This window comes from Squalius cephalus, assembly GCF_949319135.1.
Source record: "Squalius cephalus genome assembly, chromosome: 19".
Taxonomy (NCBI): domain Eukaryota; kingdom Metazoa; phylum Chordata; class Actinopteri; order Cypriniformes; family Leuciscidae; genus Squalius; species Squalius cephalus.
This window is the reverse complement of record NC_137140.1, coordinates 28,355,904-28,486,479: the sequence shown is the minus strand read 5'-3', so window position 1 is coordinate 28,486,479 and position 130,576 is coordinate 28,355,904. Positions and strand designations below refer to the sequence as shown.

General features: G+C 37.5%; 4 protein-coding genes across 28 annotated transcripts in view; 2 read left to right on the top strand and 2 right to left on the bottom strand.

Moving 5' to 3' along the window:
* The first annotated feature begins 16,668 nt into the window (after positions 1-16,668).
* Positions 16,669-64,868, top strand: aatkb (apoptosis-associated tyrosine kinase b). Of its 2 annotated transcripts, XM_079852323.1 has the most exons (14): positions 16,669-17,200; positions 42,666-42,799; positions 48,142-48,283; positions 52,588-52,667; positions 53,412-53,530; positions 53,868-53,955; positions 54,769-54,902; positions 55,510-55,594; positions 55,696-55,817; positions 56,083-56,232; positions 57,102-60,609; positions 60,713-60,857; positions 60,945-61,151; positions 62,608-64,868. In XM_079852323.1, the coding sequence occupies exons 1-13, from the start codon at positions 17,119-17,121 to the stop codon at positions 61,148-61,150; spliced, it is 4,995 nt and encodes a 1,664-aa protein (XP_079708449.1). In that variant the 5' UTR covers positions 16,669-17,118; the 3' UTR covers position 61,151; positions 62,608-64,868. The 2 variants fall into 2 exon arrangements, with proteins under 2 accessions (XP_079708449.1, XP_079708450.1); XM_079852324.1 differs by lacking the exons at positions 16,669-17,200; positions 42,666-42,799 and adding an exon at positions 45,794-45,906.
* Positions 64,869-66,448: 1,580 nt separating this feature from the next.
* Positions 66,449-118,527, bottom strand: baiap2b (BAR/IMD domain containing adaptor protein 2b; the record flags this gene model as incomplete). Of its 19 annotated transcripts, XR_013819324.1 has the most annotated exons (17): positions 117,995-118,184; positions 106,037-106,112; positions 101,735-101,821; positions 91,422-91,433; positions 90,478-90,539; positions 89,875-89,946; positions 88,532-88,669; positions 82,268-82,420; positions 77,494-77,724; positions 76,912-77,107; positions 75,805-76,006; positions 75,597-75,665; positions 74,862-75,024; positions 73,933-73,970; positions 73,672-73,723; positions 68,660-68,693; positions 67,541-68,066 (listed from the first exon to the last, which is right to left on the bottom strand). XR_013819324.1 is itself a non-coding variant. In XM_079852368.1 (16 exons), the coding sequence occupies exons 1-15, from the start codon at positions 118,064-118,066 to the stop codon at positions 68,666-68,668; spliced, it is 1,599 nt and encodes a 532-aa protein (XP_079708494.1). In that variant the 5' UTR covers positions 118,067-118,184. The 19 variants fall into 19 exon arrangements, 16 of the variants coding, with proteins under 16 accessions (XP_079708491.1, XP_079708494.1, XP_079708484.1 ...); XR_013819323.1 differs by lacking the exon at positions 91,422-91,433 and having other exon boundaries at positions 117,995-118,527; XM_079852368.1 differs by lacking the exon at positions 73,672-73,723.
* Positions 118,528-125,714: 7,187 nt separating this feature from the next.
* On the bottom strand, positions 125,715-129,243 carry chmp6b (charged multivesicular body protein 6b). 3 transcript variants are annotated; one of them, XM_079850616.1, is made up of 9 exons: positions 129,054-129,243; positions 128,615-128,725; positions 128,264-128,373; positions 128,071-128,158; positions 127,842-127,928; positions 127,667-127,732; positions 126,816-126,896; positions 126,651-126,720; positions 125,715-126,559 (listed from the first exon to the last, which is right to left on the bottom strand). In XM_079850616.1, the coding sequence occupies exons 2-9, from the start codon at positions 128,675-128,677 to the stop codon at positions 126,504-126,506; spliced, it is 621 nt and encodes a 206-aa protein (XP_079706742.1). In that variant the 5' UTR covers positions 128,678-128,725; positions 129,054-129,243; the 3' UTR covers positions 125,715-126,503. The 3 variants fall into 3 exon arrangements, with proteins under 3 accessions (XP_079706742.1, XP_079706740.1, XP_079706741.1); XM_079850614.1 differs by having other exon boundaries at positions 129,085-129,221; XM_079850615.1 differs by lacking the exon at positions 129,054-129,243 and adding an exon at positions 128,828-128,849.
* The window catches only part of sec24c (SEC24 homolog C, COPII coat complex component), a 21,831-nt gene continuing 20,485 nt past the window's right edge, over positions 129,231-130,576 (top strand). For 3 of the 4 annotated variants that reach the window (XM_079850612.1, XM_079850611.1, XM_079850610.1), the window contains exon 1: positions 129,232-129,385. In XM_079850612.1, coding sequence (XP_079706738.1) covers positions 129,381-129,385 — 5 coding nt within the window. In that variant the 5' untranslated portion in view covers positions 129,232-129,380. Of the gene's footprint in view, positions 129,386-130,576 lie in introns of all 4 variants that reach the window. The other variant, XM_079850613.1, reaches the window with a different exon arrangement.

Genomic DNA, 130,576 nt, shown 5'->3' with positions numbered 1-130,576 from the left:
AAATGCAGAGAGGAAACAGGCACTGCTTGATGTCTTAGGTGTGATGTCAGTTAATTGGGAAAAAATATCTGAGATGCAAATGAGAAAAGGGGAGCACCCAGCAGCATTCTCAGAACGATTATTGGAGACATTTAAGACTTTCAGTGGCAATCCTGATATTACTCAGAATGATATCAGTTTCAAGACTACTTTGATTAGCAAATGTGACCCATTCACCCGTTCTGCTGTGACAATGTTTGTGACACCTGTCTGCATATAATGACATAATTGCAAAAATGACACAGTTTTACAACAATACTGCTAATCCAAATAGTCAAATGAAAGCTGCCAAATCTAGACATCCAGTTGCTGCCTTTGGCGGGAGAGAATGTTCTACTACATTGTCTAATGGTTTCCATAGACCAAGGAGATTTGCAAGAATAAACTCAGAAGGTGTTATTCTTTGCTATGCATGTGGAAAAGCTGGTCACACTGTTCGACATTGTCAAGACAATGAGAGACCTCTTCAAAACTTTGTCTGTCATGCTTGTGGAAAGGATGGTCACATTGCAAGGCACTGTTTGGAGCAAAGAAAGGAAGATCAGGAAGTTGTTTGTTTTGCTTGTGGAATGATGAGGCACAAGGCAAGACAGTGTCACTTTTCACACGATAGATAGATAGATTAATAGATAAGATAGATAAGATAAACCCAGTTGGCATTGTTGAAAGGAAATAAAGAATTCGTCATTCACACCTTGTCAAACATGTCACTACATGAGCAACATGAATGTAGCTCAGTCACAAGCAAATGCTGATGCAAATTAGAATTAGTTTTTTGATAGTAACACATTTTCGGAAAAAGGTTTACTATCAAAAGGGGGGTGATTCTTTATGAAAAATGTTTTATTAACATTGATATGTAGTTGTTATTTATAATAAATGTTTTAATGGCATTAATTTTAAAATGATTTTTTAAGACATTTTATTCATTTTATTAAACCTGACTTTAATGTTTTGAATGTGAAAAGATTCTTGTGGGGAAAAGGGGGGCAACCTCTTCTTTTTGATTACTGTTTCAGATATAAGCATCAAGCCCAGATAGCATGTAACCATTGAAACAATGTTGAGTCAGTGTTGATGCGTCAACGCTGATTACATTGAAATGACGTTAGAAAGTGATGTTGCTTTAGCATCACTCTTGCACCCTCAGTTAATATTGAAATAATGTTGAGATTACAACCAAAAATCAACGGTAATAGTATTGATTCAACATTACAAAGTGATATTTTATCAACATCACTTTTGCACCCTCAGTTAATGTTGAAACTGTTGAACAAAAAATCAATAGTAATGCTACTGAATCAACATTACACTATGATTGATTCTACATTACTGCTGTTGAATCAACTCTGAAATTAACAAAAATAATCAATGGTAATATTGTTGAATCAATATTACACTATGATGTTGAATCTACATCACTGCTATTAAATCAACACTGAAATTAACTAAATAAATCAATGGTAATATTGTTGAATCAACGTTACACTATGATGTTGAATCTACATCACTGCTGTTGAATTAACACTGAAATTAACAGAAATAATCTTTGGTAATATGGTTTGATCAATGTTACAATGTGATATTGATTCTAAATACATTTGGTTGAAACACTGAAAATACAACTGAAAAGGAATGTCAACCAATGTCATCTGATGTACTAAGTTAATGTTGAAACAACATTAATATTTCAACTACACTTCAATGATGCGTCAACAAATTCCTGACCATTTAAAAATTTGGCAAAAACCTTTTAAAATATAAATGACACCTTTCCAGCAGTTGAGTCAATTTATTTTATTCAATCAATCAATGACAAAAATATATTAAAAGATCATTCTTTAAAAAAGAAAGGGGGAGAAATAGGACAAAAGCATTTCAATCTTTAAAAATAAAATTGGCTTCAGAAGTCTGATGGCATAACTACAGGTGGTCCAACGGTTCAGGTTTTTAAAAATCTGTCTTACATCAGACTACTGCCTCTTTTCCTTTGGGTTCTCTGAAATCTGAAAAAGAAAGCATGATGTTACTCGAGAACAAGTCAATTCAGTTGCCACATTCAAGAATATTAATATACTAAACACAATATGATTCACTTTTAAAAAAAAGTTGCTGAACACAAAATATTCTAACTACGATTAAAATATCATTAAATTCTGTTTATTTAATTTATTTTTCTAAAATCTATTAATGCTTAAATATCAAAAGAAATCACTATGGCAGGGGTGTCCGATTTAATCTCCAGCCATAATTAAACACACCTGAAGCAGCTAATCAAGCTAATCAAGGTCATTAGGATCAATGAAAACTTCCAGGCAGGTGTGTTGGAGCTAAACTCTTCATAAAGAGGAACAAACACCTATGAGCTATAGCCATTAACTATATCTCAGTTCATTTTCTGTGAAACTACATAGCATTCAAGTAACAAGTTTATCTTGTAGAATAAAAGAGCTTAGGTTTTTTTCAATGAAAATTTCTTTAAAGGGATGGTTCAGCCCGAAATGAAAATTCTTTCATCATTTACTCACCCTCAAGTTGTTCCAAACCTGTATGAGTTTCTTTGCAATGCAATGCAAAACCAAAATGGGCGTTTACCAATCAGTGGCCAATTTCAAACTACAATAAATGTTTTTCAACCATTTTTCAACAGACTTGCTAAACCACCCCACCCCTAAACCAAGCCCCCAGAGGATTAGAGCAAATCAGGTAAAGCGGTTGAAAATGGCCATTGTGGTTTGAAAACGCCCCACTGATAGAGAAACACCCACTAATGTTCTGCAGAGATACATGCCTGAATGATCTTGTGCTCATCAACTACAAATCACTGTTAGTTCAATGTCACTGTCTCCACCCATGTGTGCTGTTGGCTTTCATCAAAATTTCAATGCTGATCCAACACACTTTAAACACTGAAATGTCGATCTCAACCAAAATTATGGTTTGGATCAAAACGCAACATTGTATCAATGTTCCCATGCTATCTGTGCGATTTATTTCAACACTTTTACTTACTTTGAAAATTAATGTATGTTAGTAGGTTTAGTAACAATAAATAAAATGCAAGTAAAAAGCATGCTAAAAACAGAAATACATTATATGCACCATTGTTTGAAACTCAGAGAGTTCATGCATGTCAAACACACAAGACTTCCGTATAGGACACACCTTGTGTTTTCTCTCTAATAAGGAAGCATCAATTAACTACTGAAAAGCCCACATGCAAAACCAAAATGGGTGTATACCAATTAGTGCCAATTTTCAAACTACAATTGGTGTTTTTTCAACCATTTTTCAAAAGACTTGCTAAAATCATGAGGGCCCACCCCTAAACCAAACCCCCAGTGTATTAGAGCAAATGAGGTAACCCATCATGAACTGAAACGCCCCACTGATTGGGAAACACCCAGTAGTGTTTTGCACAGATACATGCCTGCAAGATCTTGTGCTCATAAACTAAGACTCACTGTTAGTTCAATGTCACTGTCTTCACCCATGTGTGCTGTTCCCTTTCATCAAAATTTCAATGCTGATCCAACACACTTTAAACATTGAAATTTTGATGTCAACCAAAATGATGGTTTGGATCAAAACTCAACATTGAATCAATGTTACCATGCTGTCTGGGAGATGTTTGTCTGAAATGTGTAACCTCCTGGAGAAAGATGATCTGGTCGTTTGAAGGACGAGAAGGAAGTAGAACCAGTGGAGCCAGGGAGAAAAAGAACAGAATACAGAGATTTCCAGACCTGCAAGATCCAGAACTCCAGGCCTAAAAGACCTAGAGACCCACCATGGGATGGATGGAACTGATGAAGAGGCACAGACTCGAACAACACCAGTGACTTTATTCTAGAAGGACTTACGGTCCAAGTGGAAAAGAATGGACAATGAGAAGAGAAACAAGAGGAGATTTCAGAAACAATCCATTTCAGAGACTACGGACAGCAGTCTTTTCACATAGAGGGAAAACAAGTGGATAAAGGATGTCCACACTGAGAAAATGGACACAAAACACATGAAAAAATGAAAAACACACACACACACACACACACACATTATATTGTCTATTGATTGTTGATGGTTTGAGTTATCAAAACCAAACAATATGCTAACATCACTGATACACATTGTGAGAGCCCAACAAGGCCTTGAAGACATATTTTTGCAAAGATTTTTGCAAAACAAATGCATGATGGAGACTTCGATATGGCCTATTCTGGTTTAATTTGGAATGTGACCTTTAAAACGGCTTTATGTGTACTGTATGTATCTTTCTTATTATTTGCCAATAAATTATGTTATGTGTTCTATGTTTAAACGTCGCATTGCAGATAACTTAAGGATCGCTTTAGGACGCTCCTACTGGCTGTGATGGTTCTTGAATGTCTTCTCACCCACACCCTTGAAAATGTTTGTATATCATATTGCCAAATTTTAGAAGAGTCTCTTTGATAATGCTGCCCAATTGGATGGGTGCTGTAACCAGTGTGCATGAGGTGTCGACCCAAAAACGGGTAAGATTCTCCGGTGGCCAGAGGGGGACAACCTAAGGCAGGGCTTCACCACCACTGGGCACCTGCCCAATAGAGAAGGGAGGTGTAATCTGTGAGAAGGGAGTGGATGTGATGCTTCTTTTGGGCCAAGAGAATCAGAGAGGGGACTGTAAGAAATTGTAAGAAAATAGTCTGCCTCGACCCAGATTCTACTCCAAGAGATGTTTTAGAATGAGCTCATCCCCAAAATGGCTTAATTATCATAGAGATGAAAGAAAGTCAAGTTATATTGTTTCTTCACCATTTGGGTTGATCACATCCTGAACAAATGGTAGTCAACTGTAGAATGGGACTGGGTGTTGGACACAGAGAACCTTCTCAGACAATGGGGTGTCACAACTTCATTAACATTCGGACCACAGTTGTTGCAACAAGAGCAACTTAATTTACATTAAGAACAGGATAAAAAGTTTAAGATTTGGATGTTCTGGGTTAATTCTAACGCCGGTAAACCCAAGTTGCTTCGTGTACCTTGCCACTGCTATGCTGTAATAAACTTAATTTTTGAGATCTTCGACGTCCACAACATTTTTTCTTACACAGGCCGCTGCACAGTGGCACAGTATAATCCAAGGATTATAGGCTCATTGCCCTCACCTCTCTTTTAGTTAAATCACTTGAGCGGATCATTAAAACACACATCATGTATTCTTGTAGACATGCCCTTGATCCTCTACAGTTTGCCGACAGATTTTGGGAGGGGGACGGATGATGCCATAGTGCTTTTAAATTATCTGTATACACACCTGGAGGGGTGTAAAACACATGCTCGCGTTTATTTGCAGACTTTTCATCAGCCTTTAATACAATCCACCCACAAATTTTAGCAAACAGACTTAGAGATAACTTCCAGCTAAACTCATCACTAATTAAATGGATCTTGGACTTCCTGAGTGGGCGGCCACAAAGAGTAAGGGTGGGGAACACATTATCTGGGGTCCGCTTTACTTCAATTGGGACACCACAAGGTAGCGTCTTGTCACCACTACTGTATATATTGTACACTGACTGTTGTCGCAGTAGTTACCCTGGACGTTATATAATTAAATTTGCAGATGATACTGCTGTAATTAGTTTATTGGAGCGAGATGAAACTGAACACTATCCAGTGTTGCATGAATTTGCTGACTGGTGTGAAGCCTCCCAGTTGCATTTGAATGCGTCCAAGACCAAAGAGTTGGTCCTTGATTTTAGTCATGGGGCTCCCTCACCTACTCCGACTCTGATAAAAGGAGAGGAGATAGAGATGGTGACGGAGTACAAATATCTCGGTCTTATCACTGACCATAAATTATCCTGGGATCAGTGTGCTGATGCCGTTTTTAAAAAGGGCCAACAACGTTTGTATTTTCTTAGAAAACTTAATTATTTTAATATTGACAACAAAATTTTGACAAAAGTTTTGTCAAAGTCTTTTATTGAGTTTATTCTCTCCTACCGTATTGTATTTTTACCGTATATATATTGTATGGACATTCAAAAATCACCCATAGGAATAAATTGGGGAAGATTGTGAAAACCTGTGGAAAAATCATTGGTAAACAACAGGTAGACCTGTACCAACTATATATGACCAGATTTCTAAAACTAATTTTGTAGTGTCTATTTGATGCTTTCTGGATTTTTTTCCCCCATTGTATATTGTTTACAATAAGACAATACTAACCCTTTACAATAAGGTTTTATTTGTCAACATTAGTTCACCACATTTTTTAACATAAACTAACAATGAAAAATACTTATGAAACATTTCTTAATCTAAGTTAATGTTCATTTAAAAGTCTACTTATTAAAATAAAAAGTTGTATCTGTTATATTTTAATGGGCCTGAGATATACATGAAGTAACAATGAACAGTTGAATAATGTTAACAATGAGTAATAAATACTGTAATGTATTGCTCACAGTTAATTTTAGTTAATGGATTTACTAATGTTAACTAAATGGGACCTTATTGTAAAGTGTTTTCAATCCTATTAGTAACTAGAAACAAAACGATCCCTGCATGTTATGTGTGATGGTGAGTTAAAATATATGACGTTAAAACAAACCATCCTATTGTAATGATACTAGAGAGGAGATTAGGTATGAACCATAGACTGTAAAAAAATGATATGAACATGATATGAAATGGTATGAACACAGGTGTGGGAGTTTTATTCAAAGTGTGCAGGAACTCTGGGCAAACAGGATACAGTCTTTAGAATAGTTCATAACTTCATACGTTTAACATAGGCCTATATCCACAGGAGATTCACAAGGAGGGAGACTAAGTAGAAGCAGAAAACTGAAAGAGACATCTTAAGTCTGCTTTGCCCCAGTGTTCAAGAACTGGTGTGTTGTGTGCTTTTGATACCAATAAAAGAGAAATAATTTTAACGATGAACAAATCTTATGCTAAAGTCTAGCCTATTGCAAGTTTTGCTAACAAACGTTGCAATTTGTGCATTTGCATACACTATTCTGCCATCTAGTGTTGATTGTTTTCAATTGCAGCCATATTGAATAATGTGTTCAGATCTCAGTTTAGTGTGCTGTCTGTGTAATTATTGATCGAGGTCAAATACTTTTTTACGTTTGTTTACCTCTTATTTTTAGACGTCGATCTCTATCCCACTGTTTGCTGTCTCCAAAATGGCCTGTGTCTTCACCTGACAGGGGCGCCTGTGGGGCTGAGAGCATGGACAATAAATACCTGAGAAAGTTGTTATTCAGCCAGAGATGAGGACTTGATGCTACAGTGCTACAAGTAGACTGACGATGTAAAGGTGGGATGTGAATGCAGTTATGAAATTACAGTTATGTGATGAATGTCAAAATAGTATCGTGTGGGTGAAGTGTTTATCTGCTTTCTTTACACTCACTGTTCACTGTTGTCTTTGAGCATCTTAAAGTCGGCATGAAACGGAAAGTGAGAAAGTCTTTTCTTCCTTATTGTGGCGGTGAATCATCTTTCTTTTCGAACAGGAAAAAGGGCGGGAGTGGGACTTGATTTTGTTGTCCCGCCCACGCGCCAATAAACACGTCATCAGAGAAGAGAAGATGCCCTTACAGTTGGGAGGGGAAGTTATTTTATTTAAATATTACGAGGGTATTTTATTATTAAAATCTTTGTACTTATTTTTTGGGGGGGGGGGGGGGGGGGGGGGTTGTTGTCGTATCGACTTGTTTTGTTTCTCTTACCAGACATCTTGTCTCATTTTGTAATTGATGTAATACCTTGTATATGTCTGCAAATTTTTATTTAAAAAAAATAGGGAATAAATATTACGAGGGAACATGATAATAATAATAAAAAGAAATAAAAAAAAGAAACAAATATTGCAATATTCCATAAAAAAAGAATGGTCCATTTTGATGCATGGTGACTTTAAACTCTGTCATGAACTCCAGAAGCCTACTGTAATATTCTGATGAAGGAGGAAAAGTCTCCATTTCATAACTTACAAAAAAAAAACTTTTCAAGATTTTTTGGGATTGTTATTTTTTAATATGATGCACCAATATTCCTGAGCATGCAAGGAGTCAACTAAAAATAGAGAGTGTCGTCTAAAATGTTGGAAAAAATTTGTAGTAACCTCTTAAAAGCAACTAAATATATTTTACTAATAATATTTTAAAACAAAATGTAGTACTGATTATTTTTAAGTGGTAACTCGCAGATCTGCCCACAAGACTATATTGGGTCCAAAATAAACTGAATTTTAACTTAATTTATGTAGATACAAAAAATTTCCACAGCATTTTATCAGTTACATTAGAAAGCATTTTATGTAGCACAACCGTATACATACTTATAATGCAGTGAATTATCACCCTTGTTGCCTCAGCATGGGGAATTTGATCAATGTCTTTTTCACTCAGCTAGATTCACCATCACACCCAGAGCAACTTCATCTGCAGTCCAAAGTAATCTGCTGTAGTGTCAGCTGGAAATCATTTGGAAGTGTCTGTAGAACAACATTTTAGCTCCAGTAACCCTCTCTACATGCTTTGTGTAAGCATAAAACCCTCAGTAATAAAGACTGAGGTCGAAGATGTTATCATGTATAAATGAGTGCTGGCAGGACCGGTGCAGGATATTTTAATACTTGTGATGACCATTAGCTCTCACCATTTGACTAATGAGGGGAATGAATTCTTGTGTCTATGGCCCTCCAGAGAGGGACCATCACTTCCCTAAAGCCATGAACTGGCAATGAAACTTATGCGAATGAAGCAAAAGTGTGACCTTAAAAAACCTGGTTGGAAACATGATATATAGAAACAGCATTATTGTTCTTGTTTCACCACCAACAACCTACAATTACAGACTGTATTTTGATCATCTGTCATCATTTATCTCCTTTCTGTATCTTAATTGTACATCACCAGCATTTCTCTATTTTTGGCCTGAGGTTAATATGATGGCAGCTGTTATTTGTAAAGGAAATAGGCCTAAAATAAGCAGTAAATTATTTCACCAGCTATTTATAGCCTGTTATGAAGAATGAAGAACCTTATTCTTTGTCATATTCGTGGTGTTGTGCAATGTGAATTACATAATAGAACCATAAGCTGTAACATGCATATATTAGCCTTCAGATGATTCCTATTGTTTCCCCCTCACATTCAGAAGTTGAATTATCTCAGTCTCTTAATAGAATTGACATGACAGAGCACAAGAACTGGCTGTGCAAACACAAATCGAGCTGATTTTGTGGATGTGTTTTGCTCTCTCACGTTTCGCCTACGGCTCTAGACTTCAGAAATGACAACTATGATAGCTGTTCACACACACACACACACACACACACACACACAAACCTGTGTATAATCGCTTTACTGTGTGTCCAGCTTTTGGTTGGCTGTTGCAGTCGGTTAAGGAAGAAGCATATAATTGAGTTAGATGGCTGTTTGCCACACAGCCAAGTGGATCAGAGCAGAAGAGGGAAGATGACAAATGGGGGAAAAGGCTAAAGAAGACTCGGGGGGAGGGGGGGAGCTTTCTGGTTTAAATTAAGCATCCTAAGACATGGCAATTTATTATGTAAGCTGTTATGATTCACAACACGAAGATGCATCCTGAAAGAAATTAAATATCTCCTTTTAGAAATGTATTTATGCCTCATAATGAAAAAAACAGTTTTGTCATAAATGTCATAAACTGTCATAATATGCAGTTTAATCACACATCATGTGGTACCATCAAAACTGATTTTAAAGAGGCCATATTATGCACTTTTACAAAGTCTTTATTTTGTTTTTGGGGTCTACTAGAACAGGTTTTCATTCTTGAATGTTTAAAAAGCAGATAATTTTTCATATATTTTACATTATTGCTGCACCTCCCTTCCCAGTCTGTAAGAATCGCTCTGTTTAGTTTCGGGCTAGAGTGCAACAGTGCCCACCCACTTTTTCTGCGGTGTTGGTTCTGGAAGTATTTTTTCCATTAATTTCTCCCATAGGGATTTAAAAAAAAATAGTACTTGTTAAAGGTACAATGTGTAGGAATTTCTCCAATCTAGCGGTGAAATTGTATTTTGCATTCAAACGAATTGTGCTCTCTAGCGCCTTGCTTTTTCAAATGCGTGTTGCAACTACAGTAGCCGTTAGGCTATGTACCAAGAAGCTATGAAAACATGTCTTCCAATAGCACTTTGAGTTTAACGATACATGTTCTACTGTTATGCTGCCTATATAATGAATTACACAACCAAGGAATGAAAAAAAGCTTGTAATTTAGACCGTAACATTGACTTACCTGTCGAGAAGAAAGCAGGCAACTTCAGCGTCCCTTTCAAAGTCTTCTTCATTTGCTCTTTCCACCTGGGAGAAGCTGTCCCGATTTTTAACCTCATTTTTTGAATTCGACGAGGCGACGAGGATTCCTTCTCCTGTGGACTTCCTTCTCTAGTGCTTTTTGTCCCTCTCTGCTATTATAGTTTTTCAAGATGGTGGAACGACGTGGAAGCTTTGCGATATATACAGTAAATATAGTTAAATTTATTGCAAAATATGCATATATATATGCAAATATGTAAGTATTTTGAGAGCGTATGGAGACCGTCTCGATTACGTCATTTGCGTTGCTTCGTGGGAGCTAAAGAGCTTGTATGATGCTTTTTGCTGGTTTCGACTCTCTGATTGGTAGAATTTACCGAATTTTATACTTATAAAATTCTTATAATAATAATAAATAAATAAAACTTTGTACTTTTTAACCACAAAAACTACTGTGAAGCCACTCCTTCTGAAAAGGACAATATGTTCTGATTGGTCGGCTGAACTAATAGTGTGTTGTGATTGGTCAGCCACTTCGAACGTGTTTCGAAAATGTCACGCCCCTTACCATAAAGTTTCAAGACACTAACCAGACCTCGTCCCTTTCTTTTGAGTATGCCTTCGGCAGGAATTATTTATATGATGAATATTGTGATGTGTATGTTCCCAAAAAAAAACAAAAACAAAAACAACTCAATCTACAAACTACATTTGAGTTGTTTCAGGGAGTTTAGAAACAGTGCTTAGTGATTTAGAGAATAACTTCCTTTGGATTGGACTTTGTGCTTTGCAAATTTGCAGACCTTTTTCATGCTCAAACAGCAACATTACACACTAAAGAAAGTTGAAAAGCATAATAGGTCCTCTTTTTATTGCATGTGTGTGTTCATTGAAGCTCATGTAATGATTTTCCTCCTGCTGATATTCTCTTTGAGAGGGAAGAAGCTTTAATCTGCTGAAGATCACAGATCAAGTTCAGCTTTGCTCAGATGGTCTTGAGCACACCAGAGATTCTCAGAGATGCTTTCAAACCTCATGAGCAACTCATAATTTATATCTGAGAACTCCAGCAGTACAGAATTTCAAATGCCTTGTATGATATACATCTTGAGAGCTCTTTTGATAGAAAATATCACCACATATTGGCTTCTGTATAGAAAGTATTGCATGCGCTCTTGCAATTTTGCAATAATGGTGTCTTTAAGTACCAATTCGTGTCCTTCTTTCCTTTCAAATGACAGATAATGCACTAGTCACACATAATGGACAGATGTTTGTGAGAGTCAATTATTACAAGTTTGGCAGTACTCAAGGCAAATCAGTCCTTCCCTTTCAGACTTTCTTCTACAGTAATAACAGCACTAAATATATAAATAAATAAAATCACTTTTTCTTAATGGTGAACTAAGTAACTTTTTTACCGAATAGCTTCGGAGTCATTGGAATAGTTATATGACTTTTTTCGGGTTGAATGGTGGTTGTCTCGCACCCCCCAAGCGCCTGTGAGCCGAAAAACCACCCTTGCAACTTCGGGCCGGCGGGCCCAAATTCTGTCATTATTGCGCTTCCTCACGCTGTTCGAACCCGAATGAAGAAGACGTTTTAAAGAATGTCCCATCTGCTTTGATGTCGTTGATCTATAGCAGGGGTGCCCAATCCTGCTCCTGCCGATCGACTGTCCTGCACATTTATGCTGCGTTCCAGTCCAAAATTGTCATGCCCTTCACTCGCTAACTTCCCTTCGTCTCGTTCACTCGGATGTACGTCATTGCGAGTGCCCACTACTGGCGGAAACTGCAATGGTCTGAACTGGAACATCCTAAGCCCTTGATCACTTGGAATCAGCTGTGGAGTTGATTTATTATTTACATTTTGTTCCCTTTAAGAATTTGTTTAATGCAGCATCCAAATGTTTATAGGTGTGTTTGGGTTGTTTTAAATTTAAAAAATATATAATTAATATATCATAGAGTTGTCTGTTGTGGTGGTGATTAGACGAGATCTGTGTTGACGTCACAATCGTACTGCATTGTGGGACATATAGGTGCCTGAAGTGTACATTTGAAGTAGACTCGCTCCCTCGGTCAAAATCGAGGGAACGAGGGTCTGTCCATATAAACTTCCCTCGTCCACTTCACGAAGTGGAACACACTTCAAAATGGCGGCAGGGATTCCCCCGAGGGGAAGTGCTTAGGGAAGTTCGCAAGTGCGTGTCTAAAAGTGGACTGGAACGCAGCACAAATCTCCAACCCTCATCAAACACACCTGCCTTTCATTTTCAAGTGATCCTAAAGACCTTAATTGGTTGCTTCAGGTGTGTTTGATTAGGGTTGGAGATGAACTGTGCAGGACAGTCGATCGGCAGGAGCAGGATTGGGCACCCCTGATCTATAGCCTCTGGTATCTGAGAGTCGCCAACGAGTTTTTCGACAGTGTTGTCAAATATCTATTCCGAAGCTGTAGGGGGAGCTCTATAGAGAAACCTGCGAGCAAAAAGCGAGAATACAGCGAAGAAATTCTCGAAACTGCATAGCCCTGCTTTAATAATATTCTAATCACCACAAGCCCCTAAAATCGAGTCCTATTTTCTAGGAATCTCGGTCTGTTTAGGATTATGAATGTTGAATCTTTATCATTTTCTGTAAATATATTTTAGTATATGTCATGTAGTTAGTATTCTAAACCACTACTTTTATACTAACTAGAAAATAGAAAAAGAAGGGGGACAGTGGAAATGCCCTTGTTTTCCTAGGTATGAACCATGTCATGCTTTTTGGAAATTATAATTTGTTGGTACTTCTTTAAAGTATCTTAGAGTACTGTGGAAATCCCATGATATTATACAGCATATGTTATATCAAAGTACCATTAAATAAAACACCAAGGTGATAGAGATTTTTTTCCGCAGCTTGTTTTGCTAATATTTACCAAGCCTGCCAGTGTTAGTGAAGGACACTATTCGCTCAAGTTGGTGTGCAAATGTATTTGACTGTTGTGTTAATATAATACCCATTGACTTTCATAGTATTTGTTTTTCTTATGGAAATCAATGGGTGTCTGGTTACCAACATTCTTTAAAATATCTTATTTTGTGTTCAACCGAAGAAATAAACTCATACAGGTTTGGAACAACTTGAGGATGAGTAAGAAATTACAAAATTTTCATTTTGGGTGAACTATCCCTTTAAGGTCCAGCCCTTCCATTTGTGTGGATGGTTCAGAGGAGGGTAATTTTGTGTTTAATTATTTGAGCTCAAGTCTAATTATTTGATATTAACGTTATTCTGGGATTATGGCTCCCTGGTGGAGGCTTAACTTCTGAGGGCATTTGTTGTTGGTTGAGGCTATTTAGTCTACTCTGGATATTTAAGACCATGCTGGACTCTCAGATCAATTAAGAAACATCTGTTCTATTCCCCCTGTTTGACATTATTTACATGTAATTCTGAACCAAGACCCAGGGGTCATGTAAGTAGAGCTAAAATGTTCATGATTCAATAGTCTAATGCTTTATGTTTTATACCTGATAAATCTGTTGTGGATGAACTACATCCTCTTGCCTTCAGTCCCTGTCCCACTTACACACTCCCAAATTTCTCACTCAATGTGTCTAGCCAGTAACTAATCTAATTTTGGAGCTAAAGTCTCCTGTCTGAGCAGCCTTTAAGAGGTTGTGTTTCAGATCCAATGCACTCTTAGCCAGAATGATTATTTTTATAACTACTAAATGTGTGTACTATGCATTTGTACATCATCAGCTTGATGATCTTAAAACTTTTTGATCTAAATGCCCAGATGCTTGAAATTAATTTTTTTAAATGTGTTTGTACACTATTGTTTAAAAGTTTGGGGTCAGCAAGATTTTTTCTTTTTAGTAAAGAAGTATCTTATGCTCACCAAGGCTGCATTTATTTGATCACAAATACAGTAAAAACAGTAATATCTTGAAATAATATTACAATTTGATATATCTGGTTCCTATTTTAATATATTTTTAAAATGTATTGGCAAAGCTACATTTTCAGCACCACATCATATCCAGTCTTTACTGTCACATGATTCTTCGGAAATCATTCTAATATGATGATTTGCTCCTCAAGAAACATTTTTACTATTATCAATGTTAAAAATTGTTATGCTGCACAATATTTTTGTGTAAAACGGTGATACATTATTTTTTTCAGGATTTTTTATTAAGTTTAAAAGAACAGTATTTATTTTAAATGGAAATCTGTCTTAACAATTTAATGCATCCTTACTGAATAAAACTATAATTCATCTTACTAACTCCAAACTTTGAATGGACTTACACTCACCTAAATGATTATTAGGAACACCATACTAATACTGTGTTTGACCCCCTTTCGCCTTCAGAACTGCCTTAATTCTACGTGGCATTGATTCAACAAGGTGCTGAAAGCATTCTTTAGAAATGTTGGCCCATATTGATAGGATAGCATCTTGCAGTTGATGGAGATTTGTGGGATGCACATCCAGGGCACGAAGTTCCCGTTCCACCACATCCCAAAGATGCTCTATTGGGTTGAGATCTGGTGACTGTGGGGGCCATTTTAGAACAGTGAACTCATTGTCATGTTCAAGAAACCAATTTGAAATGATTCGAGCTTTGTGACATGGTGCATTATCCTGCTGGAAGTAGCCATCAGAGGATGGGTACATGGTGGTCATAAAGGGATGGACATGGTCAGAAACAATGCTCAGGTAGGCCGTGGCATTTAAACGATGCCCAATTGGCACTAAGGGGCCTAAAGTGTGCCAAGAAAACATCCCCCACACCATTACACCACCACCACCAGCCTGCACAGTGGTAACAAGGCATGATGGATCCATGTTCTCATTCTGTTCACGCCAAATTCTGACTCTACCATCTGAATGTCTCAACAGAAATCGAGACTCATCAGACCAGGCAACATTTTTCCAGTCTTCAACTGTCCAATTTTGGTGAGCTCGTGCAAATTGTAGCCTCTTTTTCCTATTTGTAGTGGAGATGAGTGGTACCCGGTGGGGTCTTCTGCTGTTGTAGCCCATCCGCCTCAAGGTTGTGCGTGTTGTGGCTTCACAAATGCTTTGCTGCATACCTCGGTTGTAATGAGTGGTTATTTCAGTCAAAGTTGCTCTTCTATCAGCTTGAATCAGTCGGCCCATTCTCCTCTGACCTCTAGCATCAACAAGGCATTTTCGCCCACAGGACTGCCGCATACTGGATGTTTTTCCCTTTTCACACCATTCTTTGTAAACCCTAGAAATGGTTGTGCGTGAAAATCCCAGTAACTGAGCAGATTGTGAAATACTCAGACCGGCCCGTCTGGCACCAACAACCATGCCACGCTCAAAATTGCTTAAATCACCTTTCTTTCCCATTCTGACATTCAGTTTGGAGTTCAGGAGATTGTCTTGACCAGGACCACACCCCTAAATGCATTGAAGCAACTGCCATGTGATTGGTTGATTAGATAATTGCATTAATGAGAAATTGAACAGGTGTTCCTAATAATCCTTTAGGTGAGTGTATATATGTATTTAGTATTAATTGAAAACCCCCTTTTTTCCCCTTCTTTCTGTTTTCAGTGGAATTTGCTGGTGAAGGAAAAGCAACCAACAAATATAAAAGTTTCTGTTTTTCACCTGCAGGCAGAGGCATATTTCAGCAGGGCGTCTGAGTTAGAGAAACGTGTGAGAGAGAAGAGAAAAAGGTGCTTTTAACATTCATCTCAGCGCTATATGAACACGCTCGCTATTCACAGTGTTTCCATGGCAACCCTGACAGTGACTCAGACAAACAGAATGCTTGACATTATGACTCTGGCCTCTGAACCAGCTTCCATTTCGGACAACGAAACAAAGTGTAAGGGCATATGTGTTCATTAGTCTTTATATTTGGGAACTGTTTTTTGAAGGCAAATCCTACTGGACTGCTGAAGTATATGTACTTTGATGAGAAAGTATTTTATCTTGTGCTATACTTAGTGTAAGACCCTGTGCCTTTGCTCTTTCATAGATCTCTGTTGTGCTTTTCAAGGGCACATTTCTATTCATCTTTTAAAGTAGTTCATCCAATCAGTCGAATATATAGCCTACGTTTTATAATAAGCAATTATGCAAGAATCCAGCTGTTTCCACTTATCAACATAAAAGTTGTGAACCATAAACAGTTCCGCGAATTGTAATATACCAAAAAAATAACAATTTCGACACTCTAGTCTAGCCAATTTTGATCGTGTATGTTAAATATTAGCGTCAGTCACAGCTGTGCGCTTGTGGCGCAATCTCCTCCCCTCCACGGATTCCCGCAGAATCAGTCAGGAATCGCTATTAGCAAGATGGCGCTGTGTCTTTCAGCACTGAACAGCTCCCATCAGGCTTATTAACAAACAGCTCAATTGGGCTCAAAACATTCGAAGGCAACGAATGCCAGAATTGGTCTCGGGTTTTCTTCTCCAGTCGGACACATAAAGGAATGCTCCACAGGGCGCGCGCGCGCGTTGTTTGGTGCAGAGAAGCAGAAGAAGCAACCGCAGAGACCCTCTCCTTGAAAATGACCAGAGAAGATTCAAATGAACACGGCAATGGCTTGCGGTGAAACACATCCATAATGGACTGCATAACTAGTGGATTTGTCCGGCTATTCCCCTATTCTAGCTCTATAACATGGAGGAGCGAGGGAATGACCTGTTTGACCAGAAAATAAACTCTTTATTTTAACATCAGAGACATCGTTGCTGGACTTCACGTTATCTTCAGCATGTTAGGCACTGTAACACTGCTGATCATGTCTGCGTCGTTTTTCAACCCTAGTTTTGCGCTGAGCTCTCATTTTGACTCAGGTAGGCTTTTTTAATGTTTGTTGTATTAATGTAACTACGTTTTGTACTTGCATTCTGTAAAAACCGTTTCTGTGGAGATGCGCAAAATGCTCGTCTCAGCAGCATATGAAGGGCTGCTAGAATGAGATCTTCTAAAAGAAGCGTTTTGAATGAATGTTTATTGCAGTTGTACACGGAAAACTCGTAATCTGAGAATGTCATTGATTTTTATTGATCGTATTGTATACTTATATTGTATACTTATTTCAGAGCATAAGCCATATAGGCAAAGGCAAACAAAATTACTCAATTTGTCTCCCAGCACGTCCACTGATTCACATGCCAGAGGTGGAGGTGTAAGACTGGGAGATTTATGCACAGGTAGCCAATTCTGATTGAGCAAACAGGACACTATCAACCTCAAGGAAGGCGTGTGTGTGTGTGTGTGTGTGTGTTTGTGTCTGTGTGTAGTGAGTGAAATTAAGAATATGATGACTGATAATGGGGAAGAGTAATCTTTGTGTCATGACAAGATCAGATAATGGAATTAATGAGTTGTTTTAGACAAGTAGCCTACACACTGATATAGAATCATATTTAAAATTACACTTACATACAATTAAAAATGTGCATCTCTGCAGGGCACAGGTCAGCTTTTTCTGTAGCAGTTGCAGCACACTTTCAGAAACCCTCCCCCTTCCCCATGCAGCTCCACATGTATATATATCTGCTATGGGTTATTCATAATATATATTACAGCAGCATGTCTTACTTGCTTACAGCAGCTGTCATTTATACTGTATATTGGCAGTAGCAAGTACTAGCTCTGCAGCAGCAGCAATTATCAACAGCAGCAGCAGATCTATTACACCAAGACCAAACATATTAACATTGTCGAATTTCCATTACCATGCCAAGCACTGTTATTTTTTTATTTACACACTTTGGTTGCTTCAGATGAGAAAGTTAATATTAAGTTATTGCTTAATTGTAATGGAAAAATATACAGTGCATATATACAGAGCAGATGATGGTAAATGCTAATCATTAAGTGTCCTACTTTAACAATTACGCACTTTACTTGTTTTCACACTGCTTTTTTAATTGAAATAAAATACATAATAATAATATCTGTAAATAAATTCTTAGCTTGCACTCATTGAAGCTCCTCTACAAACCCTGATGTTGTCCCAAACCTTTATTTATTTTATTTATTTATGAAGAATCTTTGGAAAAAGATGTTGTCCATGAAACAAAAAAAGCATCATAGGAGAGGTGCATTATAATCCAAGTCTTCTGAAACCATTCAATAGTTTTGTGAGATTTTTTTTTTGCTGAAAATCTTGCCCTCCATTTGCTGTCAAATCAATTACTGTCTGTAGAGGCGTAGGATAAGGTTGGACATCAATGTTGTTCGGTCCCGAGACATTTCATGTCATTGACGTCCAATCTGACGCGTCTAAAGGCACCATATTTGTTCTCCACACAAAGCTATTTCTTTGCATTTCACTGGATTAAAAAACAACAGCATATGGGTTTGGAACAACATGAGGTCGTGTAAATGATGCAATTTTGGGGTGAGCTACCTCTTTAAAGCCTCCCTATTGTGTGAAAATGAGCCATCATGTGGGTTGTTGCCAATGGTGAATGGTATTCCCTCCCTTCTATATTAGGACTAGGCTTGTTGCCTCCTCACATGGTTCCTATGGTTACCAAAATGGTCTGCAGATCCGGAGTGATTCCATTTCTCTTTTTTTTTATTTTTACAGTACCTTTTATGAGATGTGCTATTCTTAACTCTATCAAACCCCTTTTCCAGTATTCTTATTAACTTTCACAGATTGGAATTTCCATGTTTTACAATTTTACATTTTCAATTTGGAGTCGCAGACCTCTTCCCCTCCTCCGCATTTAATTATGTCCGTCAATGGTGATGAAGAGGGGAACAGGCTCTATCTGTCAAAGTGATAAATGGAAGCAGGACTCATTCTGGAGAGGCTAGGAATGATTAGAGGTAGATAAAGGGAAAAAATCTGCTCTCATAGTCCTGCTGGGCTTGTTTTAGACCAGGGTACTGAAGCCTGATTCAAATTGATTCATTCGTATTGAATCTTTGCGACATACTTGTAGACTATCTGTCTTTACAATAAATGTAATGCTTTTTTGTGTTAAGCCTCTGGTGCTCCTCGTGTGGCGGTCAAAAAATGACCAAATGTTTTTTTTATTTCAATTAAATGAATGTAGGCTACTATATTTTAGTCCGATAATGTTTTTTATTTAATATTTTGTATTTTTAGGGTATTTTATGGTAGTAAATTATATTTATGGAATCGTTGTGATCCATTTATTACCTGTTAATCATTTTTTGAATATAGACTTGAAAATTTAATTTCCATAACTTAAACATTGTAAATCTTGAATGATTTGGATCACAGACTAAAGTTTTTTAAAGAAGAAACTTGGCAGATTATTACTGAATTGAAAGTTTAAAAAGTGAATTAAGTTTATTAGTATGAAAATTTCATAAAAATGTATATTTTCCAAAAGAAGTCTTACTCTAAAACTGTTGGAAAATCAAAGCCACAATTTTTAAAAAGTGAACTTTCGGTAAGATTTAGTTTGGGTGCAGTACCAAACATGTCCACTAGAAATTAGCTTCCTATTCGTTTCCAATGTGAACAGTACAAATGTGACTTTTTTTCAGGACCACTTAACCTTTTTGAATCATGTATACAGGATTTTTTTTGTGTGTGTTCACATAGCAAGTGCCAAAACCTTTACCAGGTTTTGTACCATTACGATGAAGTAATTTTTTTTTTTTTTTAAATGACCGAAAAAGGAGTTAAAATGTATTTTAACACCAGAGGGTTAAAAATGTATATGCTGTCACACTGCAGTCTGAAATTTAAGGACAAAATCTGGGAAGAAGTCTGGGACTTTCACCCCATCATTGGCATTTTAAGTGTTTTACTAGAAGGTGAATGACTCACAATGACTAAGTAAGTCAACAGTTTTGACCATGAATCATGATGATGCAGCACCGAGCATCATTACTGCTAGATCTTCTTAATGGATTCTAAAATAAGTGGCTGTTAAGAATGCTACCATGATTTAAAAAATACAAACAGCATGGCTCTAGTTGGACAGTTGATCCTGAGAGTATGTTGAGATTTACTACGACTTATCAGTAATAGAAAAATTGAAACGATAGAGAGGCTTGGCTATTGTAATGATGACATCATCTTTCTGGAAGCAGTGTTTGTTGGGTAATTGCTGGTGGTGTTGGCGGCCATCCCATGCCAGCCTCCAGAGCTCATGTTTCCTGACCGCCAGACAATCAGACTGTCCTGTAGCACTGGGCTCTTCCTGAAAGACCAATTGCTGTTTATTCCCTGCCTGTGTTTATTACCCTGACCAGAGACAGAAGGATCGGTAAGAAAACGTTACAATGGATTATAGTAGATTATATGCAAGTTGATATATGCTAGTGGAGAAAAGGTGAAATTTGACATTGACCATAATGAGATTTTGTGAACATCGACAAATTCCTCAAACCGTCCGAAAGAGTGTTTAGATTGCGGCTGAGATTGAGAAGAGAGGCTTATTTGTGCTCAGTTGTGTTTATGAAAGACGTAGCTGTTACATGATGCTCAAGTGATGGTGAAATGGCTTCGGGTGTAATGTAAACAAGTTGGGATAGGTCAGTGGGTGGTGCGTGGCGCTTTGCTTTACTGTAAATGCAGTTTTGATTTATTTCAGGTTGACTTAATTATTTGGTACAGAAGGTTCTTGAAAGAAGTCTCTTATGCCGTTCAAGGCTGCATTTATTTGATCAAGAATACGTTAAAAATGGTAATATTATTACAATTAAAAATAATTTTTGTCTTATTTAATATGTTTTAACATGTAATTTATTCTTGTGATGGCAAAGCTGAAGTTTCAGCAACATTACTCCAGTCTTCAGTGTCACATGATTTTAATATGCTGATTTGCTGCTCAAGAAACATTTCTTATTATTATCAGTGTTGAAAACAGTTCTGCTGCTTACTATTTTTGTGGAAACCGTAAGGATTCTTTGACTAAAAAGTTCAAAAGAACAGCATTTATTTGAAAATGTATTTAAAATCAATTTAATGCATTCTTGCTGAATAAAATTCAGCAAATTCCCCTCGGCTGTTCAGAATTCGGGTCTGGGCTTTGTGCAGAAGTGCGTTGTGTTGCTGAAACGCAAGATGTATGCCTCATTTTTCTCAAAATGCTGGTTTAAGGATATTGCATGGCTGTTTGCTTGATTTTATGTACCTGTTAGTTATGCATGTAGCTGAAAAAGCCAAAGCTGTTAATTATAAGGGGGTGTCCACATGCTTTACCAAGCTTTCATTTGCTCTCATCAGTTCTATTTTAAATACAGCTCTCCACACCTACTCGTTGGCTCCAAGCTCAGTCATTTGTTCCTTCAGGTTCAGTTACAAACAAGCTCTCATGATTGTTGCTAATGGCCTGTGGCAATGCTGCAGAACTACTTTGAGCATGTGTGTCTGCGTGTGTTTTTGGAGCGAGGAAATAGGAGTATTTTGGAGTGTAGGAGATGGAGGAAGATAATCGATCCTGATTGAAAGCAAGAGACTAGAGCAGTTAGAAAAGGGCTGCCCCCCTCCCTCCCCCCCAAAAAAATGGCATCCATTAATAGATGCCACTCCTGTATGATGGAGTCTGAATGATACTATTTTCTTGCTCTTTATATTGAACTCCTTATTGATTAAGAATCATCATAATTGATATGATTGCACCCAACAGTTGACAGTCTATGCCAGTCCAGTGCAACATTTTCAAATGGTAATTAAAAATAAGAGGTATATGTTTGCTTTGACTCAGACTCAATGAAGAGTTGTCTAATCTTTGTGTGTGTGTGTGTGTTGCCTTTAAATGTGAATGCTTTTCTTGCACTATCAAACTATATTATCAAATCTTTGAGAAAACAAGGCCAAGTGTAAGACAGCAAGACTATTTCAGGGACCTGCAATAATGCCGTGAGTGGAGCTATTCAGTGTAAGAGAAAAGGAAGATGGTGACCTAGAACAGCACTGAAGTACCCAAGGTTTTTCTTTTCCTTGATGAGATGCAGTATAATCATAGCAGGAAAAAAATATTATAATTAATATATACACAAATAAATAAATAACTATGTATGTGCAGGCGGCATCCCACTAAACAATTTTGAATGCCATTTTATGCCCAGAACATTAAGAGGGCTTTGCAAATCCCTTATGTATTTAAGGGATTATTTCTGTTATCTATGTTTAAGGCAGATGTTGCTACAACTTATATACTTCAGTGATGAAACTGGCAGCTGTTTTGCAAACATATTAAAGGAATCCCTCTAGATGGGTCATGACCCCCTGTAACCACCTCCTGACATCACAGCAGTAAAGGGCTGATGGCCCTCAGTGTCTGGTGGAGAGAAGTTGCTCGCCGTCACACTCACTGCAGGCTGCAGTGACCCAGAAAATACAGATGGATTGCACAGCAAAATCACCCACTCAATAGAACAAAATGCTGAAAGGGCATACTGTTGAGATGAGGCATTTGACTGTAGGAGTAGCATGTAAAAAATGACAAATTGGCTGCATTTGTACACAAAGAAAGGCCTTGTTTTAAATCTTGGTACCGTGGTGCTCTGTATGTAGCAGACTTTTAATGCCCTTTACTTCTGTATCAGCACCATGGACAGCTCTGGGGAGAAAAACAAAGGCCATTACGTTGCTCCCATTTCATGTTGAAGTGCAGCAAGGCTAATATGCGAACTCAGTATAAAATCCATTACGATCCTTCGCTCTCTCTCCTTTTGCTGGCATTCTCGAAGGATCTTGTAGAATACAGACAGATATTGAATAAGATACAGGAAAACCCTTAATGCATAATCTGCTCATTGGTTCTTACAGCATTACAGAGAGCCCCATTCGAATCGCTGCAGTCAATTGAGCTGAGAATTCTGTCAATGAAGACAGTGCTCCTGACTGCGCTGGCTTCTATCAAGAGGGTGGGGGACTTGCAAGCATTTTCGGTCAACGAATCGTGCCTGGAATTCGGACTGGCCAGCTCTCACGTTATCCTAAGACCCCAGCCTGGATACCTGCCCAAGGTTCCCACCACTCCTTTCAGGGACCAGGTGGTGAAACTGGAGGAGGCGGACCCAGCCCTATAGCTTTGCTCTGTTCTGTCCACGCTTTACGCCTGTCCATGGACCGAACGCAGAGCTTCAGGACCTCAGACCAGCTCTTTGTCTGTTATGGAGGCCAGCAGAAGGGAAAGGCATGCTTTCCCAGTGTTATCCAATAATCTCATTGTATGGGTCATGCGGACCAACTTTCTCCGGGCATAAAGCCCTGTCCCATCTTCCGCCCCAGTAGGTGCGGGGGGATCAGGTGGCTTACTGGCGCTGCAAGGGGCAGCAATAGTGGCGCTTTGGTAGGGATCCCAATTCGTCAGATCATGTCTGACGTAACGTCGAACGTGACTGACTGATATGGAATGTCTTGGTTACACATCATTTTCTGAAGGAGGGAAAGGAGATGTTACGTCCCGTCGCCACAGGGTCGCATCTTGTGACATCACATCCTGTTTTTGGATTTGTTTAGATGTCTTTGGTCCATGTTGTGTTCATATTTCAGTCAAACTGCACCATTCTATTCGTTTGGAAGAGGAGGTTTACACTAATGAATCACACTAACAGGGCAATCGCACCAGAGATCATTTTAATCAAACCACACCTTAAACCACTTACTTTTTCTGCTTGGTAATTTTATTTTACAACAATTTATCAAACACATCTAATGCTTAAAAAATGTGTCTACTAACTGCCATTTTACATCCTGGAAGCCAGTGTAATGATTTCTATGATAATGAAAGCTTGCCATAGAGGTGTTTGGTATAATGCTTGGAAAAACCTAGCATTAATGTGCTGCATGCGATTAAAGTGTGTGAGTGTATTTGTAATGAAAGCACATGTAAGTGTCCATTAGTATTGCTCTGTCTCACAGCATTTGTATGTGTGATGGAGTGTAAGACAGAAGCGTCGCTGATGAGTTTACACAGCAGATGCTTTTTGATCTATTTCCATAGCAACTTGTGACACAGATGTCACACCATACCATCATTTCGGTCTCATTAATCTAACTCTGATTGGCTTAGCCGGGAGCATTCATTCGCCGGATGCTGAATCACCTCTGTCACCCTGGGCAATTTATGATCTCTAGTTTATGAGGAGGTCAAGTGAGGATGTTGGTGCTGGTAGCTACGTAAAGTAGCCATATATTATACACTTCCTTGAAGTTTTATTTCTTTCTTGAAGTCAAGGGTCAGGTATAAGTGGTCAAGGATACTTATACCAGTTGAATTTAGTTTTACACAGCCATGTTTCCACCACCAGTATGTTCCAGTATAATCTAAATCAGATAAACCCACCGCAAATGGCAGTGTCTTTTCCTTTCTAATAGGCATTTTTAGTCAACAATTTGGCTGCATGAGATATACTGTCCCTTTAAAGATAAGAGATGTGTATCTGTATATCTGTGCATGAGAGAGGTAGAAAAAAAAAATGAAGAGAGCAGGAATGTACATGGCAATCATGAGATTCCTTCATCTTTCCAGTTTTTCCTGATGATTCAAAAATTATTTTATGAATATTCAGCCCATCAGTTCACATAAAGACACACAGATTTGCCTTATACTACCCTGAGGCAAAAAGCCTTCCAACAAAACTAATTTCTTCTAGTAATAGCATCCACCCAAAGTACAGAAATGAAAATAAACAGAATGTAGACTTATGTACAAAAAAGTTGAGTTCTATATAATTGGAATAATTTAAACAATTTTGTTAGGATTATCCCACAAATGTGTGCATGTTTATATATATATAATATATGTATAATAAAAAAGAAAATCTTAGATTACACTGAAAATCTAAAAAAAAAAATTGTTTCCATTTAAACCTGGAAATAAGTTTTAGGATTTTGAACATTTAAACACTAATTAAGAGATTATGATATTAATTTAATTATCCAATGAAACGTTTATTGTTAAACATTGTTAAACATGTTGTTAAACATTAAACATTCTTAAAGTGCCCCTATTATGCTATTTTAAAGGTTCATAATTGTTTTGGAGGTCTCCTACAGTAGGTTCACATGCATCCTGTAAAAAAAAAACAAAAAAAAAACTTTATTTTTCTGATAATATACATTGCTGCATCTCCTCTTCAATCATCTTCGTTTAATCATGGATCCTTCTTTCCGAGAGCCTACTCTGCTCTGATTGGTCAGATGGCCCAGTCTGTTGTGATTGGTCTGCCGCTTACAAGGTGTGTCGGAAACAAATTCCCGATTTTCATATCTGAATCAACTCTGGAGGCTCCCTCAGCACTTGATACACAGTGATAAGAACAGTAATGATGGCGTCTGTTCTGCCATATTAATTTGAGCATGAGTCCTCATCCTTTGGAAGTGCATGCAAAGTGGATTTGCTTTCGCCACGCATATCGACAACACAAACTAAAAACTTCCAGGCCTCAGCTACAACTACAACTACAGTGTTTGAGGGGAAAAGAAGATGTTGTTTGCTGGTAGTTAATGAAGACCATAGGCGAGCATTGTGCAAATTTGTAACGAACGTTTCTGGCAGTTCAGAATCGAATCTTTCTTTTGGGACACAATAACTGTTGTGGACTTTGATCTTTGAAACCTTGCAAACCTACAAACAGCTATTACTACAGCATAATAGGGCACTTTAAAGGAGAAAAAATAGAAGCCATTTTACTGGTGGTCTCAGATTTAGACTGCACTGTTTGTGTAGCACGTGTTCTGGTAAACTGAAGGAATAGTTACGTAAAGCTGCTGTTCCAATCACCCAGGCTGGAAGATTCTAGATCTGTTTTTACTGTTGCTAGAACCAAACCTGCTATTTATGGATAATTGAGCCCTGACCTTCAAAGCCCACATCATGTGATATGCATTGAAATTAATGAAACATATGTAGCCTCCCTGTCTCCATGGCAACCCCTCTTCAGCATCCATGGCACAGTGTGAGCACACTTAAGCTTTCGGTTCTCAGTGTGTAATCACACCGTGGCCATCTATAACCACGGCAACAGCAGGAAAACCAATAGAGGCTTTCAAGGAATTAGAGGCACTGCCTGAATTCTGTTCTTTTAGATCCATTATTCTGAGGAGAAGGGAAAATCCTCATTTTGCTTTAATTGAATTGTTATTCTCCACCTGGTAGTTCAAATACCTTTCATGCTGTAGTCGCCATGCTAATATTATCGTTTGGTGTACTTGTACTGGCTGATTAGTGTGTTGGTAACTAGTATTGGACATTTTTGCTTTGTGGTTTGTTTGCTCCTTGGTAACTGTCAATTTAGAATCTTAGTTAAGGTTTCTTGCACTAAAAACATGCACTTTAAGACTATTTTTACATTCAATCCAATTATCCTTTTCCTGACCATTTGCTTTCAGACTACTATGTAAAGGGCCTCTTTGCATTTGAAAAGAGAAACAGCACTTTCTGAAGCTTTTTGTATAGTTTTTACTGTTCCATTCTTTAATAACAGCTTCTCTGAAAAAACTATCTGCATTGAAATGTGTACATGGTCCAGGTCTTATTGTGAAAAATGAATGGGTGCACGTTATTAATGGGTGCTCAACTTTTAAATACTTTGTCAGTGTCTGCTGTACACTGAGAAAAACAATAAGTAGAATTTACTCAATTTTTATTTGGCAAGTTTTTGCACAAATATTTTTCAGGTAAATTTCACATTTATGGAAATTAAGTAAATCTACTTAACTAAGCCAAGTAAAATTCACAAAGTGAATAAGTACATATAACTTGGCCTGTTAAATTATATTGAGTAATTTTTACTTACAAATCTTATGTAATTAATATAATTAAGTAAAACCACTTGATATTTTAAATACATTTTACTTATTTTATGCAGTGCTGGTAATTATTTTAAATTAAATTAAATTAAATGTTACTCTTAAAATGTGACAAAATAATACTGTGACAATGTGCAGTTAAGAGTAATTTATTAAGAAATAAGCATCAACAGAAACCTATAATGCTTAAGATCACTTTGAATGTTTATCGTTGCTCAAGCTGCTTAAACCTTTACTTTCAGTGATACATTAAATGCATATTAAAATTAGCAGTTCTATGCATCGTATAGAACAGGACAACAATTCAGTGTGTTCGGTCTCTCTCTTTGTCCCTCTCAACCGGTTTACAGCAACGGAGGCACAAAGGACTGAATGCATTTGAGAAATATCCTGAAATTAAGAAAAGAGAGAGAGAGAAAAAAAATAATAATAATCAGGAAACAGCAAATACATTTAAATTAAAAGTTAATTCATTTGCATTCACATTATTCATTTCACTTATACCAAATCATATTAAAAACATCCTGCATGACCTTACTCTCATAGTAATTTCCTCACATTAATGCTAACATGACACACAGCATGCAGATATCATGGCGAATTAGGAAAATGTGGTAGTACAAATTTTTCATTCGTTTTGATTTAAGTAAGGCAACGAATTATTGTCATTTACAACGTGGTCACGATTTAGTAAAAGCAGGGACCATTTAATAGATAGTATGCACGATTTAGCAAATGAATGAGGGAATGAATTATATTGTGCACGATGAGGGAACGAGAACCTTCTCACTTAGGCCTATTGTTAATTCGTGGCCAATATTTGTCATCTATAAAGAAAATTGCACACAAAATAACAAATATTGAACAAAAAGATCATGATTTAAGTAACATATTCATGGTTTTTTAGGCGTAATTACTGATAAATCGTGTAAAACGTAAAGTTTAAAACTGAGAAAAAAATATGGCTAACGTCTTACAAAGCTACCTCGTCATTAACCCTCTTGGGTCGGCAAACGCGCCGGCGCGTTTTGCTTGATTTTTTTTTTTCACATAGCAGCAAAAAAGACTTAAAATACTCCATCTTTTTTGGTCATAAAGATTACAGACTTAAGAAATAGGAAAAAATAACTGTTAAATGTCTACTTTTTCCACTTACAATCAAAATAAAACATTGTGCTTTTGTAAAAGAAAGAAAATAAACAGGGTGCTTTCTGCCTCTCCGTCTCCGTGAACTTTTTTTCTGGAGCACGTCTCTAAACTTAAGAACACTAAACTTTTCAAATGTATAGAATGAAGTGATGATGACAAGACAATCGTTGAATTAATCAAAAAATCCGTAATATAATGCAGTTTTTTACTGTTGCTTACCTGTCGAGAGCAGATGGAGTGGAGATTGGAAATCCCTCAATCATCGCATGTTTTCTTCTTTCCGCGCATGCGCAGATTCCTTTCTTCAAGGACAAAATTTTACTTGATTTTTTAAAAATTTGCTTCAAGTACTTAATTAATGCATGTAAATATGCCAGAGAGTCAGAAGTCAATTTTACTTGTCTGTTGGATGTCTAATATTTACAAATAAAAAATGAGTATATAATTAGGATTTACTTAATATACTAAAGTTTTCATTTTTACAAAATGATTCTTAGCAAAAGATACATGATTTTTCCTGTTTTATTTACTTTGACATAAAATCATTTTTTACAGTGCAGTTATGCGCTTTCAGAAACCCTCCACCTTCCCCAGCTCCACCTGTATAGATCTGCTACGGGTTATTCATGTATGCTATATTTTACAGCAGCAGCATGTCTTACTTGCTCACAGCAGCGTGTCGTGTGTGTATTGACAGTCGCAAGTCCCTTACTAGCTCTGCAGCAGCAGCAATCATCAACAGCAGCAGCAGATCTATTACACCATATTAACATTGTCATTTACATTACCATGCCAAACACTTCGAGAGTTGTCATGATAGAAATGTATGTGGTTAATTTCCCAAGAGATATTGATGCATTGCAATTTATTAGAAATCTGTAACTAACTTTTAGTCAGACACAGATAACTCTTAGCCTGTGTTTATAATACAAATATTTGAATAAGAGAAATGGTTAGAGGCTGAAAACAGAGATAGTAGATCTGCATACATTCCAGCTCCTAATATGAAGAAAACCAGGGAAAAGATTCAATTAAACTCTAACACAGAGTCAAATATTCTTTGTCCTCATTTTATTCTCTAGTACATTGTCTTTTTTTATTCCTTCATCATTCTTTTATCAAGCTGCCTGATGCTGCAGCAGCTCTCGGGAACCTTGTTACACAGCACCATTATCTCCTACTTCACTCATGTGTGTGTTTAAAATTTAATGTCATGTTCTCGTTCTCAGAGTTTGAGTATTCTCTCCGGATATGAGCATCCTGACCTAAACCAGATAGGAGTGCGTGGAAAGACATCAAAAACAGGCCTAGCAACATTTGTTTTTAGTGCAAGTTACGTAACTTGAGTGGCACGTAACCATGCAGAGATCTGCATCTCTGAGAGGAGATGATGTGGTGGGTGTCTAGCAGGATCAGAACAGAAATAAGGCATTTAGATTCCAGGGCCCAGCAGCTGGTTCCCACTACAGAGACGGAGAAGATCAGAGGGAGAGAGTGTCAATGCTGAATGACAGTGAGGTTGATGGATGAGAGATAAAACTTGAACTCTGGTGAGCAGCCTACATATGCAACTCCTGACACGAGAGCTGTTCCAGAAGTTAGGCAGTGTTTTTTTTCCTTACAAGATATCTTTTGGTCAAATTCTAAGGCAGTATTGCGTGTATCCTTCATGATGGAGGCAATCCCATCATGTACTGGAAAAATCTATCCAATAGATCAGACAAGTGAGAGAAATGTTGATTATAAATATTCTTGAGCTTTTACCATGTCCTGTGCAGCTGTGAAGTGATTTAAAAAAAAAAAAGCCTCTTTTGCTCACCAAGGCTGCATTTACTTGATTAAAAATACATCAAAAACAGTTATGTTGTAAAATATTATAAAAATTCTAAATAACTGTTTTTATATTTTTTATTTTAATATATTAATTTAAAATGTAATTTATTCTTGTGATGACAAAGCTGAATTTTCAGCATCATTACTCCAGTCTTCAATGTCACAGGATCCTTCAGAAATCATTCTAAAGTGCTTATTTGGGGCTTTGCTTGTTTTTTGTTTTTTTGTGGAAACCTTCAGGATTATTTAATGAATAGAAAGTAAAATAAAATAAAATAAAAAAAACAGCAATTATTTGAAATAGAAATATTTTGTAACATTATAAATTTCTTTACATTTATATATACATTTTGATCAATTTCTTTTTTTACACACACACACAAAATATATATTTGTATTTTTGTAATATTTGTAAGTCGAGTTTCCTGCATTTTTTTTTTTTTTTTATGTTTTATGTTGTTTCTGCATACGTAGAATGTTCCAAATCAGTCACTCATTGCAGTTGAGATGCTCTCTTAGCAGATAACTGCGTTTAAAGACTAGTTTAAAGACAGCTCACTAGATTTTGGAACAAATCAATGAAGTGACTGGAGGAGGAAAAGACAGAGCAAGGTGATTGATCCATATGTTAGGTTTATCTATTGATTTTGCATTTCTCTATCCATCACTGACTCTTTTAGTGGCCGTACTATGTGTCCTCGCTGCAGGTGAGCTTAGAGAACACACAGAGATGCTTTTCCTGTCACAAGCATTATTAGACCCGCTGACTTAAGGGGGGGTTATTGATTAGACAGGCTTCTTACTGTGCACATAGGAATGCAGTATTCATGTGTGTGCGTTTTCATTGAGCACACATTCCTGTGCTATGACTGAACAGGAAGTCCAAGTCATCTTTTTCACCATCATACCCTGTATTTCAATATTCTGAAGCTGTAAGATACATTTTGAGATAAAAGAAAGTTCTAAAAAGTCTGTTAAAATTCTAATACTGTTCAAAGTGTTTGAGGGAGGAGGCTAGGTCTCTGCCTTAGACGGAACACCCATGGCCGCCAACAGTCCTGAGCGTCTGATGCAAAATTGCACACAAAACTGGCAGAACTAGCAGAACACGGCGATCGCAATCTGATTGGCTGGCGCTGAGCAACTTGACTGAGGGAGTCGGGTGCAGAATTCCGCCTAGAAACAAGGTTTATGCAATGAGCACCTTTGAGGAACAACAAATCACTGGATTAGATAAAGTTTACCTGGGTAGTTGCATCAAATTTGAAAGATACTGACTTTTATTTGAGGCACCTCTTTGTTTTCTGAGTATGTCTGTAAAATAATCTGTACTTATCACTTGCAGATGGGCATAAATTCTGTTTTCAAAGTCTGATTAGATCATTTCTTCTGTTTTCTCTTCAGTCATTCTTGGCATGGTTCTGTTGGTTTCCAACTGTTCCAACTAAATGAACAGCATTTGATAGATCAGACAGGTCCATGAATCACGTATCATAGAGATATACTACATAAAGATTTTATTTGCCTTGCCAATGTTTCCTTGTTTGCTCAGGAATTATATCGCTAGTCTTATTGATCTGGATTGAGGGAGAATAATGGGTCTTTGATCCATATAAACCATCCCATAATTCAAATCTTTGATATTAGTTTGCCTTTCTGAGCCCTAATCAATAGTTTCTTGGATCCAGGTAAATTCAGGATGTGCCGTAGCTTTTGAAAACACATACTTTAAATGAGGCCTATAAAAAGTAAACATTAGGAAGAGTCTCAAGTCATAATGAGAAAGTTAAGAAAATGTGATTCAAATGAGATTTTTTTCTCTCTCTCCTTCTTTCCATCATGCAGATGCAGATGGTAAAGTGCCAACTACTGAAATAAATGAACTGTATTTTAAAGTAGGTGTAAAAGGATTAAGGGAATGGGAAGGATGGACTGGCGGGTCATTGAGTTGTTGATTTAGCATAAAATAAGCAGCAGTAAACCCCAAAAGTGTTTCTGACAAACACACACACACACTTCTCTGCTGTGTATCCGGCCTTCCTGCACAGTAGTGCTGAAATAAGCAAATCTGTGTACCTGCTGTAAAAATGTCACATTAACTAGTGATGACTGTACAAAAAGAAGGCCATAAGTATTTGGGTCAGAGTCTCTGCAAAGTAGGATAAATGACTTTGACTTGCTATTCTCTATCATAAATGAATATTCAATCTATTTTATTTGTGTATTGGTTTAGAATGCCTCTGATATTATCTGATACTTGTAAACCTGGAAAACAAATGGGTAACATGTATCATCATTTATCCTTAGCTATTCAGTTGCAGTATGGCAGATTTCTTTGTTGAAATGAAAGCAAACTCAAGCACCGGTATGGCTGTAAGTTAGATGTAGATTTATATTAATGAACTGTGTTTTAAAATAATAATAATAATAATTTGGTCATAGTTGCATTTTCACTTGTTTACAACTATATATCTAACAAATATATCTTATAAATATATTTTGGAATTATTATTTTTTTTAAGTTTGTAATCTTCTAAAAAAAAGGAATCATGAAATCTTTCGCATTTTTTAATGGACTTAAAGGTAAAAGATTGATCCTATTGCTATTTGAGAGGGAGTTCAAGTCCAAGTGAACCGGAAGTTGCAACCGACTTTACTTCAGTGTTGTGACGTATTTCCAAAGTGAAATGGAATATTGAATTGAGGGCAGGGTTTTACTTTCGTGCACCTCCTCTCCATCCCTCGCTCATAGCAGACTGACGGTTGGAGTGGAGTGGTTAAGGATATTCAACCCAAGCTATCAAAATGAAGTAATCAGAAAAGGAACGCCATTTAATATTCAGATTTTGATTAAAGATTACCACGACAAAAAAAAAATTCTGTGTATTAACTTGCACGGATTAAGTGTTCACCACAAGACTAGCTATGTGTGCTAACAAAGTAAGTAGGGTCGATTTTGATTTCATGATGACATTTTGATTGCATGCTTTAAGCATGCAGGTGTACATTACAATTTCAAAGCGGTGGTGAAGTAAGGTATCTAAAGGATTGACTTTCAATTACACTACTGAAGGTTTTTCATTGAAGGTGGCATATTTCACTGGGAGTTACGTTTGTGAGCCCAGCACGGTTCCAAGAATTTAACTTCTTGTACCAAGAAACTACACAGAAGCTAACAGCCATGCTTAAGTGTGCATGCGTGCCTGTGTGTGTGTGTGTGTGAGAGTGATTTAATAGATCCATGCAGCTTCTTAAAAACAGAAACTTGAATAATTCCCTCGTTAAAACCTTTATTTGAAACGTACTGTAGTTGTTAAAGATAATAGAAAACTGGAAATTTTGTCTTTGCTTGTCCAAGATAGCATGTCAGCAGACTCAGCTCAGTGTTAAACTCAGAAATTTATGCAAATATTATGCAAAAGAATGTATGAATTCATGCATATACACTATGTTTGCTTGTTCACTATTTCACTCTTCACTGCAGTGAATGACACATATTTGCCAATAAAGAAAGAGTCAGCATAAAATCAGCTTATTTGTACACCGCTTTTATATATAAAATCCTTTGACTACACACTCAAGGATTGTGAAACATTGTCATAAAGGACATACAATGAGACATGCACATGGTGATCTACCATTATAACATATGAGACATTCACAAACATTAACATTTTCATCTTAGGTAGGGATGCATTATATATGGGCACCATACACCTCTCCAAACGATCTGCTTGGGGCGTCACAAATATGGCCGCCGATTTTAAACTGAATCTCCATCCCCGATGGAGCCAGTTTGTTTGCTCTAATGTGTTGATGTCTCTAGGGCGCTGTGTTTCTCATGTCCTCAGGCTGTATTTGGGGTCAGTCTGACTGAGTGAGCAGCTCTTTGGCCATATGTGCATTATGTCTATGTCCATTTTCAGCTTGTCTGTCATGGGCCGTGGTCCAGCTCCACCCCTCCACCCCTCCCCTGATTCGCCTTCTGTTCTTACATTCTGTCTCTTCATCAATATTAGGCTTCAGCTTATTAGATTAAACATTTGATCATGTTTGAACAGACTGTCTCGCTCTCTTTTCTCTGAGCATGTTTGGCATTCAGCTTCTACTATCCCTCAGTTTTAATCTTTCATCTCTCGCTTTTTGTCTGCTTTCGTGCTGACTGCGCAAAGCTGTTGGAGATAGTCGAGTGAGGGATGTGAATAATGCCAGCACATTAAAACTACCTGAGCAGCAGCGTAAGGATAAGTATGTGTCATCTAGAGAGTTCTCTCAGCACAATGTTTAAGCTGATGTACTGTCTTTACAGCATTTTCTATCTCACTATTGTTTCTGCAATAGATTTGAATTCCTTTAGCTCAGTGGTTCCCAATCTTGGTCCTGGGCTGTGTCCAAAATCGCCCCCATACCCTCATTCACTATTCCCTGCATTAGTTCACTAATATAGTTTACTTGAGGGATTGAATGAAAACGAGTGAGCGAATTCATACACTGAGTGCGCCGTTCGGTTGGGATTGAATGAGTGCACTCGGTAACTTCCACTATCGTTTCGGACACTACTACAAATGGCTGTCCCCTCAAATAGTGCTCTATTTAAGGGTATAGGTAGGGGGTGATTTCTGACACAGCTCCTCCCCGACTGTACACGGAAACTCTCGCCGATCGATCGGTTACACCCAACCGCAGCGGAAGTCGAACGCACCTAGTGAAGTGCCAGAGTCATTGAATCATTCATTCAAACCAATATTTTTAAATAGTTCATTAAACGTTTTAAACAGACTACAGAAATTATCATTTTGTCAGGACCTCTAGTAAATTACGTTATTTTGTTTAGTTGTCTGTTCAGAATCGTGAGAAAATTGTGATCTCTGTTTGAAAAAAAAAAAAAAAAAACATAATTCAAAATTTATCCAGAATAGTGCAGCTCTAACCTGATTCAACTCAGATCATTAGTAAAGACTCAGCATGGTGATAAAAACACCAAGGTCATGGATTTGATTCCCAGGGAGTTGGTTGCAGGTTTGGGGGGGTTGGTTGGGGCATCAGGGGTCCCCCTCAGTTTAAACCACATTCCGGGTTCCATACAAAAATACTGTTTTATATTAGTTTTTATATTAGTTTATTTATGTTTTGAAGATGTTTTTTTGAAGCTATAAATACAAAAATTACACACTAAATACAAAAAATTACATACTAGTGTGTAAACAACACTAGTGTAATTTCACTAATACAAAACATAGTGAAATTACACACTTAACCAAAACAACAAGAACAAAAACAAATTCAACTTTCAACACAATCTCATGGAGCAACTCTTTTACCTTTTGGTGAATTGGTGAATAATTTGTATGAATTTGTACTATCTCATTCATATTTTATTGGTGCGATCTGCTTACGCCACAGTGGCGGTTATGTTTAGAACTGGACCATGCTTTTTTCTAAAAATTCACATCGTACAAATTCATACGAATTTTCCTGTGAGACCACCAGGTTGGAGCTTTGCCTCCTTATTTCAGTCCACCAATTGAAATGTGTATATGTCAGTTCACGCTGTCTGATTTTGCCAAACAGACCTGTCACTCAGAGAAGAATCTGTGTGTGTGTGCTGACATGTCTAAAGGCCCATTATTGCTTTTCTGGCATTTTAGAAATAAGTGAAAGTGTATGACCTGTCTAAGCACCAGACTGTTCCGTTTAAATCACCTGCCAGTCATCTCCATGGAAACAATACCCAGCCTTATGATTGGTTAGCAGTTTGGGCTTAGTTTATGTTAATGAATCTGCTTGCTTGAATGCTGTTGTTCTTGACTGCTGTAAAATAAAGGTTCTGCTTGAGGCTCTTTTGTCAAGCTGAAGTGGCTTCCCACCAGGAACAGGGTACAGTACACGTTTCCTCCAGCTCTCATGGCTTTGTTCTGGTTCACCCCCACCCATCCCTCATCATTTAGTCATTAGAGCTGCTCCTGCTCTCTTCCTGAGCTGACTGAAAATGGGTACCAACCCCTAAGCTCCTCTGGAGGAGAAAGAGAGGAAAGAGCAAACAGCAGTCAGAACTTATTTTTTACTTTTTTTTTTTGTAACACTAGATGTTCACTGCTTTTAAAAAAAAACTGCTCTTAAAACATTGTTCTGTTCCTGCTTCTTTTTTTTATAACAAATGCCTGGAGACTATCAGACATGCATATCTCCTTGTATTCATGCTCGGATTTTTCTAGAACAGCAGTTGCTCAACCTATCTTATTTTTTAGATGTTAAAGCATGGGGTGCTGGGAAGCAGGGTTGCGCAAAATTTAAGAAAGGGTTCCTTTTCAGTTTGTGAGATGGAATTTCAATGGAATGACAGCAAGAGGCCAGGCTGGGGAGACGACCTGGAACGTTGAGCTCCATCATGTTTTAGCACCATTATAAAGAGTTTGGGGTAAATTACAGTATCATGGGATATTAAGTGTCCTTCTATCATCCATCCATGCATTTTCCAAACCACTTGTCTTAGGGTCACTGTGTCCATCTCAGCGTCACAGGCCATAGGGAGGGAAACACCCTGGGCATTCATTCTATCATGGTGAATGTTTTAGTAGATATAATGGAATATATACTGTTGTTATAATACTATTGTTATACAATAAAAAACTACACTATTGTTCAAAAGTTTGGGGTTGGTAAGATTTGTACATACACACACATACATACAAACATGCGCACACACATAGATACATACATACGAACACAATGCACTAGACAATTTAAAAATTGCTGCTACTATACTTATAACTTACTGAAATGATCATGTGTATGTATTGTGATTTTATATATAATTTTTAATTTTTAATAATTGTCTAGTGTTGTGTTGGGGATTTTAACACCATGGGTCTGAGAGAAACGGAATTTCAATCCTCTTTATGTTCTGTACATAGAGTAAGAATTGACAAATAAATTGAACTTGAACTTGAACTTGATTTGTGGTAATATTTTTGAAAAAAGTCTCTAATTCAGTCACCAAGGCTGAAATTATTTGTTCAAAAACACAGTAAAATCAGTAATATTGTAAAATATAACAATTTAAAATAACTGTTTTCTTTTTTTAAATGCAAATTATTCCTGTGATGGCAAAGCTGAATTTTCAGCATCATTACTCCAGTCTTCATTGTCACATGATCCTTCAGAAATCATTCTAATATGGTGCTCAAGAAACATGTCTTATTGTTATCAATGATGAAAACAGCTGCTTAATATTTTTTTGTGTCTGTGAAAACCGTGATAATGATTTTGCCTTTGATGAATAGAAAATTCAAAAGAAAAGTATTTATTGGAAACAAAAATTATTTGTTACATGATTTTTTATTCTCTCTGGGTTCATTGTAAGCTATAAAACACTTTGATGAGGACAGTTCCAGTAAACACTTTAGACTAAAGTTTGATTGCAAATTGAGAGTTTGATTGGGCCAAATCAAACCTCAAAGACAACAAATTTTGAGAGCACCTGCATTTGAAAGCCTTGTAATGGCTCGGTGAGTCACAGCGGCAGTCGCACTTTGAAAAGGCGGTCTGGAATTTAAGCTCACAGGATCCAGACAATGTGTTTCAGAGAATGTGTTAAGATGAAGATAACTAGACAGCCATCTCAGGAATAGCTTGTGTTACATGACTAATGTGACTGTTGAATTGTTCACACATCTAATCATTGTACAGTCTCACTTGAGCAGGGAGAGGCAGAATCATTAGTTCTGATTGTAATTGCTACAGCAAAGGTCTTTAGATTCTAGACTATTAGCATTGAAACCAGATCTACTAGATTATAAATGAATTGTCTGTAGTTTTAATTTAAAGCATCATTCATTATTGATGCTTAACTTTTCTTCACATATATGGTTATGTGTATCACTTGGTATCTGCAATTTTGTTCTGTCACATTAGTCAGTGTACACTGGTTTGTACTGCGTTCTTCTCATGACAGATTTGTGCACTTATGTAACCAGACATTATTTATTTAGATTTAGATAGCACTTTGCTATTCCCCGTTTCTGTTAGTATATTGTTTATACAATTGCCCCAAAAAGCATTTGGACACTTGGATCACATTTGTATGAATATCATTATAAAAATATCAGCAATCTGCAATAAATACTAAAGCTTTTCTCAGAACTAACTTCACTCTATTTTTGGCTATTGCTTTTAACCAAGTGGTACCAAGAGGATTTTTAGAGGAATAATGAAGTCACTTCCTCTCAAGTTCACACAGGTTTTCTTTAGCAGAGTAGCCACACTACCTTTCAGAAGTAAGATTTTAAAATGTTTTTGTTAGAAATCTCTTATGTTCACCAAGGCTGCACTTATTTAATCCGAAATACAGTAAAAATGTAATATGTGAAATATTATTACAATTTAAAATGTTTGGTATAATATGCAGATAATAGATACTAACAGTGCAACTGATACTCTTTTCTCCACTTTACAATCCTGCTTGGACAACTTCTTCCCACTTTCATCCAGGCCAGCCCGCACCACCCCCTCTGCCCCCTGGTTATCTGATGTTCTCCGTGAGCATCGTTCTAAACTCAGGGGTGCAGAGAGGAAGTGGCGCAAATCGAAAGATCCTGCTGACCTTGGTCTTTATCAGTCCCTCCTCTCTTCCTTCTCTGCTAATATCTCTACTGCTAAAATGACTCACTATCACGACAAAATGAACAATTCTTCTGACTCTCGCATGCTTTTCAAAACCTTCTCCTCTCTTCTCAACCCTCCTCCTCCTCTTCCTTCATCAGCCCTAACAGCTGACAATTTTGCAAAAATTCTTTATAAATAAAACAACCACCATCAGCTGCCAATTTACCAATCCACAAACTGACACACACATCTTACTAGCTAACACACACATTCTACCCTCCTTCTCTCCGCTTTCAGAGGAGGATCAGGCCCTTTCTATCAGAGCATGCTACACAACTCCTTGTCCAAGCGCTTGTTCTATCTAGAAACTTGCGCTCTGCAAGTGAACGTCATCTTGTGGTGCCATCTCAAAGAGTCACAAAATCTCTTTCTCGGACCTTTACCTTGACTGTTCCCTGCTGGTGGAATGATAACTCAACCAGAGCTGCTGAGTACGTGACCATTTTCAAGAAACGACTGAAGATCCAGTAATACTAACACTTTCTCTTCCATTCTATTTATAAAAAAGTAAAAAAAATGTTTACATGTACTGCGTTAGATTAAACTGAGAAGGGTCATAGCACTTGCATATTGTTGTCCTATTGTTAGTTTAACTGCTTCTCATTTGTAAGTCGATTTGGATAAAAGCGTCTGCTAAATGAATACATGTAAATAATGTAAATTCTAAACTTTTGTTGCTGCAACTCTGCTGCAATAGTTTAAGTAAAGGAGTTTAGTACAAATTATTTGAGGGATACGAATAAATGCAAGTAAAAATAAAGTCTTATTTCAGTTTTGAAGTGTATGTGTGCCCTTCTGTTAGTAATATCTGTTCTCATTAAGAGTGGAAGGCTCTCGGGCCCTCTCAATGTCTTCATTAAGACAGGACTCAATACCATTGATCTCACAGTGAAGACTACACTGTAAAAAGTGAATAGTTGGATCAACTTAAAAAAATTACTTCAATTGGTAACACCTAAAGAAATGAAATTTTCTCAACTTAAATTATCATGTTTTATCATGAAAAACGTGATAATTTAAGTTGAGAAAACTTAATTTCTTTAGGTGTTACCAATTGAAGTAATTTTTTTAAGTTGATCCAACTGTTCACTTGTTACAGTGTATGTGGTTGTATAGGTTTGACAATACTTTTTTGAAAACATCGTCACAAATGTAGTGAAACGTCCAAAAAACTGATTTTGAGGACATTGAGTTGTCCTTATATTTGACAGTTTTATTAATGAGTGTGTGTAATTGTATCCCTCACCCTGGAACAGTGACTATATTTTTTCTTCCAAATAACCTTTTCTGAAGGGTGCTTGAAGGGGTATTTGTCACTCATTAGTGCAGTGTCTCTATAATAGTGGTTTAGCCATATTTCTGGTGTCTCTCTGCTGATTTGAACTTAATGATTTATGTCTGATTGTAATGCAGCTGCAGTGAGTTGTTCAGCACCAGAAAGAATCAAATATAGATGAATGCATTTCATGAGACCTCACAACATTACAATTCCAAGTACAAACACACTCACATAAAACCATATCTTCTACTTTTACTTCTACTTCTACATGGTCTACTTTTTTCTTGTTAGATAGATAGATCGATCGATAGATCGATAGAGAGATAGATATAGAGTAGCATGGTGATAGATAGCATGGATTCATGGATTGAGGGAATGTGTTGGAAAAACAGAGTGTTTTGCAGCCAACTGCAGATTTTACACTCATCCCTATCCATTGCAGTTTCCATGGCAACTACTGAAGCTGAATTTGGAGTGAAAATAAGACCCTGCAAGTCCAATAAATAAATAAAGCTAGCAAATACGGCATCACTGACAGTAACAATCATTCTTAGGGTTGTTATTTTCTTGTCCGAGTTGCTGAATTAGATTGCATATTCCTTGTATAAATTATGAATTAAATATGTTCTTTATGACTTTATGTGCTTGTCCTAGCACTTCTTTAATAATATATGTGACCCTGGCCTGCATATCACATTAGATCAGACAGTTTAAAAGGTAAGAGAAAACAGCTGAATGTAACATTACATTCATTCAGCCCATGGTCCTTTTGGCTTCAGCATTTTAATTTGTTACCTGGCTGTTTTGCTTATTCCGAATAAAGTGAAAACAGAAGAAACTCAATGTTGGATTAAATTCAGTTTGTGAGGCCAAACGTTTCTCTCGCCGAGGTCATATGTCATATGGGTGAACAACACAGCACCATTTAATGCCATTAGTCAGCAACAGACATTCAATGCTAATGAAGTCCTTGCGACTAATTAATCTAAAATCCAAATAGAAAAAGACACAAATTAGACTTAATATCGACCTTACAAACAAGTCCAGGTTCCTGACGCCTAGTAATGGCTGCTATGTTGAAATTACAGTACCATCCATATACTAGGGCTGTGTTTAGCTCCACATTTAGACATATACTTTCTAACTTCCCTAAGCACTTCCCTTTGGGGGAATCCCCGCCACCAGTTTGAAGTGCGTTCAACTTCGTCAAGTGGGCGAGATAAGTATATTTGGACGGACCCTTGACCCCTTAATTTTGACAGAGGGAGCGAGTCTACTCAATATGTACACTTCAGGCAGATCCATAGACCACAATGCAACACGAATGTGACGTCACAGCAGATCGCGCTTAATTTACCCTCACCTCCACAACTCTAGTATATGATATTGGAGTTATTTTGACATTTAACCGCAAATTACTTGTAGCTGACTGTTATAGTTTATTGTATTGTTATCATTTTTTGTTTGTGCAATTTTTTATATTTTCTCCAACAGCCCAAGCCTACACACAGACCTATAGAATGGTGCATAAAACTAATTCATAAGAGGGAAAAACTGTAAATAATAAATCAGCTCCATTGCAGATTCCAAGTAGTGGGCACTCATGCAACTTAAAGGGTTAGTTCACCCAAAAATGTAAATTATTACATAATTTACTCACCCTCAAGCCATCCTAGGTGTATATGACTTTCATCTTTCAGCCAAACTCAATCAGAGTATTAAATATTTATAACTTTTGTTAACTCTAATCCCTAGCTTCGGGTAACTGCCGTACCCGAGTCTAGTTCTGGGGGAAGAGTGACCTCTGACCCGACATAATGGCGAAAGGGAAAGCGCAGAGGATAGAGTAAAACAAAACAACGGTGATGAATTAGAAGTCTAAAATAATCATTTTTAAAGAGAAACGTCAGAAAAGCTTGAGTTTGCAGCCGAGATGGATATAAATGTGGATATTTTTCTTACAAAAATACATTGCTTCGCATTTAGGCATTTATTAACCCCCTGGAGCTATATGGATTACTTTTATGATAGATTGATCTGCTTTTTTGGGCTTCAAAATCTCAGCTTTTCACTTCCATTATAAAGCTTGGAAGCCAGGATATTTTTAAATATAACTCCAGTTGTGTTTGGCTGAAAGAAGAAAGTCATATACACCTAGAATTGCTTGAGGGTGAGTAAATTAAAATTTTGGGTGATCCAACCCTTTAAGCAATGGCGTACATCCAAGTGAACGAGATGGAGGGAAGTTAGCGAGGGAAGGGCTGGGCATAAAAAATGGACTTAAACGCAACCATACAGGCAGCCAGGACAATCCTGAGAATGACCATCAGTAAAAAGTCATGTTTTGCTTCTCTAATTAAGCAAACATTACAGCTTTAATGTGATCATTAAATGTATCATTTTTACTGGGAGGTAAAATGCTAATAGCTAGCGTTAAAGTTACAAAATGGCCATAAAGTTCAAAGTGTAACATGCTAAATTCCATTTTTAACTACTTTATTCAGCAGTCATATTGTATTTGTATTACTGTATTTTGTATTGTATTACTGTTACAGCATCTAAAAACACAAACGTATAGCATTATATAAATGTATTGATGTTGAAAAAAAATTTTGTATCTGTCCTGCAGATGGCGCTCCACTGAGTGAGCTGTCCTGGTCGTCCTCTCTGGCTGTGGTGGCTGTGTCTTTCTCTGGACTCTTTACCTTCATCTTCCTCATGCTGGCTTGCCTCTGCTGTAAACGAGGTGACATTGGCTTTAAGGTGAGACCCTATTTCATTTCAATCTCTTTTTAAAACAATGGCTCTTACATCCCATCATGATTTACAGGGCCCAATCGTTGAAATAAGCCGACTCAGTAAATGTCAGTTCCAATCAGAATATTCATAATAAAATACACTGTTAGTCTCAGGCCAATGAAATAAGCACACAGTGCAAATCTCTACAGTATCTTTCTCATGTTTTCCTGTCAATTTTGTTCAGACTTTTTTTTATAAAAAAATAAAATAAAAAAAAATCTTATTGTTTCAAGCTAGATTCATTCATGTTTATTGTTTAGTGAAAATGTAGAAAAGGACAATACTTAAATTCAAGATGCATTTTAATAATAATTAGCTTTGGTTCTCCACTAAATTTATCTTGTTTTAAAATAAAAATATATATATATTTTTAATTAAAACAAACACAATTTTCTGCAGTGCACCAACAATGAGAAAACATTCTGTATTGTACAGTGAATGCTCTGGCTTTCTCATGCTACTGTCTATGAATATGTAATGCATAATGTGCATTAATGATGTGACGGAAGACCCGGAGGCAAAGATTTATTATATTTACCAAATAAGTAAATTAATGAGCATGAAATATCGATTTGAGTTGAAATTATTATGCAAGGAGAAGGAAAGCATGGAGTGAAACATGAGCTATGAAACTAACTATAGAATCAGTTATTATCATTTAGCCGTCATTATACAAAAAAATGTATTGTAGAATTCTACAACTGACCAATCACAATCAAGTGTTAAGACACTGATATAAATGCCACATCTATTCAGATTTAATCACGATTGTGTCATAGAAAGGTTTTTGGCTGGGGGAGATTTCAATCAGTCTTTTCAGCAGTGAATTAACACAGAAACATCTCTCTCTGTTGCGACTTCTTGGCCTGTTGCCGTCCTGCAGTTATGAATGAAATCGTGAAGTCTGAAAAGCATCATTCATGAATCAGTTCTGAGCCTGTTTCAGATCTGTAGGAATGCTTTGATCGGCTACTTGAAAAGTGGCACAGCGCATGCACACATGCATTCTGTTCAGCTGCATGTCCTCTTGCCCTATAGAAGTCCAAGAGTTTCAGAGAAAAGCCATTTCTGCAGAGCAAACCACTTAGTCCTGTCTCAAAAGGTTAAAGGAGCCAAGGCAAAGAGAGCGCAGGGACACAATCACTTCCCTGTAGACGTGTTTTTGTAGTGAGCAGCGGAGGCCTTCAAATGGCATACGGCCATAGATCTCTGTGCATTTTTCAGCAGCAACTTTAAAGTGGGTCAAGGCACAGGAGGAATGAGACCCGTGTAAGTATGTGACAGAGAAGAGGATAGCTCTTTCATGCTTCTAAGCACATGGTCTCCAGTAAAGGCCAAATATTTGTAATTACAATCCCTCAGTGGAAGAACTACATCTCAGCACTTCAACACCAGCTCTCTCTCTGTCTATTACCTAACACAATTCCTGTCTCTACTTAAAGGGCTTTCATTCTTATACACAAGTTGAAAGTCTGACAGGCCTGAAGGTAATTGATTCATTCCCCTTTAGCATTCTCGAGGCTTCACACGCACGCTTACACAATATGTGAGCACTGCAAAACAATCTGTTTGTTAGGTAAAGGTGAAACTGTAATACAGTGCTTACATAAAGTGCAAGTGTGTTTTTTGGGAGCTGTATATGCTGGGTCAATAATGAAAACTGTGTTGGCGAATAAATTGGAGTTATTCATCTAGTAACTTCAACATGTACTGCAACATTATATGCTTAAAAAGGAATTTTATGAATGATCTTTATTGATGTAACAGAATTCAATGCATTAAGACACTGTGTATGAACTTGCAGATTCAAGTTATCATTGATGTCAATTTGTACCTACATTTTATTTGGTTTTGTATATTGTATTTTCTATTCTAGGGTTCGTGTTGAATTCAATTGAATTGATTCTGTTATAAAAGCCTGAAATTAGGTGTATTTGTGCACAGTGCACCTACGCTACCGATCAAAAGTTTAGAGTCTGTACGTTTTTGAAAGAAGTAGAAACAGGAATATTAAATAACTGTTTTATTTAATATATTTTAACTTATTTTAAAAACATGATGGCAAAGCTGAATTTTCAGCATTTTTACTCCAGTCTTCAGTGTCATGAAGACATGATCCTTCAGAAATCATTCTTTTATGCTGATTTGGTGCTTAAATTCTTATCAATGTTGCAGTTGTGCTGCTTAATATTTTTGTGGAAACTGTGATACTGTGAATTTTCTTTCCCCAGTATTCTTTGATGTAAAAACAACAGCATTTATTTGAGATAGAAATCATCTGTAACATCATAGATGTCTTTACTGTCACTTTTAATCAATTTAATATGTCCTTGCTGTATTAAAAATGTCATAAAAATGACTGACCTCAAACATTCGAACAGGGATGTACTCAGCTTAAAAAGACAGTGTGGTTAAAACAGTAAGCAGATATGCAATATCTAACCTTTGCAAATGGATGCACATGCATATATACAGTAACATGTTTAGAATATTTCCCTTGTTTTAATATCTGTGTTTGTTGATAAATGCATGTGAGCATGCTCATTGTGCAAGGGCCTGTCATGCACATGTGAGAAGGAATGAGCGTGAGGAAGGAAGGATGAAGAAAAAAGAGTGAGGTCATGAGCACAGAATGTGAAAGCCTTTCCCTGTTAGAAATTTTTTTTTTTTTTTCAGCCTCACATTTTTGTGGAAGCGTCTCCACTACTATTAATCTCTGGTCCGTCCACACACTCTCAGGGGAAGAACACAGGAACTGCCTCTCCCTGCATTCTCTCTCTCTCTCTCTCTCTCTCTCTCTCTCTCTCTCTCTCAAGTAGAGGACCTATTTGCTCTTTATTTGTATGTTTTCTGGAGAGTTATCATGATGTATTCTCGAGACCTGGACTCTTCGGTTGCGCAGCAGCATGGGCTGGTTCCTAATGCTCTGTCCGGTGAGGGATCCATCTGGGGTCATGTGGACACCTCACAGGTGCTCTGTGAAGAGCCCAGCATTGCAGGTTCACGGGGTGGAAGGGAAGAGTTAAAGATTCAGCACAACCTGTTAGATCTAACACGTGCATTAAGGGCAGGTAAGATGGGAAATTGATGAAATCTTTTCATCAAGCTTTCAAAGGTTGTTTTAATTACAATAGTGGTGTTTATGATATAGTATATTTAAAAAATAAATGCTGTTTAATTATAAAATTAAAAGTGTAGCTTATAGTAGATAAGATTGAGTTATCTGAAACCGAAAATCTGAAAATGTTTTATGTACAGTACCATTATAGAAATCATGCAAATGTGCAGACCGGGGCTAGTTGTCACACGGGGAAGTTGCCACACGGTGCCACTTGCCACTTTGTGTCAAATGTCCAATTACATAAATGCTGGTTTGCCCTTCAAGTGGTTTTGAATGTTGGTTTCAAATATCTAGTTAAAAGGATCTCGAATCATTTCTTAATTTTCCTTTAGGAAAAAAAATCGATAGCAGCATTTTTTTAATATAAAAAATATGTCATTTTGGATTTTAATTGCTGCAAGTTATCACGTTTTAGAATATGTGGTAATTTTATAGTTTTTTGAAATAACAATTACTTTTGGGTTACCTTTCACATTTCTGCCATTTCTGCAGCTAGTTATGTTTCATAATTGTTGGACTGTTTAAATGTCGCTTGAAAGCCTTTAATTGACTGTTTAATGACAGGTTCTCGTTGTGACAATTTACCCCATATTGTTTGACAAAATTTTTTTTTTTTTTTTGCATGTTTTTACTGAGATGTTTATGAGCCATTTCCATAAAAATATTTAGTATTTAGAGATGATTGCCGAATGCATTGTTTTTGGATGGATGTGTTGGCTTGTATTGAAAAATCCCTAAATACTTAGAATGGACATGTACTTGCTTAAATAAGATGCTTCTTCTACAGAGCGTATAACAGTGCAGAGAGAAGATGTTTCTGATTATTAGCCTGATGTGATAAAAAAATGCAGTGCGATTCAGCTGGCAGGAATGTTTATCCTGTGACTTGAGCTTAGCAATGTGGTTTTAGGCGACACATTAGTGCAGGCCTTTGGAATCACAGCGTGCCCTATTTGGGAATCTCAGCACTGTCTGTATAAGACAGTGTTCAGTAGCGCTGCCTAGTGCTGGGCAGATCAGGAGCCGGGTCATATGGCAGCCGTGTGGGGCGTGTGAAGATGTGGACGATGGGGCCCATTGGGGAACTTGAATGTTTGTGTGTATATGTCTGTTAGCTTGTACTTTTAAGTGTGTGTGACCCCCCCCCCCCCCCCCCCCCCCCCCCCAGGTCACTGTTTTCCATTTCTTCCACCCTATATCTCTGCACTCGCGTTCACAGAAAATTTGCTTGCATCTGGAGGAGCATTTCCGATTTCTAGATCCTGCCAAGTTTTTTTCTCGTCTTTTCTTAGCACTGTCTCATCTCTCTTTGTAGTTTCACCACATCCGTAAAGAGATGAAAAACGCATTGGAACACAACGTACAAGTTTGAAGCTCTTCAGATTAAACTGATGGCTCATTATTTGATCTGATTATAGTGACATGCTCTTTAATGGACTGTTTAATAAATTGTCATTTGTTCCAGTAAGCATTAAATGGTCTTTTTATATTAATTTCATTTAAATAATCAGGTTAAAAGCTCTGCAATTAAAGCAGCCACTGATGTTTGTTCTCGGTTTAAAGAAACTGCTTGTTTATTCTTGTACATCATGTCTCAACACACACACACACACAGAGAGAGAGAGAGAGAGAGATTTGGGGTTTTCATGTTTTATGGGGACATTCCATAGACATAATATATTTTTTAATGTACAAACTGTACATTATATCCCCTAAACCTAAACTCTGCATTTTTAAATTGTCAAAAAACATAATTTAGTATGATTTATAAGCTGTTTTCCTCATGGGGCCTGAAAAATGTCCCCACAAGGACAAGGATTTTGGATATTGCCATCTGAACAGTTTACCAGGACCACACACACACACACACTAACAAACAAACAAACAAAGGGTCCTTGAATCTGTCCCACAAAGCTGGAATTGAGCTGAGCAACATCATTTTACTACATGGATCTCTTCTAAAGACAAAACATGAGGAAGAAACTCATTTTGGAGGGAAAATGTTCTTATCATGAAAAAATCTCAAAACTGGGTTCATTTTCTTTATGCAAAGTATAATTTAAAAAATAATCTTTTTGAATTAGGGGTGAAAAATAACCTGGAAATTTCTTTATGACATTTACCCACTCAGGTCAAGAGTTGCTACCTTCACCTCTGACCTCTGTGTTTTTCATTGCTACCGTAGGAGTTTGAGAATGCAGAGGGAGAGGAATACCCAGCGGACATGTCCACGCCGGCATCTCCTGCATCTCACACCGGTCCCGACGTCTACATCCTGCCTCTCACCGAGGTCTCGCTGCCCGTCGCCAAACAACCTGGCCGGTCAGGTGGGTCTTTGTCACACCGCATAGTTTGATTATTAAAAAGAAGCTTTTGATATGAGCAAGACCAGATGTGATAGCACTTAAGAAAGCCCAAAGCGCATTGGTCTTGTTGAGGATTTCCTCCCAGTCCTGAATCCGCTCTGACCCCGCTTATGCAACTCCCATACGGGTTTCACATTCTCTGGACTGGACCGAATTTTTCGTTTTTTCCAGAGAATATTGTTAATGTGTTTGGTTTCACTTCCAACCCACAAGTTCTCCAGTGTAAAATCCAGAAGAGACCAACGCCCTGCTGCTGCCTCCACTCTTCCCTTCTGGGATGGACACTGTCCCACAACCCTGCCTTGCTCTGGACCCTCAGAAGCCAGGCCAGCTGTTCCATGCTAATGGCCATGCAAATTTAAAAATTCAACTATTAACCTTACAATTTATGAGTGTGATTTTGAATTGAATTGTCCTCACCCTACATGAAGCTGAGTTGGAAATTAAATGGGAATATTGCGATGAGGAATTTACCAATTTAAGTTAATTTAATAAGAATGATGAAATATACAAATTATTTCTATTCACTCTATGGTTCCATGAAGAGCCTTTGACATCCATGGAACATTTCAAATGCACAAAGGGTTCTTTATATTGGGAAAAGGTTCTTTAGATTTTTAAAGTGTTTTTCAAACCAAGAATAAAGGGTTCTTTTAAGAACTTTCCACTAAAAGGTTCTTTGGAGAATCATAAATGGTTCTTCTATGGCATCGCTGCGATAACCCCTTTTTTGAAACCCTTATTTTTAAGAGTGTATGTCGCATTTCAAACATATATACAGTACTGTTCAAAACACTGTTTAGACACTGAATTGGAATTTTCAAATCAAATAGTGCACAACTCTGAACAATATGAGCTTTGGTTCTCATATGGCCTTCAACAGTTTTCTTTCTTTTGTCTGTATATCTGGACCGGAATCTTTGGATTGACCCGAGACCACATGGCTGGCGGGAGCAAATACATTGAAGAGAGACAGACTGGAGTCAGAGTTCTTTGATTTGCGTGCACTTCACTGGTGCAAATTCTCAGTATTAATTGCATTTCTGTCTTGTTTTTCAGTAAAAACATCCTTAAAGATTAAGACTTGTTTACATAGAATATTGTGTTAATTAAGTTTATTTTTCTTACCCCACTAGCAAATTGGTTTAAAATCCGAACAATTATTCACTCGAGCATTTTTTCATCTTTCTCTCCCTTATTCAGTCTTGACCAGCACAAACATCTGCCTGTTGCATAATGCCGCCTCAGCCAGCCTACATAAATGTGCCTTGGAATCTGAGGAATCTGAGAGAAGATGTGTACATTCCGATCCATCTGTCTCCCTCTTTCCCATTACAACAACTCAATTTATTATAGTCTGACAATGATGCTAACAGCTATGTGGTGCGATTAGTAAAGGTCAGAGGTTAAGAGGTTGTGGTTATCCATATCTAGCTCACAGAACTCTCACACATCCCTCTAATATGGCATTTAATTGATGCGCTAAGTGAATAATAGACGCAGTATTTTGCCACCTGACAGATAAAATGCTAATTCATCAAAGTAAAAATCCCACTAAGGTTTCTTTTATGGTATAGTCTACAGGGCCCATCTGAAAGAATGTAATAAACAGCCTGGTTTCAGGCATGGCTGAGATGATGTCACTCCTTAAGGATGAGGTTGAGGTCAGATACAATCCTCCTGCCAGGAAGTGCAGGTCTCTGTCACTGTGACACAGATAGCATCTGTCTGTAATCAATCAGACGTGTCTTTCTTCACATGAGAAGTCAGTTAGACATGAAGAAGCTAATTGTAGTGTTTATCAACTGATTTGAGAGGTTTCAGCCAAACAGATCATGGATTGCACTCTGGTGTGCAGTATCCACCCCAACACAGCTGTGCTCGTAAACACACCCTCACACACACGAGCAAGGGAATACTTTAAAAATCACATCATTTCATATATAACATGCGCACACACACCCTCTTTATCACACTGATTTGCATTGCTAGGAAAAATAGACTAGAGGGACAAATAAAGCAAGACGTGCGTAGCAGCAGTAAACGCATTTGATAATGTATGATAATTCTATTTGGTTAGAGTGGAATGATTTCTCACCATTATTTTCCCAACGACTGCATTTTCCAGCAGCCATCTGACCAGCGTGTCACTATCACTGACCAACACTGTGGTAATGAGCAAGCAGAGTAGTCATTCATGTATATTCATATACACATCGAGCAAATCCTGATACGTGATGTGATTTTTGTTGGCAGACCTCATTGTTTTCCTGTTCAGCTCTATTTTGTTCATATTTGGTCTTTTTGACTAAACTAAAGCTGTGTCCGAAACCGCTCCTTGTCTCCTATATAGTGAACTGGTCACCGTGATTGTGCCAAGTAAGACATGTTCCTGGATCAACATATTTTGTTGATCCTGGAATAACATTCCTGTCCCAAAATTTAGTCCTTTAGTCCCTACCCCTAAACCTGACCTTACCCATAACTTTTCCCTAAAATCAGAGGGAAATGATAGGTGAATAACACTGATGTTGAAGCACCTCACCCTGGTTCTAAGCCAAAACTTGACATAAACTGTAAACTTGTCCCTTAAATCTGATTGGTTGATTCGAAAGTTGTTCCAGGATCAACAAAGATGTTGATCCAGGAACATGTGGTACTTGGTGAAATCACGTTCACCATAGTGGTCTATATCAGTTGTCGGACATTTCATAGTGGTGTCCAAATTCTGAGTGTACGACTTAATTTCCTACATTCGTTCACTCCTTTATGCCCACAATGCACTCTGATTTCAAGAATACATCTGATGCGCACTCCCTGAAGCACTATTTCCCAAAATCCAACATGAGCTTAAAGATGATTCTTATTCCTGCTTTAATATTTTTTTAAAGATTAATTTTTAATCTTATATTTTATTTCAGCTGTATTTCAATGACCAAAAAGTATTGATTGTTTTCTTTCTTGCTTTCTTGTTGGCTTTGTGCTGCTAATGATGGATATACACATTGATGTGATTCATAAATTTAATTAATTTCACGTAATTGCAATCCATGCAATTTGTAACTACATCTTCAGTCTCTTCATAAATGCTGTATGGCTGTTTGCAACAGTTATTGTAATATGATATTTCGAATCCCGCACCCACATCAAACATTCTGATTTGTTTACCGGCCATTTGCTTTCCCAGACTTAGACTAGAAACCTCAGGAATAATAGCATTAGTGTTTCCGTCCTCTCAGTGGTACCAAGCAGCACCGCCGGCATGACAAAGAGCCCAATTCTCCCCAGCGAGGGCTTTCTGAGGGGGCAGGCAGAATGAACGGCCTCTACAACACCACATGGGCGTAAAATATGGCTGCTGCATAAAAAGAGAACAGGGAGTGAGACAGTATGTCATGCACCCTTACAATAAACTGTCTGTGTGTTTGCACGATGAGATGAGAGAAAGAGTGAAAGGGACTGTTATGGCTTTTTGAGATGATAGAGATATACAAGGATCTGTCAGACGGGATACAGAACATCACTGGTCAAATCTATCCCTACTGCGGCAGTCTTCATCCATTCCCTGCCTTCTCTGACTTCTGCATTTCAGAAAAATGTTTTTCAAGCAGTTTGATAGATCACGGCGAGAACTCTTAAGACAGACTCTCGAATTTGATTTTGTGCCGTTTAATATCACTCTTGCTCACTGCTTTTTGGAGAGGATATTTGGAGGATGATTTTTTTTGCTGGAGGAAAATCTTGATGCGACTTCACGTAATGCACTTACAAAGCTGTTGTGCACTAAGGGTGTGTTATGTTGGAACAGTTCAAATATTGTTCAACTAATGATGCTAATTTCTCTTTATTCATATTGAGCTTTTTTTGTTGTTGTTTTTTTGCATTTTACGTTGGTTGAATTTTTTCTATTTTCTGTATTTTATACATTTGCTTATTTGATGATGCAATGGATTTAATATGTATTAGATGCAATAGGGGTCCAAATGCTGAAAATGCTGCTTTTTTCTAATTTAATAAAAAAAAATTCATTTCAAATTATATTGTCAACATATGATCATCCTGATGATCATCTTCTCCAGCAATAGAATAGAAGCAAGAACATCTGATCGTCTGCACAATAGAAGTATATTTTATCCGTGTTACGTCATTTTTCAATTTTTTTCAACTTTTCTTGATTTCATTAGCTTATGAATGGCAGATTGTGCCACTGGTCCATGTTGCCAATTAATATCTTGCTCTGTCTCTGTCTGATAATCATCCTTTAGTCCAGCTCCTGAGATCCACAGATCTTGGCCGCCATAGTTTGCTTTATATAAAGGAGATCGGACATGGCTGGTTTGGCAAGGTAAGTCTAGTTGGTCTATTGTTTATTTTATATTTGTTTTGAATGTCCGCCTCGTAGACATGGATGCCCTCGTGTACTGCTACGGATCGAAGGTGTAGCTCGGTTTAGCTCTGTAGTTTAGACCCAAGGATGTAAAAATATGTTCCATGCTGCGTTACCTTTGCAGTGCCTCAGTAATTCTCAAGCTTTGATGTGGGACTCGTGTCTTGACTGTTCCCTGCAAGAATTTCTGTGTTGCAGTAAATTCCAGAAGCACTTTAATATTTCATAGGAATAATTTGTGCCTCTTTCATTCTCATTCTTTTTTCTTTCTCTCTACTTCTTTGTCTTTGTAACACACATACATAAACACACACACACACACTACCCCAATTACCCCAACTTTCCATTGAATGGGTATGTCCATCTGTATGTATGCGTCTCTGTGGCTGCATGTTTACCGATGTTTCATCTGGTTTTGTGTTGTTTCGTCTTTCTGCATTTCCCTTTGAGCAACTTTTCGCATGATTCCTGGACTTGATTTAAATCTTTTTGGGTTTGTTTGTCTGTCTTCGATTTCCTTCCTTTCTTCCTTCCTGTGTGCCCATTTCCTTCTTGTGCACATCTGTTTGTGTCTATCTGTGTCACCCTGTCCATAATTGTGTGTGTTGTCCATTTTCCCTCTGTTCATACCTGTATGTGTGTTTCTGTTGTCTTTCCCTTGTGTGTTTGTGTATATGTGTGTCTGTGGGGTGTTATTCTCAGATATTGTTGGGGGAGGTTCACTCTGGTCTCAGCAGTACCCAGGCGGTGGTGAAGGAACTAAAGGCCAGTGCCAGTGTCCAGGACCAGATGCATTTCCTGGAAGAGGCTCGGCCATACCGGTAAACAAATCGTGCATTGCATGCATTTCATTTATATCTTTTATTTAATTTCTTTTGCAAGAATGAATAAGGAGATGTGTTAATTGTAGGTTCAAATCCCTCCTAGGGTGATTGTCCTTCTAAAAATATACTGTATCATTATTATTATTATTATTATTATATTTTTTTCTGTAGTAGAACCCAAAAGAACAATTTAGAAAAATGTCTCTGTTTGTTTCCTTTTTTTATTTCTCCATGCAGTAAAAGTCAGTGGGGTCGGTGTTGTTTTGGAACCCTAAGTTGTCTCAATTTACTCACCTTCATGCTGTTCAAAACCTGTATGACTTTCTTTCTTCAGGTCTCTCCAGCATCCGGCTTTAGTGCAATGCCTCGCTCAGTGCACAGAGGTCACACCCTACTTAGTGGTCATGGAGTTCTGCCCACTGGTTAGTCTAATAACTCTGTTTTTCTGCTTTTATTTTATATTTTATTGTCTTTTTCCTCTCTAAAACCTAAAGTGTTCAATTTTGGCTTATCTCATAAACACATTTCATACCTCAAATCAAGTGAATTTGAGGGGAAGAAGTGTATTTTTGTAAGCAGTGTTGAGGGTGACGCATTACAAGTAACGTGAGTTACATAATCAGATTACTTTTTTAAGTAAAAAGTACAGTAAAGCATTACTTTTTTAAATAAGTAATGCAAGTTACTGTGTTGAATTTTCGTTCATCTGGTGGATGATAAAACAGGTGATAAAAATCCCTTAGTCCATATCTAGAGACCAGAATATCGTAGTCTTTATTGAATTGAGCAACCCCATAGCAGCCACCTAGAACATTACCTAGAGCACTACCTCGCAACCACATAGCAATGTGCTGAAACCCCTCATAATACTATACTGTAGCAACCATATAGCAATGCCGTGGCAACCATGCACAACACCCTGTTGTGTTTTGCATGTAATTGTGCTTTATTTTATATGCAAGAGCCACACATAATAGTGTGCTTCTTTATTTTATATCATTCTTCTCCTGGTATTGCTTAGCTAGGTCACATGTGCTACATCATTTAAGTCAACAGATCAACTCTTAGCAACAACATCAAATGTTGCTGACCGAATAATGTCTTGTTATATAACTCCCCCCAGTGGATAGCTGAGGCAAATCAGTCTGACAGCACACTATTTTGATGATTATGGATACTGATTTAAATTTACACCTTACCTTTGTATTTTAGCATTTGTTTTCCCATGATAACAGGGTGATGTTAAAGGTTACCTGCGCAGCTGCCGGGCAGCAGATTCCTTGACCCCTGACCCTTTACTGCTTCAGAGAATGGCGTGTGAGATCACTTCAGGCCTGTTTCACCTTCACAAAAACAACTTCACCCATAGGTCAGCCAACATTTTCATACATACTTTAATGTATAAAATTCTATTTTAATGTGCAAATTCTTGTTTAGAGTACCTTTGAATCCTTTAATTTTAGGAAGTACTGTTTAATAGTTATCATCACAACCTTTATTATCATTCTCAAATAGACTATTGGCCGACTGCCATCAGATTTAAAGTATGAGTATGAAACTAATTAGTGTGGATTTCCCTGCTTTCCTTGCTTCCTGTTTCATGGTTTCTCCCTGCAACAATCTCCTGGTGCTGCCTGAGTGTCTTTACTCCACTCCAGCATCAGTGATTTTGTTGCCGGGGGTCACCACACTTCTTCAAGCAACTTCAACATGTCCTTGCCAAGATGCTTTGAACAGGTTACTGAAGACAAGAGAATTATTTTTGGAAAGTAACATCACAATGCAAGTAAAATTATTGCTATTTCTGGCACTGCATCTGTCCTACTTTGGACATTTTGTGCATGGTTCCAGTTGATTAAATAACATCCAGTTATCTTTTGAGCTAGCTAGTGGTATGAAAACATTCAGGCCATGTTCTATTTTCAGAAGGTGTTTATCATATGTTTATTTATTTATGTTGCTCTGATTTTCTGCAGTGATCTGGCTTTAAGAAATTGCCTGCTAACATCAGACATAAATGTCAAGATTGGAGATTATGGACTATCGCACAGCAAGTACAAGGTATGCACATTTAAATCTATAAAAAAAATGTATCTATACAGTTTATATATTACATTCATTTACTTTTCAAAGTAAAACTCTTCATATCTGTTTATCCCCAGGACGACTACTTTGTGACATCAGACCAGACCTGGATTCCTTTACGCTGGATTGCCCCTGAACTGGTGGATGAGGTTCATGGTAACTTGCTAGTGGTGGACCAAACCAAGGAAAGCAACATCTGGTCTGTACCTTTACTCAATGCTACAACAAATAGCAAATTTTTGCAAATTTAAATATAGCAAAAATAGCACATTTTATAACATAAATATAATGTTGAATTTAGGCCTTTGTTTTACAGTTAGGCTGTTTAGGAAGAACACACCACCTCTTAAATAACCTACAGTATTGTAGTGTCTATATGGCTAGATAGATAACAAGTCATTATTGATTTATGCATTAATTGCTATTAGTTAACAGAATATGTTGTACTTTCTCTCTGTACATAGGTCACTTGGTGTAACCATCTGGGAGCTGTTTGAGTTGGGGAATCAGCCGTACCGCCATTATTCAGACCGACAAGTTCTCAGCTATGCTGTGAAGGACCAACAATTGAAGCTGCCCAAGCCACTTCTTAAGTACCCTCTTGCTGACCGCTGGTGGGTGTCTAATAGACTTGATGTTGCTCTTCGTACTCATTTCATTAACCATTAGAGTTAGAGCCCTGAATTTTCACTTCGCTAGAGCCTTTCAATTTTCACCCTTGTCTTTGGAGTCCTTGCTCTTAAAACGATTTTAATTCTCTCTTTTCAGATCAAATTCATGATCAAATTTCTTTCATAGATGTGCACAAGTGTACACTGCAAAACACTGTGACACAATGTACTCTATATTTTAATATTTAATTTAATATTTTAATTTTCCAGTTATAATCTCTAAAAATTCTTAAAATAAAATACATTTACTAGAGGACCAACACTGCATTAGATATTAAGACTTGTTTTTATAGATTGTATCTTGAATATAATAATAATAATAATAATAATAATATGTAAAATACATTTTGTCTTAGTGAATGGTCAGATTTTTGTTTAAAAAAAAACTACTGTAAAAAGAACTGAAAAAGGAATGTAAACAAAACTGTAAAAAGAATGTTGTAACGTCTAAGTTATGTGGTTGTGTTCCCCGTGATTCTCCTATGTATCCATTGGATTTTGTATTAAATACTCTTCTGATGGTATCTTTGCCTTTGTGCACTTGTATGTAGCAGTCACCCCTGACAAATGTAAACAAATAAAAAACAGGTGAAAAAAGCCGTACTAAAAAATACAATTATATTTAAAATCCAAACTATTAACAAATGTAATATCTTATGCTGTGTTGCTTCTCGAGTAAATGTATCTTGTTTTAAGAATTTGTATATTTATTTTTACTGAAAAATAGATCATAAGCTCATTAAGAAGTTATTTTTGCAGTGTATTTTTTCAAAGTGTTTGCCTTAAATGTGTTTGTGTTTCTGTTTTACCAGGTATGAAGTAATGCAGTTCTGTTGGCTTCAGCCTGACCAGAGGCCCAATGCAGAAGAAGTTCATCTGCTGCTTAGCTATCTATGTGCCAAAGGAGCCAGTGAGGCAGAGGAAGACTTCGAGAGACGCTGGAACTCCATGAGACCAAACACAAGTCATGCTAATCTCCATGGAGCTGGTGCACTTGCAATCAACATGCCCCTCTCATCCACCACTTCATCATTCCCCCTACTGGAGCAGTTCCCCACTGGAGACGGCTACCATTCAGAATCTGGAGATGACATCCTTACAGTTACTGAAACCAGCCATGGCCTCAACTTTGAGTACAAGTGGGAGCAGGCACAGGCTGAACAGCACTACCATTCCTCATCCACCACAGGCACTTTGGGTCAAAGCAATCCCCATTGTCAGGAGGTCTACTACCCTCCAGGCGGAATAGTGGGGGGCTGTTCTGTTGAAGGACTCGCCCTAGGGGTTTCTCCTTCATATTATGAGCCCAAACCACTACATACCCCTGTCGTGGTACCAGTCCTGAGTGCCCATAGTCCAGCAGTGAGTAATGAATACTATATCCGCATTGAGGAACCAATACAAAGCAATATTGATATGAATTTCACCATGTGTGCTTACAGTCCAGAGTTCGGGGGCAGCAATGGAAGCTTTCTAACAGGTAGTGGAGACTCTGGGGAGTGTATAATTTGTCCCGCTGAAGCTAAATCAGACATTTATTGGTCAGCAGATGTCCATAAAAGTAGTGCCTATGATTCTGATACCAGTCCTGCCATGTCTTTAACTATGGAGCCTCTTTTGGGACATGGTAGCCCCCTTAGGGCATGGGAGTCTGGTCACTATGTCTCATACAAAGACAGGGATGGAGGTTACTACTATGAACCATCACCTCCTAAGGTGATGGAGCACTACCTGATACGAGACCCAACACAGCCTCCACACGAGAGCTGGGGGTCTCGAAGCCTGAGACAGGCACTTGGGGAACTGGAGGACCCTTTAGGCATCTCACCATCACTTGGAAGTCCTCCACAAGGCTATGCTGATCCTTACTTGGAGAACATCCAAGGCTCCATTATAGGAAAGAATGTTACAGGTGGATACTATGATATGATGGGCTCCTTGAGGAAAACTATGCCAGGTAGCCACTCAGTTTGTATTGACATGGCGTCAGGTGGTGCTATATTTGTAGGACGAGATGACAGCGACTCTGATGAAGAGGAAGACATTTTTGTGGAGAGACGAGGAAGAAGCTGGTCCACCGGCAATCCAGCAAATAAAAACACAATGACTTTGCATAGGCAGGGGTCTTGTCTCCAGGATTCGTATGCAGACTTCCACTACACTATGCCAATGACAGACATTGAGGATACGTGGCCAGAAGAGCAGACCCTGCCGTACCATATGGCTAAACCTGTTGACTACTTAGAGACAGCGGTCAAAAGCAACACTTGCTTGGTGCATGGAAGACACATAACTTCAAACCCTTCACCCGAGTGCAACTCGTATATCCATATGTGTCATGAACCCAGAGAGGCTGAAGTATATCCTGTACCATGTTGTCAAGCTTTGAGCAGTTCACATTTTGTAGACCCCCTAACAGGAACACTTGTGAGGAACTGCTTCATGATCGACTGTATTCCAGGGAAAACCATGACATTGCCCCAAAAAAACCAACATCTAGGCCAAGCACCTTTATCTGCTGGACATATAGTCTCCAAAATAGAGTCATCAAGGGAAGGAGCCAAAGAGTTTGACATTTCGGAGCAATATGTGGATATTGTGGCAGTGGAAACCAACTTAAAACAACAAAAAGCTTTGCATCAAGATGCATCTCCAGCAGATCCTAAAACTGAAATTACTGTCATCCCTTCACAGTTGAAAAATTCACTATCAGAGTTACCCAAATCAGAGCCAGAGTCAGAGTTGAGTAAGACAGCGGACAGCGGTGTGGACCGTGGATGCTCTAGTATCAGCCTGGTAGAGATTGATGACTGCAGTGATGATGACATCACTGATGTAACCTCAGGTATTTTTTGTGAATTCACAGTAGAAGCAGAAAATGTTGACTACGCCAATCCAACATTCAAGTCATTACAAAAGCAGGCTGGTACCCCTGATTCCATGGACTCCATTGACATACCATCTACAGCATGTTCTAGTGAGACACTCAGCCCTGCCTCCATCCACCCATCAAGCTCTCCCAAGACTGTGGACAGTGGTTATGACACCGAAAACAATGAATCTCCAGAGTTTGTCCTAAAAGAACCCCATGAGCTACAAGATTCCAAGGCTTTTATCCAACCAGTGGGAAAGGTAACTTCTGGGACTAATTGTGTCAGCGAAGAACAAGAGATTAAAAGGGCAGAGGATGAGAAGCTAGAGGGCAATGTTGATACTGTAATGGCCTTTACAACATCTGAGAGCAATGATGGAGAGCTGAAAGCACTGAGTGATAAAACTCCATACAGAGATTCGGCCTACTTCTCTGACTATGATGCTGGGAAAGATAAAGAAAGCGAAGAGGACATCAATGAACTTGATGATCAGAAAGATGGACTGGAGGAAATTATAGATAAAGAGGAGCTACTTCCTCCACAGAAGGAGACAGAGGGAGAAGAATATTGTATGCCATCTACAAGGGGCCATGAAAATATTCCAGAAAAGGCTGATGATTCCACCTCAAACATTCCATCTAAGATAGATGAAGGTGTGTCTGCTTGCGACACAATCTGTAGTGTGTCCCTCTCACCTCCTGGTAATGAAGTGTCTGCCATAAAAGATCATTTTGATGATGATGATGAAAATCTTGGTATAGATTCAGATCATTCTGCAGAACTTGCACCACCAAAATCTGAAGTATCTGATTCAAATACTTTTCTTGGTCCTGATGTAAAGCAAGAGGACTCTTTCACACAAGTTGGCATTGAAGATAGTCTGACTCTTGACCAAGTAACTTCTGAGGGCGACGTTGTAAACACCAAAATTGAGTCCATTTCAGAGGTCCTCATTGATGAGAATGAAGCGGCCATATTCAAAGATGTGGGCTGTACTATTTTGTCTGAAGAGGAATTAGCGTCTCAGAAGGAAACAGCTGAAAGGAACAGTTTCTCTACACATGAGGGGCTGGAATCCAGGAGGAAGGACTGTGAAGAAGGAGGACGTAAAAGAAGCTCCATACGTTCTGGTTCTCCTCCCCCTCCATTAGAAGGACAGGTATCTCCCACAGATGGAGAGGAGGCAGATGAGGAAGATGGTGACTCTGAAGACAGCGATGAATCCGATGAGGAGCTGCGCACATACAGCATCCAGGAGCAGAGCGAAGAAAGCGAGGATGAGATCTTGACCGTTCCTATTATTGTGAGTGATTGCAGTGATGCACACAAACTCAGAAGTCTACTTAAGATGCCAGTGGTGCTCAGTGATTCACTGTCTGATGAAATGGAAAGCAAAAAGAAGGTGGTGTCATTCTTCGATGATGTCACCGTCTTTCTGTTTGACCAGGTTTGTACAATCCAGATATTTCAAGACGGTTTTTGATGACATATTAAATCACATTTGAGTACTTTTGAAGTTTAATCATAACATTTTGTGTCAATGCCTCCAGGAAAGTCCAACCAGAGAGTTGGCAGATCACAGTTTTCCCTTGAGTGGAGAGACAAGCAAATCGAGCGCAAAGAGTAAAGTGCAAAACCAACAGGAAAAAGTCAATGCCTCCGATGACTCTTCTGATGGAAACATATCAGAAGAGAGTAAGCTTCTTCTTTTTTTCGCTGCACAAAAGATTTAAGTATCTATTACACTATCTATTTACCATCCTTCTTTGTCTTTGATCCTAGGTGCAGGGTTTGAATGGGAAGATGATTTCCCATTGTTGCCCCTTCCCACATCTTCCGTGGTGTCTCCGGACATCACTGCAAAGCCGAGCCTACCGACCGGCATCACTAAACCTGTTGCACAAGTCTCTCGTTTTACCATTTCTCCATCCAATGTGTCACGTTTCTCCATTACACATGTCTCGGATTCAGATATGGATTCTGCATGAGGTGAGACAGCACGTTTGAAGCAGTGTTTTTATCATTAACGGAAGCTAAAACATTAAAACATTTGTATATACAATATACAATTAACTTTTTCAACTTCAGTTTGTGTATAATGTTGCTGTTTGAACATAAAAAAAGATCTGCAAGGTTACAAAGCTCAAAGTCCATTCCAAAGGGAGATATTCTCTTCAACAGAAAACTGTTTTCGTTGGGACTTCAACATACTTTTTCCGGATCTTGTGGAGTCACAATGTCACTCATTTAAATAATCCCAGCCCACGGAATAATACAAAAAAGGGGGAAAGGCATGGTTGAACTGTGCTAGAGAAGACGAAGAAGACCACCTGCTTTAGTAGCGTATTGTTGCCATGTTGAAGAGATGCTGTTTTGTTTTTTTTCACTCCGGCTCCAAAACCCCTTTGTTTGGCCTTCCTAAGGTGGATGAATTTAGAAAACAGTGGCTAAAATACATTTTTAACACTGTTCCTGAACATTATAACCCCAACGTTTATCGCTGTGCTTCACATTTTACGGAGGACAGCTTCCAGAACCTAAGAGAGTACAATTGCTGCTACACACAAAAGCTTCTCCTGAAAGACTGAGCAGCTCAAACTTCGCCGAGACAAGCAGTTGTTTATGGATCACAACATGTATGATTTATTATTTGTGGCTCTGCTAGCCTGCTAGCTAACATTACAATGTTGATGAAGTGTTTAGTTACGGGGCTCTTGCTTTTGTAAGACTGTTCACTGATCTTAAGGAACCTACCACTCTAAAGCGTCCTGTAGATTCTGTGCGATCTTCTTGTTCGTAAACATTATCAGGGTCTGAATCGGCCTCAAATTAGTAGGGCAAAATTGACGCCATTGTTAATATTTACAACTGAGCAGATGAAACTCACGGTTATAGTAAGGGGAGTGACATTTCCGGAAAAGCGCTCTAAGTGGTTCGCCAGTCACAACACACTGGGCCATCTAACCAAATCAGAGCACATTTCTTATTTCGTAAGGAGGGGCTTCATCGAAACAGGAACTAAACAGTGCATTTGAGACTGACTAGGAAGAGAAGTGCTACAATAATGTAAAATATGTGAAAAATAATGCATTTTTTGAACAGTCAAGCATGAAACCCTATTCTAGTACACACCAAAAAGAAAATCAAGACTTTGTGAAAGGAGATAATAGGACCCCTTTAAACCGTATACATTATTATTATTATTATTATTATTATTATTAATAAAATAATAAATTGGAAACTATATTAACATGTTTAAAGTACATAATGTTTAGATTTTTTAAGTTTGAATATGTTTCACATATTTTGTCTTTGAACAGATTTATTCTACAGTAAAATCTTTTTTTATTCTCCAAAAGCTTTAGACATTTATTATGCGATAATATGTGATAAGTTAATTCAATATAAAGCTAATGTAAAGTTGTGTTTTTCCTCTATTTTAAAGGAAGCAGTGAAGACGAGGAAAGAGAGTGAATCATCATACTAATGCCAACAGTGAGCTGCAATGACAGACCCCTCAGTAAGAAGAAGGTTTGGATCTCTTTGGAAACCATTTTTGGATTTCCTCAAAGACAGTGCCACTTAATGTCAGCAAACACTTCAGAGCAGCCCTTTTAAAAAGGGCCCAGAAGAAAAAACATGTGGAAATGACTAAACATATTAACAAACACAAACTAAAATTTAGCATATTATAAATGAAAGAGAATTTGGATGGATCTGCTTTGTTCATATGGATCTACTGAAAACTGACCGTGACTGTTTACAACATCATATACTGTATTTTTGGAAAGTGTTTGAAAAGACGCTAAAGGTATCACTGCATCAAAAATTGAAAGAGACCATCTTAGCGAAATGTAACAAAACTAAACCGAACTGATTTTTACTGTGAAACACCAATGCAGTGTTGTTTGTAAAGGAGGAGTTTAAAAAGGAGAGGGTATTTAAGTGTTTTCATGACTAAAATGAAGTTCACGACACACCGCTGCCTTGTGTATGTCACCTGCCTGAGAGTAGCATTGTGTTATGGTGACATGGCATTCTGAAACTACTTTTATGATTTTATTAATAATCACACTTTATTATCAAATCTCTTTCTTCATAATTTGCTTAGTGTTTTAGATCATGTTTGTTATTTATTTACTTATTACTCGGTGCTTCAAATGAAATGAATTCCCAGCAAGCAATTTTGCGTTTAAAAGACGTCTAATAGCCATCCAAACACAGACCTGACGTTTAGGCTAAAACAAGGCAAAATTTGGCCGGTCAGTGAAAATTTAATAGACGTCTAACCATAGCCCAAGAATAGAAGCACAGGCTACGCATAGAACATGTCAAAGAAATGAAACCTTTGCTTACATGATGGAATATCATACATCTCGCAAGTTATTTTAGCCAAAAGGACATGTAACCAAATTCAAGGTTATTTTGGCTAAAAGTGGGTTACTCATAGCCGGACTATATATCGGGTCTATAGTTAATCTAGACGGTGAAATGACAGCTATTGCTTGCTGGGTTTGCACATGAGGCAAATTACTTTGATATTTTTGCTGTTCATAGCAGAAATCATGTTCCAATGAGTTTGACTTTGAATATCTGCAGCTAAATCCATGAACAATAATATATAAAATTGAAATGATTACCTTTTTAAAATATTGAAGTTTTAAGAGTAGGCAAGTAGAAAATCTTCATAATACTCAAAAATAAATATCGAACAATATATAATTGACAACATATTATGTAATGGGGGATTTCAATGGTCTGACATGTATTTAATGATGTATTTAGAGTGACTACTGGTGAAGAGGGACACTTAAGCTAAATCATCATCATTAACATTAATGTAGCCATTTGAATCATATTATTAAAAAAACAAACAAAGGTGATTACAAATGACCAGAAAGTGTTGCACTTTACCTGTATTCACCCTGTTAAAATGATGCTGTACATGCCTTTTGAGGATTGAAGCCGGGATGTATTATGATCAGGGTGTTAATAATATACATAAAGAGTGTTATTTATTAGCCAACACATGTTTTATATTTCCTTGAACTTTGAAGAACAGATAAATGCTTTTTAGCATTGCAAGCTGCAACGCTTAACAGAATGTCATGCTGAACTTTATGAATTGACCAATAGGAACAATTTACACTGCTGAACAAAATGGACATGATCTTATGACTTTTTTTCACATATGGTTGGGAAACAAGACATCGGACGTGATCAAGGAGGACGAGCCTGCAGATGTGACTGAGAACAGTGTACAGTCGGAGGGATTCGATGCTACCTGCACACTTCTGTGCGTTAAATCTCCATACGCTACTCTCGATATGTTCTGTTTGTTTGCCCGTGAAGGCATTTATTCTATGTAACCGTCTAGCTTAGATTGAACTAGACAACAGTCTGTACTATTTTTGTATTTGATTCAACAATTTTAAACTACTGAAAGATCAAATGGGAACTCAGGAGGTAAAGGAAAAGTATGTGTTTTCTGCCAAAGAAATGTATCACGTGATATGGCACACGCCGGATTGGTGTCCCTGTTATTCTGATCCAGAGCGGCAGATTCACTGATTTTTTTCCTCTGAGAAAATTTGCCTGTACGATGGTTTTGAATTGCAGTACAATGTTAAGCGAGAGTGGTTGTAAGTCTGTTCCTCAAATGTGTCAAACTTAGTGAGAAAAATAAAACTATTCTGTTTGACGGTTCTCTCTTGCAGTTTTTTATTGTCTTAATATATACACTTTTAGAAGAAAAGGTTTAATGTAGAACCTTTTAGGGGTTCTCGTCATGTCATCGCTTTATGGATTTAGTTTTAATTTATTATTCATAAGTTTATAATTCATATTTTATTTTGATTAAATTTGCCTATACCAGATGTGAGCGTCACGGATTGTATACCAAAAAAACCTGTAATGAGCAAATGAGCTGTTTAAATAGGACTCGTCAAAGCGAACATTTACTCTTCCATTTGTCCTCTTGACAAATGTATTGATGTATTTTTAATAAATGTATTGATTGTATTTCACAAAATGTACTGTCACAGTGAGGCGCTGTGACTAGAGACTCTAATTTTGTAAAAGGACTCTTATTATGACACTGGATTGAGAAAATTCATGCATACATACACTTTTCATACTAACATCATCATAACACATCTGTTTTGCGCAAATTTTAACACCAGTTAATGCAGATATGTGTGTGTCACTGATTGTGTATTGTTTAGTGTTGTTCCTGTCCTCACCATGTCCTTTTTCTTTAGTTTAACATTTACTGAGTCATTATTCACTATGTTGATTTATGTATTGTGTTAAGACCATGTTAAATGTTTATTGTTTTCAATTAACCACTTGCATAATATAAATGGTCATACTTACGTACTAGAACACTTTCCCATACCAAACAGACAAAACCCGTCACAGGAACTGCCATCATTTTTGAATATCTCTTTCCCGCCAATAGAAGGCGCAGTTAATTGATCTCATGTGTGAGGGGGTGATTGGTGTTCTGTTTGATTCTTCGTTAAACTTTGTAAAACATTAATAATTAATTGAGTTTGTTTTGTTTCCATGTTTATATATTTTTGTATTATTCTAACAGTTTATCTCTTTGTTGTTTTTAAAAATGTAGCATTCTTTTTTACATTTATTGATTGATTATATGTATAAATGTGTTTTGAAAAAATGTAGCGATTCTTTTTTGAAAATGTTCTTTTTCCAAAAGAATCACTACTTTTAAGAATTGCTACATTTATTAAAAATGCATTTATACATTTATTCAAAATGCGTCAATACAGACAATCAATACAATCACTACACTTTCAAAGAGAATTGTTACTTTTCCGAAAAGAATCGCTACATTTTTCAAAAAGAATTGCTTAATTTTTCGAAAAGAAGCGCTTCAGTTTTCGAAAAGAATCACTACCTTTTTCCCGAAAAGAATCGCTACTTTTTCGAAAAGAATCGCTAGTTTCTCCCGAAAGAATCGCTACTTTTTCAAAAACAATCGCTACATTTTTCGAAAAGAATTGCTACTCTTTCAAAATCGATACATTTTCAAAAGGAATAGCTACTTTAAAAAAAAATAATAATCGCTACTTTTATTCAAAATGAATCAATACAATCACTACACTTTTGAAAAGAATTGCTACATTTTTTAAAAGAATCGCTATTTTTTCTAAAAGAATCACTACATTTTCAAAAATAACCTCTACCTTTTCCATACAATCAATCAATACAATCACTACACTTTCGAAAAGAATCGCTACTTTTTCAAAAAGAATCTATATAAATGCATTTATACATTTATTTAAAATGCATCAATACATACAATCAATCAATGCAATCACTACATTTTCAAAAAGAACTGTTTTAACTAACTGCTAATAACTGCTTCAAAATTCACATTTTCACTATGGGTGTGTGTAATTGATGTTGTAGAACAAAACGTCAAAGTATCGTCCAGATTTGACAAGATTTCATCACAATAGAAAGTTGTGAATAATATCTTTATTAAAGTAAAAACTATAAAGAAAAATAATGCATTCAGACCAATATAATACTGCTAAGTGGTTTCGTGTCCTGTTCCCTTGACTTGGGTCCTTAAGAAATGCATAACAAGACTCATTAACCAGAGTGAAATTTTGTTCTGTTTCCTTTGCTATGCATGAAGGGTCCGTCTTTCTTTTCCAACTTGAGCTGTTGCAGGGCATGACGAGTTTATAATAAATGATTGTGCCTGTCTAGCGATCTAGCAATTGCTAACAATCTAGCTAATTGCTAACAATTGCTGGTTCTAGTCTGTCACTATATCATATTCGTTCCGTTGTCAGCCAGAAGATATGTATCTAAATGAGAACAGCTTTATTTGACATTCAGCTATATTACGAAAATACAGCAGGTCTTGTGGAAAACAGATGTAATTAAAGTGCCGATGGTTGGCGCCATCTAGCGCCATTTAAACACTTTGAGCAGACTTGAGCTACTTTCCATTGAAAATGGTTGGCAACACTGAATAAATGTGATTATTGAGAAAATGTGAATATTGAGGAGGTTTTTTTTAAAGATAAGTTAAAGAGGAAGTTGAGGGAGTGGGCCATTTTTGGAGAGCAGTCTCTAGATTTATAGAGATAATGAATAGAGATGACAATAGCTTTGAGATCTATGCTCCAGGTTTTACTCCAAGTAAAACATTTTGCAGATTGATGTCACCAAATAATCTGCTCCTTTTGCGTTTGACATGAACAAGCACCGGAATCGTGATTGTGATATGAATGAAACATTGTGGGAAATCGTTTGTATTACAATGCTGAATACATCATAAAATGCATGATATTAAATGAAGAGGAGCATTTCTGTTCAAATTAAAAACAAGATGTTTTGCTTGAATCACTTTATTGAGGCTGAACCTTATTTTAAATCATTCAAAGTGCAAGAGAGCACAACAGATATGTTGTACGGTGGAAAGAGGGCAGAAACTGTGCTTTATGAGACAAAATAGAAATATCATATGTTATAGCCTATGGTCATTTGAGCAGATTTCTTCAATGGACCAAACATAAAATTGACTAAAAGTAGAAAGGTCTTACTAAATATATTTGCATTTGTATATAATTTCCATATATCGAGTGATGGTTTCTTCAACATGAGGATCTAGGCCTATATGATCCACATTAAGCTCAACTTGTAATGGCAATAGTAGAATGAAGAGAATCTCAGAGCATGGCGTTCTGTGGATTGTGGGTGTAAGATAATGTTCAGTACAGTATCTAAAATTTGTCCTAATAATGGTGTCGAGATCCAAGGTCTTCAGTTATGATGAGTTTGGGTTTCTGCTTGCTGATGGAATTGCTCTGTCTTTGGCGAGATGTGAGCGCAAATGTGGTGAATTGGAGAGGGTCCGTCACTCTAAAAAAAAAAACATAGCATCATATAAAGGACAGACGTACCATTGTTTCTAAGGACGCTTAAAAGTGACAATAAAACATGCAAAAAAGATAATAAAAAAAAAAAGGATGTTTGAAGCTCTATATTTGAGTGAGTGAAAATGGAAGGAAATTTTTTTTCGAGATTATGCATGCCATAAAAACAGACATACTGATGATACTGATCATAATTCAAGTTCAGTCTCTCTTCCCTGAGTCGTTTGTGGCTGCTCAAAAGATTCATTTCAGATTTATCTTAAGTCATTTCAGGAAATGATCACATCATATTTTGCATTCAAATATGAAATTGTATGTGTAAATTGAATTCTTTAGAAAGCTGGAGCTTTATCAAATGGACTGGGGTGGAAAGAACTCGAAGCTGAAGTAAAATCAGGCCCAGTCATATCCTTCAACATGCTGTGGATGGAAACATAAATATAGAGACCCCAAAAGTTCAGATCATTTTTGGGGTCACTTAATTATTCAGTGGTGTCCTAACCATGCAATCTTCTTTTACATTTTTAATATATAAATAAATGATCATGGAGATATATCTTAGTTGTATGGTTTACTCACTCTCACTCAAAAGCGTTCAAACTCAGGAACCACACTGGGAAAAAAACGAGAACAGGCTATATAGGAATTTGACTATTTGTCTTTAGCGAAAGAATCTATACTATTAATGTTTATTTGTTTATTTATTTAAAAATATATATATATAAAAAGGCACTTTTACTGAAAAGTGTACAAAATAGAACATGGAACTTTCAGATGTATTATATAATGTGCTTAACATTCAGAAAATGGTGAACAAACCAAACGAGAGCATTGTGAATCAGACATTGTCACAGTCATCACATCTAATAGTTCTTAAAATGCTTTTTGATCTTTCTTTTCTTTTTTTGCTTTTTGCTTTGTTATTAACAATTTCCCCGCCAGCGTTTTTTGTTTTAAGTTGCGAGCCAGCGTCAGCCTTTTTGACCATTTTAACAAAACTTTGAAAATTCTGCCAATGGTGGAGAAAGAGTTAAATTCACCTCTGAAATGAAATTATTGTTACTGTGAAAAGTCATTAAAACACCTTTTAATAAAAAATAAAAAAAAAGTTGAATTTATTATTAAATTTAGCTTATCATTTGGCAATATTTATTCTTCAAAAGTAATTTACAAGCATTTTTAAAAACAGTAGACTGGGGGAAAAAAAGTTGCTGCCTTAAATTTTTAAGTATGAACAGTTTTGATTATACAATGTATATGATTTTTAAGTCATTTCAACTTAAATTACATTAAACTGAATTTTAAAAAATGAGTTGAATCTTGTATAACTTACAAAAAAGCTGAAAATTGCTTAACTTATTTTGATGAGTTAATGCAATGTAAAAATATATGTTGTCAACTTTTTGATCATATAATTTTTACAGTATATGAAAGCTGAGTTGCAGATTACAGAAACACTTCAGATTGACAGTGTCTGCAGTTATCAATCTGAGAACTGACAATCAGCAAATATTGAAAGACTTAATCAGCTATATCATAAGTCGATAATTTAAGAGACAAACGGACTAAAATTTAGACAATCTCTGTTAATATTCTGTTGATCGGTCTCATGGCACGACTATAGACATGACATTAAGAAGGAAATCAAATTATGACAAGACGGGCATTAAGAAAATCTACACCGCTTAAATCTGAAGAAATGTTTATTCATCTTCTCAAGAGTAGAAAGTCACATGATCATTTAGCAACATTACACTGTTCTAGAGTCGCCCAAAATACATGCATATTGGAGTGTATATATACTTTGCAGCAAAGTTCTTTTAATTTCTCTCCTTTTACATCCAATAGTGGGCATTCCAAAAAAAAGAAAGAAAATTAAACTGACAAATAACATGACAGAGGTGGATCTCTCTTTGAGCGTGGCGGCTGTACCATGGCTTTACTTTAGTGCAGAAAGAAGAAACACTGGCACTGGCTTCCAGTCCGTGACACCTTACTGCTTTTGTCTCTAAATTCATCAAAACAGAGATGGAGAGTGTTGGCAGAGCTACAGCAAGACGCTGGTTTAGTCACACAGAAATAGACAAACAGAAGGTAAAAGAAAAAAACTAGGAGGATGGACAGACACAAAGCACCTGGCAGGATCTTCAGTGCAGGAAAACATGAGAAAACCTTTAAGGGAAAGTGAATGTGGAATCTGGACATCTTCACACATACTTTACTGAAGGTGCATTTTATTTCATTGAGCAACACCTTCATGTACAGCGATATATCGGCATTTCAAGTACAATACAGAGAGAATGTAAAGCAGTGCACCTTTGAACAATAACTGTTTTGCTGACTAATAAGCACTGTAGTGTTTCTATCACATCAGAGAAACATCAACCCTATCGCTTCTTTTAATCATCAATTTGTTTCTATAAAATGGCAATTTCAAAGCATTTAATCAGTTTCATTACAACACTGGAACTTTCACTCCTGTGAAAAAGGCTATAAAACTCACACAAGTAGTGTGTAAGTGTATTATAAGCATATAAGATTGTGTAAATTGTTATCGAACAACAACAAAAAAGATGGTATCAAATTTGATTATTGCTAGTGTTTACATATGTTTGGAATTAAAAAGCTGTACAGGGATCTTGTTGATCCAAATAAAAGAAATGCATCCATGTCAAAAGAAAAGAATTAGAAATATTCATGATTACAATTCAGTGTTTGATTAAAGTTATATTTACAAATATTATGTGCTATGTACAAGGCACTGATCACATGGATTATATACTTGGCACATCATTAATATGGATGTATCGCTGTCACGACTGGAGAGGAAAAAAGACCGTTCTCCGACTGTAAAATCTGATTGGATTAGCTGAACTTTATCTACATTAATAAAGAAATGTTGCTTGTAAGCAACTTATATATTGTTTATTCTTTCTGCTTTTATGTATATGAGCAGTGAGCCACTCTATACCATGCATTACAGTGATTTACCATGTTAAGCGGGTTATACCCCTTATCTGTGGTGAAATGAAATCACTAGCAGTCACTTGTGGTTGGTGAAGGGACATGGAAATGTAGGTACCAGTTGTCTTTTCTTTCATGCATGAACCATGAACTCCAGAAACAACTGACATTTGTCATTTATATTTAAAGAATTTGTTCCAGTTCAGCTTCAAGGCTCTCAGAACACAACAATCTTCACTTGAGACAATACAAGGGTCAAGTATTTGCTGCACATCAGAACCGTCCTGCTCTAATCAACACTTGACGCATTTAGAAAACAGATCGTTTATTGAAGGCACTCCAGATGAGATATGAGATCATGGAGGCCCTTTACATCAGCAATAAGCAATGAGATGGAAAAACACTGAAACCTCTTTAATAATTACATAATATCCATTCAATTGTACAATGCAAATTAATAATTCAAAAATTGTATTTTTTTAAATCCTCAGCTCTGTTTCATTATTAACATTTGTTTGTACTTGGATAAACTCAATGTTATTGTTACAAACAATAAATTCAAACATATTGCCACACCGGTTTCATTGTCATTTTTTTTGTTCAACAAAAAATGTAATTCATTTACTTGCCCTCATGTCGTTTCAAGCTCGTACAACTCTTATTTCTTGCATGGAACACAAACAAAATTTAGATTTCTGAGCTTCTCTCTTCAATAAAGTGAAAGTGGATTGGGACCAGTTGCTGTCAAGCTCCAAATAATAATAAAAAAGCACTATAAAAGTGGTCCATATGACTTGAAGCCATACAATAGGTTTGTGTGAGGAACAGCCAATCACAGAAAAAGAAAATCTTGCTGGACAGGTCCATTCACTTTCATTTTAAGGAAAAAAATCAGCTTCTTTGTGTTTTCTTGCGCAAATGATGAAAGAATTTCCATTTTCTGGTAAAAACTAAATCCATGGACCCCTCGATGGCAAAAGTGATGCACTTAGTTTATACATTGCTGACATGTACATGCATGAAAGACAGGCAAGAGATACATATAGACAATTTAACATGTTTATTGAAAAAAGTTCAACATCCTCATGATAGGAACGTATGATGAGGAAGGTCAACATGGAATATTCAGCATTCCGGTTCCATTAGGCTGCTTCCAACTTGGATAAAGTAAGGGAAAGAGAAGGAGGGAAGGGTGGATCTAGATCCTCTTCCTCTGAGGGTGGAGTGAAGGGGAATGGATTGTTGAGAGATAAAGGAAGACAGGGAAGTGAGTGTGGACGGAGGGGAGGGTGGTGTCTGTGTGTCTGTCTGTCCTCTCACACTGTCGAAATCAATTTGCCCTCGGCACTGTGGAACAAAGAGAGGGAGATGCTGCCAGACTGGCTTTGGACACGGACACATTGATGCACAGAGAGCATAAAGCACTCATGTTCAAGGAATAGTTCACGCATAAATGAAAATTGTCATCATTGACTCACATTTTCCAAACCAAAAGTTACAATGAACGGGGACTGAGCTCATCAGGCAAAAGCACCATGAAAGAATCATAAAATTAGTCCACATGAATTGTTTGCTATACTTGAACTCAAGAAATTAATGAGTCTGATTCGTGCATTAATCATTCAACCTGGTTTTGTGAACTTGATCAACCAATGGAGAGGTAGGGGGCAATGTCAAGATAATAATGATTTCAATTCTAGTGTGTTCTTTATACAAAGCTATTGTATGGCTTCAGGGGACTTATGAATATAGGAAATTAGTCATTTAGACTACGTTTATGGTGCTTATTGAAGCTGAAAAGCGGCAATCTCCATTTATTTCTTGTGTTCCAAGAAAGGAAGAAAGTCCTCTATGATGTGAGGGTGAGTAAATGATGACAGAATTTAAATTTTTGGGTAAACTATCCCTTTAATGTTACTAATTTAAAACTAATATCTATTAAAGCAGGTTGCAAACATGTGATGGGCTTCAATTCCTGCAAGACATGTGTGTGTGGTTCAGAAGTAAAATGAAAACAATTCAAACATACTAATCAGAATCAGACAAAAATTCCAGATTCATACACTTGTATTGAGAAAATGGAGCCCATTGTTTCAAATGCATCATGGGAGTCAAATCTAAATGGTGTGTATAGCAAGGTGTAAAGTGAACTAGAGATTTAAAATACTCAGGGAAGCATGTGGAAGAAATTCCCAACAGAAACTAAAAGTTGGAACAAAAGACATTTAAAGACTATTTAAGACAGACACACATGGACAGCAAAAGCAAGAATGGAATGGAAACGTAAATGGAAAAATTAAACCATTTGAGAAATGTAATCTCTGCCTACTTCAAATTTTGGGATGCTAAGGAATTTGGAATAAAAGCTGGGAATGGTCAGCTTCCCCATAGATGACCCACAAGGAGTTATTTATTTATTTCAACAATAAAAAAAAAAAAAAAAAGTTAACTCAAATTGGTAAAGTATGGCTACAACATGTTTGAGAGTAGGTATGCTTCTCATCTATGGGAAATGACCATAAATGACTTATTATATTATTGCAAGGTTTATGAAACCCATTTAAACAATCAGAGGTTTCTCCTTTGTTCAATATGGGTTTAGGTGCCCTGTTTGGTCACCCGCCCACCTTATGTTTGGGCTAGACCTTCAGAAACGTCAGCTATGTTCGTCTGCTCCGGCTGCAGGTCAAGCAAACAAGACTTTTTTGCTTGCCATAATCGCCACGGATTTAGATTATGTAACATTTTTAATTCAAACAAAACCAGAGAGAAATAATTCAAATAATATAGGGAAACAAAGAAAGAACTTATAGACAAACTAAAATACATTTTGTTTATATTGTGTCACTGTTCAGAGGGCTAATGAGTAAGTGAGAACTTGGTCTTACCTGGTTTGGAATCGAGACTCGTACTCCTCCAGCCCTTGCTGTGAAGGAAGAGAGAATATCTTTAAGTAATTTACTTTTCCTCACATCTCCAGTAGATGGCAGTCGCAGAACACAGAACACTTATGAACTTCAGTATTGATGATACTGTAGCTAAAGCATTGCTATTGTAACAGGGAATAAAAAAGGAGGTCATTGGGTGCATCCTGAACAGACGCAATGGGAAGAGACAATTGAGCAGTGTCTCCAGTCCAGAGGAACACCAGCATGACAATATTGAATGCACTAAGGAGGGGACCCTGGGGTTTCTTGCTGGCTTTGTTGCATGTGTGGATATGTACACTTTGCTGGCTTTGTTACATATATGGATATATTATATATGTGAATATCTTACATAACAAAGCCCTACTTCTGAAACTGTGACAGAAAGCGTTCCACCATACCTCTGGTGTATGAGATTGTGATGCATTTTGATGCTACCCCAGAAGTATGCTTATTCATACAAGTCTGTAATGCTTGCCATTGCAAGTGGATATATTTCAGTAAAGTTTAGTAAAACAGAGCTTTCATGCAAACATTTCTCAAAAATAAATGTTGGGTTTTAAATGCCAAACCCTAGATTTTGTTTGTTCTTACATGCAACATGCCAGCTTCCTTCAGGGTTCAGGGTAATGTCCTGGAACGTCCTCTATGCGGTTAGCTGGAGATTGGGCTGCTCTATTTGAACTGTCGCACCGCTAAATTTCAGCATGTCTGATAAATGTCTATGAAAGGTGATTAATACTACAGTACTATTTTTGTAGAAAGCTATACTAATATCTGCATACATATGTGAAGTTTAATCTGTGTGTACTGGATGTAAGAATGAGAATAGACAGGGTGTGTGTGTGTGTGTGTGTGTGTGTGTGTGTGTGTGTGTGTGCATAGCTTACTTGTGAGAATCCTGGCACAGCCACGCTGTACGGTCTCTGTCGGCTGTGTGCTGTGCTCTGCTGCTGGGCGAGGAAGCGTGCGGGCATGCCGTAATCAGGTGTTGGCAACGCCATCTCTCTCTCCAGAAGATTTCCTGTGCTGCTGCTCCTGTTATGCTGCAAACTACAAACACATATATACATACACACCATTAAAGTCAACATGATTTGCCATCTGCAGCTCATTTATATGTCTGTAATGTGACATTTTTGGATATTGAATTGAGAAATGTAGTTTATTTTATCCATCAGGAATTGATTGGATGTTGCATACTAGAATGGAGCCAAACTGAATTCACATTTGCTCAAATAATGTCTAAACATTATGATATTGGATAACATTATCCAAGTGACATCAGTAGTGAAAAGGAAAGTGAGACTGAGCTAGACATTACATTTAAAGGACAACATTTTTTTTCTTGGAATAACATGCACTGATCATCAAACACAATAATATTATGAATGTGCCTGAATAAAGTAAACAAAGCTAATTTTGATTTGTCATGTCAACATTAAAATCTTTATGCACAGGCTTCAAACTTGTCTAAATTGCATGTTTTATGGTGTTATTCAGCTCATGATGATCGTAGTTCTCTAAATGCACTTCATTCATAGGTTGAGCCAGCACAATATTAAATGGCATTTAGACATTGAAAAGGCTTTTGTAAACTCATTAATATTCCGACAGACTCGCACCTGACGTGGAGTTTGTTGCTGTCTGGTTCGGGAATCACACGAGTGTAAGAGAACGGGAACCAGCCTCTCCTGATAAGACACATACAACATGGCATTTGAAGCAGATCTTCGGGTTCATCAATTCGCTTTAAAACACATTTTCATTTTTCTTTAAAGTCATCCTATACATGAGCAAATTTTATTGTGATGTTAAGCATAAGATGCTTACATTCTGTTCTTCTCGTTTTCACCGTAGTGCCAGCCATCTCGGGCTTCAGGCACCAACAGTGTGATGATGTCTCCTTCCATAAAGCTGAGGAGAGTGCTGTTGTCCCCGGCGGCATGGGAGAAGAGGGCCTGAACGCGTGTCCGGCCATTTCTCTCCAGCCCAGCTGCCATCGAGCTTGACCTGGGCAGGGTCTGTGTCTCTGCTGGGGTCAGAGATTAGAAATTCATGCTGAGCAATTTTTCATAATTGATTATGCAAGAGAAATGTCAGTGTATAGATAAATGTATACTTTATAGATTAAATTGTTTTTGTGTTTAAAATATTTGTGTTGTTAACATACTAACATCAAACTATTGGAATCAGTTCAGTCAAATGCTTGTTTGCTGCATGTGAGAGGCACTATTTGAGTCTCTCCTCTCAAATTGGTCACTTCCGAGATTTAGTTTAAGTTAGTATCCTGCCCAAGTAGGCAGTAAACAACAAGGCAGCTCAGTAGGTTTAGGAATATATTTCAAATTTGGTTGCACTTTATCTTACAGTACATGTACTTGCAGCGTACTTACCCAAGAAAGTACTGGTTAATATAAGGTGTAACTACATGGTTAGGTTTAGGGGTAGGTTCAGGGTTAGTACCTAGTTATTACCCAGTTATTATAAAAACTATAGTAAGTACATAGTATGTACATGGGGAACAGGACTGTAAAATAAAGTGCTACCAAAATTGCACGTAAAGATCGTGTACAACACTCATAAAGAGAGCTCGTTTCTGCTGCTTCTTAAAAATACTCCCTTCAAATGAGAAGCTATAACCTTCACCTATTTTCTATTCATTTTTAAAGCTGTCCTCTCTATTCCCAGCTGCTCTGCCCTGTTTTCATTTCCAGCAGTGTTTGCCCTGTTATTGTCCACTCACTAGAGGAATACTCACTAATTTCTCAAGGAGAGAGAAACGCACAGGTGCACAGACCCTGACACAGCTATAAAGCGCAGATGCCAGTTCGAAATGAAATTATATAGCTGGGTATTGAATAAACAGCACTGAAAACTTTCATATGTCGTGACCAGAGAGTTAGATGCAGTGGGAGATGTTTCGCTTCCTTAACTTACCCAGAGTGCTCTTGGGCTTTGCAGGAGCAACCTTGCGGACAGGCAGGGTATTGGAGAAGGTCTCTACACCGTGTCTGTGAGACTGCTGAGACGGTTTCTCGTGTGCGGCTCTGGTCTCCATCCAGCGTTGGTAATCTTCTCCTCCATGGGCCCCTGATCCATTCATTATGGGTACACATTCTGCTCCCATCATCCTCTGCAAGGGGATTTTTTAGGAACAATTAAGACACATAGTTTTCATGTGTAAAAACAAACCCTTTACTTCCACAATACAGTAACTCCTTGCTCCAGCTGTGCCTCTGTGATAATAAACTGTAAACTCAAGAGTTGTACGTGCCCCCAGGTTTCTGATTATTCTTTCCACAGCATTGTGGTCATTATCAAACAGCATTTTAATGACTTTACATCCATCTCTCTCTTTCATTTGGCCGTGAGTGGTTCTCACACCCCCAAACACCCTCAGGACTTAATTATACACATCATTAATGCAACCATTTACAAATTTTCTAGCTGCACTTGAGACATTGTATCATTTTGTGGCACACATTGTTTTATTTAGGTCAAACTGGGTTTCTAACTCACCGTCTGTTGGCTCCCCATGAGAGCTGCAAGCTCAGGTGGCACAGGAAGTGGCTTGGCCCCAGGGATGGGGTCTGAGATGGTCAGGTTAGATTTAGAGGGGTGGTGTCCCAGCGTCCCCACCGCTCCTGAGCCCATCTGCTGAGCCAGAAGCATCGCCCGCTCCGGGAGTTTATTTGGGTCGGCACATGCTTGTTGCCACAATGGGATCTTATGCGTTAGCAAGTCTCTGCCCTAAAATAAACAATCCACGCCACAACAAGTATTAGTACCCAGCATGAGTGACAAACTTTACATACCTGCAAGAGAACGATTTAGAAAACCCATGTGGGTAAATCATGAATAGACCAATACAGACTCTCTATGTGAAAATAAACTTCAGTTCCTGCACAGCTGAGGTTTCAGGGGTGAGCTCTTCAACTGATGGACTGATAGAGGGAATGCGATAAAGTGTGATAAAGTGATCCCTCCTCACCTCCCGTTCCTCTGAAGCTCTGAGACATCCCTCTCTATCCTGATAACCTCCCCTCCCTGTAGGTTGAAGCCTGAAATAGCCTCATTACTCTGCCCTATGCACAGGCAGTGAGCCTGGCTGAGCGCTACGACCAGTAGCTGTAAAAGAGAGATGAGGGACGCCTAGAGACCTCCGAATGTAGAGCACAGGAAGTGCGATTTTATCTTTGGACTCTTTTCTGTAATTCAGATCATCTGCTTGAGCAGTACATGGACACTTATTTAAAACTCTGAAGACCCACATGTGTTGTGACATTTTTATAGTTCAGGGATATTCACCCCAAAATCAAAATTGTTGTTCCAAATCAGTATAAATTTTGGTTTGATACTATAAATAGTTGTACTAGTTTGGGCCTTTTATGTACATTTAACAGTTTTGGACACAAATAACTACTTAAATACTTTTCTTTAAACGATTGTTCTGCTCAAGATGCCTAAATCAAATATAAAACAACCTACCTTCATATAGGTTGATACTATATTGACACCATCATGTTGTCCCAAACCGGTAGAGGACAATTTATGAAGAATCTTTAAGGTGTCTCACAGATGATGACTACGATATGGTTAAAATCAACCATTGTATGTCATATGCTAAACACAGCACTAAATATATCTGTATTCAATGATAATCTTGCCCTCCACAGAAGCTCTGAAATCTGATTTGCATTCACATTCAAATAAAGATATAAAAAAGGTTTGTGTGTGTGGCAATTTGAATAGAGAATCAGATTTGAGAACTGCACACAAATGGTTAAATTCTTATTTTCTATAGACTATAGGAAACAATAGAATTTGTGTTTGGAACATTGATATTTTTTATTTTTTTTATTTTTACACAGGGGTGCCCAATCCTGTTCCTGACGATCTACCTTCCTGCAAAGTTCAGCTCCAACCCGGATCTAACACAACTGAACCAGCTACTTAAGAACTTGATTATTATAGTGTTGGATTAGGGTTGAATCTAAACTGTGCAGGTCTCCAGGAACCCCTGCTTTAACATTAAGTGTGATAAATGTACTACACATTGCACTGGGTGAAAAATTTAATTCAATACAGTATTTAACAGTACTTTTAACAGTATTTTCACAAGTTTGTTTGCCCATATAATCTTTAAGCTATTAAGGTTAAACTTATTTGGCTTTGACTGAAGGGGCTCGAGGAAGCAGCTTCAACAATAGCAAAATGTCTAAATTATGTTGGTGGAGCTGGGGAGGTGGAGGGATGCCAAAACAGCCGATGCCGGAGCAAGGCGAGCGACTGCTTATATGGTCCGGCAGTTAATTGAAAGATTAAATGGGTTCACTCATCCCGAAATTACATTTAGGAACTTCACTTAACATGTCAAAACCTTTATAATCTAATCTTTGTTTTTATTCTGCTTCACTCTGTTCTTATAATATCTCTATTTGGCCAGTACAGGTCAGTACCGCATCTACTGAGCCCCCATGGTCCTTTTCTAAGTCACGACCTCATACCACTCCACGCAAAGCAATTATCACCCGCCTGCCTGTCCGGCACCTGCAGACTCTGTCACGACCTCATTGGGTCCATGAAAGCAAAAACACTAGCGCTGTTTTCATTGCATTGAACACAATTGGCAGAACTTAAAGTCAATTTTTATTTTTAAAAATCATATGCCTTCATAATCTTTAATCAAAAACATGAACTTCCCCTTCTCTTTGCAACAACATCATTTCATTTCAAGTGATGTGATCTCACATGCAATCGCAGCAGTTAGTAAATTCCAATAATCCAATCAATTCCCAAAATAAGTCCCGTCCTACATTTCACTCGGATATACTTCACAATAGGGAAGAAAAGACGAGCGCAATTTCCAATTCTTCATTATTTTAAATGCTGAAATGTGTCAAGAGTCGACATGACATTCAGTAAGGTCATTAAACTATTGCCAAGTAGAAGCAACATTTTAACATGGATTTAAAGGGCCAGTTCACCTAAAAATGAAAGTTTGATCATAATTTACTCATATTTACTCACGTCATTCCAAACCTGTATTACTTACTTTCTTTAGTGGAACACAAATGCAAACTGATATTAAAATCCTGAACTATTATTCCCTAAAAGTCTTCATTCATTCATTTACATTCGAAAATTACACTAAAAGACATGTTGTGGCGGGTTTATCAATGCTGCTAAATGCTACTGGTTCACAGCACAAAACAAGTTTGAGAATGTGGGAGAGTGAATAAGATTTGAGAATTTTGAATGCAGTATGCGAATAACCATTTAACTTCTTCATAAAAAGGTATTGTAAGGCCAATAAAGCACAAAAAGAGTAAATTATTCTGCAAAACATCTCCTCCTTTTGGCGTATTGGCTATAAAGCTCAGGGCTACTAACTGACATGTTGATATAGTTCAAATTCCTCAAAGAGTTAGGCCCTTGATCCCAAGTTGCTCCAAAGGGACTTACCCAGCATAAGTGTACTGTAAGTCACTTCGGATAAAAGAATCTGGTAAATCTCGCTGCCTTTTCACACAGATGCAGTTCAGAGACCACTACTAACTACCCATTAGTTCCCAAGAAATCTATGAATCCTTCAAGCATACAAATCTTATTACATGTTTAAGAGGTCTCTTTTCCATTTTCTTCCCAGTGGTAAAATCTCTTAGTCATCTGAGCGTGAGAGAGATTCTTATACTTTCTTTGTTCCTTCTGCCCTCAGTTGCAGACGAGTGAGTAAGTATCAAGTACTGCTGCTATTGCATGACTGGCGTGGGTAACGGTGTTAAGATCCAACCATGACGAACTCTGGCAGATGGTCATTTAGTTCACATCACTTTGTTCTTTCTTCACTTCACTTTATGATCACTTCACAAAAGTACATCATAAAGAAGGTGAGATTTGGCCAGTATTATGTACAATAGACCAATACAATTTTACCCAATGAAGTACCGCCACTTTGTCTAAAATATTTCTCCATTTGCCTGCAGAGAAAAAGTCTTCCTACACACATGAAAACAGTGATTATCGTCTGAACAGTCTGTTCTTGTAAAAGTGGGCCACTCTCTGCCTGGCCCTCCCTTTTCCTTCTTCTCTTGCCATCGTTGCTCCCAACGCTCTGTCTATCACCATTTCTGAAGAGTGGGCGTCACAGTTGAGGAGTGAATCTCGCTTACTTGGGAATGACTGGTGTTCTTCTGCATGCTGGTGAATCCACCAGATCACTGAATCTCTACTCTATTTTTGATCAGTGTGAACGTAATGTCCTAAAAGAATAATCATTCTTCACTGCGTAATTGTGTTTTATGTATGGGCTGCACAACCTTGATTAAATCTTAATACAATTGATAAGCAATCAAATGAATCTTTCCCCAATATACATTCAAGCACATTCTCTAGCAAGCATGGTGTAATGATCAGCAATGAAATGCAATGAATGACTGAATAAATGGGAATTGGGAGCAGAAACAACTGAACACAAAATGTGGAGTTGTACAAGTATATTATTTACTTGGCAAAATGGATACTTAATTTATAGTATATGATCTACTTTAAAGAGAAGTTCATCCAAAAATGAAAATTATGCCATCACTTACTCACCCGCATGTTCTTCCAAACCTGTATGAGTTTCTTTCTTCTGTTAGAAGATATTTCAAAAAATGTTGATATCCAGACAGTTGACGGTAGTCACTGACTTCCATAGTATGAAAAAAAAATACACTGGAAGTCAATGGGGACCATCGACTGTCTGGTTACCAAAATTCTTTAAACTATCTTCTATATTTTAAGAAACTCATACCGGTTTAGAACAACATGACGGTGAGTAAACCAATTTTTGGGTGAACTATCCCTTTAATGCTTAACATTACATGACTGAAAGGTTAAAGACAACATGAAATTAAAATTGAACATACTTTCTTAAAAGTCTTTTGTCATGTAAAATTTTTCCAGAATATTTGATCAAATGTAATAATTTTCATAACTGCTAATGTAACAAAGGCCAAGTTGACATAAACGAGGCTTTATCAATAATATTAACAAATATCAATTTAACTGAACAAATGATCCAATCAAATATGGATAAAATCAAATTAGTCTTACTGATTATTCAGCTTCATTTAAAAAAATGTCGCAATGCGGAAGTTAAATGTGTTGTAAATGCCATTTAATGTTGTCTTTAACATTTAAATGTGCAAATAAGGACTAAAATGCATGCTTATTGCAATTTTTACTTAAATTATCTGAATTTCAGTGTTTCTGCCACCCAAATTTTCTTCATCATGACATGGATTCTCACCTTGGTGTGGTAGGTGCTGCTCGTTTTGGCCACAGCACATTGACGGTCAACAAGGAAGCAATACCTCCGTCTCTCTTCAGACAGGGCGTTCTTGTAGCTCTCAGAGATGTAGTTATCCAGCTCATTTTGTTTGCTGCTGATGGTCTCGACGTACTGGGGGACAGGGAAGGTGGTGTGAAGCAGACAAAAAAAAAAAAGCAAAAAAAAATGCAAACAATGCCCAAGTTTGACTCAGACTGATGACTGATGTAACGTCATGCTAGGAGAAATTGACATGCACATTTCAAATGACAACCATGTAGGCTTGCTGTTACTCTCATTGTATGATAGCAAATGGGAATGCTAAAGCTCAATGGTCCATAGCACACAAAGCTGGTGAGGGCTTATTTAGCCAGCCTATTTGGTTTGATCAGAGAATCCAAGTAGCAAAGAAGGTCATGATCCATTATTTAGCATTCCATAAAAATGGATAACTAAAATAATCATAACATTAACTCAAGAGTCCTGTATAACAACATAGAAATGACCAAGGCTGCCGCCTCAGTAGAGATCACACTACAGTCAAAACATCATCTAACAAGGACATACACCTTGCAGGAACTGGATGTGATCCAAACGCACACACACACAGATGACACCTTTCATAAGGTTCCTCAACCTGTGTAGGCATCGTGATATCACAGTGAGTTGTGCTGATTCCTTCCCACCAAGTGTAAATGAAAAAGGCTGGAATCACTGTTTGCAAGTCTATTATTAGTTTTCAGTTAGAAAAGGTCATTGCATCATGTGAAATGTGTCACAGGTTCATAGTGATGTAGGCATGTGTACAATATGTTCACACAGACTCTCAGTCTTTGACGTGTCATGAGTTTAGTGACTTGCACAACAGAAATGAATAAAGCAATGCCTCATATGTAATTGGTACATATCCAACCAGCACCAAAACAGCTCTGTAGGTTTATTTACTCTGAGGCACATCAAATGTACATCAGATAGACTTGTAATACTTTAGCATAAAACTCATGTGGGAAAGAAAGTGAGAAGTGAAAGAGTTAAAAAAAATTAAAAGCTGAAGAGAAACACAAAAAAACTGATGTTGTAGTGTCAAATATAAAAGCAGATACTGAGTTGTCCAGCTAGTATACATGTAATCAGCCTGTATGTAAAACACAAGATGTAAATGTAACAGGATTTCCAGGATTCTCTCTGATCATGAGTGGGAGTTTGGTCACACTGCTGACAGGTAACATGCTCAGCACACAAAAACAGCCGATCGCAGAATATGTCTGCACACAGCATCAACACAAAGTGTCAGTCACATCACATTATCAAGCTTGAAAGACTACTTCACTTGACAATTTTATTTAAAGTGAACTGTGAATTGCTCAGCAAAAAATATTCCAGGAGACTGACTGAAAAGAAAATGCTGAGGGCAAAGCATAGTGGTTACACTTCTCCTCAAATAGCCTCTGTTCTTTCTAGGTTCTTACCAAAATAGAAACTACATACTTGGCCAAAATTTTGAAGGCATTTCCCTCCCCTTTGGTGTTTGGTTCTCCAGTGTAAACATCCAAACTAGCATATACTGTCATGGTTCTGTCACTTTGGTCTGGTTTATTCTTAGTTTGGTGACAAAGCCCTGACACATTGTGTGGGCGAGCCTTACGCTCTTTCATCCGACCGTGACATTGTATGTGCGGAGTATACGGTGTTCGGATTCCGGCACTTTTGCCAAGTTTGGTTTCAGTCCAGTGTCAGGGTTCGGAGATTCATGCTCCATGTTTAGTCTCTTGTTGTGAGCGCACAAGTTGAGTGTTCATTCACTCATTGTGCACTCTTGTTTTTGTCGAGCTCCTGGTCTACGTGTTCATTGGCCAGGCGCTCGTGTCCTCGCGTTCTGTGTAGCATGAGGCTTGTGTTTAATATTGGCCGTGTGCTTTCACGTTGTCATGTTTTGTGTGGACACGCAGTCTGTGAGACAGGGTACTTTTGGTTTGCTTTTTGTTTTATTTTCTATCTAAATAAAGAATGCTGAAGTGCTTCTCTGCATTTGGGTCCTCTCTTCCTTCACCAAACCTGACATATACGCTACCATTCAAAAGTTTAAAGCGATTTCTATTTTAAATAAATGTTCTTTTGGACTTGCAAAGAATCCTTAAATTTCTTTTTCGATTTTCACAAAAATATTAAGCACCACAACTGTTAACTGATAACAAAATAAATAAAATAATTCTTGAGCACCAAATCAGCATGTTATAATGATTTCTGAAGGGTCAGACTGGTGTAATGATGAAAATTCAGCCTTGCAATCACAGAAATAAATTACATTTTAAAATATATTAAAATAGAAACCTGTTTTAAATTGTAATAAAACAATTGTATAAAATTAAAAAAAAATCTTAACAACTCCAAACCTTTACTTACGTAAGCTACTAACATAGCTGTATTTGTAATTTAAGATGATTGAATCTCTATTTTGGAATTTGAACATGTCGTAGCCCACATGTGCATGTAGACTGCATACTTTTATGCGCTAATGGATCAGATATGACAGTCTGTCTTTTTCTCTCTGGATAATGACAGCACTATACAGCAGGATCTTCTTTGAATTTAATGACCCATGGTCAAGACCCCTTTTCTGCTCCTATTAAATATTCTTTCAGTGTCTGATTCATGAAGAGTACATTTACATGTACAGTTCATGTACAAGCTGCACACCCAGATTAAACCTTGAAGTTCAGCAAGTACACTTACACAACTGCAGACGTAGAACCAGTGAAAGTCCGTTGCCTGATACAAGTACAAAAATATGTTGTCACCAGGCAAAGCTCATATGCATCATATTTCTGCATCTTACAGTTACCAAACTGCCCCTGCACTAGTTAGTTTACACACACAAGAGTTTCAGTAGCAATGCTGGCAGTAATTCGCTTTATTTTATTTAGTGGTTAAGTCAAATGTATGAAAACTAGTGTTTTATTTATGTCAGCGATAGATGTTTACTGCAATACAGCCTGAGGCAATAGGATCATTCATGATTTATTTAAACAACTAAACTATGTAAACTATATTTTCACCACCAGACATTAAAAGCATATGAGTTAAGTGCTACTTGTGAAGTAGCTAAAATGATCATCCTCAACCAAGCAACAGTAAACACTCTTTAAATAGCTTCTCAGGATAAAAACACTGCATTCAACAGATTTACACACTAGAGTTGGTGAACAGGTATTGTACTACTGCACTGTCATAGTGTGTTTGTATGCTGGGCAGTACGTAGCCATATGGCTCATTCTGATGGAGTCGGGGTAAATGGGTTCAGAAATCATATTCAGATCAAAATTCCTGCATTATGTGCCTTTAGTTTGATACCCAAGGGGAATACAAATGTACACACATATACACGCACAAAGATGATGTAACGTAGGTCCATATCCTACACTACTGCAGTCTGAAATCATAAGCGACACTCCAGTTGAAATCAATCTGCCTGCCCTCCGTGTGGCCTCATTTTAACACGTGCTGAATATGAATGCAGGATAAGATTGCAGTGCGCCATCATTTCTGTGCATTATGATTCCTCAAGGAAACAAAAAGAGAGAAATGAGTATATTAAATTAGTCACGGTATTAATATTGGCAGCAGTTCTGTGGGAGAACTGGAACGTTGTTTCTCTTTAGTAATCAGGGAGGAAATTGAAACGGAAATGTAATTGTTTCTTATATAAAACAAAACCTATATTATGTTTTAACAACTGTGAAAAATTACAAACTTCAAATTGTAATAACAACAGCTGATTTTGAGAATAAATATTATTTCCAGAAAATATTAACTAGTATATTGGCATTTTTGGGGCAAATTTTGATTTTTAAAAGGTTGATGTTAAAATTTGATTTTGTCTAAATAGATAAAGAATTTGTCATTTTACAAGTGAATTTAAGCATCACAATATTACAGTGTAGAGTTTGAAAATGGATATTGATTTGGGATTACAAAGATTACATTTAAAAATTATTATTATTTTTAAAGATTAACTTTTACCTTTTCTGACATCTAATGCTCACTAAATCTAAATGAAAAATGGGGTAACAATCATGCGCAATTAAATATCCAACATTGGCCAAAAAAAAAAATCTAATTATAATCTATAAAAAAAACAACTCTAATATCAGCAAATAACTGTCTTTGTAAGATATTCCCTAAGGCTTGGTGTAGTGTGTTTTGCAGTTTTCTGCTCACTCCACAGCAGGATGCACAGCAGGGACCATGAGCCCCACATGTAAAATTCATCCATGGTTCATACTGAGCTGCTAAGTGGAATGAACACACTCACACACCTATAAATAATTGACAAAAGCTATTACAGAAAGAAGAAAAAAAATCACATTCATTTGACATTTAAGAAATCTCTTGGGAGAGATGCCACATGTAGTGAACCATGGGAAGGGTTTTCTCAGCTTTCAAATCTCAGCTTTCACATAAAACAAACAAAAACAAAAAAATCCAGGGGTGCGTCTGGGGTTTATGGGCTGGGGCCAGAGATGTTTTGACTTGCAGCTTCAAATATCGAGGCACAAGCTAAACTAACAATCAGAATGTGATTTCCATCTGTTTTCTAAATGCACTTCTTGCTTCAGAGCTGCATACGCATCAAACTTTAGGCCTTTGATCATTGGTCAAGAAAATAAGCACATCAGAGCCTCTGTTTCTGCTTGGAACTGAATCTGTTGAGGTCTATGGAGGCCTCCTAGAGCTTTCATTAGACTTCAAAACAGAAACAGGAAGTTGCCTTCACTGTGTTCACTTAATTCATTTAAACAACCCACTCATCTTCTTCCTTTCTGTGTTTTCTCTTATACACACCTGTGGAGTGTGTTTAAAATGCAAGCAGAGCCCACAGCGTTTTACGCAACAGTGTGTTCCCACACCACTATGAGGAGCACACCTACAGCTAATGGCATGAACTGACCCCAGGTCAGTCCACAGCATAACACTCCCACTTCCCCCTGACCTCACACCTGGTGACGACGGTAGTGAGAGGCGTACGTTCAAAACAAACAGCGGCCCCGACAATTCAACCCCCGTACAATGAGGCCTCGGTGAACAAAAGCACAAGGACACCACACACAATGAAACCCACACAAAACAAGTACAATATTGCATGGAAGGGCTTCAGCCAAACAGAGTGAGATTTTCTTTAGCACCTAAAAAGCCAAAGAGACTAAAACTGGAATGTTTTCTCTGTTTTCACAGCTTCTTGTCTGATTCAGTGCAAAGCAGGAGCATGAAAAGAGCAACAGCATATCATAAAGGAAAAATACACTTTTAAACATTTATAACCCCTGTAGATCCATAACTCACGAAATTCTGAAATAGATTCTGAAAAAATGCCTGTGCAAAACTCGCTGCCGACATGGTTATTTTTAATGAATCTTTCGATCCAACTGATTAATATTTTTTTGTTATAAATAGTATTATAATTGTAACAAAACAAAAATATGTTGGACAAAATAGCATGAATTGCCAATGTAAAAATGTGATCATGTGCATGTTTCATTTCTCATATCCTCTCAAGTGTGTTCAAAGATGTATATTTAAACTGTGAAGGGAGAAAAGGGTGGATTTCAGGAGATTATTTATAGAAATAGAGGGATTTATAGAATTCCCATGATATTCAATCCCAGCAGGAAGACTCATATCATGGATTGCACACACATCAAAAACAAATTCAATGCCTAAGTTCTGGAACATTCCAATCTACTGTACTGCCAAACTCTGAGCATAGGGACATACATTTTTAAAGATTGAATTGATTTATGCTAACTCATTTTAAAGAAATACTTCATCCAAAAATAAATTCTCTCATCATTTAATCAACCTCATGTTGTTCCATGGAACTAAAAGGAGAAAACATGAAGAATGTACTGGAAACTCTTGAAATGGGGACTGGAGCTTTCAAGCTTCAGAAAGGATGCAACGCACCATAAAAGTATCATAAACTTCATACAACTCATTTGTTATATTTCAGGTCTTCAGTCATATTAAACAGCTTTGGACGAGAAACTAAAATTAAAATCGTTTGGGTCTTTGGAACAACATTCTTCAAAACATCTTCATTTGTGTTACACAAAAGAAGGTCATATGGGAATGACATGAGGGTGAATGTTGACAGAATTTTTACTTTTGGTCGTAATTAATCCACCAAAAAGTGACTACTTAAAAGTAATTATCTTTGTTGAAATTTGAAGAGAAGAGCTGACTCACCTGCATCTCCTTGTCTCCATATTTGGAGGGGTTCTTGCTGCCCTGACTCTTCCTGCGCAGTTTCTTCAGTTCGGCCTGGCACTTCTCCAGACTCTCTCCTTTACTTTTGTGTTCCGTCTGATATTTCTTCAGAGCTGCCTGCCAGACGAAATAACACAGCTCTCATCACAATCAGCAGCTAAGAAAATTCTAATGGACAAGACGAGGAAATGAATGGTCGTATTTCAAATATCTATATCAAGCATCTATTCCAGAAGAGTGTATGAATGCCAACTAGAATGGAATAAGATGCGGCAGTATTCTTGATAACTTTACTCTCAGGACATCCTGAGGTTTAAAGGTTAAAATAAATGTTTAGACTGCCCATCGTGAGTCAATTGTCTCTTAACAATCCTTAACTGAACTGAATCCAGAATCGAAAGACCTGAAGGTCGTCATGTGTTCTTTACTAATGGGAACTTGGCTGAGTTGGCCCAATAAGGTCTTTCATTGTCCTCAAAGTGTCTTCCCAGAGCTCCCTGCTTCATGGATTCATTGTGTTTCAGACCAAGCCTCTTTGTTTCCCCTAGTCTTCACTGCCAAAGCATTCTGCTTCATTTGACTGAGCAGTTTTATTTTGCATCCTTACTATGTGTGGAACAAAAAAGCATGGGAGCATAGTTAATTATGTTTGTCAATGCTGGAAATGAGTGACCGAAAAAAATGGGCCTTTGATTTTTTTTTTGCAAATAAGCTGAGGGTCAATCTAATGCATTTACAAACAAGCCTGTTAGAGACTCAGTAAGAAGACTTCACAATCTGTGTTGCTGAAAGCCTCGTTTCAGATGCTACGCTGATCTTTCATGCATGTAAACAGACTTCTCTCAAGTAGAAAAAAAAGATCACTTTTCCTAACACAGACGAAAAGACTAGCCTTTTAGAAAATGTTAGTTTTAATGGTGGTAATACTCTCACTTACATTACATGCAGTAAACTCAGTTATTGCATTTAAAAGAAATGGTATTTGGGGGTGGATAAAGCCAATTAGGAGAATAAATCAAGTTATGTTATTGGAAGCGACTATACATGTTTAAAAACAATTAAATGAAGAAACGAGACAGCCCTTAACTTTACTGAGTTAGGTAAAAGAGAAATACATTTTTGTGAGTGAAATCCAGTCATGTAGGGATTCAATGTAGGGATTTGCCACGTTGACCAACAGAAAGCTGGAAGTGACTTCAGCGTGAGGGGTGCTTTATGCATCGCTACACTATTGACAACCTTTTTTGCCGACAAAATTTCAGCATCATTTTACAAATGTGACCGTACCTTAAGTAAGTGTCTGTGTGTGCTTATATACTTACATTTAAGTAGCGAACATCCAATTCCACTTTTTTCTCCAGTTCTGTGAGTAGTTCATTGTGGAATGATTTCAGCTGAAAATTACAGTAGACAAATACAATTTATATTATACACACACACTACAGTACAACAGACCAGCAATTTTCCTCTCATATGACAAACATTGATTCTGAATTTGATTACACATTTCACACCAAACTCAGTCATTAACACTAGACAAAGTAGCCTTACAGAACCAAAACTGATGTCCTATCCATAATACTCCTTTGTTTACTACTTTTTCTGCCCTGTTATCATTTTCAGAAGGACTTAGATATGGTTTGTTTAACATCTGCAGCTGTGTCACACAGCACAGGAAAGTCTGTGTTCTGTCTAAGTTGGTGTGTTTACGCATGTGACCATGGGCTATTGTCCTCGATGTATATACGGAAGCGTCTGAGTTGATGTGACATTTTGAGACGCCACTCCCTTCCATTTCCTTATCCTGGAGGCTAATGTGGCCTCTTAGATACAACCTGATTGTCTCAATCATGTTGCGAGAAAATGTAATGAGAAAATGTGAGCCTATGAGGCAATATGATCTTCATCACATTAATGATACTCACCATGTCCTCTAGCTGCATTTGGATCTGTCTGTGAACCTCCGCCATCTGAAAAAGCACATCCCCTTGAGAGAGAGAGAGAGAGAGAGAGAAGGAGAGAGAGATAGACAAAAGAAATAGATGAAATTGTCATTATAATACTTTTGCATCTGATATCAGAACATCATGCAGTCAGACAAGGGTGCAGGGAAGAGAAAAAAAGGAGGTAGAGAGAAAAATTATGAACAAATTATGAACAAGGTGAGCTGACAGTCAGAGCTGGCGCCAGGGCACATAGATTAGGGGGTGGGGGGGCCCTTTATATTTTTAGGGGGGGGGGGGGTAGCGGCAGGCGAAATCACACATTTGTAATCGCTTTCGGTTGCGTGTTCGTCTTTAGTTTTGTTTTGTAATTCGATCGTGTGCAGCAGGGAGGGAAGGCACATTAACTCATGTGGGGGGGGGGGGGGGGGGTATGGCTCACGAATGCCACCCCTTGGCGCTGGCCCTGCCAACAGTCAAGCTATAGGTGCAAGAAAGAATCTGACAAACATGAAAAAAAAAAAACAAAAAAAAAAAAAAAAAACACCACAAAGTGTTAAACCATATTGTTTCAAACAAATGAGAGATCACACTGAAAAAGTAATATTAGTCTGAAATATTCTTCAATGAAGATGCAAAATAAAATAAAACATTCATGGGAAACAGTAAAAGCATATTGCAAGTGCATGTTTAATAAACATGAGAAACAAATAAGACTGAACAAAAAAATGATAGAAGAAAAGATGTCAAAAAGATCATGTTGTTAGCACACAGTTTTCTCATATCAACGTATCATTCTGTGGTACAAGAGAGAGAGGAAAAAAAAGAAGAAAATCGAAAGAAAAGCACAAATAAAGAGAGAAGAGGTGAATCATGCAGCCATTTGAGGCGTGTGTGTTGTGTTGTGCATGTGTCGGGGTACCTACATGCTGCCTCTTCTGATTAGGCAATGCATTGTAAAAAAAGGAACAAAAGACCTAGTTTGAGCAGGAACAAATGTACAGAAGACCTTAAGACAGTAAGAAAGAGTGAATGAGTAAAACCTCCCCAAACACTAAATGCATAAATAACACAGGCCAGAGGGCTGCCCTAGTCTCATGGGCATAATATCAAAGCAGTATTTCCTACACCGCTATTTGCTGAATCCATAACGCCACAGTTAAAAAATACAGCATGAAGCCACAAGGGCCATCAAAGTATGCAAGTGTTTTCAAAGGCTTTGAAGGCTCAAACTGACTGGTGGCATCTTTGTAGGTGTGCTTATAAAGCCTCAAATCATATTACTCAAAGCAGCCCTAAAACAAAGCTTCCATTCATTACATTAGTAATACACACTTCCACAGGGACAGAAATGATTGTAGAGTACTGCTGAGACATCTTCCTTCCATCCATCCATCCATCCATCAAACTGTTGTCTAACTCTGCATTAACCAGGTTTGAACTGGCTTGATAAAATAATGAAATAAAATAACAAAAAACGCACACAGTATGCAACATAGAGGGCAGCATCAGCCACAGACACTTTGAAAAGACAAGGCATTTACACACAAATCAGCTGTAAAAGAACAATGACAGACGTTCACGTTCATGCACTCGCATGACATCTCTCTACCTCCTGAACTGGTAATGGATGCAAGTCTTCATAGGGCTGTATATGTGGAGGCAACTCATCCCTCATCCCGTCATTGTTTGTGCCATGTATGGACGACGTGAATGATAACTCAAATTGTGCTGCCTGTTATTTTCCATATCACTAGATATTAAATACCTTCAATATCAATGCACACATTTATTTATATTTGAAATCCATGCACATCCCTCTGAGCTACTGAGCCACACACTACTGTGTTTCATAAAGCATGATCCTGCCTGTCTTTGAATCCGTCAAGCTGGACCCGGGACAACTAAACCAGCCTGCAGTACATATCTAATCAAGCCTTCCCTTTAAGCCCTGCCTTCTGAGAAATAGAGGGACAGTCTGTTTTATACAGTTGTTTGAGTTCAAGGTCAGCAGACTGCATCCAACCAGTAACGTCCAACGAAACAGAGAGATTAATAAGGGTGGACATGCAAACACATATTACACATATGCTTATCTTGCTGTATCTAAATTCAGTCCATAATTTTTGTTGTGGTAGAATGAAAAAAATTAGCATGAAAGGGGAAGCAGGCATGAATGTGACACTTTCTAAAGTACCAAACAAGAATAGCCATTGTTTTCTAATAGGAACTCAATAAAAAATTCAGAAAGAACTTCATTAGATATTATGGCAACATTCAAGTGACAATCCTCAAGTGATAATACTCAAGTGACAACATTCAAAATAAAAAAAATGTTGGTTTCTCTTTCATAGCTCTGAAGATGTAATGGGGATCTGAGTTATTCTTCATCTAAGTATCACAGATGTTTCCTCAAAAAAATCTTTAGGAGAAATAAACAAGGCAATTGTCTAAATACAGTAAAAGTATAGTGATATAAAATTAAAATGGATAGCTTAGATAATTTGGCCTTTGAGAAATTTCTAACTGCTAATGCGATCACATCTGAGCACAATTTGTGACACTGTTGAGATGTCTTCTGAAAGGCGTTCTAGGAGAAACAACTAAGATATTAAAAATCATCTGTGATTTTTTTTCCTATGGGTATACTATATCAGGTTCATATAAAAGTGTATGAGTGACTGGAGACCCGCTGCTGCTGACCATGCCCTAGCCTCACCCAGTTGTCCCCAGTCCAGATCTCGTCTGTAGGTCGACACACTCTCATTTCCTGTCTAAGTCAGCACAATGGTCTGACACCACTCCCCGTCCTCATCCTTCACACCCCCGAATCTCTCTGCAGCAATTCAGCCGTGCTCGGCAGAGCTCTAAGCCGCTTACCAATAATCAGCACGGATCACAACATCTGCAGCTTTGAAAGACTTAAACATATTGTTGTCCGCTCTAAAAGGGCCGAATCAATTAAGGTACAGTCTGAAGAAAAACTGGGGCATAGTCAGCACCCTAAAAAAAACGAACTACTAAAAACATTTTGGCTTGTTTGACAAAAACATCAATCATCAGTACATTATTTAAATAAAGCACTGAGGACTTAGTAAGGAATAAATACAAAAAGATAAAGAGCTTAAAATGAGAATGATTTTTGATTTGCTGTGCACAAGTCAACACGAAACCCATTTTATTTTTGTAAAATGATACTTTTCAATGGACCTACGCACATGGCATGCAAAGTGGAGGTCAAAATATCATGGCCAGGAATTAAGAATTTGTTCCCACAATTTAATTTGTTTCCTTGTTGACCATAATTTAACTAAAGCGAGGGAACAAATTAGTACAACGTGACCATGATTTAACACAACGTGACCATGATTTAACTAAAACAAGGAAACAAATAATTTGTGGTCACAAATGAATAAGTAATGGGAACGAATTCTTAATTTGCGCTCACTCTTTTTTTTTACTTCCACAAGTCATGTGTGGGGCTCCATACCTTTCAAAGTAAAACAGGATATTCGAGAGAAAAAAAAAATTGGATTTTGACTGAGAAGTGGCCTTTTTATACCATGGTTGGCGAAGCACTACAGCAGCATCGGTGTATGACACCGTAGAATCTCACTGGGTCAACCTAACATTTTCAAGGGAAGATGAACCCCATAATGTACTCTCATCAGAAAGCAAGTGAGAGAGTGCTAGAAAACCTTCTTTTTCCTCATCTTTTTCTTCTTTCTTTGTCCATTCTTCTGTTGTCCTGTCTCCCTCTCCATCTCTTGTTGTTCTTAAATTATTTTACTCTTACTGTGACTTTGGTAGAAGTAATAAACACCAGTATTGGGTTTATTATACAGCACACAGATGGATGTGATAAACTTTAGTGCCTTTGGACCAAAGTCTCCTCTGCTGAATTCTCCAATACACTGGAAGACGCTTTGCAGCAGAACTTTTATCATTAAAAATGACATAAACCTAGTGCACAGCTCTTTCTTTCCACTAAGCTCACATGTGGTTGTATATCTATAGGCAGGACAAACAAACAAAACAGTCAAACTGATCCGTGTGCTTCAATATAATAATCCAGCCGTATTTGAATCTGTAAAACTCAGTGACCCAAAACGAAATGTGTTGATGCCTCATTGAGCTTGAAACTGCTAAATAATTATTTTGCGGACATTACTTGGTGGCAGAGGACTGTATACATGACTATTAGAGAGCAGCTGATGAGGTCGTAATGGAGATTGATTACTGCAGCAGAACAGATTCAGGGAGGGGTGTTGTGGGTTGGATGTGCTGGGCAGCCAAATTCATTTTTATCAAATATCGAAGTAACATTATTATCATTGTCCATGACTATTGAACTTTATTTAGACCAATAGGTGGCTAAATAATGAATAATTTGACGCAATAGCTTATGAGTATTAATTATAAAACATCTCCATTTCCAAACCTAGTGAGCTGCCTTATTATCTATACCTACATAGATGTCTCAACCTCATAAGCAAATGATTTAGAATGCCCTACATTGGCAGTGACTAATTCCAATGGAGTTGGGCATTAGAATGTTGCTAAGCTAACAAAAATTTACTCTAATGAGAGTTTAAATTCAGAGCACACCCATATTTTGAGTAAAATAGCAAATTTATACTTTGCAATATTCACTTTACAAATCAACACTCATCTGCCATTTTACTATTATTATTACTTTATTTTATTCAAATTTGTATCAATTTTGAGGCTTGCTGCAATTCAGAAGGCAAGTACCTACATGATGCCTTAAAATGCTGTCTAAGTCTCACTAGGGTTTGGAAGGCTTACAAGTTACAATAACATAAATGTATTAATGTTCATGAGCACATTTTTCTCAATAGCATGGCTCATTAATTTGTCTACCTGTGAGAAGATGAAATGCTCTTAAAAGAATGTTCTCCAATAGCAGCTCTAATGCAAGTCACAGCAGTGGATCCATCGCCAAGCGACGACTCTGTTTGCAATGGCATCTGTAGCAGCAATTATCAGCTCTGTGATTCATTCCTCAGAGGTGTTTGGGCCATTTGCCTTTTTTTGTATGTGTGCTTGTTTGTGTGTGGAGGGAGAGATGCCCAGGGGGTGAGGCAATGGCTTTCAGTGTGGTGAGGAAATACTCAAACCATGTTATAACACTACAAATCCCACTTGATTGGGCTGAAAATGAAACTTAAAAGGTGAGAGTAAGACAACCCATACTTGGAATTTGTCCTCTGCATTTAACCCATCTAAGTTAGTGCACACACATTAGGAGTAGTGAGTAGAGAACACACACACTGCAAACCCTGGATGCACACACAGTGGGCAGCCATTTTTGCTGTGGCGCCTGGTAAGCGATTGGGGGTTAGGTGCCTTGCTCAAGGGCACCTCAGTCATTTCCTGCCGGTATTGAGAACCAGACTCTCTAACCATTAGGCCACGACTGCCCCGAACTTTGTCTGTGCCAACCTGCTGCTGCGCTCCCAACATCAGAATAGAGTCAATCACATAATAAAGTGCTATTTCAACTGTTCCTGTGGTGAGCAGGAATTGAAGGTTTGAGAACTGAGAGAGAGAGAGAGAGAGAGAGACAGCTGTACATATCTGTACAGAAAAATATTTCCACGGTTCTTAAATGTCTCGTTGAATGTTTATTTCCTTTTTTTTCTTTGTTTTTCAGTTTATGTTATTCTATTACATGTTTTATTCTATATTCTGCACTAAACATCTGACCATCTTAACTATTATGTAAACCAAAAAACACACATGACATGCAGTGCTCAATTTAATTGTGAACATTATGAACATTTAACATTGTTTAACATTGTGAAATAATAAAATAACTCTAGGTTAATATATTTTAAAATGTAATTTATTCATGTGAGGATTACTCCAGTCTTCAGTGTCACATGATCATTCAGAAATCATTCTAATATGCTGATTTGGTGCTCAAGAAACATTTCTTATTATTATCAGTGTAGAAAAACAGTTGCTGCTTAATATTTTTGTGGAAACCATGATAGATTGTTTTCAGTATTTCTTTGAATAGAAAGTTCAAAAGTACAGCATTCTTTTTCTAATAATTTTTTGCAACAATATAACAGAGTCTACTCTTTACTTTTGATTCATTTAATGCATCCTTGCTGAATAAAAAGCATTAATTTAAGAAAAAATATCTAAATTTAAAATTGTAACTTTTTTGTAATATATACATAAATCAATCGCTTAAACGTGTTAAAGAAGTGTTTTTATTCCTTCGGCTAAAATTATTTTATTACTTTATTCAGTCTGGTCAGAAAAGGCTAATGGTTTTGCAGATGTGTCCAATTTTTCTTCACTCTAAATTCATTTAATGAGTGATTTAGCCTTTGGGCCATTCTCCATAGATGAAAAATAGCATTCATTGTGGTGTGCCACAGTAGCAAAGAAACTAAAGATCCAAATGCTCCATTTTTGGACAGGAAATCCGATCTGTGAAGCATATTTTTAAGGATTTATTTAAATAGCTTATCAAAAATGAGACCGGGTGTGTTGCTGGAGCATTTCAGTTTGCACCAAGATTTACCAGCATTAATTATTCAAACACCCCAGAGTTATTTTGTGACTACAGCCAGAGCAAGATGCTTGCAGACGCAATTAATCGTGTTTATTCAGAGAACACAGTTGCCTTCCTGCAAACATTTGTGCTTGAGCGAGAATATCCAGGATTTAGACTAATTATCAGCACAAACAGTTGTAATTTGATGGAAAACTCCCAAAGCTTAAACTACAAACGTGAGAAGACAACGACCTACTGGTATCTCACATCTATGACGACTGATACCCCTATTTGGGCAGGAGGAACAGGAAGCTGTTTATTATTCCTCACACTCGTGCAGCATTGAAAAGGCAGACAGGGGAAGCTGTTTTTGGAAACACATGACATCACCAAGGAGGCATTCTGGGACTCTAAATCCACAGCACGGGCCGCATTCACATTACTCTTGCTCTCTCGTTCTCTCTCTAGCGGAACTTCTCCTGTTAAGGCAAGCGCTTCATCTATTTTTAGCTCACGGCTCCCTCTCTCTCCTCAGGCCGGCTGCGTTCCTGCATCAGTGCGTGGGCTGACTGCGGGCGTTGGGTGATGCGATACGCACAAGTGCTGCATTGAAGAATCACTGTGCATCTCTCTTCACAGTGAGAGATCACAAGTTATTCAGAGTTGAGGATGCGATGAAGAGGAAGATAACAGCACTTAATGAAATCTCACCATTATCCACTACCCCGAGAAAGAAGCTCTTGCAATAATATAAAGGAATTTCATACATTTTGATTACTTCCGCTCATTTAATTTTATAACTAGACTGATAGGATTTAAGCCTGACATCATTATATATATTTTGTAAATCAACTAGTGGGTGGGTTGCATGACTGACTATAGTTGATTTATCGTTCTTAAAGGAATTTCCCTCAAAAATAAAAATTCCAATCTCATTTACTCACCCTCAAGTCGGTCCAGTTTTCTTCAAACTGCAAAGAACACTAGCCAACCAATGAGATTTGTGCTTTTAGTCACATGCCCAAAAAAAACACAAGGGCTAGAAAATTACAGAATTTTCTTTTTTGGGTTACGTCTCCTTTTAAGGAAATTCTGTATAATCGGGCTGGTTTTAAGTTCATCTGACTCTGATTGCATTTTTTACAGTGTAAGATGCATGTTTGCATTCAAAATAACATTTTGAACATCACAGTGTCTTAAAATCACAACACTCATGGTGGGAGTTAGATGTGATGCAGTGTTGCTTCATTTAAAGACAACTTTTCGTAGAGGATAAATATTTTTACATACAAATATATGTAATATAAATATAAATACAAATCATAACACAGGCCTGTTCTACATACATAAATTAGACAACTGCACTAATCAACTAGGTTGTTGGATGACTAGTCGACATCCATAAGAAATAGTATAACATGGTGGACAACAAGTGCACACACACCTCAGGCATGTGAACTGTGCAACCCATTATGCTTTAGGTCTTACATTATTAATGCGACCGCTGTGGTGCACATCCTTTAAAAACCCTCCAGTCCATCTCAGAGACATGCTAACAAGTCCAAGAAGACAGGAACATCTTGAAGCTGACTGTGGTGGGCAAAAGTGCTTCACTGAGATTGTGTGACTGATTATAAGGTTTCATGGCTATCACGATGATCTAAGGCCAGTGAAGCCTCCCATCTTCAGAACTGCCTTCCTTATTGCATACAATTATACTAAAGCCAAAAATAAGTCTGCATCAATTAATAACGCTGGGCTAAGACCTCACTTAAGAGATTTATTTAGGCACGCAGCAATCAGGTTGGGTCCACATGGCTGATGCTATGGTTCCCACGTGCTTAAATGCACGCACCCTCACCCACGCACATGTCTGCATGAGTATAAATTCATAACACAGACTCTTTCTCCCTGTGGCCAAATTGGATAAAAGTTTCCACTTCATGCCGATGTTCTCTTGCAAGCTCTTTCAAAGCCTATGGCCCCTAACTAACAATGACATTCAACATATACTTACAGAACAGACCTGTTCTTAACAAAACCTGTCACACAAAGAGGAACATACACACTTCTTTGTCTTGCTCATGGAAATCAATCATAGTACTCACTCAGACAACAACCAGACAAAGGAACAGGTATGTTTTGTGGTTATGCCATGCATCTGGTATGCTCTGGAATACCATGTGAAGGGAAAGATACTATGGCACCTTTTATTAGTGTCAAGAAATGTAAGACAAGAACGAGACAGAAAATGACAGACACATGCAACAAAAGTGGGAAGCACTGTTGATTAGATACTTATAAAATATGTACCATATATACAGCATTTTTTTTAAATATGTTTTGACTTACATAATATTTCTATGCTAATAAAAAATGAGAAGGGACTTCTGGGATTGCCAAATGATAAATAATTAAAAATAATTATTTACTGCTACTATAATAATAATAATAATAATAATAATAATAATAATAATAATAGAACATTTTTGCAGATATTGGGCCAATATTGTGTCAATATACCGTGCATCCCTAATAAAAGCCACATGGTAATGGTGATGTACAGAAAGTATATATATATAAAAAAAAGTTAGTGCCTGGTTGTCATTCATTGTAAAGAACAGGCACAAACAAATGACATGAGCATTACTGGAATAACTAGAAGCATAAGATAGTTAATACATATGGGAGAGGGGAGTATGCTGATTTAGTCTGCAAAACAGTTATGTTAAAAAACAATATATTAGCAAATAATAACTATATAGTAAATATTAGTAAACACACAACTACTTGTTTGGGACACATCCACTTCTGTATTTTCTGTATTTTATAAAATCTCTATCGATAGGCACTTTTCAAAATTAAAAGATATTATGTGCATAATCATAATGCCACACATGCATATGACATTAAGGCATAAAACAAACATAGACGTGCTGTAATTTGTCTAGTGATGAAAGTCTCTAGTGAAAAGGCTAAGAGACTTAAATTCTCATAAAACTTTTCTCATTAAACTTTTTCACACAGAGATATTGCTGCTTTTTACAATGCTGAGACAGCAGCAGAGAAATAGCTCTCCTGCAGCCCAAAATATAATCTCATAAGGTCTCCAGCTCGGCTGTACTGTTTAGATATTGAGAATGTTGTAAATCAGGTAACTAATATCAGGATGAGATGAAGCTGAATTCATTCAAATAATAGCCTTTTAATCATCAAATTAGAGCTGGTATCGTGCTCTCCATTGAACATGTATTCAATGAGACACCAGCAGTGAAATGAGAAGGTGAATGCTCAGAAAAATGATTCTGAGATAAATAATGGAAGTATAACCAGCCTCTCCCCTCCAGTCCTCTTCTAAGATAAAACGTCTATTCAAATTAGCTGCTGCGACACTGATGTGCTTTTAGCATCATCTTGAAGAATGACAGATTATGCAATAGATTCAACAGCCAATTCTATCAAGAGTCTCACATTCCACTGAAGTCCATCTAATCAGACTCCAACTCTACCCAGAGTGATGCACTGGACACACAATTGGACAAGGATTGTTTGTTTGAAGTTGAGCACTGAGGTTCAAACCCACACTCTGGTCAATAAATTTCCCTGTGGAGATCAAGAAATCTAAGTCTAACCTGATTTAAATCAAATGATATTCAGACTTACAGGTCTAAAATGCTCTTTTCAGCAAGATACCAATAGAACAGAACAACACTTCCAGGAAAGGTAAATGCCAAAAGATTTATTTGTATGTATGTACTGATATTTGGTGCATCCATTGGTTGCTATAGTGTTTACTGCACAGTTAGTCACTGCTAGCAACAAGGCACAGTCACTTGTAAATAATGAATGGACAGCAACATTACTGAGGAAAGAAAAACATACTTGTACTGACTTCAGATATGTTCTCTGAATGTCATCTCAAAAAGGGTTCGCATTAAATTTTTCATCAGGGCATAATTCATACAAGGGCTGGACCGAAAACAAATGATTCACAGATGCCCTATTAAAGCACAAAACTTCATAGTGTATTCAAAACTTACATTCATTTTTAATTGATTAAAAAAACATATGCAAGGCAAAATGTTATAGATGATAAAAGGTGTCGTGATGTGCAAAAACTTCCACTAAACTGAAATATTTAAAGAATATGACTTTACCTAGCAAAGATGGGACAGATGCCATCTGAAGTGGCATGCTAAGAAGAAAAAAATTACACAAACCTTTTCATATGGTTTCAGGTACTATTAATGCATTGTTTGTTCTCATGCACAGCCGAATGGCAAAGTTTAAAGTCATGAAAGGGCAAAGCAGGTAACTAGATTTTCACATTTTACTGCAAAAGAAATGCACACTTAGACTGTTCGTAAAACGTTGAGGTGCGTCAAGAATGGTTTTATAATCTCATCATGACACCCTAAATCTAAATCCTAATTGTTACATTTGGATGATTATTCATTGAGAGACAAGGAAATAAGACAACAGTATAGAATGAACATAGTGCAAACCAATCACCAATGAGCAAATTAATGAATCTGCAGAGTGTGTACATTTGTACATGTGTGTCATGTCCAAAGATACAGTCTTAGATATGCTGTACTATGTACTCATACATCCAAAGCCATTCACACTGAAACCATAAGTTATTCTCTTTTGCAATCCCCCTCCCAACCACAGGGGCCACTGCAGCTACAGTCTATAACTCACCAAGATCCTTAGAGCCGTGACTCTCGCTGGCCAGCTCTCCCATCCGCACCAGTGCGTCGAAGTAGCCTTTTGCTGCAAATGTCACACCTGGAAACATGGAAGCATTGGGGACATAAGAATCGGGGTTGTGCTAACTTGCTGACCCGAAGCTTCCCTTAACCCATAGGTGCAGCATCTATGAAAACAGGAGTGGTGGATGGGAAAGCTTTAAGCTCTATGTTCTATGATGTCTCGGCCAGAGAACTGGGGAGGTGGGGGTGGAGCTTGTGATTGGTGAGCAATGAATAGCAAAAGTACTATTTCTTTAAAATAATAATAATAATAATAATAAAAAAGTTTGATACCCTCCAGAACTTAACATTCACATCAGATAGCGCATTACTGAGAGCAATCACTCATTCTGTGTGAGGTCCCACCACAGGGACAGCTGTGCCTCTTCTGCATCACCATGGAAGAGAAGGGCTGGCTCTGAAACAGGCTCTCTCGGAGCCAGAGGATCATGGCAGTTTAGCGAGGCGGGAGAGTGCCAAGAAGCACAAAGTATCTTGGAGCACAGGGAAATTTAGAACCAGAAGGTACTGAGCAAGTGGTTAGCGAAGGTTAGCATGTGTAGCAGAGTAGAATAAGCCAAGTTCTGCCTTGACGTCATTTGACAGACTTCATAATTTTAAAATCAAGTAAGAATCATACAGACCGAAACAGCATATTTAATTTGATGCAAATATAAAAGGCTGTGAGAGATAGAAGTACATCCAATATGCTGAAGGATCATTGTTCACATCTAATTTTCATTGCATGTTTTTGAGGGCTTTTTGTACATTGGAAATGTTTTGTAAAGACTTTCAGTTTTCATTAGAAGAACAATCAACACCATGGTACATTTAACTATATTGCCTGAAACATATACTAAATATGCGAACACAGACATTTGTCACAATGCACGTTTATTTCGTTCATTGTTGCGTCTCTAAATCCTGCAATTCTAGGGATGCACAATGTATGTGTGCATCCTTTTTACAGACTTTTCACTTTCGTGTAGGGAGCGGCAGTATCTGACCGCACATTTACACTATATGATATTTGTTAATGACGCTCAGGATCTGTTTAGCACCAAATCCTCCGCTATCCTGTCAATCATCGCAAGCAATTTCTCAAATTCTATCAAATTAAAGCAGACTCCTGCTGCGACGCTGCAGCTTGTGCTGTATTGGAGAAGAGCAGAGGCTTTCAGTAATTGTAATATCCTTGGTCCAACTAAACTAAATGGTTTTAATTGTATTTGCGGTGTTGTGGTGGGCAAGTAATGTAATCGGTGTATGGCCAAGCACCGTGTAACTCCGGTAACACTGAATACCGCAGCAAGCCTACTGTGAATGTTCATCATTTTTACATTTTAATATGAGCTTTGTCACCATCTTTGGCATTAATCAATAAAACACTAAAAAATTAATAGCACTGTAAAACATTGTAATCTTTAGCAAATCTCAAAAATTAAAGTGTTTAGTGTTTTACTTTTAATTTATTTAGAACAAAATAGTGTAGAATTTTAATGAGTCATTTATCAGTTATCAGCCATTAAATGAAAATGCATCTTATTCATTACACAGTGAAAGTACACAAGCATTGCTTTCTCAGCGTTGCCACATGTACTTGTGTTGTAAGATCTAAGATCTGTTTCTGTTCTCTGACATTTTAAACAGACCATACTTCTGTCCCTAACAGACTTATTGACACTCACATCAAATTAAATATGCTGTATGGCCATCCCAGTTCAATGCAGATGGAGTGTTTGGGTGGAAGTGGTTAGGCTACACCAATGGCAGCCCAGTCACATATGAATGTATAGACTTATTTGCTAGTGTCCACACAAATCCCATGCTCAGGATAAGGTGCGTCCTGGTTGTGAGGGATTAGAGGGGGAAATCTGGGGGCTTTGGTGCTCCAGCGGTTAGGCTGAGTGGTGAGGGGTAAAGAAACGAGAGAGGCAGCAGAAGGAAAGAGGATTACAGAGGTCTGAAAAATAGGACAGAAAGTCTCTCCAACCATCTCTGAGGAAACACTGATCAGCCACAAGAAACAATCTAAAGTTAAAAACCACAGAAAAGCCCAATCTATACCCTGTTATCACATTGTCTATATGTGATATTCTCCTGCTTAATGCATATAGAAGTCTCCATTGATTACAGATGTTAAGGTCTTTGGCCACTAATTATTCTTATTCTAATAATTTTTCTGAAAACTTCCTGACCCTTTCAATCCTTTATTTCTAAGAATCCTCCAACATTTCCAAAAAAACAGGCAAAGGGGGAGATACTTTAGGCTTAACAGCTGCTTATGCTCAACATAATCATCTACTTTAGGGCATGCACATGGGCCTCCAAATCTGCAAGCCACTGTTGAACATTTGCAGCCAATGTTTCTTTTTTGTACTAAGATATTTCATTATCTTCAAACAATCTATGAGTTTTACTATTGATTACTTGCATTTGCCAAGCAACCCAAAAACTTGCTAACGCCCAGTGGCCACCATTTGTATCATTAGTGGGTACTGTGGAGGGTTTCCACTCTGCTGCCTGCAAGACCTGGCATATTTACAACTCCAGCAAATCCCCATGAGGGATTCTGCGAACCTCCATAGATCTACAAGGATTGGAGCACAAATCTCACACTAGTTGGGTCTATTTTTAACTTTATCTCTCAGACTTCACACTCTCGCACACATACACACACTCTCATGGTCTATCCTCCAGAGCGTTGGTCTTTTTCTTGTATTTTCTGCCTCATAAAATATTAGATGGACTCTGGAACGATGAGTGAAATTATTGGTTCTCTGCAGTTCTTGGCACAGTGCTAAAACTCTACAGGGATTTGTCCTGAAACTTCTGCCCGGTCCGTGGGCCTAAACTGAACACAGGAACACTGTATACAGACAATGTGGCACCATTATTTACCTGATTATAATGCAAATCCTAAGAGTTTAGCATCTGTTTAAAACGGTAAATCTCCGTAACAATGTAATCTAACCATAAGCAACGTTTTAAAAGGGACAAGTCATTTAAAAGTTATCTCTTTCTCTTTCAAAAATGTTTCTAACCAGCCACGATCGCGATGAGTGACACCAGATTTTGCCTGCTAGTTGTTGTTGTTGTTTTTCTTTACTGCAGCGCGCCATGTAGCCTCACACACACCGAAATCTCCCTGGACTGAAATACTACGCCTCATACATATTAAACATCAAACATGGATGAGGAGACACTGAAGAGACTGAGAATCGGATATTATATTGGATATTAAATAACAAACTGAAAAAGCATGAAAATGGTTTGTGTTCTTATTTTTATGCTTAATTGTGCACAAACGGCGGAAACTGATGTAATTGGCTGTTTTGTGATCGATTAGGTCACTTGTTTGATTTTCATCTTTAGTATGGATAGACAAACTGCTTGTCATCTTGTTGTGTCGCACCTGGTTAGGGTTTGTCAAGAGTTTTTCAAGAGTGATCGAAGTTATAAATGAGACAATGTTAGTAATTATTATTCTCAGAATAAAGCATTGTGAAAGAAGCGATGCAGTAAAGGGCATTTAAGTGTTGCATTGAACACCAAATAACTGTGCTACCTATTGTCGTTTTTGCCATACTTCGTCCTCCTTGCAGTGACATAGCATTCTTGTCCTGAATATACATCTTCCCTGTTCCCTTTTCGCTTTCTTTGCGGGACTGTGTCTGCTCCCAGAGCTCTCTCTGGCCTATTTATGCCTGTTCTCTGTTCCATTTTACTCTCCCTTCCTCCCAGTGCATATTTTTTGCTCTGAAATGCCTACGTCCTTGTCCTTGCCCAGTCAACATCTTGAAAACACACACAGAGGTCCGTACATCATCGGGTGTCATGTATGTGTTACATGTATGTGACAGCTCTGGAGATGCTACATGCATGAACCAGATGGAAGTTTAGGGGGTTTCAGGGTGCATATGGATTTAGACATGTAACATTCTATGACATTGTTAGTACGAAGGAACAGGAAGCCTTCCGCCCCACAAACATAAACATAAATTCTTAACAAACATTTAACAAACATTTAAACAACATTCTACTAGATTTCTATAAAATAATTTGATTGGAGTTTTTATATTAGTCGTGAATGTGTATGCAACCAAGGAGTGTCAAGGAGCGGAGCTCCCTATAAAGCATGAATTTCAAGCAATTTCTTCTCATAAATTAAAGCAGACCAATGAAACAAGAGCTTGAATAGCTGGCTCATTGCCTGCAAGAGTGATAATGAACAAGCCGCTGATGTACTCACTGGAGAGGGCCTTCTCATAAGTCTTCCCCATGGCAACAAAGTTCCTCAAGCAAGGGTTGAACTGCTCCATGATGGACTGAAATAGAAATAGCACAGCTTTAGTCAGCACAACAGCAACAGTTTAACAGGCATACTCGCCACTAGCAAGAACATCAGTGGGACAAACACAAAAAGTTTAATGGGAGGTCACATCTTTAAGGATGCAGATAATCGACAGGTGAACTTCTAATTCTAAGTCTCAACTCCATATTACAATAAAATTTCTGTCTGTTGATGCAGTGCATGTGCAGATACGAGAAAGATGGATATAGAGAGAGAGGGAGCCAGAGCTCTCACGCCCCCACTTTTCAGAACACTCTCATTAGTGGGACTTGGAAGGCATCATGCCAGTTGGGATTTGCCGTTCTATTGTTGCTGTGAGCACAGAATTGTGGGAATATGTGGAGATCTACCCACAGCCTGACTCACCTAATCCAACATTAAGAGTTGCCCTTTAAAATCTATTCATTTTCTATTGAAACTCCTTATTGACCTCATCCTCTTTTTAAAAGAGCTTCGCTGCTCCATTCAAAGTAAAATCTCTCAACTTGACGAATTTGTTCTGAGCAAGTTTGCCCCAATGTCCCATTGTTCCTGTTTTTAAAGGCTTTATCACAGCTTCCAAAATAGTAGGGCGACATATAAAGAGACAGAAAAAGGGTTCAAAATAGTATACCGGGAGACAGAATCTAGGAAAGCCAAGAAGAGCAGAGGATGTAAAAAAAAAACAACCAGCAATAAAGCACTGTCCAACACAAATACTGTGGCAGCTATGGAGAGAGAATGAAGCTATGTGAATGAAAGTCTCCACTCTGGGTTTTAGAGAATTGGAGTGAAGTTGTTTATGTGATTAATTAAGGTCGACGGTAAACTGATTTCTTGGGAATATACGAAATCCCCGCCACCCTATGCTCCAGTTACAATGAAAGCAGGTTTCCAGTGAAAATGAGGACAAAGGCAGAATGTATTTTTTTTTTCTGCAGAGAAAATTGTGATTTAGAGGTCTTGAGGAATTGACTGTTAAAAAAATTAAATAAAAAAAATACCTCAAAGAGCATGCAATTAATAACATTTATAGCGAACTAGTAAAAGGACAATATATCTAACTACGCTAGTTTATCAGATGCTTTGGCTCTTTAGATAACAGCCATTGGCAAATCTCTACGCCCACTAGGCCAATTAACAGAATTGCAGATTAGCCATTTTTCAATATTTGTCTGTAAATTTATTGTGTAAATATTCTTTCAAATAAATGTTTCATTTCAATCTTTGCCAAACTTGCACTAACAGCTAAACAATGAGGAAGATGAGCAAGAAAGAGACAAGGCAACTAAATCAGCTCCAAGTGAATCATTCATAAACCTCCTTGTCTTTCTCTCACTGTCACGTCTTATCTAACACAACATCTCAACTCACAATTATTTCTTATGTAATTCATCATCTGCTGCATGCAATCATACAGCAGAGTCTGTCCAGGGGTAGTAATCTTCATTATTAAGTCTTTAAAAAGGAAAAAGGAAACACAGACCAACAAATAAACACCAACAAAAGAGATGAGATCAAATAAAGGCACAGGAGAAATTCTTGGTTGGATGCAAAGCAAGCACAGCTGGCATGTTTTCATCAAGGAAGGAATTACACAATCATAGTGTGATGGATCTCACTGCACCACATGCCTAAGAGATGAGAGTGTATGATCATATGACTGAGGTGAAATGTGTGACTGGTATTCATGCAAGGACCAGTGAAGCTTTTGCATGTCAAGTTTTGGTGAAAAACAATGGTGACGTGATTTCATCATTTTAAAACCCATTTATGATCAGTATAATGTCCAGAATGCATTGCAAAAATATCCAGAATGCATTGCAAACCTTTTAATCTCATCTTTTCTATGTGGACCAAGCCAATAAATTTAACCAAACTGCTTTTCCTCTCCTCAACATTTCCCACAAAGCTCCGTCCTAAAGAAATCAGTATTATACATGAACCAGTGCCAAGCTGATGTCCACCCAACATTTAATCATTAAAAGCATTAAAAAACACACCGCTGGGAAAACTTTCTTTCCTTGATTAGTCCCACAGCAATCAATCTAGGTTTAACAAGCATGAACGAGAGCAACCAAACCCCCGATAAGGGTGTCTCTGCCAGACACTAAACACAGATTACCATGTGAATTTCCCAGCACTTCATTACAGACATGTTCATTAGAATGTAATTAATAGTCTTAACTAATGAGCAAGATTTTATATTGATGCATATTCAATCAGCTGGACTGCCAGTTCAAAAACTGCTGAGGGGAATTTTATGCTCCCCGCTGAAATGAAGGTGTGCACTGCATACATTACAGTATAAAGTACAGAACTAGATATGCATGGTTTCGTTAGATAATACAAATGCTCACCGAAGAAGAGAGTGTATAATTTTCCCTTTTTTATAAAATAGTGCAGAGGATCAAATGAAGCACCATTTCCACAGTCCATTAACAGATAGCCTATCCAACCACATCAGCACAAATGTACAGCATTTGTGGCAAAAATGTTCAGTGCATCAATTCTGTTTCCACTTTTATTTAACTTTACCCTGAGAATGCCTTGATAAAGCAACTAAAGCATGAGTCCCTGCCTCAGATTTTCTCTGTGCACATGCACACAGACTGGCTTTGTCATGGTAATACATTGAGAATGGTTAGTATTTGTTGAACAAGCAAGGTTGTAAACTTGCCTTATTTACCACAAACACACCCTTATATCATCAAACCTGTATATACCTGCTACAACACAAGCCTGTGATGTGAAACTATTGCTGCAGTCTCAGACAGCTTGGAGCAGATTGATGAATTTAATCAACTCTTATGTCAGTGTGTGTGTGTGTGTGTGTGTGTGTGTGTGTGTGTGTGTGTGTGTGTGTGTGTGTGTGTGTGTGTGTGTGTGTGTGTGTGTGTGTGTGTGTGTGTGTGTGTGTGTGTGTGTGTGTGTGTGTGTGTGTGTGTCCTATAACAATCTATGCTTCAGTGTCAGGTGGGTGCACAAGTGCCCGTTTTCATCTTTATGTCGTCAACATACACAGCAAAACATAGTTAAAACAGCCGTGTGTCCGGCCACTGATGTGAGTTGCAGAATTGCAGTCTGGCAAAAGCTTCCTGCTGTTCAGCGTTATGTAATGCTCTTGAGTCCTACGGCCTCAGGACAACTGAGTAGCGAAATGGATAATGATGATGTATATTAATCAGTGAGTCTGAACAGGTTTTTGAACCCAAATGTCAGGGGTTGATTTTTAACGGCTAACCTTCTGTTCAAAGCATTGCATTACACTGTCCATTAATTGTATTATTCTGTGCTGGAAATAAACTAAAAATAAATTCTAAAATGATACAACTTATTAGAATGATACACAGTTGGCCTCAAAAAGTATTTGTACACTTGCGTCACACTGTATAAATGTCACTGCATGACATTCATACATTTTTAAATGTGGCTTAAAACTATTGGGACCACTATAAATCCAAATTGATAAATCTGCAACTTTATGCCAATATTCAGCAAGTATATAGAGAACAACGAACTAAACGTGGGCAGGGAAGATTCACTCGCTAAATAACTGAGCTCAAGGTGACCCAGGCTTGCATTTTTCCAACTGGAGACATTTTCGCTTGTTCAGAAAGACCACTTGCACCCTGAAACACTATCATTTACATATTGTAAGATTACCTAAACAAAACTTTTCAGCTTTGTCACAAACTCAGACACTTTTTCTAAGAGATGTAAAAACAATAGGCAATTCACGCACCTCCTACATCCATGTAATCTACAGAAACTTCATGTGTGATGTTTGTACATATTACATGTGTGTATTTAAACCACATAAACGCTTCTTTATCATGCAAAATGATTCCTTACCATATACATACATTTTGTTCTATATCTACCCATCTACGTTTCTACTCATCTACGTATCTACCCATCTATTTATCTATTGTATACTTACATATGTTGTTCTGTTCCAATATATTTAAAGTCAGAAATAAATGATAATTCACCCTATGCATTTTTAAAAAGCATGTTAATGACTTTATTGTAACTAAAATCATATTTATTTTCTTTCTTTTTTTAAACATAATTCTTAATCATAATATCACAACTCGATCTTCCGGTGAAACAACAAGACTTCTCTCAGCCGATTCTCCATCCAATCAACAATAGATGTAAAGAACCTAGTCCGACCCCTACATTTTTTTCTATTTAGATTTCTTTCGAATGTATGTCACAATCTGGTGTTACTTCCATTTCATCACGACTTTGAAGGATTGGAATTTAACAATTTACTTCCTAAAAACTATAAGACTCTCTGTTGCTCCACACACACACACACAATCCTAGCTTCAAGACAACACTGACTCCAGATCAATTTTACCATTTTGTTACACTACGACACTAACAGCAAGAGTATTCGGCCCTGATATGGGATATCTTCCCTCCAGCTTCCCACATGGACAAAGATCTTTCCGTGTCCACTGCGGATGCTGCATGTCATTTAGTTACAGCTGTCTCACTCCTACAAGCCGCCCTGGTGCTCATCTTACCAATTTACATTTCAGATGAGCTGCTGTCTGTGTACGTGCGTGGGTGTATGTGTGCCTGTGCGAGTTCACCGTGAACATCAGCACTGCGTGTGCATCCCACTTCAGAGTGAGCTTGGAGAGGTGAGATAGAGAGAGAATGACTTCCTTGCCCATATATGGTTGTGTCGGAATTCCCCCGCATTACTCTCTGCTACAGTGTATTCCTATTCCCTGCACGTTTGGATCATACCATCTGATCGCAGCAGGAGGGGGAGTTTGTGCAGCTAAAGCTCATTACCTTTGACTGATGGAACACTGTGTCCCCCTTCGTTCCATCACCTTAATTCATTCACAGAATCGACAATGAGAAATTAGTGAATCGCAATTTCAATTTCAGTGCAATGAGACAATGATGAATACAACTGAGATGCATGTGCTGGTGCATGTGCCTATGTATAATAAATGTATTTAATGGGGGCTGTGTGTGGGTGGGTTCAAGCACACGGACACGGTTTTGTCTTCCTGCTGATGTACTCTCCCATGAGATCTTGGTTGAAATGTCACTGCAAAGATTCCTGCATTTCCAAATGATCTCCTCCTGTCTCACACACACACACACATATGCGTCAAATCATTCCTCTTCCATTCACCTTCAATCAATGTTTCTCATTCTATTGTTTTTCTTCCTCTTTTCCTCTTGACTGTTAAAGACACAATAATCAAATGAAGAAGAAAAAAAAGAAATTATATTTTGCAATGAATAAAAGAAAGCAAATTTTAGGTTGAGATTTAATAATAATTTATCTTTATTTAATAATATATTTTTTTCAGCAGAGTATTTTAAAATGTTCACAATACAATAGGCTACCTAGAATTGGAAGTAATGGTATGCGAAATATAATTTATTTTTTTATGGGTGAAATATAAAATGAATATTCCCAGACATTCCTTGACAATTTACATTCACTCTGTTAGACTGCTACCACATCACTTGCAGTGCAGATTTGCTTTTTTTTTTTTTTTGGGGATGATCAAGACAAATATAGAATATCTTCACTGTAACCTACACATTTGTGCATCAAGGATATTTTAATAGGTTTCTCTCATTCCTTGCCAATTCCATCCACCATCCTTAAACCACTCTGCCTGGCAGGCATGACAGTAGTATATTTGCCCTGCTGTCTATTCATAACAGGCATGACAGAAACAGACTCCTCTTTACAATATCCATCATGGCAGCCAAAAGACCACATTAGCCCATGGAGTGGAATGAGGGGGACGGAGCCAAAATATTGTCACAAAAGCAGATCACCTTTGGGTTTGAGACAAAGATATCACAGCCTTGTGATTAAATGTCAAAAGAGATGTATTCATACATACTGTATCTAAGGACCAAAATATCAATATCATAGACATGGAAGTGGGCTCTTTCAGTAAGAAACAGTTTGCACAGACCACCGCTAATTTTCTTTAGAAAATTTTAAGTCTAGTTATGCTAATATAGTTACTTTGCAGATCTGTCTAAGCAATGTGTACCATTAGATATTTTCTATCAATAAATCTGGAGTGGATTTCAACATCAAGCTGCTGAGATACAAACAATTATAAAAGAATTCATTAGAGCACACAGATGTCTCTGTTTAGCGCTCCAGGAGTATATCTGTGTGATTTGTCTGAAGTACAAAAACATTTTGTGCCTATGAGAACATGATAATCTGATGATGCGCTGCTGGCAAAATAAAATCTTTTCCTCCTCTTTTTCTCATTCACTCTTTCATCATCACTGACATTCAAGCAGCTGGCCAGCCTCTCACCTACAAATCACACAGAGACAACAGTGCAGTCTCTCTCTCTCCATCTGGATGCATTGCACACATAAAACTATTTAATCTGGTTACCTTAGCTTTAACCATAAGACATATACGTGTCTATTACTAGCTATATTTAGAAGAAAACCAATACATTCACAGCCAATCTACTGTGAAAACATATTTTCAATGTAGAAAAGCAACAACACAGGTCACTGTGGAGTTCGGCTTTAGCCAAGAGTCCAGAAAGCAGGACATAAATTAATCATTAAAACATGGCATTATGATTTAAGTCAGTACGTGGCCATCTGTAAATACCAGGTTTTTGCATAAAGTCATAAGCTTTGCCCTTTTCAGAAGCTTTTGTGATCTACTTGTCTCAACTAAGAATCCCATTCCCTTCAGAGGTACCACAGGCACAGACAGTCAAAAAACACAAACGCAAACACACAGTCCAACAGCTTTCGTCCAACATGCTGTTAAGCTACCATCTGTCTTCTATCTGACAGCTTACAGCACAAAAACAAACAAACAAAAAATTTAGGACAGATTTTTAATGACATCTATATTCTTTTAAGGCTCTCTAGATGACTTGAAGTAAGATAAAAGGAAAAGTTGAAACTAGGACTTGTTATATAATGCCAAAGGGATGCATACTGTGCCACTAATTGCTATGCATATGAAATGGGTAATCAAAACAGAGAGAAAACCCAACTGACCTCACCCAAAACTCATAGCAAGATTATAAAGAAATCCCCGCTCCGCCCTGAAAATCCACTTCATTTCATTGATAACCCACAGCTAAACACAAAACAAACACACACACACACAGATAATGTTGATTTTGGAACGAGGTAGAGATCCATCAAACAAAGGAGCTTTGGGTGGATATAAGCACTGTTTCGTTGTGTTTACATACACAAGGTGACACAAAGGTGACAGTTTTACCAGTCGGACTCTCGCCTATTCAGCACCACTTTCATTAATGGCATGACCCCAAAGGGACAGTGAGTTTAAATCAGGGGTGTCAAACTCAGGTCCTGCAGAGTTCATCTGAACCAGCTAATCAAGGTCTACAGGATTACTAGAAACTTCCAGGCAGGTGTTTTGGACAGTTTGACACATGTGGTTTAAATTATGACAAAAAATATTAGTAAATTGAACAGAATTCTAACAGACTTAACTTCCCATAACTCCTGTTTGGAAGTACAACATACCTCTTAAGACAAACAACACAAGAGCATAATTCAGCCTGATATCTATACATCAAAGAAGTGAGACCCAGCATGAGGGCAGTTCAAGCGTGGACATGTGGTCAGGTTGTGGGCAGTGCAGCGTGGTACGAAGGAAACAGCCTCCAACAGATGACAATATCTCTGAGGTCTGACTGTCCTACTCACCGTGGGCACACACAAAGTTGAACTCACACACAAACCCTACGCCTTTGGCAGAGGCACATTCGCACAATCAGACTGTTGGTCTGCGAGACACTACCCACACACACACACACACACACACACAGAGGCACATGCACATACTGACACACATAATCCATTGGCCCGTGAGACACTGCCCACACACACTGGCAGATGCAAGCTGAGTCACTCGTAAGTGCAGACGGGTGGATTCGAGCTCCCAGGGTCCTGTGAGATTACTAAGCAGCTGCCTGGTGTACACACAAACATACATCGACATGCTCCCAAAATCACAAATGAAGTTGGACAAAAGAAATTGCCATCAGATCCAGTTTTACATGAGATACGTTACATGGAACTCCATTGAAAGATTTGCAAATTTCCAAAAAATTGGCAGGCTTGTCATTCACCAAGTTCTACACAAGCTTTGTGCCGTCTGTATTGATTAAACAGTTTGGTCATATTTTACAAATAATAGTGTAGTACATCTCCATTCAAAACATTTTAGCAAATTTAAATAAATTTCATAGATTTCTCCCCCACAATCAGTGTAGAAAAATGCAGAAAAAGTAAAAAAAAAGGCATTAAAAAGACAGCTATGCAGTCTCATGAATCTAAAAGAGTGTTTCTCAACTAGATTGGGACATTAAGTAGCAACCTGACACATTAGCAAAATTGTTTATTATTAACAACTTGCAAAATTATAAACAAGGCATATGCTGAATGGGACAACTGAAAATGTGCAATATTTCAAAGTAACCAAACACACTGAAGTCAGCACGAACCATGCTATTCTAGTATTCTAGTTCAAGACAAGTGAACCATTAAAAAGAAGGTTCACTTGGACTAGAATTTTAGAAAAGTTTGTTCATGGTTTGAGGAATCGAGGATAAAGGAAGTAACCTGTACATGTTGGCGGTAAATTAACCTGTAGCAAAATACTAATCACCAAAATTATTTTTTTACCAAATATATATTTTTAAAAACGATGTTTGGGTAATTAAATTTGGTTAATTGGGTAATTGAGCTTGGTATTATGTTCAGGGTGTCATGTTCTCAGGTGATAAATTAAACAAGTTGTATTAAAGTTCTTCGGCAATGAGCCGACTCTCTATATTTCAGCCAAACAATTCTTACTGTTGCTATTCTATCATCCTTTTCGGTCACAGTGAAGAGCGTCCACACATTGATATGTTCACCTGTTGTACCTTATGTTTACCTTATCCACTTTGTGTGCACAGTAAAGACACTGACACGGAAAATGCGTCATCAGGGAAGCACTAATTAAACATCATAGTTTCGGTCAATGGTTTCAGTCCTTCCAAACTGTTTGGCCAAAAACGGAAAATTAACAACTTCTTTTTTTTCTCTCTTTCTGCCAAATATTTTAAGTTGCCAAAATTTCAGTGCATCACTACAAAATACTGTAGAGTTTATGTATCCAACAACAAAAGATACATAAGATAATGTTACATTGCATCTTTTTGAATTTAACAAGGTTTTACCATGCTGTCTGTCATAAAACAGACCTGCGACCTAATTCTGGATCACGACCCCTCAGTTGAGAATCACTGAAGTGAAAGATGATGCCTGATGATGTCAAATGGCCCACTACTTTGTTCTTCTATCTGTGAGTGCTGTTTACTGCTCCACTGCATCCGCTGTCTCTTTATTTCTTATAATAGAGAACCCCACTGCGGCCTCGCAATACCCATAATTATAGAAATCACAGAGACTAAAGAAGCCAAGAGACCCAATGAGGAATGAATATTCTCCCACTTATAGTCTGAAAGGACAAAACAACCTCAATGCTCAAATCTAAAGGTAACACAGGCCATGACTTGAGTTCCCACTTCTCAACCCTCATACACTTAATACAATATACGCTACAGGATATCGAATTAATGATATAATGAGGTTTAAAGTCATTATTCTTGGAGATAATTACTTTCTAAAATGTCTTTTTGAAGTAGTCAATTTTATAAATTATGACTTCATCCTGCTTAAAATCATCCTATCTATGAGAACATTGGTAATGCGTAAGCTTGATGTCTTTAGTTAATCCTGAAACAATCAATCAAGTACAATCCAGCAGAGAAAAAAAAGTCGAAATTTTCATCAAGGGTCATAATAAAAACATTGGAGATGGTTTCACTGTAAATACTCTGAAACTTCTGCCATCGACAAGAAGATAACACTAATGCATGCAAAATAATCCTGAAGGAGGATTACGTGGTCAAGAAACGTCCAGTTATTAAACTAAAGCTTTTCTTTTGGCCGGTTACACAACTTCTCCAAGCTCATGAAAAATGTATCTCCATTAGTAAGACTTGCAGTAGAAGAGAAATAACTACCTCCTTTAGGACTCGAGATATTATCATGACCTCATTTTGACCAAGTTAGAGCAGCTTTCCTGTTCGTTCACATACTGTTTGCTGCAGGTTCTCATTTCCTCATAAGCACACATGATGTACATGTGACTAATCATGTTTTTCCAAAGCCTGCAATTAAAACTACCATACATATCCAACCAGAGGAAACAAGAATCCTAATATCCATCTACTATTAGTGATGACTGATATCCAAAAAGACCACTAAAATGCATTTACACATTGTGTATATATTACTATATATCAAATTTGAAAAAGTATATAACATGCAGTGTGACATACATAGTAAGTTAATCTAAACCTATTTACTGCTGATGTTTGTTCACAAGCTTTACTCAACTAAAATAATTATCCAATACATATTTTCCTAATTTTTATACAATTACCATACATAAAAATGTTTTGACCTCATATTATTTACTATTTGTTCATTTCAAAATTAATGTCACACTGCAGGACTACTTAACTGTAAAAAAAAAAAAAAAAGTAAAAGGTCATTTAAAAAGAAGAAATCCTTGCTATTGTGAATGCTTTTGTATACCTGTGACGCCTTATTTTCACATATCACATTAAAATACTGGCATTAAAAAAGGTGCACTTGCAACAATGTAAGTAATATAAGTTGCAATATTCTGCAGTTTCCTCTGAACCCAAAGAAAAGTTAAAAGTTCGGAAAAATGCCATCCCTGCCCAAGTAATAATAATGTCCCTTCCTTCTCTAGCCAAGGATATTAGCTCCATGGGTTGGAATTAACAGCCTAAACATTAAAGTCCCTTAACAGATGTCTGCAGGATTGGACTAACACGCTTCACTGGGTCAGCCTCAGCAGCCACCAAGGTTTAGTTTGGTGAGTCAGGTGGTTTCAAAGAGGTAGCCTACGCTACAACAGACGTGAGCTCCACCAGGGAAAAGCTGGCAGAGAAAAGAAGTAAATGTACGTTTCTATCGTATGCGCGTGCAGTGGGGAACCATGGAAGTGTGTTAGTCGCTCTTTCCTGTAGGGACTCAGATATGCTCCATCTGTTTTACACAATCAGCTTCATACCACATTACAAACCGAGAACTCATTTAGAGCAAAACCAACCCTAAGTTACAAACAGGGCAAACATTTACATATTAAGCTTTTCACAAATTCCAAACATGAAAGAACAACAACACTAGAGGAAAATCCACAAAAGTAGCCTAAACTCTTGAAACATAGTTATGCTCTTCACAAGTGATGAAATCAAACTATAAGTGCCCGAAACTCACTTGTCTACCAGTGAGTTGACAGGTTCAAGTATTTGGCTAAACTGGTTCTACACTGAAACCAGATATTTCTGCCTTTACGTACATGAGCCTCTACTCTGCATCATTTAAAGGAATAGTTCACTAACATGATTTCTGTCATAATCTAGTCTCAGTCACTATTCATTTTCATTGTAAAAGATGCTATGTAAGTGAATAGTGACTGAGGCTGTCAGTCCCTCACGATCTCTATTTGGGTCCCAGAATTGAAAGTGACAGGTTTGGAACAACATGAGGGTAAATGATGACAGAACGTTCATTTTTGGGTGAACTGTCCCTTTAAGCAAGTTATTAATCAGCAAGTAACTTTAAAAGAGAAAACCTTTGCATTTACATTTTATATCAAGTTTACAATATACATAAATCTAACAGAGAATACATAAATTACAACCAATGCAGTGTAATTACAAATATAAAACTATATAAATCTGCCTATACAATAATAACAGTGAAACTCACCTTATAGACATTCTCCGTTATACGGTGCACCTCATCGGTCCGGGACATTTTGGAAGCTTGAGTCAGAACCATAGACGAGAATTTTAATTTCTACTGCAGGAAAATGTTTCCGAGAAAACACGGGAGGAGGAGGAGGAGGAGGAAGAAGAAGAAGAAGAGGAGACACTGTATCGTTCAAACAGAGAGTGTCAGAGGCTGAGGAGGATGCGGGAGCTTTTATATGGAACTCTCTCACTGATGCCCACGCGCAGCCGCCGGAGTGGCGGGAATCCACCGTACGCGTTCATCCTCGTCACTGGAACATGCGCTTGATATTCCAACGGACTCCGCCTCTCCTCTTCACCTTCTACGCTGCGAATGCGGCGCGACGCGACAAAAGAGCTTTATTTCTTGGTTTTAACAGAAGCGTTCGCGTTACTACATAACGCGGGCAGTGAAAGAGCTGCAGTCAGATGTGAAACCATTTATTACAACATTACGTCGCGTGCTTGCAAAGAGTGTGTTATCATAATTGCAGCGCTCATGTTTTGCGCGTCGTTACGCTGTGTAGAGGGGTGTCAGGAACAGTCTGTCCTTTGGATATGGATAGCCTACCATATGTTCAAAATCGCCCCCTAAACCCTCATTCTCCTATAACCTATTTCATTATAGGCCATCACTTTAGGGAATGAAAAAAAACGATTGCGCCGGAAGGGTTGCCGCTTTTGCATCGTTTGTGCTTGCTGTTTAATAATCATTTGAAACTTAGCAAATTGGCAGCTAAAGTAGGCTAGTAATGAAGATCTATATTGAACTCTGTCATGGAAACTAGCATAAACCAATTAAACAATGTAATAATCAATTAAAAAGGAAATGAATTATACTGTATTATATTAGCATATTTAAGGTGATGATACACAGGGCAACTTTTTGAGCAATGTTGCTGGGCAATCTTGCCGAGCGATTGTTGCTTGGGCACTTCCCCATTGAAAATGGGCAATACATTTCTATCTGGATAATTTAGATCGATCGTGGGCCCTGTGTCTCGTCTGGTTGCCCGTTGACGGCAACATTGCCCAGCAACATTGCTCAAAAAGTTGCCCTGTGTATCATCACCTTAACACGGGCTGTATCCGAAATCGCATAGGCCTACTTCCCTACTATATAGTAGACGAAAAGCAGTAGGCTATGTGACAAAAGAAGTATGCCCGAATTCACTCCTAAAACACTTGGCAAAGAATACCCGGATGCCTTCCGGTGAGATTCTGATGTGTGCATACGATGGACATGATAATGACAACATGGTGAATGCAGTAATTCCAGATTATATTCATACAAATTCATACTATATAGAACGTGAAGTACTTATTCAAAACAAGTTCCTCGAGAGAATGCGATTTCGGACCCAACAGTCACAGTGCATTATGGGTATTCTCCAGCCGTTGAGTGTAGGCATTGGTTTTGCGAGTTATTGCGGTGCATTATGGGATTGAATGAGTGCACTCGAGAACGTCCACTATGGTTTTGGACACCACAACAAATGACTGTCCCCTCAAATAGTGCCCTATTTAAGGGTATGGGAGGCGATTTCAGACACCCTACTTTTTAGTGGGGGGGCATTTTTAATTCATTTTAATGATCTGAATCTTTGAAACCTCCTAAAAAGACGACATGTAAGTGTGTGAAATGAGCAAGTCATTGAATCATTCATTTTTAGCAAAAGTTGTGTTCTACAAGCGGCGCTACTATACCGATCAGTATGACATAAAAGTACTCGCTCTCATGGTAGCCTATACTTTCAGTCTTCGCAGCCGCAGCGCTACTTCAAGTCGAACACAACTTTTGCTTTAGTAAACAAACAAAAAAAGAGTTCAAACAATTTGTTCGCTTAAAAGATTCATTATCACACAAAAGTTTTAAAAAAATTATCTTTAGAACAATATCGTATTGTGAAAAAAATTTAATTTGAAATGAGATGATGACGAGACAATGTTAAAATGAAATTTTGTGAAAAACGTCAGATTTCTTATTATTTTATGAACAAGCTATTGGAGTCATTTAATCATGGATTTTTGTGTAAAAATTATAAATCTATCTCTAAATTTGAGGTTAGATGAGGATTTTTTCTGTTTTGAGAAACATTTGCTTTAGCCTATATTACCAGAATTAGGCGTCATCATGACTACATCACTCATAGTACAACTATCACCCAAGGACTGGAGGAGGATCAGATGAGATGAGTATACAGTAGTGGGCACTGCACAGTCCATGCGTGGGTCTGTGCGTGTGATGTAGGCAGGGATTCCTTTTGTATCCCAGCAGCTTCTACCCACACCACCAACACAGTTTTTCCCTGCTGCACTCTCTCTCTCTCTCTGCTATCTTATAATAGAGAACAACAACTACACAAACCAAGAATAAAACCTCATATTCAGGATTTAGGGCACCTGATGAGATATTTTAAGACTCTTAAAGGTCTTAAAAGAATATTTCTATATAAATCAAAAAAAATTCTTTCTTTTTTTTAAGTCAAAACACATTTATTTAGTGCTTTATTTTTACATGTGTCAAAGTTGAAAAGTTATCAATTATGTATCAACTTCACTTTCAACTATTAAGCAGCTCTACAGAAGACAATTGGGTTATTATTCAGCTCAATTCAGTTCAAGTTTTTGTTTTCTCATCCGATAATATTGTCAGAATATTAATTGTGTATAAGCCTGGCAATAGACATTAAGATGATTGCTAGATTAAGCCAATATTTTGGGTTATGTTAATCCAAATAAAACAACTGTTATGTGGCTATAATAATTTGAATGTTGGGTCATGTAAACATGTTCGAAATATCCACTGTAAATGAACATTTATTCATAAAAAAAAATATGTTTAAAAATTCAAGCTATTAAAAAAAAAAACATTTTGTAGAGTAAGCGAAAGGTGGTATTTTCCTTTACTTTTCTTTTCATTTTTCGTTCTTTATAAACTTTTAAACAAGTATCATAGTGTAAATTTTGCAATTGATTGCATTATGTTATCAATAAAGACATGAATAATAAGTAATTGGTTTTTATTTTGCTGTCAAAAATAACCAGAATAACAGACAAAAAGTTGTACACATAGCAGAAAATGTATTATACAAAAAAAATTTTTTTTGGCCTGTAAATAAAGTTTTGTGTGTGTGTGTGTGAGAAATTTCCTACTATTATGTGTGCAAGCTCCTTTCTGAACTTTGTATAGCATGTATTGCTGCCAGTGTTGGGGAGAAACGCATTACAAGTAACGCAAGTTACTTATTCAGATCACTTTTTTCAAGTAAACAGTAATGCATTACTTTTAAATTTACATTTACAACAAAATATATTATTAGTAATGCAAGTTACTTTGTTTTCCCATGTATTGACTGAAACCTCTCCTGTCCCCATGTAGAGAGAAATCAGAAGTGCAGAGGTGTGTGTGCGCTGTGTAAACATGATGGTTATTGTGGTTCTAGCATGCAGTTACTCATCTCACTTGCACAAATACAGATTGAGTATTGAATGAAAACACAGATTATGCAAACCTGCAATATATAAGTATGTTAACACAAATATACTTTATGTATTTAACTTTATTAAAGGGGACATAACACACACAGTTTCTGCCAATCTCATGTTAATCTTCTTGAGTATCTATATAGTAGTAATGCATCCTTCATATCTCCGAAGAGTCTACTGTTTTATCAGATTTATAAAAGACAGATACTGTACCGGTTCTTTCCGAATACAGCCGAACTCCTGGAGGCGTGCCGTGGGCGGAGCTAAAGAGTCACGCACATACATATCATCGTAATTTCCCTGGATAACTAATGATTCACTATACGATCGTGTTGTTTACATTATATGCACTTAAGCGCCGATTGCCAACAAAACATAGACATTTGATGTTACTTACCGCCTGCAATTCCGACTCATGACCGGGATATTTTAGAGCAGGAACGCTCCATTTTTCAGTTTCAAACGATCTGCAAATCCAACGTTGACCTAGGCCTTGTTTATAAAACATTTGTCATCGAAATGCCGAAAACAAACAAACACACTTGCACAGCTAGGCTACGTTGCTGCCTCGGATGAACTAACTGCATGCATCCACTGTTGGGTTCTTTGGGAAGCTGAACGTGGTTTTCATTCCCTCACAACCAAAAACACTTTGGTGAAATTAAAGATTTCGAGGTCTAAAAACAAAGTGACAGCGCTGCCGAGTCCGACCGATTCCGTAACCCGAACGAAGTTGATGGGCATTGCTCTGGCTCTGGTTGGTGTGTGCACGCGCTCTTCCAGGAGAATTGCCCATACAAGGAATTCCGTCCTTTATGACGTCATATAGGGCCATAGCCTACTCGAAAAAAAACCTCTCCGAAACTTACCAATATTATAAGGAGTGTTTTAGCACAGAAATACTTCGTCACGGCCATGTTGTAAATGAGTCAGAATGCATGAAATAGTATTAGTCATCTCCTTTAAGCAATATCTCTAGCTGCCAACCTTCGATGATCCAATTCAACCATAATAATAAGCAAAAAACTTATTTTTTGTTTAATTTTTTTTTATTGCTGATGAAGTAAGTGTTTAAATTTCTTCTCCTGCATCCTATCAGAGCCCGTCTACGGAGAGCCTGGCCACTCCCTAATAAGTCCTATTGTACCGAATTTTAGTTGTAGTTCCACCAGAGTTCCACTGGGGGCGATCGCCCATGAGTGCAAAATGAATGGGAGTCTATGGAGCTAGACGGCTAAATTTGTCTCTTTCACCAGATTGCCGTTGAGAAATCTCAGATTTGATTGTAGGTTTTGCAATTTCAACATGGGTTATAGGTCGAAAGTTGAATGAACGAGTACTTATGTCCTTTCAATTTCTTACAGGTTGAGTTGTTGTTGCCCATAACACGCTTTCTGCTAATGAACGCTGATTGGTCAGTGAAGGACTGATTACGACCAGAGATACCACTTGATGGTATCGTGTGTGTGTGTATGTGTGTATTTTCGGCGTGGTCTTTTAAAACAACAAAACAAAAACTCTTCTAGCACGTGTATTTACCTGTCAGCTGTGTTGTCGATGCCTCGAGAGAAAAGAAAGTGCAGAGCGCAAAAGCACCAAAGTGACTGAAGGATTGCCGTAAAGCAGTATCTCTGGTCGTACGATGTGTATGACGTCATTGACATTTTAAGACTTTTTAAAGCAAATAAGTGACTCTAAAAAATCTAACACCCAGCAATGTGTAATTTCTTTGCATCTCCTTTCGAATCCAACATTCAAATTACTAGACAAAAAATTATATCCTGAGAAAAGTGGATTTTGAGGGGTATAGCGCCATAGACCTCCATTCATTCTGCACTCGTCCTGTGAGCGCCCTCATATGGAACCAGATTGGAACTGCAACAGTTTACTGAGAGTGGAAGTTCTCCCCTTATTAGACATTCTCTGATCCTATTCTTCTGCAATCCAGAATGGCAGAACAGCTGAAAGGTTTGAGTTGCATCCCTCTACTGGAGTGAATTTGCACTTCTCTCAGTCTGAGGCTTATTCGTTTCACTAAAGGGCCTTTGCATTAGCCAAAAATAGAACATTTGTTTTTTTGTTATTATATAGCAAGCAAGCCCAGCCCAGGTGAGAAAAGTAACGCAAAAGTAACATAACACATTACTTTCCATAAAAAGTAACTAAGTAATGCATAGTTACTTTTTTTACACAATATTGTGACGCATTACTTATACAAGTAACTTTCCCCAACACTGTGTATTTTAATAAAATATGTGTGTGCATTCATGAGTATTCCAATAGGATTATACAGTAATATTAACCACAAGATTTGGACCGTAATCAAAAAAATGATTTGCATGTGAACGTGGCCACACACAATGGTGGTAATGGCCCTGGCAACACCTTTTACAGCTGTTCTGATGGAAAAAGCATTAAAATTGTAGTTCAAACTGTGTTGTTGCACACCTGTATGTAATTTTCGAATGAACCCCAAGACCTTGATTAGTTAGATTGTGTTGATTACAATTGGAGCTAAATTTCACAGGAAGGTAGATCCCGAAGAGCCGGTCTGAGTTCTAGTGTTTCCGTTTTAAAGGTCAAGCGAGAGAGTAAACTGCATTTGGTGTGCGACGCTTCTTGATTGCAAAGGTCAAGAAATTGAATCTGACACAATGGACAATTTCCTTTCTTTTGTTTCTTTTTCAGTTAGTATACACAGCTCATGAAGGTTCATGAGAAATGCGGGTAACATAAGAGATGCTTCTGTCTAGAGGCCACATCGATTGATTTCACATCACAGTGGAAGTCTTATCTACTGGACCTATCAAGTCTGAATGTAAAGGGTAAATAAAAAGCAAAACAGAGATCAATACAGACAGCTAAAACCAGCATCTCTTCAGAACAGCTGTGATTAAGGGAAAACTTTAAATGTGGAATGAGAAAAGGCCAAATAGAAGCTGTTACATATTCAAATATAGACTTTAAAGTAAAAAAGGAAGGAGTTAAAATTGTGTAGGAGTCCTATAACTTATTATATCAGCTTTTTCTCTTTAGGAAACCCAGTTTCTGCATGTCTTTACTGCACATTATTCACACCCCCATATGTTTACTGATTAAAGTCTGTTGTCTGACAGCGTAACAGTATGAAACTGCTTCACATTGAGTTCTGGTGGAGCCATTTAGACTCGTGGGGCAGCCGCCCACTCCCAGTGCTTTGTGTCAGGCGAGATAAGAGCAGCCCCACACAGCTCCAACTGCCTGGTTCCAGACAATGGACTTCCAACAAAGCAATACTGGTACTTGGTCAATACCTTTCAAACAATGGTCTAACTTAAACTTGCTCAAGAAAATCTGCACTCTACTGGAACAGGCTGTAACATGAAATGCATTTGCTATAAATCTAAATGATTTAGTTAAAAAACAGTTCTTTGATTTTTGATTGCAGACTTTATCTTGGCAAATCTGAGCTGAGTTTTAGATTTATTGTCTTTGTATTCTCAAGAAAAATCTGGGATGCTCGAGTTTATGCTCCATTTGATGTCAATTCTGCGTCTAGTTATTATATTGTGTTTATATATAATGTATACATACTGTGTACACGACTATGCAAACATTTTGGGCTTTTAAAAAAAAAGAAATTACGTTTTATTCAGCAAGGAAGCATTAAAATTGATTAAAAGTATTAAATTGATTTAAAAAAAATAATTAAAAGAGTAATAGCTGTTGAAAATTCAACTTTGCCACAGGTATAAATCTTATTTTAAAATATATTAAAATAGAAACCAGGTATTTTAAATTGTTATAATATTTAATATTACAGTTTTTACTGTATTTTTTTATCAAATAAATGCAGCCTTGGTGAACTTAAGACTTCTTTTAAAAACATGTAAAAAAAAAAATTAATTTAATTTAATTTTTTAAAATTCTAACCATACATTGCCCACATTTTGAAAGGAAATTTATATGAGAATATAATAAAGACTCATGTGTGTACATTTGTTTCTATAATTAAGATGTGATATATCTGAGACCATTTGGGGAAACGCATGATAAGTACCTGCAGTAGCACTGCCAGCCTTGTAGCAAACATGCCTTGCATAATACTGCTGCCTAGTGGCTGCTACATATACATGCCTTTTCCTGCAGGGAGTGCAGGCACAACAGTGATGAAAAATTATTACATAAAATCCTTTGCTGCATATTTACAAAATGAAACGAGGAAGACAGACTATAAATTAATGTACTTAATGAACAGCGAATTCACAGTACAGTAAAAGGAAAATTTTAGTTTAAATAAATCAGTGTGTTAGTCATATACAAAAAGACAATGTGAATATTTTTGCTTCTATACATCATGTCCTTGTATCTTATGCATGTATACTTGTTTAAAACAAAACACTGTGTGTACAGCGTAATGACTCTGAACAGAAGTTGTTTGGACTTTAAAATTACATTTCTGTGGTAGTCTACCTGCATTTTCCCTCAAGAATGTTTATTTATCAATCTATAAATCAGTTTTAACTACTTCTTAAGCCAGGCTTGTCATAGTTTAGTTTTTAATGACATCTTACAGCACAGTGAAAATTTTGTAAAAGTTTATGCTCATAATGGAAACGCTTCAGGTTTATGTTCTTTGTGACAAAACATGGCGTACTAAAGTTTGGGAAACAGAGATTGTTATAATAAAAGTAATGCATGCATTAAAAAGTGACAAGCTTAGACATGATATGCTTTTTATATATAATTGAAAGATCAAACAAAACTGTAGGGTGATTAGAAAGACCAGGCACTGTTAAGAGTGATCTTCAGAATGATCATCTTACTAAACTAAATGGCGTACAGTATGCTGTGTATATACAATTTTAAAAAATGGCGTTGATGTAGGGTCTTCAACATGAACGAGGAGGAGGACTGTTAATCACTCCTCAGAGTTTTGTTTAGGATGAGCCCTTGGGGTCTCCAGTGGGATGGCTCGAGAGAAGACATGGAGGTACGACAGATGGACAGATCTTTATTTACACTGCCACCAATTCTCGCTCTGGTTTCTTTTTCGCCCTCTCCTTCTCCCGCACTGAAACATTACAAACATGTTTTCTAAGTATTTGCATACTGTGCACTTTATGCATAGTATTTACTACAGAAAAAGAGAAGAAAACACAGACCTGGCTCTTGCTCTGGAACCTCTGGTAGATCTTCTTCAGGCACCTCAGGAAGTTCAAGGTCAGCATCTCCCTGAGCACAAACAGGAAATGTATAAGGTAGATGAAAAAACAGCAGCTGACACAACATCAGTAACAAGGGCTGTCAGAGTGTGTTCATGTACACACCTGAGTGATGGCCTCCAGCTCTGCTAGCACAGCCTCCTCATCCTCTTGGGTCAGAGATCCCGCCAGCATATCATCAATTTGCTGCACACACACAGGCAACCAGGAATGAGGGAAAAAACACTTGTACGTCGTGCACAGTTGATTTAAATAGCAACAAGTACAAAAGAGACCCAGCGTGTCTGCGAGTGAGATCCAGCTGCCTCTCAGTTCTTCTAGATTTGAGGATGTAGCACATGTGGCGTAGAGTATAACAGATCATTATAGCCTTTTATGGCTGCTCATCTTTAGACTTTTTTTTCTTCCATTTTGACACAAAGTTGATGTCAGTTGAATGTGCCCCTCGAAAATGAGATGTTACATCTCAAGGGGCTATCCTTTCAATAAATTCAAATTCAAATAACGATCAGTGAATGATCATTGTGTTGCACATAACAATCTGAAGAGAAATCTATTAAAACATACAAATCCAACTGTAGGAGTACAGTGGGAGACTTTTTCATCTAAATCTGGAAGTGTTAGGATTTAGAAACATTTAAAAGTAAAAAGTTTTTTTATGAGAACTGAAGAAACATTATTATTAGGTCACAAATGAAATGTACACATTAATAAATGTGTGACATTTACCATGTGAGTGCTGAACATTATTTTAGGGGATACCAAATAATTTTTCAATTCAGTTTTCTACTCAAATTATGCTAACAATATAATTAGTAATTAGTCATTTTTTCTCTTTGGACCCTACTGTATATCTAAAAGTATTCCAATAAAGGGTCTTATGACTTTTACTGTGGCCGGTTACATAAACTGCTTAGACTAAACTTACAAGTTAGATTTTGAAAAGTAAAATGTACCTTCTGATACTCAATGGCATCTTGTGTTTCATCCATGATCTTCTCCACATCCTCTATGGACATCATCTGGCATCAGAAAAATAAAAATGAATAGAGATATGGCTGTACTAGTTAAATTAACCAGTACATTGTACTGAGCACGGCCAATAATAACACTTCATTTCTCATTACATACCTCATGCATTTTCTTCAGGCAATCATTGCCAACTTTCAGTCCTTCAATGACTTTTATCTCTATTTGTGCAAATTCAATATCTTGAACCTGTAAAACAAAAATAGATCTGATTGTGATATGCATGAGTAACGGCAGATAAATTAAAAATAATAATACAGAAAAAAGGTGCAACCATGTTAAAACATGTCATATCTAACATTCTCAAAGTAAAAGATATTTTTTTATTTACCATCCGCTCCAGGTTGCTTATCTGATTTTCAGTTTTGTTCAGTAACTGATCCTGGTAGCGTTTCTTCTTGAGGAGCAGGAGTGCTTTACTGAACAAACAAACACAAAATATTATAAGGAAGATTCAGTTTGTTTTAGAAAACTAGACCTGCTAGTTCTACGAGTAACACAAGGAGAGACATGATCACACTCACTCTTTCTTTCCATCTTTCAATAACTGTTTGGCCAGATGTCGCTCTTTTTCTACATGAAAAGTGATCCTCTTCTGATACTGCTTCAGTTTATCTCTCTGCTGCTTCAGTTGCTGCTCACACACAAATAATAATAAAGAAACATAAAATGAAAGCGAAAACGTGACAAGATGTACAGTAGCAGAGCTGTTTTCTATATAATACAACATAAACTGCACTTTCATATATATATATATATATATATATATATATATATATATATATATATATATATATATATATATATATATTGTATGTTTATATATGTACTTCTCTCGTAAGACTTATTAGCCAGTTAGCAGCTGTCTAACACACCAGCACAGCTCTGTCCTGCTCGGTCACCCGAGTTGCTTTCTTTTTCCCGAAAAGATTTCCCATGTCGATGCCGCATCCCCGCCACTATCTGTCCAGACAGGGGTGGTGTTTCTAAAATTTAGAAAATGGTAATTCCATAAGCCTCGTATGTCTGTAAGTCCATGACAGCAACACTAATTCTGAGCTGTGGAAGAAAACAGCAACCCGGCCTACCGGAAGTCATGTACTTCAAAATAAAAGCCCTATAGAAATAACTTGTTTTATTATTGATAATAATTACTTCGAAATTATTACATTAATAAAATTGTTCCAATGACCGTTAGGTTTGCTCACTAATGCAAATATCCCACATATCTTTACTGTTCAGATTTAGTACTGTCGGTGCTAAATAAAAGCATGGGTTAGGGTTAGAGCTTTAAGGACGTTGACTAAGCCTAACCTAGTTGTCTGTATAATTCACTGAGCCACACCTTTAGGTCAGCTAGCAACCAAGTTACTGATACTTCTGTAAAAATACTTTTTATATGCCACATTTCTATTTGTCCAAAACGTGAAAGTTAAATGTCCTCCATCATAATCTACCACTTCATCATGACCGGATGTGGACGTGGCATACAGCCTCAGTTCTTCCGGTGCGCGTGAGGAAGGGATTAAACGTCTGTCTCTCTGGTCTTTCCGTGAAAGAACGGTAGTCTTCTCGCGTTTACCGGCGTTTAGAACCGGAACGGCGTCCCGACGAATCGTTCGTTAACCCATCGAGCTGTTTATGAGGTGAGCTGTCAGATAGCGCTAGATATTTGTTATTTTATTTGGTTATGTATTTCCCTGTCACTGCTAGCTTAGCTTAGCACATTCAGCGCGAGCCGCAGCGTCGAGTCATTTATGCGTTTTATCTATATTTAACACATTAAAGTGACACATTTTGCTGTAATTCATACGATATAAGGGTTTATTGAGGTGAGATCCGTGTTGGCAGACCAAGTGGGTCATTTCCTGATTGTGTTTTATTAACCGGCAACGGTAAACATCTCAAATTAGCTTAGCAAGAGGTGAGAGAGTGAGTGGATTTAATGTCATCGTACGCCACATAGTGATTTAAAAAATACAGTTATTTATTAAAGCATAACGTGTGTAATGTAATTTAATGGTCCAGTTAATAGTATGTTATTTACGTTTAATAGCACATGTGTTGGTGCTGTAATGCATCTGTTTGACTTTTATGTTATGATTTAGTTGTTTGACTTTTCTTCTACTTTGAGTCTCTTAATATCATGATATTAATGTATTTTAGTTGTTTTGTTTTTTATTCGCGTACCACGCTCATGTCCCTCTCTTTTGCTTACATTTTCCAAATTTGTGTGCATGAAAGTGAAAGCACGACACTGGTTTCCAGACACGTTAGAGACTCTGACGTGGATTGAAAAACGTCATTTTTTTTCTTAAGTTGTCAAGATAGTTATGCTCACTTAAACTGAACAACTTTAATGCAAGTTTTTTGTGAAAATCCATTAAAAAGGACATTTCTCTTCGTGTTCCCCATAGTAAATTAATGGGTAACTGAGAAATGTTTTATTTTGTTCTAGACCACGCCCCTTTATTGACAACTGTATCTCTATCTTCATTAGAGGATCTCACTTCTCTACCATGCTTTTTGGTCAAATCCACAGATTGACAAGCAATTTTAGAGGCAGCTTGTTTGTTTGATCATCAGTGTCTTTAAGCCTTAGGTCATGAAACCTGGGTCAAAAGACTTGTGACTCGAGTTTGAGTCTCAGACTTGAATTTCCACGTCTGCTGGATTCCCTTTACGTAATGTTTTCACCCATGCTGTGATCTTGTACACAGCTCAGATGAGTATATTCTGGTCATGCAGCGGGCCTGTCATTTCATTTCAGACAGACAGATAGATGGAAAATGAGTGTGTTTATCTCTGGAAGTCCTTACACATGGGATACTGTATAC

What these genes read in the sequence shown, in the direction of transcription:
- aatkb (XM_079852323.1), top strand. Translation starts at nt 17,119, where the DNA reads ATGTTAGGCACTGTAACACTGCTGATCATGTCTGCGTCGTTTTTCAAC. An exon ending in CAAACAACCTGGCCGGTCAG is followed by an intron (nt 48,284 to 52,587) that starts GTGGGTCTTTGT and finishes ATCATCCTTTAG; the next exon opens with TCCAGCTCCTGAGATCCACA. An exon ending in TACCCTCTTGCTGACCGCTG is followed by an intron (nt 56,233 to 57,101) that starts GTGGGTGTCTAA and finishes CTGTTTTACCAG; the next exon opens with GTATGAAGTAATGCAGTTCT.
- chmp6b (XM_079850616.1), bottom strand. Translation starts at nt 128,677, where the DNA reads ATGGGAAATCTTTTCGGGAAAAAGAAAGCAACTCGGGTGACCGAGCAG. An exon ending in AGCTGGAGGCCATCACTCAG is followed by an intron (nt 126,721 to 126,815) that starts GTGTGTACATGA and finishes GTTTGTGCTCAG; the next exon opens with GGAGATGCTGACCTTGAACT. An exon ending in GGTTCCAGAGCAAGAGCCAG is followed by an intron (nt 126,560 to 126,650) that starts GTCTGTGTTTTC and finishes GTAATGTTTCAG; the next exon opens with TGCGGGAGAAGGAGAGGGCG.